The sequence below is a fragment of the Electrophorus electricus genome, chromosome 1 (genome assembly GCF_013358815.1).
Source record: "Electrophorus electricus isolate fEleEle1 chromosome 1, fEleEle1.pri, whole genome shotgun sequence".
Taxonomy (NCBI): Eukaryota; Metazoa; Chordata; class Actinopteri; order Gymnotiformes; family Gymnotidae; genus Electrophorus; species Electrophorus electricus.
The window spans coordinates 29,136,003-29,244,794 of NC_049535.1; the positions used below are offsets into that span (position 1 = coordinate 29,136,003).

A 108,792-nucleotide genomic window follows, 5' to 3' on the forward strand; every position below is an offset into this window, starting at 1 on the left:
TCACCTCGTGCAATCACACTGGATGGTACTCTACCGCCACGTGGTGCTATCATTCACACACAAAACGATTTCTCTCACCCAGCAGTACTCTTGCGTCTTTTTCTCGGTACGTTTTCTTTGCCGCCGTTTTTATGTTTGATGCTTTTCAGAACAATTGCTGCTGCCGCTGAACCACGCGCGTCACAGTTTGTTTGTCTCGCTAGCTTGCTAGGTCGGTACCATGCTTTAGGGTTTAGCAACGGCTGTTTGCCTGCCAAAATAACCCAAACTCCTCTGTGAGTCAGTTCCGCACGATGAAGCAGATACTGAACATCTCCATGGACGTTGTTACCTCAGAGCCCTGGGGCTATACTTGGGTGAGACTTCTCAGGATGAGACGGCTGATCTGGGATGCCTTTTTGTTCTTTGAAAGCTAATGTGGGGCATACTGCCGTGAGTAGGAGCAGATCTCAGATCAGCAGCTTTATTAAAGAGAGGTGTATTAGCCCTGATCTCTCAGCTGGTGCTCCCTGCTAGAGGGTGCACCAAATTGATAAGTAGGATCAGTATTTCTAAACAAAATCATTGTACATCACATCTGTAGACTTTTGTTACTCGTTCCGGTCATTCATTTCCTGCTTGGGGGCAGGGGTATCTATTGTTATGTGGGTTGATGGACATGGTACAGAAAATCTCTGTACATCAGCATTAGATAAGTGATTCTCAACCTTTAAAGTTTGTCACACATGTTTAGGCATTAATTAATGTTGTAGACTTTGAAATGGACCCAAAAGCTAGATAATACAGAAACTTCTGTAAATGACTAAAATTAACATAAATTGTATTCAGAATTCACAAGTATTAAGTATTGTCATGGCATGCATCCAGAGTGTGGATGGTGGCTCTGATACACACTTGTACTGTAGGACTGTACAAGGGTATGTTGTGTGCACTGTGAGATTCTTAGCAATGAGAGCAAACTGCACTCAACCTGCAGTATGCAACAGATGTGAAAAGCAATTTGGTTCAGAAATACTGAACCTGTCTTATGTAAGGACCCCCTCTTTTCTCTCTCTCTCCCCTGTATCCTTCCTTCTCTTAGTCTATATTCAGTACCTGCACTGCATTCATCTTGACTGACCATATGCATCTTTTTGTAACATTTCTCTCAATCTCTCTCCATCTTCTTACTTTCTCAACTGTTTCTTATACACAGCAACACCCACTGTTGTTTTTTGTTTGTTTGTTTGTTTTTTGTCCCCCCCCCCCCCCCCCCAAGTTTGATACAGTGGTTGTAGTCCAGAGGAGGGAGAGAGAATGACCTTCACTTCCAAGAGAAATTGTTTCTTATTGATTATGATGATGAGGATAAAATAACCGTGGTAATAATTGATAGTAATAATTCTTTAAATAATAGTATTAATTTTATTTTTCATTTGTTCTAAAATGCCTGTGTTGTATGTTGTTTACTCTATGTACACATATTTGTTCTCGAGCTTCTGTTTTGAGTTTCAGATTTTTGTGCCTTTTTATATTGCTTGTGATCTCCTTCAGCCTGTCCTACACCAATTTCTCCTTTCTCTTGTTACAGTTTCCTCACATTTTAAGAAAATGTTTAAAAAGAAAAAAAAAAAAAGAAAGATGAAAAAATGTCCTTATCTCCCTGTGCCTTTCTGTGTTATTCTCTCTTTCTCCTTCATTTCGTGCCAGTCGCTCTTGGTTTCGGGCCTCTGACACCCGGTTTAGTGCCTGCCCTTACTGCCTGCTACTCTCAAGGCATTTCTTCTGTCCTCTTGTCCAGGTTTTAGGTCTTTGTATTGCCCTGCCACTCACTGTTTTCTTTCCTTGTTCCCTACTTCTCATCCTCTATTTTTAAATTCTATTTGTGCCTTCTCTCTCTCTCTCTCTCTCTCTCTCTCTCTCTCTCTCTCTCTCTCTCTCTCTCATTCATTCTCTCTCTGTCATTCATTCTCTCTCTGTGCTGGGACCGTGTGTTGATGTGGACAGTGTTGTCCACCCTGTGTAATTAGTTTCAGGTACTACATTAAATTGAATATTGATGATGATGATGATGGTGATGATGATAATATTAATAATAATGCTGATGATGATGATGGTGATATGGTATAAATATACTGAAACAACATTTTGGACTTGTGTGTGTGACTGTTTATTTTAGGTTGTTAAAATGTGACTTCTATAGTTTAATCAACAAGCTATTGTATAAAAAATATTCACAATCTAATATATATCAACATAACACTAATTAAACAGCTCTTGATAATCGTTTGATAATACCAATTAAACAGCTATTGATCAGCTCTTAATAGGGGTGTTATAGAGAAGAAAACAGTGAAATGCTGTGCGGTACAGGGATTATAGCTCATTGCAGCACAGTGCAGAGGCTCTTCAAGAACAGGTTATATATATTATAAAGTCATTTTGTGCTTAAATTAACTTGCATAATTCAACCCTATCCTTTAAAGTGTCAGTTCATCAAGTGAAATGTGTAAGATGCTTTATTACTATTCTGTCCATTTGTCAAATGCAGGCTGAATAATTTTATTTTAGTAATCCAGATCATTGACGAGCTTGATTTTACTACCTTCTTTATGTCTTGTTCTAATGACCCATCAGATGAGCTCCTAGTTTTGAATATTGTGCATTCACCAAAAAAAAAAAAAGAAACTTGGATGACTGGGATAAGCGAAGAAGAGACTTCTGCAGATTTTGCTAACCTATCCCACTGCCCACAGTTATTGTTATCTTTCCAAAGAATTCTGATCTGCATGACAGTATTTCACAACCTATTCTTCCAGGGGAAAAAAATAAACATTAAAAAATGCATTTCAAGATTAATTATGGCTGGGAGCTTGTTTTCTGCTACTATTCTCTACTCATTATTTTTTGATGAATTCATAAAAAAGGTGCAAACATGATAACTGTTACATTGATACAATAATGCTAGGAATTAGCAAGCTAGCCAGTCAAATAGTTGGCTAGTTAATGTGATCACATGTAGCTAGGAGCCAGAACTGGGGAAGCTATTCACAAAGAGTATCTTTTCATGGTTTAGCTACACATAATTAAAAGTAGTTGAGCCATCACCAAGCTACAAAAAAGAAAAAGTTACAATAAAGCTACGTTAAGGGGAGATAATACTTTTGCTGTTTACTTCTAAATAATAAAAATGTGGAACACAAGGTAACAAGCTTGAAGTAATTTACTTAGATGCATTGTTAAACGCAGCTCATGCAGAACAAGGTGACTTGGAGAATATTTAATTAAAGCATATCATATCTTGCTAATAAGGAGGGTAGCAAAGAGGGGACAGTGACCATAGTGTTAAACAATACATGTGCAACTAACAGCGTTCGAACATTTGATGTAAAGCATAGCAGTTAAAAGCCATGACTTTGCCACTAGTGTGCCATTTGAGAAGTTGAGAGAAAGGGTTTTCCCAATCATGACTAGCTTGCAAATTCTATACATAGTCTCTGAAGGGCCTTTGTTTTAGGTTTGAACTATATGCACTGAGAGGTCCCTAGTGGTCACCTCATTCTATATGTACCAATGCTCCAGGAGCCCGTCTGTCATCCCATGCTGTATTTGCAGAAATAATTGGCAGACTTAGTGTCAGTTTCACTGTACTAGTCTAGGGGTCTGGGTGCCCTAGTGATATACTTTCAACATATGAATTACGGGGACTGGTCTTCAGCTCTTTGGTCATTTGAGGCTACTCAGCTTTGGAGGCCCCTGGCAGTCAAAGGCCCTTGGGCACTGGACCCAGCTTTACAGCATCTGTCACACACCAGTTTCCACTAGCAATGACACAGACAAAAAAGAACTCCTCAGTTGGCTCTTTACTGCAATCAACCACACAGTTAGAAATAAGATGGAAAAAAATGTGCTCTTGTCCACACTCTGCAAGCAGTACATCCAGGATCTAGGAGTCTCTCTTCTCCACTGCACATAGAGCTCCCTGCTAGTGATCAAAGTTAACAGGATGGAAGCATCGAAGCCATGCTGCTCTCTTGGATCTTGACTATTTCCTAATAACAGGAGATGTTTATATTCACTGTATCATGCCCAAATTATTAACTAAACATTTAATTAATCTGCTGAACAGTGAATTTATGCTGCACATATCAGCCTTCACATGTAATTACCATACACTAGACATGCGCATCTCACGAAACAGATGTCATGGCCTCACTGATCTGATCTATAATTTCTGATAACTACTGTCGCTTCTTTGAAATTCCAATAGGTACTCAAACAAAGAATGATAAAAGACCTGTTTTGAGGCACTCAGTTGCTACTGACTCTTGATACTGTGAAGGCCCTTGCATTCCTTCCAGTACGTGCACTCATTGTTAGAGCCAAGTCCAACCAGAGTAGTGTTATCTGCAAACTTAATCAGTTTAACAAAGTCACTGATAGAAGTACAGTCATTGGTGTAAAGAGAGTAGAGAAAAGGAGAGAGCACAGTCCTATAAAGCACCGGTGCTAAGGCACAGTGTGCTCAAAACATAATTATCCACTCTGACATATTCCTGTTGGACAGGAAATGGATCCAGGAGCAGACATGAGGAGGAACACTGAGCTGCCTAAGTTTATCATAATATGACTGATGACTGTATTAAAGGCATAGCAAAAATCTACAATGAATACACTGGCATAGGTGTCGGGGCCATCCAGTTGTTTCAGGATGTAGTGTAGACACATTGATAGCATCAGCTACAGCCCTATTAGATCTGCATGTGAACTGCAGAGGGTCCTGCAAGCTGTCAGTCATGGTTTTGAGGTGCTGTAGTCTCTCAAAGCACTTCATGTCTACAGAGGTTAAGGCATCTGGTCTGTAGTCATTCAGGTAGAAGATGTTCTGATTTATGGGAAATGGTATGATGACGGAGGTCTTGAAACAAGCAGGCACAAGTCACTGTGCCAGGAACTGCCTGAAGAGATCAGTAAGCATGTGAAAAGGGAATTCAGTGTAGTGCTTGAATATAGAAGGTACTATCTGTGCCTGCTGCTTTCTGAGAACCTGGACAACCTGATGTTTGGTGATGGTAATGAGGATGGAGAAAAGTATGTTGATGCTAAGGAGGTGAGAATGAGCACAAGTCAAGCTTGACCAGTTTACAGGCAGTGTTGCGGGATGACTGTAGTTAGACTGGGAGGAAGGGGGGCGGTAGACCGCCTTTGTGTTTCAAATATTGGGTAGACGTTATTTAACTGCTTTAGAGGCAGGGAGGTTGCAGTGCCCTTTGTTTTTTGGCTTGTAATTGGTAATTTCTTTGTGCAAGCCTCATCAAATGGAGGAGTGGTCATTTGAATGGAACAGCTGTTCCAGTTTTTCTGTATATTTGTGTTTGGCTGTCCTAACAGTCTTGTTGAGTACATACTTGGCCCTATTGTATGCATTGTGGTCACCATTCCCATAGGCCTCTTCTTTTGCTGTAGGTTTGTTGTGGCTATACATGTAGATTTTTGCATAGAGATGCACGGGTCCTCACATAAGCTCATGTAAGAGGTCACTGCATTTCACCTTTGGCTTGATGGCTTTAAGATACTATCTGTATAAAGCAACAAGTTTTATTAGGGAGTGAGCTGAGATAAAACACTGAAAGTAATCTCCATCATGCTTTCATTACTCTATTATTATTTTATCATGACAGAAGGTAAAAATCACTATATTCACTTTTTAGCTCATTACTAGCTGATGTCCTGAATGTTGTCAATCTATCTTTCTAACATTGCATTTAACCACATTCTCTTAATACAGCTTTTGTCAGACCTGAAGAAAATTAATCTTCCCTCATTAGTGATTAATAACTATACACCAATCTCTGGCATTCCCTTTCTTGGTAAAGATATACAGAATGTATTTTTCCATTCTGTTGAGGTCAGATAATGTTAATGAAATTTAAACTTGTTTCCAGATTTTCAGGTCATGCATTGCACACAGGGAGCACTTGATAATTTGAGAGTTAACAGTGCAGTATTAGACTTATTCAAATCCTACTTAAGGGGTTGTGATTGCACTGGGTACTCACACAACTAAGTGCAAGTGTTGATTCTGGGCCCTAAATTATTTAATCTATATATGCTTCCCCTAGTTGATATAATCAATAAATATAACATTTGCTTCCATTGCTATGCAGATGACACCCATATATTTCATTAGAACCTCATAACTACATATAGAACCCTTGCAAGACTGCACAGATGACATCAACGAATGGTCTCAGATAAGATTCTGGTAATTGAAAATGAAGATCAGAGAAGGTTGTTTACTTCATTGTTTACTGTTTGTTTATGTCACTCATTGTCAGTGAAGACAAGAAAATATCTGAAATCTAGTTTTCACAGTGACACTTTCAATAACCACATTAGTGAGGTCTGTAAAAGAGCATATTATCACCTCCATAATATTTCTAAAATCCATGACAATTTCTCTTTTGCTTTCAGTGAGAAACTCAAAAATGCCGTTGTTACATTTAGAGTAGATGCTCTCTAATCTGGCCTACCCAAGAGTTCCATTAATCTGCATCTAGTTCAGAAGGCAGCAGCTAGGATGCTCACTCATACTAATGAAGGAATGAGGGATAACTTTACACCCACTGACAAATATCGCCACTGGCTACCCATATCTTTCAGGGCTGATTTTAATATTGTGGTATTAGTCATTATTTGCCCTCAGGGTCTTGTGCCCCTTCTACTTTAGTGCATTATATGATGCTTCAAAAAGCTCCTGCTCAGCCTCTGAGATTTTATTAGTCTAATACTAGTCATACCAGAAACCCTGCTGAAGAGGGTGTGGGGGTGTTTCTACTTTTAAGCATTATGGCTTTAGGATCTGGAATTGTCCTCCTGAAAGTTTGTGATTTACAGCACTGGTGCCTTCATAAATGTAGAAATGGACTTATTCAGTATTGCATTCAGTTAGGAATTCATATTTTAGTATAAATCACTTTTTAATGTGTTTTATGTGTTTTCTTATGGATATTTTATTCATTTTCTCTCTTTTTCATTTATTTTATATTTTGTATTTATCCTTATAATATAAAGTATGCTGTAATCCTGTTTTTAAAAAGTTATTATTATTATTATTATTATTTATTATTATTATTATTAGTAGTAGTAGTAGTAGTAGTAGTAGTAGTAGTAGTAGTTGTTGTTGTTGTTGTTGTAGTAGTATTTATTTCATCTGCCTTTTATAAACAAAGTCAACAAAAAAGACGAATGCTGTTTGTGGTAACATTATACTGAATGTGTGAAATATTCGGTTGGAATAGAGGTTTTTTACCTCGCCGAAGGTCTTTTGTTTTACAACTAAGGAATGTGCCTGGTAACGTGGTGGTGCGTAGGGTTGCCAGATTCAGATCATTTTTCCTTATCTATCGCAATGTTTCAGCAAAGAGGATGTAAACTTAATAACGAATTATACTAAAACACCCTCAGGAAATATTGGGTAGTTATGTTATACTTTGTATCGTTGTAATGTAAAACCATTACGATGTTCGGAGGATTACCTTCCTAACCTCACTTTGGTGACAAACCTAGCTAGACGCGCTGAATGAATACGTCGATGCGTCATTAATGTAGTTTCACTAGGGGACGGACCAATCAAAAGAGAGATTGTTGACAACGGGTTGCCATTACGTTTAAGGCAAATCCTAAGACGTGGTACCGGCTTTTTTAAAATAAGAAATATTGTTTGACACTTCCCCAAGAGTGCTTATGACATGTTTTCGAAGTAAAGAAGAAGATTCGGGGTTACTGGGAAGAAAATCATCAAGGATTACAAAACATTTCTGACATATTCGAAGATTAAGATAGTTAGGTTACTGGCTAGCTAAGATAGCTATCCTACACCGAAGAACACAGAGAAGCCCCTCGCTGCTCAGAAGTAACGTTAGGGGACTTCAGATAGGTGACCAGCTTAGTTAACGCTAGCAATCAGGCTAGGTTAGCTATGTCTTTCCGCCGCCAGAATGTGAGTATATATTTTATATTTTGTACACATGATAAATAGCTTAAGCAATATGTTTTGCTTAGCTATTATATATAACAATATATAGACTATTCAGACAAATATTGGTTAAATTGTATTAGCTATATGCTTGTTAACAAACATTAGCTATGTTAACTAGCTACTTAGCTAGCTAGCTAGCCAGTTGTACTTCTAAGTAACAGTTAGCCCGGTTATTTTACGCGGACTCAAACGTGTAATATTAGTTACGTTTATACCATCATTATGTGGAAATATAACGAACGAATGTGTTTTTCAGCAACAGTCTGGACCAGGTGGCCGCAAAACCTCTAATGGAACTTCTGGATCGGCCAGCATGTCATCCACAGTTCCTGGGAGTAACACTACCAGATCTACCCCTGGAAGGTAATCTGAACCCGGCTACTCTTCACAGAAAATCCAGGGATTGGCATTCATCAAGAGGCCTACCGGTTAAAAGGGGCGTGTGTTTTATGTAAATAAAGCATTAAGTATTGGCAGAAAAGACCAATTGGACAATATCTTATTGAGTTAACGGTTACGGAGGCCAATTAGAACTGAGCAGTAGTGATTGGCATTCATTTTGACCAATGAATCGATGGGGTTCGTAGTCCAAAAATCCCGCCTCCGTAAGTAGTCTGAACATATACATGGCAAAAAGATAATTGATTGACGCTACAATCGACCAATCATTCTCTTTGGGAGGGCAGAGGCGATAGAGCAGCAGTGTTTGTTGTTGTTTTTCTAAACCATATGATACAGAATAGTGTTTGCGTCTCAAATCGAGCATTTCAGGCCGACTTCATCGTTTAAAGCCCGGAATGAACGTGACAAAAAAGTATTAAATCTACCATTTTGTAACATTTTTTGTCGTACAGTAGGCGTTTTTAAATAGCTAGGAAGCTAACTACTTACGTCAATCTGTTTGTCTTGTATTGTTACGGTATCATTTGCGCATCTTCGCTAAAGCTACCTAGCTAGCATAACCGACGCCTTGGCTTTAACGCTACTCAGTAGGTTAAATCTCACTTAGCACTGTATCTAATTTTCTTTAATAGTGACACCTTGTTGTTAGTAACTAGATTAATTGCGCCCAAAATATCCAGAATATAGTTCCTTAGTTTGTTCGCTGGCTATCGTTAATGGTTTGCTAGTCAGAACACACAATACCAATGTAGGAATAGCGTGACTGTTAGATGTTTACTCGGCTGTGTTTTGTGGCTGAAGGTGCGAGTTAGCCTCCAGTAACCATTGTGTCGATGCTTCAGGAGTCAGTCCACAAACGGGTTGCTGTGAAAAGGCTGAAAAGGGTCTGTGAGGAAAGTGTTCTGTCAAATTCTTAGTGCTCTGATCGAAGAATCACATTTGGGCGAATTAAGTTTCTTGATTGTAATTCCCCTTAATAAACCGCAGAACACACACACACACACACACACACACACACACACACAAACATACACACAAAATTACTTGAGCATAATACGTTAAATATTTTAACATTCGTCTTATTTGTTCTGTGTACAAATGTTGAAATTTGTACATATTTAAATTAGTTGTTGTTATTTTCAGGAACAGAAACTCCGTGAAGCCTCCCTCTCAGTCTTCCCCTGTATGTAATATAACTAGTCCATTAATAATTTATTATTAATAATCCATTATTATTAATCCATATTATACCTGTGTCTGTTTGCTCAGTGCTTTGTTATTGATAGTTACTCTCTTATGCACTTACATATTAGCATATCTTATCCATTTAGTTATACCATAATTTGCACAAATATTATAAGCAAATGTAATAATTAATGGATATTTTTAATGTTCATGAGTTATCTATGTTTAATTCATTCTTAGGTGTTTGAGGGCATCTACAATAACTCACGGATGCTCCATTTTCTCACAGCGGTGGTGGTGAGTTTCTTCGCCCTTCACCAGGCACTCCTCAGGGGAGTTGTAGAACAAGGTTGATCAGTACTGGGCTGTTGGACCTCAACAGAGGGAAACAAGACTGTTGTTTCTGTCTCCCATTTTCAAATTACTCCCTGTTTACAAGCTACCTGTCATCATGGACTTTTTTTTCCCTAAACATTAAACAGCTCTTTTAAATTTCTGCCTTCTGTTCATACCTTTGTCTATCCATCCCTTTGTATCTCTGATTCCTATCTCCCAGGGCTGCAGGTGTGACGTGAGGGTGAAGAATGGCACTGTTTATGAGGGCATATTTAAGACTTTAAGCTCAAGGGTAAGTAGTGAATGACACACATGGTTTAAACATGTTTTTTTGCTTACCTCCATGTCACATATTCCTGAGCTAAGAATTAGTAATTGACAGCCAAAGTCTTTTATTTTTACATGTAGACAGTGTGTCAGAGACATCATACATTGAAATGCCTAGTAGTGAAACTCAGGATAAATTAAGGGCCGAATGTGAATGCAAAAATGCAATAGAAAATGTAAGAGTATATGTGTAGTGTATATAGTAGTGCAGTTTACATTGAGAGATACATGTATATCATATAAAAATATAAATCTTGTGTATTTACATTGAGTTTTACAGCAAGCGTTTCCAGTATACATATATGCAATTGAGCAGTTGAAAAAGGTATGCAGTGAAATTGCAGTGTCTTAGTGACTGAAGCTTTGCAGTTGACCAGAAAATGGGTGTCTATTAATCTATATGTATTATGTATCTATAAATCTCCTATGGAGTAGGTGACAATAACTATGCTGATGAGACAGGCATGTCAGTGGAGAAATTTACCTTCAAAGTGTTGTGTGTGTGTATGGGTAGTGTGAGCTGGCAGTAGATGCTGTGCATAAGATTAGGGTTGAGGATGGCGAAGGTTGTGGAGGTGGAACGTCCACACACCCCAGGAGAGAGGAGATCACAGACACCATGATCTTTAGCCCCAGTGACCTAATCACCATGACCTGCAGAGATGTGGACCTCAACTATGCTACCCGAGGTGTGTGTGTGTGTACGTTTGTGTGTGTATGAGAGAGCCCTGTAGCTATGTCCATAGAAATCGTGATGATCCTGGATGCTAAGGGGTTGGTTGTGATTTTATGTTTGTGTGTGTCTGTGTAGACACCTTCACAGATGCAACAATCAGCTCATCCAGAGTAAACGGTGACCACAGAGAGAAGGTGTTGCAGAGGTGGGATGGAGGAGACAGCAATGGAGAGAACTATGACCTAGATACAGACACAGTGAGCTTAACCTCCCGTGCATGCACATGCTCAAACATGAACACACGGACATATTTACTTCAAGCAAATTGTTTTATTAAAGGCTAAAACGCTAGTATTGGACAGAATCTAGGTGAAATAATGTTGATGAGGCTCAGATGATGTCCTTTAATCTTTATCCCAGTCATGTGAATGTTTGTTCTCTCACTCTCTTCCATCTGTCTCTCTGCCTGTCAGTCTAATGGTTGGGATGCCACTGAGATGTTCCGCTTCAATGAAGAAACGTATGGGGTGAAGTCCACCTATGACGCCAGCCTCTCAATGTACACGTGAGTTTGTCTCACATACACAGATGAAACATGAATAATTATTGTCTTTGTATGAATCAGATTAGGCATGATGGTTTGATTTGTAGATTTTGTACATGGGCATCCCATTAGCATGGCAGTTTAAGGCATGCCTGGACTGAATGGGTGGGTGGGAAATCAGCCCTGTACAGGTTGCATCAGATGGTACAATTAACAAAAGATGATTATATGTAATTGTGAAATCTTGAGAAATGGTTGAAACACCCTCAGGGTTCCTCTGGAGCGGGGTACTTCAGAAGGCTACCGGCAGCGAGAGGCACGAGCAGCCCGGCTGGCCAGTGAAATTGAGTCCAGCTCACAGTACCGCCACCGAGTGGCGCTGGAGAACGATGAAGGCAGGAGTGAAGAGGAAAAATACAGCGCTGTAGTGCGGGACGGAGGGGAGCGGGAGAGAGGGAGAGACAGCCCTGGGTTCCCCAGCTCTGGGAGCAGGTCAGTCTGCCATGCTACTGCCCTTAATTGTGGGCTTTCACTCGGAGCCTTTTGCACTGTATGAAATTTAGATTTCCTTCTTTCTTTCCACTTTTTCTCTTAGGGAGGGCAAGTATATTCCCTTACCCCAGAGGGCGAGAGAGAGAGAAATGGGTGTGTCCAGGGGTGATAGAGAAAGAGGAGGCTCCTCCTCTCTTCCTAATCGAACAAACAGACCAACCCCCTCGAGTTCCTCTCCCAGGCCTTCTCTTCCTTCTGGCAGCAGTCAGCCTGCCCCACCCTCTGACAGAAACGGTCCACTGTCTATCAGAGGGGGATACTCTCCTCACCAGTCACAGTGTAGCCCACCTGCCCATCCCCGGACAATGGAGCCTGGCCACACCAGCCCACCTGCCCCACACATGATCCCTCACTCCCTCTCACACCCACAGTCTCTCTCTGACTCCACACGACCTGTTAATGGAGGTAAGTCGTATGTATATTTGGAGGCATTCATGTGCGGGTTACACAGTCCATGTTTGATATTGTCAAATTGATCTTTTGTAATATAGTATCGTCCAGAACATCCCCAAAATCTCAGAGGCCTGCACAAACCAGAAGTTTGCGCTCATCCAACTCCCACTCTTCACCTACAGGTGAATAAATGTGTATACACACACACACACACACACACACACACACCCGTGAACACAAGCACTTGCATTAATTTACAAAATTAACCCTCTTTTTTATCAAATACTGTTTCATTTTTCCCATTCTCTCTCCATCTCTCCAGTCTCTCATTCCCCAAAACCTGACGCACACACCCAAGACTCCCTTCCTCAGTCAACTCATACCTACCTGGACACCTCTGCAGTTACCATGGTGACCCCAAAGCCCTCTGGCCCTACCCCTCTCTTCCCTGTAGATGGTAAGCAGCAGTAGTTAGGCTGATGAGGATGATGATTCTTCCATTAATATAATCCGTGGTAAACCTTGATTTTTCTTGCCTTTAATCTTCCTATACAATTTGTCACAGTAAATGAGATTTTGTCTAAGGAGAGGACAGACAGCCCTGCCAGTCCTCAGGAGGGCAAAAGCAATAAAGGTAGATCTTTCTTCACAGTTGCACACCTCCACTTGCATCTCCCCCTTAAAATATTTTTACTTTGAATGTAATGAATCACTTTTTTGGTTGCCAGCTCCCTCAGTTCAGCAGAGATCACAGATAGAAGAGCTTCGTAAATTTGGGAAGGAGTTCAGGGTGAGTACGTTGAAATTCAAATTACATGTCTCAAAAAACAGAAAGAAAGGGCTTGATGTTTTTTGGTTTTTCTCTGCTTTTACATGATATTAAATAAGTTCTATGCTAAGCTTTGTTGATTCAGGATGCCATTAAAATTGTTAAAATTCAAACTAAATGACACTCTTGTTGTTTCACAGCTTCAGTCTGCCTCCTCCCCCTCCAGCCCCAGCGCAGCAGCCACCCCCAGTGACCCTCCCCAGCCAAGCCCTGCCCACAGCACACAAGCAGACCCCAGCTCTTCCACAGAACTCAAAACTGCCTCGCCCACAACCCCCACTCAGGAGCCTCTGTCAAATGAAGCAAGCAGAGAGGCGAGCACCGAGGGTCCTGCTCCACCCACCCCGACACCAGTCACCCCCACTGCTACACCTGCACCTACACCTGGTGGTGCCCCACAACCCTCTGTTTCAGACGGCCAAGTGGCAGCGGTTCCCCCCCAGCCTGCCCGGACCCCGGGCAGGGAAGACAGCAGAGCCGAGGCTGGGGATCGAGATGAGGGTGTGGCCGAGTGAGTAGGGGAAATTCTAACAATTTAGCCAGGACTGTGCTCTATGGTTGAAAAGTTTGTGTGATTTTAAAATGGGGCTCTGATGCAGCCTAACCCGTCTATCAGTCTGTACATGTGATGTGAAGGACTTACTCTGCTTGAAATGAGCACTCGCCGTCCACCAGGTGTGGGTGGATTGTGGGTGTGATTCCTTTGACTAGTACATTTTAGTACTTTCTCTTCCATTACTTCAGTTCAGGGTTACTGCTTGTGTATTGAACCGTTTCCCCTTTTTTTTCTGCAGTCAAGTGAAGAAGTCCACACTAAATCCCAACGCCAAAGAATTTAATCCCATCAAGGCCCCACTAACCATGGTGAGTGTATTGCACTACAGATCTTCTCCAGTCATTCATGTAGACACAGTTTTTTATATATATATATAAAACCGAGCTGTTGAGGGATACGTGCATGCCTCTTGACATTTTGTTTGGGGTTCAGGTGAAGCCTTCGGCGACCCCCACACCTCGACCCACACCTCCAAGCCCCTCTGTGGTACTCCAGCCTCCTGCTGGCCAGGGAGCCATATATGGCCACCAGTACCTGAGCTACGTAGCCGTACAGGTACAGTAATGCGCATACTGTAGAGTTTTAGAATTACAATGTTTTTCTTGATTATAGTGTATCACCGGGTTTGTATGTGCAAATCATGGCGCTCTGTACACGTGGGATTTCCGTCTGCCTCCTTCAGGCCCCTCAGATGTACCAGTACACAGTGTCAACTGTCAGCCAGGGCAAATACCCCAGAGCTAAAGGTAAACACCTCCACACCCATTTCACTGCAGTACTGCAATATCTATACAAGCCACATAGTCCACCACCTAGTGCTAAGCAACCAGAACTAGGCAGCACATAGTGTCCAACTCTGACAGTGTTCTAATGATTGCCTTGGCACCAGTCGCATTTCTCTCTAAGGTGTTAAATTGCCATGTAGAAATATTGTTTGGGGTATTTTTCTCCCTTCTAAAAACCCAAATATCTTCTCCAGCAAATACCTGCTGGGGATGATGAACGTGAACATCTTAGTACAACAGTCTTACATTCAGTCAGTGAGATTGGGCAGTTCGTCTTGCAATTATTGACTAAAATATTGGCACAGTGTGAGTCTGTTAACTCCTTAACTCCTCTGAGCTGCATCAAAAAAAGATTATTCCTGTGTAATCACCCAGTATGTTTTCATTATCCAGCTAGCTAATATAGTTACCAGTTCTCATTTGTTAGTATATTTATTAATAAGTGTTTCTGACAGAATGTGGAAAAGCTTTTTTTTATAATCCTGGGCTGTGTTGCAGTACTGATGTAAGTGGTACAAGCCACAATATATTTTGATCCTATTATAAACCCAGTTTCACTACGTTAATACAGTTGACAATCACTACATTTATTTATATTGGAAGGCTTACTCAGATCATTTTGTTATGAATCCTGTTATAGATCTCAGGTTTGCTGCTTGTTCATAAGTTTTAAAGAGAATGTTTGTCACTCGGTAGACAAGGAATTTGTTGCAGATGCATGAAAGAATGAAATCTGAACTCCACATGCACAGGGGGACATCGCACCCCATTTACCGGCTCCTTCTCTCTCTCAGGCTCAGTGGTGGGCCCTCGTCCAGACCACAGCTCAACAGCACCCCCTATGATTCAAACAGCGGCATCTGCAGCAGGTCCTCCTCTTGTGGCTTCCCCTTACACACAGTCCTACCTGCAGTACAGCCAGGTCATTCCTGCCATGCCTCACTACCCCGGACAGGTACCCTCATGTCTTTGTCGCGTGCACACACACACACACACACACACACACACACACACACACACACACACACACACACACATACACACACACATATAGTGTGTGTGTGTAATATATGTGTATAATAATGTGTGTAATATAATATATACACATAAACATACACATACACACATACACTGCATGGTGTAATGCGTAACTGTGTCCAAATCCAGTTGTGTCATAAATTCATGAACACATTCCTGTCTCCCTGTTCTTTACCTCCCTCCCTTCTAGCCAGTGTACTCCATGCTGCAGGGTGGAGCGCGGATGCTGAGTTCAGGAGGACACCCTCAGACACTGGGGCCCCCTGGCCCTCAGTACCCAGGCCAGAGCGATGGACCTCCAGGAGCCCAGCAGGGCATGTACAGTATGTCTCAATGTCCCACACAGATTGCCATCTATTGACGTGAACTTCAGTTACTCTTGAATGACTGCTAATATCACCAACAAACACTTTTTGTTCTGGCCATTGATTTATGTTTTTGTTTGTTGGTGATATTAGCAGCCATTTTGCAAAGAGCTGTCCCATAAAAAGCACAAAAACTACATCTAGGCTTGTGGTTTTATTTATATATATATATATATATTTTTAGAGAGAGAGAGAGAGAGAGAGAAACTTGAGTAACTACCTACAGAATGTGCATACATAATGCACAAAACTACATCTAGGCTTGTGCTTTTTATTGGACAGCTCTTTGCAAAGTGGCTGACACTAATACGTGGATCTTGTTTTTCTAGCCCCACAGACATTCTCTCATCCCTCGGGCTCCATGCATCCACCACAACCCTCCAGCACCCCCACTGGGAGCCAACCACCTCCACAGCACCCTGCCCCCAGCCCGGGACAGGTACAGCCACATGTCATCACTCAGATCACAGCATCTTGTATAAGTGGTTGTTTAGTCTGAAAGATTCTCCCTCTCCCTCTCTCCCTCCCCCTCCTCCGCCTTCCCTCCCTAGTCTGCTCAGTCAGGTCCACAGCCTCAGGCGCTGTACCATTCAGGTCCACTGTCAGCCCCAACGCCCCCTAACCTGCCGCCAGGCCACAGCTCGCCCCAGGCCTCCTACTCTCTCCAGAGCTACAGCCTGCCAGGCCACCAGCCGTTGCCTCACCCCTATTCCTCCATTGGGCAGCTCACACAGGTACGCCACCGTGGCAGCACCCTCTGTGGAGGCCATTCAGGTAGGCAAAATGCACATTTCACTACCAAGAGTGTGTAATGGACATTTTGTAAACCTTTTGCCTATATGCACAAACCATTCCACTGCAGAGGAAGCAGAGGACAATGTGTGCATTAGCGTGCAGCAGCGTATTACACCCACAGAATCAGAGAGTGGGGGTGGTTGGGTACTTTTAACTTCTCTGTTTCATTCTTCACATCTCACTCAGCTTCATTCAGTGCAGAGTAATTCAGCACACCAACAACAGTTATCACTGAGACATGTAGTCATTTACCTTTATGGCATTTAGCTGACGGTTTTATCCAAAGCAACTTACAATTATGAGTGAATACAACTTGGAAAAATTAAGGGCCTTGCTCAGTGACGCAACAGTGGCAACTTGGCAGAGTGGCTTGACCTGGCAATCTTCTGTTTACTAGTCAAGTACCTTTAACCATTGAGCTACAACTGCCCATGTCACTTAATGTGGCTCTGGTGTAGTACATCTAGCGACTTTTCTTTGCCAACACTCTTGCACCTGCTCATGCTCTGTAACACTCTTTCATTGTCTTTCTTCGCTCTCAACCCCCATTCTGCCCAGGCTCATGTTTCAGGAGCTCTCTCGGGTCCTCACCCCTCTGGAGGTCATGGCCCTCCACCGATGATGCTGCTTCATGCCCCGCCTCCACCTCCCCCACAGCAGGGCCCTGGTTCTGGGCCTGGACCCCAGCACCCCTCTCATGGACCACCACCCCAGCCAGGAGCGCATCAACATTACACCTTCATCGGGCACCACCAGGGTGAGCTGTCTGCATGATGTCCTGCCTTATTCCCCATTCTAGCAGCTGCTATCTGGCTTTTTGGTTTAAAGTATCTTTACATACAATATAATAATATAGTAATTACAAAGATAACTCAGACATACATGCATATCTATTACAGGCAAAGTGCGTGCTAAGGCCTCGACTACCTAGTATATGCATGTAGTACTACAGTAAAAACTTCAAACGGAAGTAAAACATGTAATGTGGAGTCATGTGTTAGATGGATAGAATTACAGATTTGAAAAATAATGAAAGATTATTTTGGCAAACTTCCCAGCTATGCAGGTGCAGCCCCACCCTTCTCAGCAGATACCCTTCCATCCTCCTGGAAACTGAGGGAAGTGAGACGGTCACAGTTCTGGCTTCAGCTGCCCAGGGAGGGAGAGTTCCTCTCAACCTATATATATATATATATATATATATATATATGCGTATATGCATGCCCAGGGAGGGAGAGTTCCTCTCAACCTAGCGCACGCATATATGCGCATATATATATATATATATATATATATATATATATATATATATATATATATATATATATATATATATATATATATGCATATGCGTATATGCATGCCCAGGGAGGGAGAGTTCCTCTCAACCTAGCGTGCAAGCGCGCATATATATATATATATATATATATATATATATATATAAAAATTACACACCACACACACACAGCGCCACTTACACTTCAAAGACCCATCGTCTCCTTTTACTCCAGAAACAGATTTTCTGTTTTGGTTTTATTCTTATCTGTTGGAAAGACCTTTTTTTTTTGTTGAAGTGGATGGGTCACAGTGTGTGTCTAAAACAGAGGGAATGAGTGAGAGAGAGTGAATGTGACAAAGTGAAACAAAGCACGAGCCGAAAGATTGAGACCTTTTATAAAGATAGATAGTATGATTTCTCCCTTCTTCCTCAAACCCTTAATTATTAAATAATAAAAAATGGACAAAAAAATAAATAAAATTTCAAACTCTCCAAGCTGGTGTTTTGTGTGTCTTCATCTTGACTGTATCTAGTCTTAAAATGTTATTTAGATTAAAGAAGTGTTTATATACCAGTTATAAATCATATAGCATCTAGCAAATCTCTATCAACATTTTGCCCACAGGACCCTTTAGCTATGCTAATTGCCTTTGAACAGCAAGATGGACAAAACTAAATCTGATACAATTTTAACAATGTAATACATAAAAAACAAACAAGCATAACAGGTGCTACCTGATTATATATGTCTGTATGTATATCACTCTTCCTAGTCTTGAATATACAGTAGTAATGACCTCACATGCACCCAATTCTTGAGAGCACACTGCAGAAGAAGGTCGCTGCATATTCAATATTCAAAACAAACGGGTGCAGTGTAAGAAAGGATTATATTGTTTCATATACAACAACCAATGAAAAATAGCTGGTTTCATTGTAATTATGGAATAAAAAGTCAAATATTTTATATGATATAATATAGCCAAAGTCAGAAACAATAAGTGATTTAAAAGGAATATTCTCAGGAATTGTCAGCATATCCTATCAACAGGACTTTGAAGTACAGTAAACTAACAAAACAATTCTTTATAGGACTTATCACAAATGTCCATACTGCATGAGAGCATTTTTTTAAAAAGTATACTAAATACAAAATATCAACTCTGTCAAGTTGATTGTATAGTATGCTTTAAAAAACAATCCTCAATACGATCTTCACGGATGTGATTCAAGCTTCATCTTGACTCCTGTTCGTTTGAATCAGCCTAGATGGATGGTAACTGGAAGAGGATGGGTGGTGATGGATCGGATATATAGAGAGAATGGGGAAACAGAAAGAGCAATACTAATAATACGCAGCATTTCTAATCCATTATGGCTATTACTATATGAATATGTGAGCTTCCCTTTAACAAAGTCCAGTGGCTCTGCACGTTTTATATGATATGCAAATCCATAGGTCTAATAGAGAAAATACAGACTGCTTTTTTTGACTAAAGAAATACTAAGCAACAGCAATTAATCAATTGGTTCTACCTTGTTGTGGGGCGTTCACATAGTCAGAGCTGTCCTGACCATCACTGCTGCAACTCCCAAACGATCCAACTGGAAACACACACTGGTATTACAATTTTTATTTCGTATTTCCATCGTTTTGGCTCTTCTTTCAAATAAAGGATGCATTTTAGGCTTAAAGCAAAACATAAACATAGCATAAGTGAATTAAAACATAACTATACATACATAATACATAAACATCACCAAATCATAAAGCATGTTTTCCATCCAGAGCTGATCATAGTACAGTTAAGCTTGCAAACATTCCCAGCAGTTCATCACTATCTTATGTTTCCATTGTGGACTCTTAATTATAACTTCAAACAATATCCCTGTTGGAGGTAGAAGAAGCATATTGATCTTCTATGTATTCTTTTGTATCATCAGTAAAGTTCATTTTATTCCACAGGTTATTTAAACCATATATTAAGTTAACTGTACACTGCAGGCCATGTGATAGCTTCAGAATTAGATATCAGCAGAAGAAAGGTTTATATGCAGAAGAAGACATTTTTGAGGTATTGGGCAAACATTTCAGATGGATCTGAACCTGCTGGAACCCTTGCATCTACTATTCAGAATGTTAAAAAAAATCCCTCTAAACTAACTAACAGATTGGATGAATGCACAACCTTCAGTATATCTGTCTACAGCCTTAAAGATTATAATTGAACTATGATGGTGGTGAGGAGAAGCCATTCTTTGACTTACTTGGGGTTTGGCTGATGATTTCTTTGTTATCTTTGACATTCATATATTGTTGGCTGTCTGTAAACACATGCATGAGATCACCAGATTAGACTTGACAAGATGTGTCACTGAACTGTTTTACTGTCAGTCTATATCCTACCTGAATCATCATCATCACTAATTGATTTTTCTTCAGGCCGGACATTCTCATAATTTTGCCCTAGAAAATGAGTACAGAAAACACATAATGAACAGCAGAAAGCACTGGAGAGCTCTACTCCTTTTTGAAAACCTTACTTTTTCTCAGAAATGATTTGCTACAGAACTATACTTTTTTTTTCTTGAATCAGCACAAACTAGTAAAACATATGGAGGTACAGCTATGCTCAGCAATACAGTCCTTGGGACTCCTCTCTTGCCCACCTGAATTGGTAGAAGATGCCAGACTAGGCTGGGACACGCGTGTTTCATCGGGTAGCACATCTCTAAAACACAGTAACAGAAAGAAGTGTGCCTAATCAACGACAAGATCATCTAACAGATCAGTTATAATAACAGTAGCATTCAGGAATTAAAATAACACAAATAACTCAGAAGACTATTCATATGAGGGACATATTATGAATAGAAACCTATGACTGCATACTATTTTAATACTTTATTTAAGGTACAGGAGAATGATCAAATTGAGAATCAGTTTTTCAGTTTGAGAGTCCTGGATCAGAGAGAGAGAGAGAGAGAGAGAGGGGAGAGAGAGATGTGTTCTTACAGGTAGTCGTTATTCTTATCACTATCTGGGGGCAGCTCATAGCCATTTCCATCTTCTAAAGACACAACAAAACAAATGATCAGTCTCTACAACCAGTACCACACTCACATCCACACAAACATACAGATCATTATATGACTGCATACTTTTAAAGTAAACCAGATACAAGACATTCATATTTTACACAGTGTTGCTTAAACCATGCTACTCTTGTCTTAAAGCAAAGCAGCAATGAGCAAATTTATATATGTATATATTTCTATTATTTATTTATTTTTGCTCACCTTCATTGACATAATCACTCTGACTTCCTGGTTTGAAAAAAACAACAACAACAAAAGGCATCAGATTATCTAAATATTAAAATCCAAAATAAAAGTTATATAATAAAGTTTTGTAGTAGTATACTAAAAGATTTGCTCAGAAGAAATCATTTCAATGGGCACACAGGTGCTTTATTTGTCTTAGTTTACTCTTTCACCCTATGAGCCCTTTAATTCAGAATTTGTGCCTTTATCTCAAGGGTTTTGTGCTAGGTTTGAGCTCTGCCCAAATTATGACTACGTCACCACTCTGTAGTCCATGGCTAAGCTTCCTGTTTAACTGAGAACTGCGGAAATAAAACCACCCTTTATTTCCACCATGGGGGAATAAAGGTGTTGAATAAATGTGTGAAATGTCCAGAAGCCGTGCATTGTGAAGCAGTAATGACAGCAGGTACCTCACCATCAGGGGAAGGACAGGGAGAGCGACGATTTGAGCCATGCACTGATGGGGAACTGAAAGGACAGGGGGCATAAGAGGATTAGGTCCCATTACATAAAAGCGTGTTTGTGTTTGTGTGCACTAATCAATACTCACGTGATAAAGTGAGGTTGATCCACTGGAGATAAGGTATTGGAACATGCATTATCTGTAACTATGGAAGAGATGGAGAAAGTTAAATAATAGCTACTACAAGAATGATTACCATCATGGGGGGGGGGGGGGGGGGGGGGGGGAATGGCATTTTAGGGCCACTGTTAGAAAATTCAAAATATTAGATTTCGAGAATAAATTCGTAATAAACCAGGAAGGTATAAGAACATGAAACTTCCATCAGATTAGACCAAAGCCAAGTCAAGACTGTCCTGTCCTATCCACTGTCCTGTAGGGTTAACCATTTCCTATCCCAACACACATTCCAGCTCATGGAGAGATTCACATTTAGCTAATGAGCTGAAGCAGGAGTGCCTGGAAATACAGGCCAGTTGGTGCTCAGAGCTGAGGTCACTTCCAAAATTAAAGTAAAATAAGCAACATGCCTGTAATTAAATGCATTCGAGACCTGACAAAATAAACAAGGGAAGGCAAGGGAAGGGCTAGACACAAGCATTACGTACACAAAATAAATTTTATGCTAAATTTCAAGGCAAAAATAAAGGTAGGCTAATTGAGAATAAGACCGTGGCAGTTCATGGGTGGGAACTAAGATGCTCCTTTTCAGCCTTCACTACAAATATTGACTTTGGTCTTGTAATTTTACGATTAAAATCTCGAAATATTATGACTTTATTTTCGAAACATTATGACTTTAATAGTGGCCCTAAAATGCCGTTGTACCAGCTTGTCCTAGTTATTAAAAAAACTGAAATATTTATGCAGACAAGCATGAAAAAAATGGGTGAGCCTTTTTTTTTTTATTGAATAAATGTTGTGTTTACATGGGCGAATTACTGTGAACGTTGTTCCATGGTTCCTGTAAGATCAGAGATAGAGATTCTGAGAATCTGAACCAACAATGACATTTCAGCACATATGCACACAGACGAGTACACGCCAAGCGGTGTTATGAAGTACAGTAAACTGAGGGGAAAATCAACTTCATAGTCAATAATCCAAAGAGGTTTATGTAGATAAATATATAAATTATCCAAAGTCATTTGGAATTATTTGTGTAAGCAGTGATAGAAGCTGAATATTATATTAACCTTAGCATAAGAGAGCAAACACGTGCAGTTTATGAGAAACGTGTTGACAATGGTCCTCCATCAAGAGTGCCAGAAACTGACCACTGAAGACCGCATCCAAAGTACTCATGGCAATGGATAGATTATGTATAACTGTACAACTATAAAGCTAAGCGATCAGGTGCAAGGTGTGTGTTTCTAATAAAGTTATACGCAGCTAGATATATAAGTAGGCTCAGCAAAAGCAGAAGCATTACAGGAAAGGTAAATTTGTATAAATCATGACTTACATTTGATTAGGGTGTGGATTGTAGGGCTGTGTTATTTTCTCTAAAGGAAAATTTCAAAAGAAGGAGGGGGGGGGGGGTCCATCATTACACAGTGGATTACAGTAATGAAAGAGCCAAGCATACTGTGTCCATAAGTGACGGGTCAGTTTAGACCACATTCTTCATCTTACTTTGTTGGCTGTTTCCTTTGCAGTATAGACACAGACTTGTGAGGATGATCACTGACAGAACCAGTAGACCACCCACCACCGTGCATACTGTAGTAGAATCCATACCTGAGAAGTTTGGGACATCAAGTTTGGAATAAGTTAGGTTTCAAATGGAATAAAAAGTTATTTTTACTATATCATTTTGACTCCTGACATGGCTGAGAAAAAAATCCTGTGTAAATGCTTATCAGCATTGCAGACTTTAACTGACTGAACACAGTATGTGTTCAGTTGTTTATGGAAATGTATCACTCCACACTCTCGCTGCACCATTGTTAACTAACAAAGGGGACACCTTTGCAGTAGTTCTACAGGTAATAACCATTACTTTCAGAATGTACTGAATATATATAAGAAAAGTATATATATTGCACAAATAGGCAATATTTGCTTTTGTTTTTAGTTAAAGTTTAGGGATAGTTTTACTTTTAATACAATTTCCTAGCCTATTGTGTGTGTGCGTGTATATTTTATTTCTATCATGTTTGTTTTAGTATGTTAGATCAGCTGGGCTATTTGTGCCTAATGCATTTATAATGCATTTTGAAGTTGAATGTAAAATCTTTTTATTACACCCCAAGTCACAAATACTAAGACAATTACTGTCAGTCAGTGTAAGAATGGAAATGAAATGAAATGCTAAAATGTAACTAATTTCAAATTGTATTCTATATTATTTAAGGTGTCTTTGAAAGGCAGATGGTTTAAATGACACTTTAATGCACACTCAATTTGATTTATTTAATTTGGCTTCGGCAGTGTTTCATAAAACCTCAACCTGTACTCATACTGTCTCGTGCTGTGTTTGTGTGTGGTTGCATTTAGTGCCAGGAAACGGATTTCCTGTATTTTGCAGTTAGATTAGAAGGGGAGAAAAGAGGCACATTATGAGAGTATGAGCTAAGCCTCCCCTCACACCTACAGGTGCAGAGCCTTTCAACACTTCCAGGCTCCAAATGCAGGACCCCTAGTACAACCATTTTGTGCCAATGCAGTGTGAGTCTGCCTGTGTGTTTGAAATGCCAGAGGGGCCATCAATATGGAAAACCCAGGCTGATTTAACATAGACAATTTACGTTTCAGTAGTGAAACCATAGAATAGAATAAAAATACATGATAAAACGTGACCTGCATTAGACACTGGAGAGTAACACAATTCTAATTAGGGGCAAAGGAAGATAAGAAAGCAGTCAAGTAAAAATATGACGTTTCCTTAACAGACTAGTAGTTTCCTTCATAGACCAATGTGGTTTACAGTTCTGAGCACTTGACCACTTAATTTTCAAGAGACCTGGACCTGAAAAAAAACAAAACAAAACAAAACCTGGACCTGCCACAACAGCTGAAATAAGGATGATTATGGTAAGTTGGAGACTGAGGAAGGTCGATGAAATAAGCATGGGGGAGGCTGAGATGGGGAATGAGGTAGATGGTGGTGCACTAGAGTATAGAAAGCCTGAGATCAGGAGACAACTAATAAGCTGATCTAGCCACAACTTTAATGCCACACAGTAATGCAATGTTAATGTTTTATCCATGACACTGAACAACTAAGCAAAATATACTTCTAGTAGGTGGATCTCAGTGAAACGCTACACAGTGGCACTTGAATACAATGTAAATCAATAAGGCTTACCTGCACAGTAGCACCTATTGCAGGGATCCTGAACCAAACTGGAGACCAGTCCACACACATACACGTTACTGGACAAAATTCACCGCTGGTTCACACCCCAGATTTCGTCATATTGGCTTACTGACACAACTTGTCCCTCGTCTTCGCTGTAGACTAGGTAGCCTTCTATGCTGGCTCACTCAGACCTTCAATCACAATAGGCCACTCAAACTGTTAAATTCTATGAGAGCAAAAGCTAAGCGCTTAGCTCAGTGCTTCAGCACGAGTGTACTAAAGCCTAGAGTATTTTTTATCTTTCCTGTGTCTGCACCCTCTTTCGCTCTCTCCCCTCATAGGTTCATTCTAAATGTCATTTTATCCTTCCCCTTCAGTCTCTGAGCACATCTCAGTTAGTTTCTGCCTTTTCCATCTGATCTGCCCCGTTCCTGTGGAGTTCTTTTTCTTACTCTCTTTTCTCCCTTGTATCTTGCATCTCTCCTTCACAGAGGCAATCATTACTTATACAAGCCCTTTAAATTTTCTAATTTGTCAATCTTTGGACAATGGGACAATCCAACATTAAGTATTTACAACATACAGCAATACACACACTTTCTGATGCATCTGAAGCTAAGAAAGAATTAAGATCAAACTTTTATCTAGGTGAAGGTGGGACAACATAAAAGCTCTTAATACCAATAGTTATGTATATTTGCGTCTGAAGAATCACACGATCTCATTATTTGTTCTCTCTTTAATCATCAGTACTTTGATTTTGATTCAATTTGGATTCCCTGGGACAAGTAACCAAGTCCTGTGGAATAGAAAATCACAGAATGGTTCACTCTGCCAGAAACCAGTCAGTTCTACTGGAAGATGGGGAGGAATAGGGAAAAAAAATATGAATTACATCCTCAACAAACTAAAAATAACTAATAAGCATTTCTAAACAGGCAGGCCCTGCGACGTTCACAATACTGCTGTTAATGTTTAGTCATAAACTTTGATCTCTCCACCCACTCATGCCATTTACTTGCATACATGCACTTCTCACACTTGCAAAGAAGCAGTTGCCCAAATCACCTGCCCTACACCACTAGTTTGGAACGGTTGAGTTTTCTGGCATTTGCAAGATTAATTTGCAATGCAGTGAGAAACATACTAAACCTAAGGCTCCCACCTACAAACAGGAAACCACAGCAACTGAAGACATCACATCACATCACTCTCCCTATTAGATTGAGAGATTAAAGGGGGGGGGGGGTACATGGGGAAAAAAAAACTAGGGTGAGGTGATGGCAGTCAAGGACAGAGGAAAAATTGGGATGATAAATCAATCAGTATAAGACTGTAAAGCCAAGAATTTTAATAATCATACAGTATTTGTTCATTAAAGGAAAATACATCAGTAGCTGAGTTGCAGTCTTAACCAAGACAACTGCTCTGAGAATCCAGTTGAACCAGAAAAGACCAAGTACACGCATGATCCAAAACTTGTTTAATGTATAGAAAAAGGTTAATGACCAGTCTTTTTTCAAATTTTAATTGATCCCAAAATCTCTTCATAAAAAAACAAACAGGAATGAATTTTTTCAGAGGCACAATATAAAGATCAAAAAGTAGTGTGTTAATTGTTAACCGATTCTACTAAATATTTCCTATTACGACTGCAGCACTAGCTTTAATAAGCAGTATATTAAAATGTAGCAGCTAGTGTTTGCTTTCTGTGCACTTTACTATCTTAAATGTCTTTAGTCAAATTACCCAAGTGACTTGAACTGAAGTAGCATATGAGTGTAATACCACAGTGTACATGAAGGTACTTTGTGAAGAGGGCTGAGCACGTAATTATTCAGAGCTAAAAGCATAACTGCTTCACATAGCTTTTCACAAAAATGTCGGGTACGGTTCTCTATTGATGTTTCAGTGAGCATAGTCAAATGTGACTAGCCGAGTTTAAATTTAACCCACATCCCAAAGCTTTATATTCAACATATTGATAAATTAAAATCATTTTCTCGTGGCTTAGCATTTAAAGCACTAAATGTGCTAGTCAAATCAGAAAAAAATCTCTTTAAAAAAAATGTTTGGTTACACAGCTTTTCAGATGCTCACATCTGCATACATTTCTCCACAAGCCTATAGCCTTCAGCTAACCCTAGGCAGGAACCTGGATTCCTCTCAGCAGGCTGCTGAACAATCTAAAGTATGCCTGGAACAGCAAGTCAAAGTGCCACTTCAATCTTCCTGTTAGTAAAACGTAAAGATTACAAGCATAATAAATAATAGAAATCCCTGAAGGGGAGTCAGTCCAGTCAGTACACTACTCCACAGCTGGCTTTAAGATAAACAATGTCCATCTGCTTCAGCCAATGAGGTTGGTATTCCCTAAACTGAGAACCTCTCATTCTCCTCAAATTAAAACACTCGACACTGGCACCTTGGTGGACCTTCCTCTCTTGGGGACAATGATCGGTGCATCATCTAGGAGAGACAGACATTACTTTTGAGACTAAACATAGGGAAAGTGCAGTTCATTTTCTAGTAAAAGAGCGATGTTGGATAACTTTACTTGCTTAAAGAGTTTCTCAGTAGTGATGGTGATGATGGATAAGTACAATCAGTGATTCCGAGTAGGGGCACATTCCAACAGAAGCATAAACAATTTGTTGCGTTCTAAGCCATATTATGCTCACCTGAGGGAACATAGTTCTCTGCAAGGTGTCGATCTTTTTCAATGAAGAGGGCTGTAGTCAGGAAAAATGCGCCACCCCCCACAGCCACAAAGGAGCAGAGCAGGAGTGAGAGCTGCAGAGAGCGGAACTGCCACATGTAGGAATCTACCTGCTTTAGGAAGTCTGACACCTGACACACACACACACTTACTTAGTAATAGGCTGTTCTCTCTGGTGATTGCTTGTACATACGTTTACATGCGTCCGTCACATACCACTCCTATGAGATAGGGACTTCCCGCATCTCCCAGCAGGTGTGAGAGTACAATCTGGAATGCCTCAGCAGTGGAGCGCCTTGTGGGGACCACAACATACTGAGAGAGAGAGAGAGAGAGAGAGAGAGAGAGAGCGAGCAAGCGAGCGAGCATGAGGAGAGAGGGTGGGAGAGAGAGGATTAAGGAAAGGGAGAAGACGATAGAAGGCCAGCCAGACAGACTGGTAAATGTTTGCCTGCCATCCTGTCAATGTTTAGTGAGAAGGAGGAAACTCACCAGCAGGATGTCAGCCACAATGGCCCAGTTCATTGAGAGGAATGTCTCACCAAAAAAGATGAAGAACTGATGCAAACAAGCAGCACACATAAAAGGTCATGAGCTCACCCTGAACCACCATACTGAACAAGGCAAGAGTGCAGCTGATAGTGCTGTGCTCAGCATTTAAACTGGGACAAAACACGTGCGTGCACGCATGCACACACCGCTTGTCTTAACAGTCTCTGTACTTAAATACAGTACCTTCATCTGAAGGAAAATAAGGAATGACATCAGTGCAAAAAAAAGAATGATGATAAGGATTAATTAAAGGAAGAGAATGAAGTGTGTGCAAGATAGTGTGAAAGATGAGCATGTGAGAAAAAAGGAAAATGAAAAACTGGATGACATTGTGGGTGTGTGGTAATGGCTTGTACACTCATGTCGCTATAGTGCTGACTGTGTGTGATAGTTTAAGGTAGACTCACTGGTTGCTACAGTGCTGGTCTCTGCGAAACCTGTAGGCGAGTGTGTGTGTGTGTGTGTGTGTGTGTGTGTATGGGGTAGTGTAAGACAGACTCACATAGGTTGCTATGGTGCTGGCCTGGGCAAATACAATGGAGAGGTAGAGGAAAGGGGCAGCCAGCAGGAGGCCAGCAGCACACACCAGCGGGTCAGCGCGGGGCGTCCTTGTCCTCAGCCACCGGCTCACAGCCACACCCGTCGCCACACCCAACACTCCCGTCACACACGTGATGACGCCGAAGTACAGGCTGGAGGGGTGATGGTGCACAGCAGCTGTAGCCATAGTGCATGAGCTGCATAGTAGTGAGCTGCTAATGCTATGAGGCAAAGCGTGAGTGTGTGCGTGCGTTTTACCTGTCCGAGGTGTCGCAGGGCTCCTGGACACAGGGCTGCTTCTCCCCAGTGAAGACTGCAGCTCTGAAAAGGAATGCAGGAGCCCATAGAGCCAGAGAGCCTGTGACGAAGGCTACGGCTGTGAAGCCGAACGTGGACAGAACAAAACTTTTACTGAAACAAAGAGAGAAGGGGAGAGTGAGCAGGAGACGGGGGAAGGCGTAGAAAGAGAGGGTATCAAATAAGTACGATACAAAATTAACTTCTCTGAAGTCTACCAGCTTATCAATGCAAACTATATTATAACCAGCTAATATCTACGTCAAACTTGGCAGCGGACAAAGTCACAGAGTATCAAGGAAAGAAATGTGCAATCCGTCAACTGCCAGATACCACTCACTTCCTACAGAGGGCCTTCATGTCAGTAAACCAGCTGGTCCTTTGCAGTGCGTGCTCAGGTCGGGCCTCCACAGCCCCCCGCTTGGGCTCCTTCACCACAAACACCAGCAGGAGCACAGCCAAGAGCCCCAGCACAGGGGTCACCTGGGAGACCGAGGGAAGGGCAGAGAGAGAGAGAGAGAATAAAAAGGAGAGACATGTGTGAAACTGAAACTGGCTAGTTTAGGCATCATAAAGTGTAAGAAGATGCCAGTGCTGCAAGCTGCAACAAGAGCAGATGCAGACCTACCCGCAGAGACCAGTGCCAGTCCTTAGCCCTGTAGTCCACTGTGGATCCCACTATATAGCCTAGACCACTGACATGTGCACATAAACAGACAGAAAAACGGATTAATGTAAACTACCATATGGTAAAGTAATTTTGAAGATCTGCTAAGACATGAGAAGATAAGAAAAATAGTTTGAGAATTATTTTAAGGAGTTTAAATTTTATGTAAACAGCCATTAATGTGATATGCCCACTGATTACACTGCATGAAAATGTACAGCTTTTAACTAGGGCCCCGTCAATATCAGCCGGTTGTTTAATTCAGAACTCAGTAAGAAAGGTGCAAGCGACTTTGTGTACTTGGCTGGTCTGATATTCTGCAGCTTTACAGTTTCAAGCAGACATGCCTGAAAGCCTTAGTAATGCAGGTCTGCCCGCACCTGTATGCTCTCTCACCTGCCAACAGGGATGGCAAAATAGAAGACAGAGAGCATGGTGGTCCTCTTCTCCTTGATGAAGAGATCAGCAATAATGGTGGGAGCAATGGTAGAATAGCTGGCCTCGCCCACACCCACCAGCCCCCGTGTTAACAGTAATGCCCAGAAATACTGAAGAGGGAAGCAGGAGGGTGGGAGGGAGCAGAGGAGGAAAACAGAGAGAGAGGGAATCAAGGAAAGAGGGAGAAAGGGGGAAGAGCGAGAGGGGTATAAACACTGCGGTGACACTTTATGCATCCAAACGTATTAGAATTAAACCAATAACACAAAATATTTTTGCTCAGGATAAAATTTTTATTTGTAAAAAAAAAAAAAAAAAAAAAAAAAAAAAAAGATCTAAAAATACTTTACTTCAGTATGTCAAAAGGAAGAAAAGGACTGTTCATTGGATAGGTTTCAATGTGCTACTCACATCTTTAGCAATGAAGGAACTTGCTAGTGTCACCACTGACCAGAAGCCAATGCCCACACACATGATCATCTTCCTATTGTACCTGTCTCCCAGGTAACCAAAGACAGGAGCCAGGAACATATAGCTACAAATAAAGACTGGAAGACAAGGGTGTGTTCGTTTTGAAAAGGTGTGAAGGACAGTTACACATAGTCTTGCTTTTCATTTCAAACTATTGAACTAACATTTTCCAGAATTTAAAAAACAATGGAACATGTATGGTTCATAAATAATCAGAGGCATGTGTCTCACCTGTCTGAAGAAGCCCAGATTTTCCATCACTGATGAGGAAAAAATGCTCAATGTCAGGAAGCACGCCTGCAGAAGAACACAGCCAGAGGCTAGTTTACATTCATATGTGCACTGTCATCTTGTAGAGAACTTATGAGACCTACCTGAACGAAGGGGTGTTTGGAATCCAACTTAGGCCAAAGGGGCTTTACAGTGCCACTTCAGTATGCGATATGGGTAATGTAGGGCTTCAGGTATCTGGATGACTATAGTCACTGTTCATTTAAAAATGACGTGTGGATCACAGCCATGCCAGCTGAATGACTGGGATCCATGCACTTGAAGAATCAATATGACTGGTCGTGGGTTATGCATAAGAGACAGGTCCATGTCTGATTACCCACAGTAACACCGAATGCCCATAGGTTTCCTGGCAAAGGTCTAGATATGAAGGACATGTCGCTTTTACTCCCACCACTTACACCTCTTTTTTCCATTCTGTAGCTTATGCAAATCCAATTCTTAAATCACACAAGTCTGCAGCAGAACTAGCACCATATTCACACATTTCTGCAGAAACCAAGAGGCATGAAACCTTGACATGCTGCATCACAGGACTGGAATTAATGCTGTCATTTGTGGTGAATGTAACCAATGGATTCATGTCATCTCAAATTGAAATTATACATGGTCTAGATGTTCTTGCTGTCTAATTATTGAACTTCTCTTAATTGCTAAACAAAGAACACAGAAGCTTAAATTGCTAATATGTTGTATGGTGCAGCAAGGTAAATTAAGCACAAGATATGTACATGTGTTTGGGGGGGGGGGGGGAAGATATTCTCATGTATAAAAGGGGTTGCTGCAGAAAATGTTTGGGAATCACTGAATTAAACAATTGTAACAACAAAATGTAATTTGTGCATCCAAATAAATCCATAGTGCTTTGTACTTGTTTTCATTTATCTCAACATTATAAAATCACACAAAGTTTGCTCTTATTTTACTCAAATGAATATCCATATATTCTAAATTTAATATGCATAATACTGACTTCAAAATGGACTACTTCCATGTACAATGCTTGTTACCTGCTACGGTGAATCTGTCCATGTAGTTAAGTAAGTTGATGTAGCAGAGGACTACCACAGTGAGCAGTGCTCTCTTATTGGACACTCCGCTGGCTGAATCCTCCTCCTGATGATGTAAAGGTCCATCTCTTTTTTTTGCTGACCCTTCCCCCTCATTGTCATCAGAGAAGAAGGGTGTGGTGTCAGAGGTGGGATCTACAAGTGACATCACTGCTGCTGCTTTGGGAAAAAAAATAGCAGAGATTGAAATACAGCAGAACATCAATATATAAGAAGATATGAACAACTTCAGTACCTAAAGGGGTGCAAGCAAAATGTATAAAAGGAAAATTTGGCACACTTCATAAGAACAAACCAGTCAAAATGACATTTACAAGCTAATAACAGTTAGAAGTGTCTTGCTGTCAGTTTCTATTTGGTATGTGTGATTCAATACAAGTTTCCTTTACAGCGTTGGGTTTGAATATGAAGTGTGTGTGTGTGTGTGTGTGTTTCAGATATCAGGACATGCAGGTAAAAGCACCAAGGCTAAAATGGGTTGTAGTCTATTGCTAGAGAAGTGTCTAAGAAGACTTCAATAGAAGTATGTAATTAATTCATTCAGTGGTGACATTCATATATACACTTGTACAAAAGCAAATAAGGACACAAAAATTATAATGTTACATATTATATTATGTTACATGTGTCAATATTTTTGAGAACTGAATGAAAATGTTTGTAGTGCCCACAGAGTTTATGTAACTAATATAAATAATGGTATGATCATGTACTAGTAAATATTTCACAAGTAAAGCTATTTGATTTGATGGTACATGCATGTTTGTGCACAGATCTTGACCGACAAATAATGAACTGTTAATAATAAAAAAAGAGAGCACAGGATAAACGTTTGAGCTTCATAGGCAGTGTATATCACAGAGTAATTATAGGGTTCCGTTGTTAGAGGTTAGATACCCTCGTAAGATCAAATGCTGAAGAGTTGTGTTTATTTCTGCTGACGGGGCCTGGTTCATATCCTCAGCTTTGACCAACAGCCGTGAAAGGGGGGTAAAGTATTGCACCAACACCGCAAACATTTGACATTCAAATGATTAAGACAACAAAAACTTAAGACTTTGAAAAAAAAAATATTTGAACAGCTTTTCCAGTGTGTAAGGTGCACGCTGCTAACGAATAAAATCAATACTTTGTTAAAACATGTTTGAATTATGTTGAACCACACATGGACAACACTACGTCTCGCTCCAATCTAGACCCTAAATACTATAACCTACCTAGCTTAGTTAAGCTATTTTAGCTAGCGCCGAACAGCGGTATTAGATTGAGCTCCTTGCCAGCAAAACAAGCCATTAATATCAAACAGGAACGGATTCTTAAGGCGGTTACTCAGCAGAAACCGTCTTAACAGTTGACTCCGGGTTAGCTGAAAAAGCATCTAATTAAATGAGCATTAAGCTGTGATGAAGGATTGACGGCAGCTGAATACTTTTGTTTACCTGTAGTTGCGGGGTGAAGGCAACAGCGAAGATTGTTGATGCGTTCTCACAGTTCACTAAACCGAGCCGACTATTGCTATTTATGTTAACGCTTCAAATGTTAGCCTAACCGACGTGTGAACATTTTGAAATAAGACAGTAGCTGCTTTCAAAATTTCCAGTCTCTCGTCAATTGGTCTTAAACCTCATTAAGTAGCGCCATGTTGATTTTCCGTTCCTGTTTCACGTGACCACAGCCCCTGAGGCCTAACCTTTAATAGCTAAGGCAGCATGACCACCACGTGAAGGCCGTCATGACGTCGGTAACACCAACAAGCTGCACAAACATGATGCAGTAGACCATGATGTAAGGGAAGGTACAACGACGCAACAGCCGATATGAAAACGTCGCTAGCTGTCGGTCCTCAAACTTCCTCGAATATGCATTTAAGACTAGTCGTGGACTAAACTGCAGTGCCAGTGATGAATCCTTTTTGTCTAGGGTTAGGCTTAATCTAGGTATGGGAAACTGGAATATAATAAAGCTAAAATGAAGGTGAATCTCAGTTTAAGATTATATTGTAATAAGTATATGACAAAAGGATAGAAATCGCAACATCCCTGATAGCAGCGAGCTAAGGACAAAACACCATCATGCGCTGGTCAGCTGCGAGTTGATCAGTTTGGTTACAACCACTAATGTCTTTAGCAAGGTAGCGCTACAGTCTATGCTAATGTATGTCCAGTTGTACTAAATAATAAAATTCATACAAAAAGTAATCTACCGCAAATATCCCTATGCACACACATATACATGAACATAAATAACCAAATTAAAAAAGTATTTTTATTTATTTATTTATTTATTTATTCTTATTCAAACAAATAAAAAAAAAAACTACACTGGAGAAATATATCAATGTTTTTTAAAACATGTAAAACCCCCAATTTCTATTTTTGGGTATCAAATTATACAAAAATAACCATTTTTACAGATGTCAGACCCAGACCTCAATGACATCACCATCTTCCATATCCAGTTCTGAAGGGGTCTGATTATGTGTGACCTTTGAGCCATCAAAGTGGAATATAACGTTTTGCTTAGCAGTGACAGGGAGAGTAGCCATATATTGTGACAGGACTGAACCCAGAGGAGCATGCTGTGAAAAAAAAAGAGTGTATTTGACCAAGTATCAATAAATACAAAGATTGTTGTACAAATGCAGTTACATCACAGTAACATTACACTAAAATTACATCTGGAAGTGCCCTAGAATCTTGTACTATAAAAACCTGTAGAGATGCAAACCTTATGTAAGGCATATTCTTGTGCAGATCCTTTCTCTTTGCCCTGGAGTCGCACAGTGATGACATCACGGCTGTTGCTTTCCTCTTCCTTGTCCTCCATTATTACAACACAGTCTAGTTACAGAATATACAATACAAACAATAAGGAGAGAAACGGGAAAACATTCCAAAAGATAATGGACTACAGGACTCCACTGTATTCAAGAACCAGCCATAATATTAAATGACAAATGCCAATCTCAAAAACAATTACGCAAAACAAATCAACTAGGAATTCTCCTTCACTCACCTATGATGTCCGCAATGCCAAGATTTAACTCAGTTGCTGTGGAGTGTATGGGAAGCTCAGTGTCTTTCCTGAGTAACAGTATTTGAGAGGGTTGGACTTTAAGTTTGACAGATAACTGATCCACAGCCTTACTCAAAGGATCTGTCTGCCAATATAAAACACACACACACACACACACACACACACACACACACACACACACACACACACATTTTATTAAAACAAAGCCATTAATAGACATTTTAAAGTGTTACAACTTAATTACATTTGTCCTTCTGAATTTAACACAGACATCTTTTAAACACCGATTTCTATTTCTATCTATTCATCAACTCTAGTTGATGTACACTATAAAATTTACCTAAAAACACAATCTAGAATAATACTGATTTTATATGATGACAATACTGAGATATGAAAATTGAGCCCATCCACATCTCCCGTGAGATTACGCCAGGTATTACCCAGAGTTACTGGATTTACAGTCTGAACATACCAAGAATGTCTACCTTACCGAAAGCACTGGGATTTTGTACACATCTGTTCGCCAGCGAAATTTCAATGAAATCTTTCGGACATTTTCTCTGTACTCAGGTTTGCGCAGAAGCCTTTTCTGTTTATCTTCAGAGGAAATGATTATGATGTCGTCAGATTCATCACAGTTGCTTATGGGGGAGGGACAATCACTATATTGAGGAATATCCTCTGGTCTTTCAGGTGATGGACACATGAGAGAACCAATTGCATCCAGCTTCTTATTGATCTCTCTGGTAGAAGAGAAAGAAAAATATAGAATTCAATTACCTTTCCTTCAAAGGCCAAACAATCTAGATCCAAATGAATTCTAAAGGGACTGTTTCTGTTTGGCAGAGTTCTGTGGAGGCCAGTTTCTGTACTGGTAAACTAATTTAGACTGTATTAGACTGCAAGCAGTTATTTGTTTTGCTTATGTAGTACACAAGATTCTGTAAGTTGTTTTTGGCTGACAAGTTAAAAAAGTATCTTAAATTTTAGAAGCCATTTTTTATTTTTCCTCCTCTGCTATATTCAGGATTTCAGCATTAAATTACAGCTATATAATTAATGTTGTTCTACCTTTTAAGTTAAATTACTACATTCAGATTAATCAGTGTTTCACTTACCTTATTTTTTTCTTTGTCCGGCGAGTTTGGGTGAACAATGGATTACAGGGGGGTGGGGGTGGAGAGGGGGATTTGATGTGCCCTCTAAGGTAAAGTGGGGGAAAAATGTGAGAAAAAGATCTGTGCGTTTAGCCTCATTTGGCATTAATTTTCTCATCTAAATATTATTACACTCATATTTTAACTTTTCTTGTAGAACAGATAACTCTTGATATCCTAATGCATTTTCATATCATTAACACAGGAGCATATTCAAGGTAGTGCTAAGTAGGAACCTTTCCTTCAGTTATATACCTCTTTATTACTTTCCTACTTTTATTAGTAGATTGGTTACATCACTTATTTTTACTGAAACTCACTGAGGTTCATTTTGCTCTGGCTCCTCTTCTGAGTCACTCACAGTAATACTCATTGGCTTGGTCTTACTTCTGGGTGGAGATGGTGACCACAGAGGGGCTTCTTCGTCATCCCCTTATGTATATATATAAAAAAAAAAACATACACAAAAGGACAGGGTTATTCATGCATGCACAATTATTTCGAAAAAGAAAAAAATATATAACCTAAGTTACATGTAAAGTGTAATGTAGTATGAAATGTCCAAACTTCTATGGAATATTCTTTTCTGTTAAAGTGTATTACATGAAGTGTGAAATGTTCAAATGAAGTAAGTATTGTTTAGCCTGCTGTAGTCTACCTGTGAAGTCGACTTGTGTGAAGACATGTGGCTTCAGTTTTAGACAGCTGTTTACCTAAAATAAAATGGCAATGGCCATTAAAAGTTCTAAACATAAATAATGCGATTGCTTAATACTTTTCGTCAGGCTAGAGACCAAAGCTACTTTCTCACATAAAAACCTCTCCAGGCAATATTAACTTATTCAGCGTACCACTAAAAAGCCACTTAATATAGACCAAGCAAGCAATCCCACAATACCCCAGCAGAAAGGTCTCCCAATCGCAAGAATCGCAGTAAGGGAAATCCAGTGAGCTGTGCTAATATATCAAAGTGTTGGAGGATGGACGTTATTTGGTGCCAGCGTATAGCCACAGTAAAATACCTTATTGGAGTAAACGGGAACGGCTGAGATGGATGAAGGGTCAGTAATACGTCGTCGTTTCGGAGGTGGGTTTGACCGTTTCGTCCTTGTCTCCCCATCACTGTCGCTGTCAGATATCTGGTTGGACAAGGCAAAATAAAAACGTTCACTCTGTAACTAACACGAATCCTCATAACATCTAACTAGCTAAACTAATTCATAACAGTAAGTCTCAATATGTAGCTTAGCTGCTTCTGAAAAATTCATAGGTGCAGCATCAACCAGCATAATTATTACTAACCTATCTAGCTAAGTTAGCTAGCTAGCTAGCTACCTCGAACAGAAAGCGACCATACAATTGACGCATATACCGCTGGTGAGCTAACCTAACTTGCTCTGTTAGCTAGACATCTAAGCATTTAAGAGGCTTAAGACAAGCTCGCAAACTAATTTAATGTGTAGATAAAAATAACGTTCTCTCTGCGCCGTTTGGAATAACTTCCATTTTGTGAGCGATACGTTAGCTACCGCTAACTAGGTTACCAAAGAGTGCTAGTCCAGAGTGTACTAGCCAGCGTTAGCTATGTTATTATGCTGCTATCTAACCTAGCAAACTGGTTGTCATTTTAAGATTAAGCAAAAAAAGATCAACGTGACACTTGGCTAATAAAATATAGTTAGTAATGTGCTATGAAGTAAGATCAAGACGTTTAACTAGCAAACTTACTTCAATCATGGTTCGTGTCCGCTGCTTACCATGTAAAGTCTATGAACCTAACTTCATTCTCCACCAATCGGTGCCTTAACGTGGGATATGACGTACACGGAAACAAGGCTGCTTAAAAGTTGAGACCTTAACTACTCATCTTAACAGTATGTGCTCACATTTATACACGCGTTCGCCTGCAACTGTCGCCTATGAAACGACTACGTCGTCCGTTTTTACATTTTCTTCCCTAAATTTTCCAGACGCGAATAGCTGCTTCGTTTCCATTGCATTATGGGACAACAGTGTCCATTCAAATCATACTAAAAAAACCCCGACCAATTCTAAGTATACATCCTGGATTTTTGAGTATACTTATGTTTTACAATTTCAGTAGTACTTCATGCTCAAAAACTAGTTAATATTAACAAATAGCATGCAATAGAGACTCTCCCCAAATCATTAAAAAAACTACAATAAAACCCTCCTAATATTAATTATTGAAGTACGGTTACAAATTCGGTCATCCTCAAATGTGTGTGTATTGCCTCAAAGAACAATATCTTAAGATGCTGATTAGTTTTCCTAAATACTATAATAATATTGTCATGACTTTTATAAAAGCATTCTCCTTCAGATTAAGTGCCTTCTCCCTAGAGAGAGAAAACATACCTAAGTCCTGGAATGTGTTTATTTTCACATTTTAAACAATTCACCCACACGGGAACATCATGCAAAAAAGATGTGCATGACCTGACACTGCAGAGTAAACCTGCTATCAAGGCGATGTATAATGATGAATGAAGTCCTGATTTAACACAAAAAGGGGGTAATTTACTATTGACATTAAAATCCTCATACAAAAGTCTTTTGTAAATATAAATGAAGAGTACACTGTGAACAAGCCCATGACAGGTAAGTCCATTAACGGTCTGATGCTAGATCAACATTCATACTCAGAGAACAGTTAGGGATACAAGGCCTTTGTTCACTTGTTCCACCTGCTTATTTCTTCTTGTTCTCTTTGCAGGCCACGACGTATCTCTGGGCTACGTTGAGAGGCGGCGAGTAACCATCTGCATAAGAGGTGTCTTCAAACAGCACTGAATAGTCGTCCTGGGGCTGCAATTAAAAATGTGCTGCTTAAAAACACTGTATGGCATATTAATCCTGGAAATCTTGAATCTGTCTATATCTCTAATGTAAGATTGCGTTAATGCTGTCAACAGGTACTTGCACCTTTACTATTTAACAGAAGAATTAACAGTTTTCATGCTGTAACATACATACATACATACACACACACACATAAACAAGGGACAAGAGTCTGACTACCTCTTAGTAACAATACTACCCCCCCCTCCAATCCTTCTGTATTTCTCTCCCTCTCCCTTCCTCTCTCACCCGTGGTGGGGGGGTATGAATCAGGGCTCTGTAGAAGCAGGTGGTCTGTGGGTAGAGGGCCAACACCAGCTGGTCTTTGCTGAACAGGGCCTCCGGGTCCGTCTCAGGGTTGGCCTTCCACTGCGGCAGTGGGATGATCCTTCTGCGACTCAGCGTGTGCCTCCTGAAGCAAGTGAAGAGGTCAAAACCAAAGACAAAGGACAGGAGGAGAGCCAGTCAGGAGGAGATGAGAGGATGAGAGAAACCATGAATATGACAGAAATGAAAGTGCCAGATAGAACAAAAACAACAACAAAAAAAAAAACAGGAAAAAAATCCTGTTTAAAAATGTAAAATTGCTAAACTGTAAATGCTAAATGAACACAAAAATGAAGAGTCCAGATGAGATCTGCACTTACTCTTTTCCTTCCTCGTCAATGTCATCTACTTCATACCTGAGAAAAGGCAAACAGAAATGAATTCAGATCCAGAGCTTACTCTTGCTGCAGCTAGTTCGTAAACAGTCACATTCCCAAGCCTTAACCATTTCTCTCAGTCGTACAGCTACCTCCTAGTTGCTTAATGCATTCTTATGGTTCACGTTGCTATAAATGGTGGACAGTAACACACTATTTAACTGGGAGGCAGTTACTTGTTGGTGGAGTGGCTGTAGCTGACCACCTCGGCCAGGATCCACTGCTCATCTCCATCTACAGCCTTCACCCGAGCTGCCACTTTATCCCCCTGCTTGGCCACATAGTCACTGCTTGCGGGTATTGCTCCACACAGAGGAGGTGGACTGTGGCACAGCAACAAGAGCCCATATTAGAAACACAGATCCAGCTCAGTGGGGGTCGAGGATCGACAATGGAAATGAGGAGATGCTGATGGAAAAGTGAGAGAGCAAGACCTACCTTTCACCTGGCTTGCCAATCCAAAGGGGAAGCGTCATGGCAGACTGCTGAAGCAGGGTCATCAGTACACCTCTCCGCATGGTCTTTCTGGGTGGATCACTGTCATTATACACCCCTGCCATCCTCGCAGCTGAGACAGATAAAGGCCATGTGGGAGTCAGCCTCTCTCTCTCACATTCCCGTGCAGACACTCACACACACTCACACTCACCAATACGTCTCTCCTCTAGTAAAGATTTAATTTCTGCAATCTTGTCAAGTGCATGTCGTAGTATGCTGTGGAAGAAACATACATAAAGTATCACTCATTTGCTATATAATCTAAGGAAGCAACATCTGCATATACAGAGATTAATCAAAAGAACCAACTTTTCAACTTAATACCATGAGATGGAACTCTATCATTGCAGATCTATGAAATACTTTTCAAAACAAGACAATGTGTACACTGGAGATAGATATAGATATATATATATATATATATATATATGATGCATGACAATATTGGTTTTGACATTAGTATCAGTATGTTTGTGAATATATATGTCTGTACTCTTATAAATACTCTATCCTTCTTAGAAATACTTTCAATATATCTTGTTTATGTATTATACTTTAGTGAAGTCATAATTTGCATGATGCATCACTGAGGAAAGGCAATGCACAACACTCAGCTGGTTACCTGCACTCAGCTTCCGCATCTGCCTTCGCTGTCGTGTACAGTCCCCGGAGCTTTGTCCGATAGTATGGAGAGGCTAGAAAGAGAAGCAGCTCAGACCTTACTGTGCTTTGTGGGTTAGCACTGACTGTGGTTGGCTGTAGTCTAAATTAAAAATCTACTTTATAGATACTAATACAAGTCATTGACTGACTCTTGTTTTCTGTCTGCATCCTTTCATGTGTCTTCTGTATGTTGAGCAGGTTGTGTTCACTGCGTGAGCGTTCCTCCTTTATATCAACACGGGACAGAAAGAGAATAGAACAAGAGAACCACTGGAGAACCAGTTCCATGTAAGACATGACAACAACTCCCCATCTTAGCTGGGACAGAATAAAGAGCTCATACCTGAGTTTGCTTTATCAGCTGATGAAGCTCAGTCAAGAGCTCAGCAATTCTGGTATCTGCAGAAACCAAAGCCATTACACCTGAAAAGGAACACAGATTACAAATATATACCTTCATTTAGATTTATAACCCACAGCTCAGTCTGCTTTATCACACAAACAACACAGCTGTGGTTAAGTTAAACCAACTAATCTCAAGACTAACATATCCCCAAAATATTTTATATTTTCAGTGGGCAAATTACAAACAGTGGGCATTGTTTTATATTGTTTTATCTGAACTGAGTAACTGCACAAAGCGGACATAAGTGTATAAACCTACACCAGCCAATACATTCTAGCAACTGCAGGCAGAACAGACAATAAACATTTCGAATTTGAGATCTTCCGGCATCCACCACGCCGATCAGCAGGATTTATATTTAGATTTTGTGTAGATTTTGTAGCTACATGCGCGGTAGCTATAATGATACACATTACAGTGCCGACACGCCTGCGTTATTTTTAATACAACTAGCTACAAGCATTTTCATAGAGGCTAGATGAGAATTAGCTAGCAAGCACCCTCCAGCACATCAATGGGTGGGCTAACGTTAGCTTTAGCAGCACCCGTACGCGTGCTGTTTACGAGTAAAGCACAGTTAAACTTACTCTGCCAAAATTTTTATGCTCAAATGCTTATTCAGTAAGTTTCTTTTGCACAAAGTAACATCATCCATTTAACATATTTAAACAGACTTACCTCTATTTTAGGTTTGTTTTCGTCTGGAGTAGGTTGACTGACTAGCTAGCTTGGCCTTGTACAGGGGCCTTGTTGGGACATTAAATCCGACAACATGTTTTGAAAACGCGTCCCATAGATTTCTTAATTATAATTTATAATTTGATTATATATAGTTGCTTGATGATGGAGTGTGAATTCGATAGCTACTATAATATAAAAATATTTGTAGGTAAATAAAATGGACTAGGTAAATAAAATGGAGTTAAATTTATATTTAATTATAAAATAGATGCAATGTACAATGAGAAAAATCGAAATATATTACCTTATAAGTAAACAAATAAAAAGATTTTTTTTTCTTGATCTACAGATTTCTTTATTTTATACTCATCTGAAGGTACATTTTAGACTAAGTGTAGACACCTTGGTTTCCTCAGTATGATTCATGCTTATTTATGCTTCCACACAAGGTCTTATTTACAGCTTAGAGTAAGATATGTTTAATTTCACTTCTCCTTGAGTAATAATGCTGTTACAGGCCCACTTGTAACAAATGGGCATTGCACTGCCCTGCACTGGGCCAGGATTTTCTATATCAAATCCTTAATATGGCAATGCATTCTATTTCAGAAATGCTCTAGAAGAATCTTTGAAAGAGGTTGTGTTATTCACTGTTTTGTAAAGCATACATTCAAAATGTCCAAAAAGAATCTAAGGAAAAATTAACATGAGTTTTATTTTTGCTTAACAAAGAAGACAAGGGTACACACACTTACATTTGCACGGATTGTGTAGATTGTTATTTTCTCTAATATCTGACACTGTGAGAGTCCAATGTCTGCAAATCGTTTGATAATGCAAGTAACGTAAAGTTAATTTTCAACTGGGTCACCTCAACACAAGGTTGTTCTAACCTCAGTCTGAGTAAATGCTTGAGCAAGTAATGCGAGAGAAGAAAGAGCAAGAAATGAAGACAGAAAGCGAGAGAGAGAGAGAATAAGAGAGAGAGAGAGAGAGAGAGAGAGAGAGAAAGAGAGAGATTTTAATAACTAAAATGTAATGAAGGATCGTTTGGCTCATCTGATAATCCAAATATTTACTGTACCAAATGCTCTACTTACCATCACACCAGTTAGAAAAAAAAAGCAGTTCATGAGGAAACAATGAAGAAAAAGATAAAACGAAAAATGAACCCAGAGTGCATTAGAGAAAGTAATATACAGAATAAATGTATACAAAGATGTGTTGGTTTTGAACAGAAATTAATTATGTCTGATTGAAATTCTTGCTAGATGTTTTAAGACTAATTATGAAAAAGGAGAGGAGAGAGAAAAAAATAGATTCCAAAGCATATAAAGATGTACGAGCTGGTGGTGTGTGTACGTGCGCTAGAGCGCAAGAGAGCGGGAGGGGTGTTGACACGCAGCACAGTTTGTTCTTCTCATGGACGTCTCCAATGTTGATTATGAATGAAATATGGGAAATGTGCCAAGGAGTTTCTGTGTATGCCTCAAATGTACCGAACACATTTACTGTACCCATAAATACTGAGGTAATGTACTTAAGTTGTATGCTGTGGAATATTCCAAACCACAGCCATAAAACTCAGTCATCCACACCACTGCCGTAGCCAGACGAAAAACTTACGGGAAGCCACGTCAGCACCCTAAGTATATCCAGACACAACAAAGAACTACGAACTAGATTTTGCTTATTGCCTACCATGTAAAAAAAACAAACAAACTAAAACGTTTTTTTCTTGAAAATTAAATTTTTCTCAGTGTGTCACATTTTCCCTTCTGTGCACATACTCCATGTAGCCTTAGGACAAAATGACTAACATATGCTATAGCAACAACTTTGAATCATTGGGGGGGGGGGGGGGGGGGGGGGGTTGGCCAAGATTACATAGTAAAGAAAAGAACATGTTTTAGTTTAGTTACAATGAAAAGAAGTATTTTAAATATATATATCCACATGTAGAAATCTACATGAAAATGTAATTAATTCCAATATGTTGTAAATATACTCGGCAATATAAACATATATTGAAATATAAGTTCAAAATATTACATTTTATGCATGGGACAATTATAAAATGATATCCGGTGAATAAATGTGAGACGTTTTACACGCTGAGTAAAAGGGATAGATTAATGAGACACATACTGCTGCAGGACGTGGGAAGTATGAGTGTGCAGACAGGTGTGGTCACCAAAAACATTTAACAACTGTAATCTGTTATGGCTATGCTCAGAGCGGCAACAATTTGGTTCCAAGAACTGAATAGAATAGAATAGAATAGAAACACTGTTTTCAGAATTTGACAGAGCTGTAGCTTTGCCTCGCAGTATAAACAGTCGCTCTCAAATAAAGATGAACAGAGTTAAACGAGTCCCTTTGACACGATATGTGATTGTTGTTGGCAAGGCCGTCAAACATTAACTCAAATCTGACGCAATATTATGAGGCAGCAAGGGCAGGAAAGAAAGGGACTGGAGGCGGAGCAACTCTTCTTTAAAAAGAGCTGAGAAAAACGAATGTAAACAACGTAGAGTGGAAGAAACAGCAAACTAAGACCAAGGTCTTCACTAGCATCGTCTTTGTTTTTACTAGTCGGAGCAAAAATCTTCTGGGCATTGTTTTGTTTGACCTGTCACGTAGTATTTAGCATTCTATATTACAATTTGTCACTTGTTTGAATTTTGTGCAATTCTTTAAAACCACAAAAATGAGTCACGTCGATGTGAAAAACCTTAAACCTACTACATTTGAGGATTGCTACTATGACCAATATGAATATTACAACCTGACAGACCGTTATGCTGGTAAGTTACCAAACCGGCCTGTTGTCCTTACGTAAATTTACAAGTACCCTGTTTGATCTGCGCAATTTTCGCGCGTTGTTTTGTGTGAACGATAGAGTGCGCTAGCCGCAAGGGCAGGACAAAGAAGGAGGCTCGCTGCAACACCAACAAACACAACCCTGCAGGGCATGAGCGCAAAATCGTCGAGAAACTTCAGAATTCTGAAAAGAAGAACAAAGAGTAAAAATGACAGAGGTAAATCCGTTTCGTGTGTATGGTCTATACAAGCTGTATGAATCGCGTGAATTTTACCTAAAGGCTGTATTTCACTTCCAGAACATTTGCCTCTACTTTTAGAATAATTCGGACGGCTTAAACTGGCAACCGACCTAGGGCGCCTTGACGACAGGTTTCAAAGGGCAGAAGACAGGAGGGGTTTTCCGATGTTCCCTCCAGTTATGAAGAAGACTGCTGGCCTATGGGGTCATGGGGACAACTCTCCGTAGCCAGTGTTTTGTATGCGCTTGAGGGGATTTTCACAGGCACGTGCGGTCTGCTGTGCCATGCAGAGTTGCGCACCTGTTCAGGTGAACCCTGGAGAAACTGAGGTGCACGTGCTGTCAACGGTACTTTTATGCTTTGTCTAACTGTCTTTGTGTTTTTAAATAACAGGATATATTTTAATTATTTGTAACTCCAAAGAGCATCAAGAAAAAGACAAGTATGTTTTGTAATATGCAAGTCTTAGCGCCCCCCCCCCCCAAACAAGGTCATGTTCAGATTAAATGAACAAGGATGCACACTGTCTGTAGTCACTGGTTGTATTTAATATTTTTACACTTGCTTTACTTTACTAATTTGTTACATGCATGTACTTGGTGGAATTCAAATGGAATAGGATGCTTAAATGTTGTTAAGTCAGTAACTACATGGAGCCCAAGTCATATTGCGGGTCTCTCTTATTCATAAACGGTGGCTACATGCACGCTGATCAGTGTCCTTCTCTCTTTGAAACATTAACACTGATTATAAACTGATGTTAAAATATTACACCAGTTTGAATCTCATTTATACCGCAGCTCTTGTTTGTTTTTTTTTTGTCTGAGAGGTCACTGAAAAAATGGTGTTAAAATGTTAACGGTATGATTCAGTTTGCTTCATTATTAGCAAGATCAGGCTCCTTCCCAGGCTGATAATGTTATGACACTTATCATTGAAAAACGACTGTGTGTCTCCCATGAATCCTATCAGAGCTGGTGTTTCTACAGTGACGAAGAGATGGCAGTACTTTAGATTTGGAATGTTGAATCATGAACTCAAGGAGTGAACCACAATGTGCAAATGCCTTCGAGTATTATCCCAAACTTGTGCATTTCATTTAAAGCATGTAGAACATCTTTTCATCCAAAAGAAATACAAAAATGTGACACAAGTACAAAACAGTTAGGATGGACTGTATACCGTTCATGAGTCATCTAATCTTCTCAGCATGACACCAGGTACTTTTGTTTCAAAGGTGAAAACTGTAGAACCATGAATATGAATTGAACAGAGAGAATTACTGCACACAAAAGCAATACTTGAAAAGACTCACCAAGACTCACAAGTAGACACACAGGTCCACTTTTTGCAAGGACGTTAGCAGCATAATGTTTTAGTGTGAAATGGCCATTGAGACAGGCTTGGTAAACAGCAGAGACATCGTTAATAAAGCAGACACAATACTCCAAGTACAACCACAAGGGCTCCTGTAATGTCAGTATCAGACCAGAGCAGGTGTTGGAGCACAAGGGCTTACTTGAGGAAGTAAGTGTCCTTAGATTATTGCAATAAAATCAGACTTTTGTTAGAGACCCACGGTGGTCAAATATTAAATGAAACTGCAAGACATTGATATGCCCTTTCTCTCTTCCTTTCTGTGTTCAGTTCTTCATCTCTTTGTGTGTTGTCATTTAAAAGCAACCTGAGAAATTTGCTCTTGCCTGTCATATAAAAAGCCCAGGGGCAAAGTATTCAGATTTGAAAAACCCATGAATTCAGACCAATTAAGGTCTTGTTTGTTTATGAAGCACCGATCAGTGAAACACAACTGTGAAAACAACCAGCAGCATTTCATTAGCATGTAAATAGCACCTCATAATTAATAAAATATGGTGATATGCAAAAAATGGGAAGAAAATATTCACATTTAAAAAATACTGTAAATGTGTAAAAGGTGCAAAAATACACAAGAGAGTAAGAGAATACCACTTGTTAAGGGCTCCCAAAAGTAGTGAATAATTTAAAGAATGAAGAAATAGTATTTGGATTGAATATAAATAGTAATATGGTTCTTTACATTGCAGTGAAACCATTTATTTACATTATTTATAAATAATATTAGCATATATGACAATTCTTCTGCAATGTGCAAATATTTGATCGCAGCAAAAGTAAAAACAATTATATCCCATCACTAATTGTCTATAATCAATTTCCAAAAGGAAAAAGAGCAACTTCACAAGTTGATCCCACTCTATACGACGATAGCCAAGTCCCTCCACCACCACACACAGATACTAGAAGAGTCACATCACACATTTTTCCTCCTAGTTTAACATTCCACTTGTATCGTAACACTGCATAATCCATTTATGTAATTTTACACACCCCCTCATCTTCTAATGTTTTAGTGCTTTCTTTCCCTTAGTTTCATGTGTTCACCCAAGAACTCACATACACAAATTCCCCCTTCTACACACACACACAAACACACATATACATTTGTGCTCGTAAAATATCTGATTTCGCAGACAGTCTCATGTGGTTGCTGTGGAAAATATGAACTTGTGTTTCAAGTGCCACTTGAAGTGTCCTTCTAGTCTGATTCATCTGATTCCTTTTGAATTATATTTTCTGGAATTATGCTTGCCTGACCTATTAAATTTTGCTTAGTAATTATCCAAATTCCCTCTTTTCTTAATTACCCAGTAGGTCATAATAGAATATTTCACTGTGTGTGAGACTGTCCAAAGTAGTCTACTATATTAAATTTAACTGTTGAAGTGATAGGTCTATCTGACAGATCACTTGCATGCAATTAAGTGCAGTCATCAGGTGTATAGACATAATTTATGATAAAAACGAGCTAAACAAAATCATGTATGTGCCCCTGTGCTGTTCAGTTCCACAGGTTTGACCAAGTCTCGCCCCACACCCCTCCTTTGGCTTTCATTGCTCTCTAAGTCCCTTTCTCTCTACTGGTGGTTTGAGAAACTCCTCCTGTTGCCTAGCAACTAGCCTTTGGAAATTCCTAAAGAGCCCATGGATAGCACAGGCAATTCTTTGAGTGTGTGCATGTGTGTGAACCCAAGGTGTGTGTGTGTAAGATGTCGGTGAGATGGTACACTATGACAGGGTCATGCAGGTGTGCAGGTGTGCATCCATGGGAAATAGAGCCAAAAAGAGCACTTACATGGGAGAAAAGATACCCCAAAAACGTGCTGGCATGCATGGTGCTGCAGTGAGACTGTGCTGGAGCTGTGTCAATCAATGCAGCAGTTAACAGTCAGTATATGTGTGTGTACAAACTGAAGTACAAGCCAAACCCTCATACTGATGTAAATCTTCAGGATTAACGGGATCAAATGGATCATCTGAAGAAGTCTTACTAACTGGGCATGATTCCATTGTCATCCATAACAATTAGGTCTCAAATACATGTCTGCTTAACATGCCCAAAGATCTAATATTAACAATTCATACCTCAAGGAAATGTCTATGAAATTTGGAAACAGATTCATCTGAATTATAACAGGGCAGTATCTGAAGCCATTAGAATGTTGGATCTCCATTAAAATCCTGATATTCACACTGTGGAAACCAACCCACAGTCAGTGTTTGCATACCAGGGTTAATCAGCTTGGCTTTCTAAATCCATGGTGTCAACACACGTGCCAACTCTTTGCACCAGCACTTGAATTCACCATCAAGCACACCACCTTGCCAAAGAGGGGAAATTAATTAGTGAAGTCAGCTAATGCTGTACAGAGTTGGAACAAAAAACCTGAAGATGCTTTTGGGCCCTTGATGATCTGTACTATACAACACTGACGTGTCAGTGCTTTCAATGCTTTTCAATGTGTCACTCCTCCTTTATCATCCACTCCTCTTCCCTGTTTACAAGTCCCCTTTTCTCTGGCTCATTGGCCCACTCTCTCCATACCAGGCCATCTCATTTCAAAGCCTCTTTCTCACCCGCTGTCTCTACTTGCTTCTGTCCATCTGCCTGTTTCCTTCTTCCCGCCGCCTGCTTATCTCATCTCTGTTTTCATTCAAAAAATCTTGTTCTCCCCGCTGACAATTAGCAAACTGCCTGGGACTGCTGGAGTTGTAATAATAAGCCTCAGCCTTATTATGCCATATGTGCCTTAATTAATTGAAATGATAACAATCCAGGTCTAGTTTTGTTCAGATTAAATGTTCATTTTGCCCTGACCTTTGCACTACTCATCTTCTCGCACTTTTTCTTCTTCAATCCTCTTTCTCTCAGGCCTCCGTTTTCCTCTTATTATTTTCCCCTCTCTGACAGGCACAGAGAGACAATGTAGCTTTTGAAAAGTTGCTTTTCTTAAAAGAAAACACACACAGAAAACTCCAAAACAGTGAAGAATGCCACCATCTTTCATGACCTCTGTCATTTTCATGGTGACAGTCTGGTCAGAGTTTAGGGGACAGTACATCATGTCTTTGATGTGTGTGTTTTTTTCAATGTCACGGTCATACCCCTCTTTCTGTTATTTTCTATATGACATTATTATCTTATATTCTCTATCCTTGACTCATCTATTCATTTTATATCCAGATTATGTTCTGTTCAGATGTGGCATGGATGAACAAGTAGAAACCCCCCCAAATATATGTTATTTTATGAGACTACTCCCTTCCTTATAATGGGATGGTGAGTTAGGGTATTTGAGAAATTTTGGTATTTGAATTGAATTGTAATGTCTTTCATTGCTGCCACAGTGAACCAAAATCAAGGGGGATGTATTCCATATGAATTGCTCCTGAAATCCAGTAAAATTACTTGAATTTGAATGGATGACACAACAATCTTTCTTTCTTTCAAATTTGTTATAATGTATCTCTGAACTGCTAGCTTAGTTTTGCCACTTAAAGCTGAAATGAAAACAGGTGCTACCCACTTGATGAGGTTTCTGGCAGCACCGAGGAAGTCTGGCAGATTGAAATTGTTTGCACAAAGTTGGCCTTAATAACAGAATAAACTCCACTTGCACGCACCCAGATAAAATTAGCAGAAAAGCTCCAGGAGGAACTAACACATTTAAGACCAACTGTGAAACGCTTTATATTCCAACAGTCTTATATGGTGTTTATCGGAGTATAATTTGAATAGAATAATTTGTGTTAATGCAACAATTTGTTTTGTTTTTAATTCTGTTCATGTAATCTACCAAATTAGATATTTCATTCTGATCTCTGTAATACCCGCAGGTTATCTAATGTAAAAAACGCAAAAAGGGCAACCCTTCTAAAAGTTGCCAATTCTAGAGAATACGCACAGCCCGTGTCTCTTCAATCAAGCGCCTCAGTATCTCAAGTGTCTGAGGATGAGCATGACCTTTTTGACACACGCCCGTGGCGTGCTAAATGAACAAATGCTAATTAAGTCGACACGCTTAACTCGCGAGCTGATTGATAACGCGCTCTCTGTGGGAGGCGGGTGGAGAGGGAACCTGATCCATATCACGTGGCTGTCCATCAGGATGCTGTGGGTTTCTTCAGCCTTCGACCAGTGAGGTTATATCTAACATGATTGGCCACGCACCTGCTATTCCACTTTTATTACGTCTGTGCAACGAGCCCCTTTGATTGGCATGATAGCAGTGTGAAAGAAGGTTCATGGAAGGTTGAAACAACACAGCCATGTTTTAATAAATAGCCAATATGTTATGGACCTGGGAGAACAGGAGAGGCATGAAGATGAAAGAGAGAGAATATGCTACACATTGACACTGACAAGTCAACAGACAGGCACACACACACACACACACACACACACACACACACACACACACACACACACACACACACACACACAAATATTCACATTCACATACATGCCAAGTCTGTTAAACAAGGGGGCAGAGATAAAAAATCTCTCAGCCAAGGATAGACAGAGGGAAGAAAACTGAGGAAGAGGGAGGAAAACTGAAGAAGAGGGAGTTGGCTGCATGTGTGTGTGTGTGTGTGTGTGTGTGTGTGTGTGTGTGTATTTGTGTGTGTTGAATGTTGCTGAAAAAATATAAAGAGAAAGGAGACTCTTGAATCAGAGGTGACAAGATTTCTTTACAAGGGGAAATATAAAACTTCCCACACCCTATCACCAGCTCACTGATTGTGGAGATAGATAGATAGATAGATAGATAGATAGATAGATAGATAGATAGATAGATAGATAGATAGATAGATAGATAGATAGATAGATAGATAGATAGATAGATAGATAGATAGATAGATAGATAGATAGATAGGCCAGGGGTCAGTATAGGGTGAAGCTGTGGTTACAGCCTTCTTGACAACACAGGACTGTTGTTTTGTGTGTGTGAACTATATATGTGTGTCTGTGTGTATCTAGTTGTGTGTCTTCACACATGTATCATTAGGCGTCATTAGAGCAAATTATATAGAGAGAAAGACAGATGCTGCTACTGGCACATGTAACAGTGGCACAGTAGACCCCAGTGCTTACACACCACCCTGCTGAGGTACACTGCCTGGAGCGGAGATAAAACACACACACATGAATACACACATGTAAGAACCTTATAACACATCTATGAGCACAGACAGGAGAAGCTGCAAAACATGTTAAGAAAAAGAAATTCCACATAACACCAATGAAGCAATCATGTTCATTAGTGTTGACACGGAAGATTAATGTACATTAAAGATTAGGACGTTGCAAGCAAATTCAATTGCTCAGAAAGGAGAGAAGGAGAGCATGGAGGGAGGAGAAGAAAAGCAGAAGACAAGAAGAGAAGGTATCAGTGAAGTCAAATCCCCCCCCCCCCACCTCTGTGGAGCAGCGCTCAGTCACCACTTCCTCTGCTATTGCGCATTTGAAGTTCTCAGTGTCTCCTGGCGCTTCCTGTGCTTTTCTGCATCAGTCTTCCCTCCCAGCCTCTCCTTACCTCCCGTCCCCTCTGCTCACTACCTATCTAATAATCGTGCCTCTCCTTCACACTATCTACCGCTTTGTTTTTTCCCCTCCTCCTCTGCTGTCTCCTTCTCTCCTTCTCTCCCTCGTTCTCTCACACCACCTGTTAGTGCAGACGAAGAGCTGTGGACTCTGCTGTTTTATGAGGGACTCTCACACACACACAATCAGAGGTAAGTGAAGGAATTTTTCTAATTAGTTGCTCTCTTGAGAACTTCCTGTGCTTGCCTCTTAAGGAAGTATATGCGCTGTCATTATCCCTCTGCTCTTTTCTCTAATTTTGTGCTCTTCTTTCATTTATTTTATCACACTGTGCTATCTCTCTTTCTCTCCCCCCACGCTCTCTTAAACATGGAGCTTTTGTTAATTAGAGGCATTTAATGTCTGGAATGTTAACCGTTCATTAACTGGATTTGTCTGTAAGAGGTCAAATAGCCAGCAGAGTTACAGCTCTCTCTTTCTCTTTCTCTCTCTCTAGCTGAGTAGCTCACTGACTGTGAGATGTGGATCAGCTTTTCATCAGACTCAGTTGTTTATGCTAGATACAGAAAAACCAAGTGAAAGAGACAGTAAGAAAGATGAGAGGGATGGTGTGTGGAGTTCAGCTGGGAGGCTGGGGGGACTGGTGTGTGTGTGTGTGTGTGTGTGTGTGTGTGTGTGTGTGTGTGTGTGTGTGTGTGTGTGTGTGTGAGAGAGAGAGAGAGAGAGCAACTAAGCCACATGTTTTCGAAGCGCCAAGCCAATAAAACGTATTTAAGCAAAGCTGAACGGATTCAGGCACATCAGAGAGGGAGAGTATGTAGAGTGTGACTGAGACACAGGCAAGAGGGGTTAAAGAAGCACGATGACAAAGAGCGAGAGGTACAGAGAGAAGAGGAGGCTAAGTGAAGCGCAAGAACGAGAACTGTGCTGACAGGATGACCCAACCCCACCGGGCCAAAGCCGGATTTTAACATAATTACTTCAGAAGTGGCTGGCAGAATGTTTTTTGATGTTTATTAGCCACTTCTGATATGTCCTTTCACTTTTTTCTCCTTAAAAAAAAACAAAACAAAAAAGAAAAACAAACTTTGATTAATTTTAGTAATACTGATCCTGTAGTCATTGAAAAACAAGATGGATTAAAGACAGATATAATCTGGGGCCCATGCAATGATTTTCTATAATTTTACATCTTTTTTTATAGTTAAAGAGAGGCAAAGTGTGATTGGATAAGATGTACCCAAGTGAAAGACAGCATTAAAGCACACAGAATAAGTAATTCCTATTTAAATAAGAATGATTGATTGGTTGACCAAACTCTGTGCTGCTATTGTCAGTCTAGATAAGGCGGCTACCTGAAAATGATTTGCACTTTCATTCCCACTGCTGTTGTGGCTGGAGGTTCTGCTGCCTGCTGCCTGAGCTACACAGGCATTCTGGCTGCAGACTCCAATGTAGTGCCAAGAACCCTAATGAACACTGCTGACCGCCTACTGTCATCACCAATCTCTTTCTCTCTCTCTCTCTCTCTCGCTCTCTCTCTCTCTCTCTCTCTCTCTCTCTCTCTCTCTCTCTCTCTCTCTCTCTCTCTCTCTCTTTCTCTCTCTCTCTCTCTCTCTCTCTCTCTCCTCTCTCTTTCCCCCACAGCTATGCCCCTTCAAAATCCACTTCAGCTTTCACTGTGATCCACTCTCAGCTGTACTGACACTCATTCAATTAGCTGCCGCGCAGATGCACGCTTGGAGCTGGTTACTGCAGCCAGAGAGCAAGGTCGACACCTCCAAGCCCAGTCAGCAGACATGTTGGAGCAGGCAGGCTAAGCACGCTGGTACCGCTGCCTGCAGTAGATGCGGCTTAACTTCGACTGTTGCAGCTGTGAAGGACATAAGCGCTGCACTACGGCAGCTAGACTGTGTGTAAGGCTTTGGAGGACAGGCGTTTATGAATAAAAATACAATGACTGTTCGACCAGTTTCCTAAGATTTTAGCTGTTTTCTTTTAGTGGACATTGATTTATACTAGAGTAATTGTTGAACATGGAGGCAAAGAACAACATATCGTAGATTTAAAAAAAAAGTGATTTAAAGGTGCGTTGCCTATTTTTCGGAGATCTCAGTCGTCTGGATCCGTTTTAGTTCTTCGTGGAACAATTCTATAATTTTTTAATGTTGGAGGTAGTCGGAGTAAGAAACTGTAATAATGGTGTATGTAATTGCCGGTTACAAGTTACTGCTGTCAAAACCACTCAAAAGATTACATTTGGTCCATATAACAATAAAAAAGGATTATGAGAGTTTATGCTAATTATGATTGATTAGAATAATCAAACTAATAGTTTTTGTTCAAATCCATCTTTTTTCCTGAGTAGTTTCCGCATTAAAACACTCGTGTATATTGGTTCGGCATTATGTTCCTTGAATACTGTGCAAGTTTTATACAAAGTTTATATTTGAGACTGTGATTTGTTTTGTTGTTTATCCCCCCCCCCCCCCCCCCCCCCCCTGCGTGTACTGTGACCATTATTGCCTATGCAGAGAGCTGCAGGACAAGATTTGAAACCCGACCTTAAAAAACATAATATAGGACTACCTGCGCGGTGCGCTAATCGCTAATTTCGTTAGCATCCCCGTGTCATGATCTCATTAACTGTGCCGCTCCTGTTATAATAACGAGCTGCCAGTCACTGCCATGGCGGCATATCTGAAGCCTGTCAAACTGACGATACGGGATTGACAGACCGTGCGCGCGCGTGTATACGTGTGTGCTGCTCAAGGCTCCTTAGTACTAATTGGGCTTACAGTGCGGCTGTGAGTGCCCATCCTGTGTCACCTCCTGTCCTGCTGTCGCTTTTCATTTTCTCTACCCCCTCACCATCTTCTCCATTTTTCGCATGTCCTCGCTCATTCGCTTTACCTTTCAAACTTTGCAGCAAATCCTATGAGCTGTGACAGTTAAAACATGCAGACAGATTTATTTATTTATTGGTTGAATTATGTCTTAAATGTCCAGATAAGCCCTTCGGGGAACCAGAAAGAGAGTGGGTTTCTCTTGGAAGATTTATCTGGCAGTGAAACTTGTTGATCCAAGGATGAAGTCAAAATCTTTCTCTCTCAGTCTGTCTTGGCATACCTTTCTCCCCTTATCCAGCCCTCATTTATTATAACTCCAAAAAGCAATAACCCTCTATAAATTAATTGTTGATCCATTTTCTCTGGTTTTAGAAACAGTGCAAAACAAAAAGATTAACTGAAGCTGGTGAGTCTTAATTGCAGCGGTGGAGGTCTCCTGCTTCAGTATGCAGCTCATGTCATATTTTGTGGAACAGGTTTTCAACTCAAATGGGTGTTATGGGATTTTGGATCAGGCAGATCCTTGCATATGGAACACAATCTAAACATGTGCCCCAACTCAATAAAAATAATGAGGCAATTCTTAAAGAAAATGGGTATATGGGACCAAACTCTGGACATCAATAACACCACCACTAACAAGCACATTTACAACACAAATGCAATTATATATTCCCACCAATTTCTATCAAGAAAGGCTTAAAAATCTTATAGTCTTAGAGTGGATTAGACTGAAATTCAGATTAAAGCCAAAGCCTATATGCGCTATAGATTCCAAACAAATGCTAATGTACTCCTAAAAAGAACTAGATTCTGGCTTAGGCCCACCTACCTTCCTATTTCAGTGTATCATAGCAACATTTACATTTATAACATTTAGCAGAGGCTTGTATCCAAAGCATCTTACAAAAGTGCTTTGCTAACTCCTCATATAATGTGTCCTAGCCAGTAGAAGATACCACTGAACTAAGATAATGCTAGATACAGGAGTCAATGCAGAGGCCTAGAAAGAATTTCAAAATGAGCATATTATAAGTGCAATACCAAATAACTAAGCACAAAAAGGATTCAATAAATCAGTCAGTTGATCAATAGAACTGCAAATCAGGATGTTGCAAGACAATTAGGCACCCTCATACGTCTTTCTCGGCTCGATAAGGTATCACCCTGTTTGACGACATTTTCAGCAGAGTGCACTGTTTTAGCCAAAGACAAGGTGTGTCTAGAAAACTGACACCATGTCTTTTGATGTCTTTACTGTTGATAATACAAAAATATTTACCAGAAAGAATAAGATGAATAAAACTTTTGAACCTGGAAATGTTTAGCCCACCTATCACAAAAATTCACACAATTAAAAGTTGTGGTTTAACCTCTCAGAGGTTTTTCATATTTACATTTGACATACACATAAGCTAATAGAAGCTACAAGATAGGAGACCTCTGTCTAGCTTCTTCTTCTGTCATTCTTTCTCTCTTTCTCCTGTTCAGCTCTATGACGGTGCGTAAAGGAAAGAAGCTCACCATTTCCATTCAGGAACACATGGCCATAGACGTCTGCCCAGGCCCTATTCGACCAATCAGACAGATCTCTGCCTATTTTCCCCGCCTCTCCCCAACTGGTGAACCCATCTCGCCAAACCCTGCTGCCTCTCTATCAGCCCACAGCCCTGGGGGTGGGGCTTCTGGAGTGGGGAGTAGTGGACTACTCTCCCCGCTGCAGTCAGGGGCAAGGGGAGGGGGTGGGACTTTGTCATTATCAAGTAGTGTGGATACGTCAGTGGACATCCAGAGTTCGGACAGTGACGACTGTAGTAAGTCCAGCTCTCGTACCGTGACCAACTATTAAAAACAAAGGTTCTATGCTATACATATAAGGTTTTTACTTACTCAGAATCAATAAACTGGAGAGTAATACAAATCACTGACATAGCAAAGCTTAAAGATGCAGTGTGTAGCTTTTCTGAAACCTGGCCTTATTTTGACAGTCTTAATTAGTATACTAGAAAGCATGAAATGTACACTTATTAGCCACTCTTTACCTACATGCTGTGCATTTATTAGGTAAACATAATGTTAATTTTATAGGTACTTACAAGTACATTTTGAGTGCACAGTTACAGATTGTAAACCATCTATTGACACCCTCTACTTTATTCTACTGGTCAGTTTCTGACCACAGGCCTAATGCTGACCAGATATTTTAATATAATAATGCAATGTCATGCTTGTGAAATCTCAACATCAAGGTTGTGGGCATTGAGAAGGTTAAAAACCTCAGCCACAGCAGTGTTGCTGTGGGGCTTTTATACATATCAATATTTCTGCTTGGTTGAGAGTGGTCTACCACCCACAAATATTCAGTGGATTGACCAATGGTAAAGGATGGCTGGAACAAATTGGGCATGATGACAGAGGGGCCCTCAGATGTAACTCTCTATAGGTGTTTCTAATAAAGTGGATGGATACTGTATGGTGAAATGAACTGAAATCTTACCATAGTCATTTCCAGAGAGGGATGATATGTTGGGCTGGAATGACATATTGATTCAGGTGTCCACATAGTGCTGAACTCAGTTGATAATGTTCTCCTCCGACTGCGTTGACACACTTTGCTATACTGCATGGCCAAATGGTCAGAGAATTGCAGGGGCAGACCTTCCACACCTCAGAAGAACCTTGAAAAACATTAATCTTTTAGATTGTAATTGTAAATAAAAATGTGCTGGATAATAAAAAGTGAAACCAAAGTGGCTAACATTCATGTAGAAGGGAAAATCAGGCATGGCTCATTTGACCATGTGACATTTCAAAAATAGTTTAATGCCTGAAGCCTAGGTCATGACGAAGTGTGTTATTACAAACCATTGTGTTCTGTGGGTGGTTATGTATGATGAATCATTTGAGACAGCAAACCAAGATGTATGTGTGTGTGTGTGAGTGTGTGTGTGTGTGTGTGTGTGTGTGTGTATATATATATATATATATATATATATATATATATATATATATATATATATATATATATATATATATATATATATATATATATATATATAAATATAATTCAAGGTTTATTATGACACAGGTGTTATTTTTGTTTATGGGATTAGTAGACAAGTATTATTATTATCATTATTATTATTATTATTATTTTTCAAAACCTGTAACATGTTTTGGATTGGCTTTAATGTGATTGCATTAAAGCTCAGCACATTCATATTTACAATTGTACACATTAATTCTGCATGTGTAATATGTAATATAAATGTATGCACATTTTTCCACATTCATTCATTTCACTGCATATGGTGCCTTGCAAAAGTATTCAACCCCTTAAAAGTCATTAAGTTCATCTGGATTACAAATGACACATTGATATTTTGTGTTGTGTCATATTTTACTTTAAAAGATTGACCTTCAAAATGAATTAAAGTGATGTTGGTTTTATGATACAAAATACTTTGTGACCCAAATGACTAACTGAAAAATTCAGTTTGCATAGTATTCAAACCCACTGCTGTGGAAGCTTCAAAATTTACACAGAAGAAAGATGAGGACTCTTCCTGTAATGTAAATAAATAATAAGGTTCAACTTTTCAGAATAAAAGTGAATTAATTAATTAATTCTAAGGAAATTAGAAATAAACTTGTAGTCACGCACAAGAAAAAAGCAACAAAATAATCTGCAAGTGTTTGGATATCCCAGTGAGCACTGTTGGATCAGTTGTGAAGAACTGGAAGCTGCGTCATACCACCCAGACACTGCCTAGAGAAAGACATCTATCAAAATTCAACATCAGAGCAAGATGTGAACCTGTGAAGGAAGCCAGAGAGGCCAACGATCAGTTGCTAGAGTTCAGTGACTGACCCTGGAGTGAAGATGTGCCAGTCAACGATATCAAAAGCTCTGCATACAGGCTTGTATGGGTGGGGGTCTAGAAAGAAGCTATTACTGAAGAAAAACCACATCAAAGCACATCTGGAGTTTGCCAAAATACATCAGAGTGGCACACCTAAAATGTAATTTAAGGTTTTGTGCTCCAAAGAGACAATAATAGAAGCTTTTGTCAAAATTCAAAAGACTGTGTGACATAAATATACCATTGCCCATTCCATAACAAACACCATCCTGTGAAGTCCAGAGGTGGAAGCACCATGTTGTGTGGATGTGGGGTTTCCTCAGCAGGGACTGGGCATCCTATTAAAACTGAAGGACAAATGGTACAAAACACACAAAGATACTGCAAGACAACTTGCTCCAGTCTGCTTAAAAACCCTAAAGCTTGGGACACACTTCACTATTCAGGAAATTCAAATGTATTTGCATAGTGTTGTTTACAGCAGCTTTACAGAAAACCAGCAATAGAACAATGATCCCAAGCACAAGCAACACAAGAGAGATTGATCATCAAAAAGGTGAAGGTTATACAATGATCATGTCAAAATGCATATTCCAGTTCAATCTACAATATTTCCCACAGGATAAGCATTTTTCAGTTTTTAATATATATATTTTCAAGTTCTGTTCTGACAAATTATGAATTTTAACTTTGAAAATGTACTTTAAGAGAATATGGATTTGCAATATAAATGCTGACTAGATTAATCTGTAATTGTGCTGTTGGCAATCACAGTGTTACTTTTAAGGAGGTGGAATACTTTTGCAAGGGATTGTGGAGTAGGGGTCAAATGTTTTCTGGTTGCTTTGCCTCTATATCTCTGAATAGTAACAGACATTCTAACACTGGAAGGTCTTGCTCAGAGTTCAGTCCATTTGTGAAGTGCCAATGTCTTTGATGATATCATTTTTCCATCACGACGCAGCGGCTCTGGGGACGTTGGAGTTTGAGCTGCATTATGAAAGAGCCACTAGCTCACTTCACTGCACCATCCTCAGAGCTAAGGTACAGAGTTCTCCACAGCCATGCAATGGCTCTATGTTTGTTTCCAGCATCACATATAATGCCTGCTGCTGTACTCTGCATGATATTCTAAATGGAGAATACTCATCAGACTGTGTCATTTTATAGATTCAAACAGAGATTGGTCTTAATCTAAATGTCTGGCCATTGTCATCTTGTCATGTTGTAATACAAATATTTAAATATGTACAATGAGTGTGTAACATTTTCCCTGACAACAAAATTTCTTATCAATGCACCCAACATCATACAGAACAAACGACGTTGTCTATTAAAATACATCCCATAACTATTTTATAAATCCATAGCTATTAGAATGTGTAATAGCCTCTCTCTTGTTTTAGGGTCTGAAGCCAATGGATTTCAATGGCTTGGCAGATCCATATGTCAAGCTTCATCTTCTCCCTGGTGCATGTAAGGTGGGTGAATTTAAACCACACCATTGATCCATGGCATTCATTACTTGCTAATTTAAATTCTTTATATATTTTTCCTTCCCTACCATGTTGTTCCAGATTGTATTGCTGACATAATAAATGAGCTTCTTGTCTGCCTCTCATCAGGCTAATAAGTTAAAAACCAAAACTGTGCGGAATTCTCTAAATCCAGTTTGGAATGAAACACTAACATACATCGGAATCACAGAAGAAGACATGCACAGAAAGACTCTGAGGTACTGTGTGTGTGTGAATGTGGGTGTGAATGTGTGTCTGTGTGTGTGTGTGTGTGTGTGTGTGTGTGTGTGTGTATGTGTGTTTGTATTCATGCATGTGAGTGACTTCAGAAACTTTCAAAAGTATATGCTAAAAATGTCTCAGGCACTGTCTTTCCTTCTATGAATATCCACATACAAGCAGCCCTCACAACTTTCCATGGGTATGTTTGTGGCAATGTTTCTGCCTTTTTGTGTGTGCGTGTGTGTGTTTGTGTGTGAAATAGGTGAGTGCTGTGTGTTGTTTTGTGTGGGTGTGTGTTTGTGTACACATGTATATGTGTGCATGTGTTTATTTGTGTGTCTGAAATGTAAAGCTCAGCAGGAAGTGATGTCCTTGATAACTCACCATGTTTTTAGCATCATCATCATCATCATCTTTCTCTTTTTGGTTTTCTTGGTGAGGTTAGAGTGGTTCATGTACATGTGTAAATGTGTACTTGTGTGTGTTTTTGTGTGTGTCATGTACAGCTCAGCAGGAAGTGGTGTCCTTGATAACACGCCACATAGCATTAAACCATCATCATCATCATCATCATCATCATCATCATCATCAATAAAAACATCATCTTCTTCTTCTTCTGCTTCATTATCATTTTCATCTTCATCCTCATCATCATCATTATGATCATCACCTTTCGTTCTCTGCTTTTCCTGTTGGTTGCAGGCGGAGGAGATTGGTCCAAACCTTTCTATTCCCTGTGACAGATTCCAGCTCTTCCTGTGATATCCAGATGCTCCCTGGCCAGCTGTGAGATATAATTCCTCCAGCATGTCCTGGGTCTGCCTCTTGGCCTCCCTCAAGTGGAACAGCTGTAGTTTGAGCCAACCAGGTGGCATCTTTATGAGATGTCCAATCCACCTCAAACCAGCACGTTGGCTCCTCTCAATCATCCAGAGCAGCGGCTCTACTCTGAGGCCTTCCCAGATTACAGGACTCTGCACATATCAGAGACTGACAGTCCAGTAACCCTGTGGAAAACCCTGTGATCATAAGTGAGATTGAGCAGTAAACAAAGGGCTTCATCCTAAAACTAAACACCTGCTTCACCACCAGAGACAGCTACAGATACAGAGACAGCAACACAGCTGTCACTGATCCAATCCACTTGTCAATCTCACTCTCCCTTTTTTATTCACTTGCGAACAATATGCTGAGATATTTAACTTCTCCACAAAGAGCTTTCCTTTTTCCTCTGAAGGGGACATTGAACTAATTTCTGGGAGACAAATGACCTTAGACTGACGGTACTGGTTTTCACCCCAGGTGCTTAACGTTTGGCTGTGAAGCACTCAAATGAGTGTCAGAGGTCCATCTTGATATTCTGTCCATGAAAACAAAAAAACAGGAGTGAAGGCAAACTCACCCTCTGTAGAGTTCAACACCCACAGTGAAGGACTCTGACTTAATATCAAAAATGCAGACTCTGCCAAAACTCCATAATCCTGCATCACTTCCCTCAATTTACACCAAGGTACACAATATTATGCCTTGTCCAGACTGAGTTGGCATACTCCCATTATCCCTCACAAAGCTGTGCCAGAGAAAATAGCTGGTCCACTTGCCATGATCTTGGCAGAAACTGCATTTTTCCTACAGTATCCTGGTTCATTGACCAAGCAGATTCTCCTCTCCAGTTCCCCCTGGTGAAAACTTTTGCTGGGAGGCTGAGAAGTGTGTTTCCACTATAATTGGAGCACACTCCCTGGTCCCCTTTTTTAAAATATAGCGACCACCACTACAGTTTTCCAGTCGGAGGGTACTGTGCCCATTTTTTATGCACCATTGAAGAGGTGTGTTAACTAGACAACTCAACCATGTCTGGTGCCTTATCATCTCCATTGTATTCACTCCTGCTACCTTGCCACTACACAGCTTTTCCACTACCATATGGTAACTTTCTCTACTAATGCAATTTAAAGGCACTCCTTCTTGATATAAGGGCATGTCTACTGGGTTGAGGAGTTCCTCACAGTGTTCCTTTCATTGCTTGATAATATCCACAGAAGAGATCAACACTTTCCCACCCTTACTAAGACCAGCTTGGGTGATGTCGAGGCTTCCCCCGAGGCATCAACCAGTTTGGGGCCACCCAAACGTCTTTCTCCATTTTCCAAACTACTCCCAAGACAGCTTTCACCTCAGCAACTACCTTCACTGCAGTTCTCCTGGCTTCTCATTTGAACCTGGAGATCTCTGCAAGAGCATTATGTAGAAAGTGCCTCCCTTTTCAACTTAACAGCTTCCCTCACCAATGGTGCCCAAAAACAAGTTCTAAAATTGCTGCCATGACAGGCAGCAACAGCCTTCTGGCCACAGCCTCTTTCCACTGCCTCTACAGTTGTGGATTTAAACTTGGTTCATTCCAACCTACAGTAATGTCGCCTTCATCCCTCAGCACATGGTATAAATCCTGTCGAAGGTGGAAGTTGAAATCATTTCTCACTGAGAGATCCTCCAGAGGATCCTCCAGATCCTCCTGGTGGAGTATTCAGTCAAAACGCCTTTTAACGAATCCACCTCACCAACAAACAGTGATGAGCTGGATTCTGCCCTTCTCGTAAGGCCTTAAGTCATCTGATACAATTACATATTCGATCATTGATCATTGACGATTTTTGTCCTTTCATGATTTGCACAGAAGACTAATAAGATTTCCCTGTTGAGGTTCAGGGCTGATGTACACAAACCCTTTCACGATGACAAGATTGTGAGCCTGCAATGGGTTAGCAAGAATTCTGTTTATGTTTTTGCTTATTTTTTTTCAAGGTGGGAGATTGGAGGGTAGGAAAAGGAAGGAGAGAAAGCCATTTAGCCATTAATCTCTGAGGGGGAAGAACTGCGTGTGAGTGCAAGCTCCACAAATACACACGGCCGTTTGAACATGAGGCATGGGTGAAGGCTAAAAAAAATAGCTGTCAGTGCTGCAAATATTCTAATCCCATTCATAAATATACATTGCTGTCAGGACCAGTTTCATCACGTCCACAAAGAGGACCATATTTTTAGCTATTTGGTTCTCCTAATCTCTCGCCTTTTCTGTCTGTTTCAAACTTCTTATTCTAATCATATGCCTCCCCTCTTTCCTTTCTGTTAGGCTTTTAAGCCCTCATTCTCTCTCTCTTCTCTTTCTTTCTGTCTCTCTCAGGTTATCAGTGTGTGATGAGGACAAGCTGACTCATAATGAGTTTATTGGCGAGTCTCGGGTAGCTCTGAAGCGTGTAAAACCAGACCAGACAAAACGTTTCTACACCTGCTTGGAGCATCCACCCCCAGTAAGACCCCCACACACGCACACACGCACACACACGCACACACACACACACACACACACACACACACGCACACGCACACACACACACACGCACACACACACAAATACATACACAGTTACTTTGAGTCTGCGCCTGTAAAAAATGTGATAAACATTTCAAGGAGCTGTGCAGGCTTTATATCTCTTATGCTCTATCTTCCACTCTCTCTTGGATTCTCAGTTGCCTTCTCCAACAGCCATGGGAGCAGCATTGCGAGGGATCTCATGTTACCTTAGAGAGGTACTCTACACAAATCTTTTTTCTCTCTTTCTCTCTCACTCACTCACTTTTCTCCTTCACTGCATATGTCATTAAATCCATCTGTTCCCAGACAAGGACACAATTAAGACAGCACTGACATTTCAAAGTTTGCATACATATGGAGCTTAAATATTTCAACCCAATAATTGCATGCTGTCTAATGCATTTAACATACCTGTTAAGAGTGTTCACATTAGGATCTATATGAATTAGCATTTCAATAAGAGCAGATTTTGTATTGTAATAATTGAGATGAAGAATAAAATTCCTTTGCCATTGCCCTTCTCTAAAGTGGTCCGATAATCAGATATGCCGCAAAGAGAAATATCACAATAATGAAGCAGGGGTGCTGTATGGGACAGAAAAGCTGTGATTATTGCTATGATTGATAGGGGCCCTAAAAATGATTAGATTATTAGGTGCTGGGCCCTGATGTGAATTTTTTTTCAAGGGGCCAAAAATCCCTGGTGGTGCCCTTGTAAAGAGATGCCAAATAATAGCACTGGATTGATCCTGTGGCAGAGTGGGCTGAGGGAAAAACAAAGCAAAAGAAAAGGGGGGGGTGTCGGGTTTGTAGCTGATGAAGAACCGGCCATGACAGAGAGAGGAAGTCCTAACGTGGCTTTCTCTTCTTTCTTCTCCACTGTAATCAACTGACTAAAGGCTTCTGAAGCACCTTGCAACCTTGCTCTAAGGTCTTAATTTTCAGAGTAGGGGAATAGAATGAAAAGCAACATCAAAGACTAAAAATAATTAATTGGTCAAAATAAGTAGGAAAAGGGGGGAGCAGGAGAGAGAGAGAGAGAGAGAGAGAGAGAGATGCAGTGGGAGGAGAGGGAGAGAGAGTGTGCATAGGCTTAGGAATGGATAAAGGGTGGTGGTTGTGTGAAGGCAGAAGTGAAAACAGGATGTGAATGTGGGAAGATGAATGTGAAAAGATGATGTGATGGGCAACTCTCGCAAAAGGAAGAGAAATCGAAGTGACAGAAAGTTGCTTTGTTACTTCGCTATGAGGGATAAAAGTGAGAGGGAGAGCAAGAGAGAGAAACGGTTGCGTGAGTGAGCAAGTGAGATGTAAAATAGTGGAAGGTTCAAAAACAAAAATAACAGACTACCATAAAAGTAAGAGAGAGAGAGAGAGAAAGAGGAAGAGAAAGACAGTCACATTAATGCAGAGAAGGTGTAAGATGGAGCCAGAGAAGGACAAATTTAAGTGATTAGAGGTATCGAGTTAGAGAGGTTGTGGGTGGAAAAGAAGAGATATACACTTGGGAGACTGTAAGGATCTCAAAGGATCAATAGAGAATATTCCACCCATTCACAGGAGAGGGTTAAGGCAAAGCTACAGTGCTGTTTATTTAAAAATCTTGATTTGGACTCTGGCACACACACAATTTAATAGAGACTGATGACTGATTCTGTGCCATCTGTCTGCTAATCACATAAATCTGAATATGAAACGTTCCTCTCGGTGTCTGTTTCGCTCTTTTTTCTCTGTGTGTATTCACCTGCTTGTTACACCTCCTCATTATCATTAGTGATTTGAAGGTCGTTAATCTATCGCTGTTGAATGCAGCAGCAAAAAGTCAAAATTGTTTTGAGACATTTAATAAGCAGAAAGATGTTTAACAAGATATTTAATAATGTAGGTAAAGTGTGCAATCACCCCTAGAACAACCTAAGTGCAACAATATTTAAATAGCATATGTAGTTATGTCTACAAAAATGTATGAATGACAATATTCCAGTGAGATTATGAAATATAATTATAATAGGCATGTAAGATAACTGACACTTTTAATTACTCATTATAAACTGAACTGTTGCAACTGTATCAGATGTTGTTTAAGTGGAATAATTGGACTCATATGTATTTAAGATATGTACACTGATGATCTATTATATGAAATAAACTAAAGTAATTTTCTTTACAGAGTGCAACAGAGTGATTTGCACTGCTGTCCTGGCACTGGGCTGTGTGTGTGAGTGTGTGTGTTCTTTGTTTACATGACAGGTGCTGGCTGTCTCTGTCTCTCCTTAGTCTGCTGCCTATTCTTGTCTGCCTCTACTCTGTACCATTAATGAAGCTTCACACTGCTCACCAAACAGCTCTGGCATTAGACCATTGCCTAGTCATTCTCTCTCACACACAAATACACATGTGCATACACGAATACAACCCCCTCAACACACACACACACTCACTCACCCACCTATGCAATTTCTCTGTACCCATTATACAGTACACAGTAAACAGAGGGATTTTAAAGCATAGGACAACGAGAACTGGACTGAATGACAGATGGGTGAAGTCAGTATCAACTAGATCGCTGCTAAGACCTGCCACCTACACAGGAGCAATGAGGTCTGTTTGGCAAAATCACTCAAAGGGTGAAACAAACAGGTCAGAGAGAGATAGGGGAGGGTTTTAGGATTATCCACTGATCCTCTCTCCTTCTGTGTGCCAGGGGGAATGCCAGATGTGGACAGAGAGAGGCAGGGATCACAAGACAGGAAGAGGGTGAGAAAGGTAGATGTGGGATAAAGTCATCCCGGTAGCTTTGGCTGCACAACAAGAGTATCGGTTGGCCAGCAGCATTTATTTCATCAGAAACCTCTAGAGCTAAAGTCACTTCAGAGAGAAAGAACAGTGGTGAATGTGTGTGAGAGAAAAAAATCCTGCTATCAGGGGTCACAGACGCTTCCTGCCCCAGCTCCCTGACTCCACTTGTCCCGCTCAGACATGGGACTAATTACGAATAACATGCATGTTTTAAACTCTGTTTGTGCAGATTGGCATCATGAGTACAGTTTAGTTGAGATTTAATGAGGCATCTTTGTGAGTGCTTGCATATTAGGGACCCAAACATACATACACACCATGTACGTGCGAGTATGTGTGTGTAGGTGTGTGTGTGTGTGTGAAGAAACACTTGAATTTCCTCCAACTCAATTCAGTTTATAAATATTACAGCCTGTATATGAACCACTAATGTGTGCAGAGCAGACCATCTGAAGAAAACTATCTATCTTATTTATCCAGTCCATTTGTACTGCCCCTCACCTGTTACTTGTTCTGTTAACACCCCCCCCACCTCATTTGAGCTCATTTAGCTGTTATTGTTTCACAGTTGTCTCTAGCCAGCATTGTATCAACACTCTGTAGTGTTCTTAGTTATGTTTTGTCTTGTTCTGCTCTGTTCTGCTTTTCCGGTACTTTTTATATGTCAGGGTTTAATTCTTTTTTTTTTTCTTTCCTAGTGTATTTTCCATCGTTTGCAACCTATTGTTTGTTTATAGCCTTATACTCTTAGTTTTGCATTCCTTTTGTACTTATTTTTGCTGCTCTACTTTCCCCAGAAATGCATTTTAATAAAAGACTGTTGCAAATGCATCCTGCTTGCTCGCATAAGTCGCCAACCTTGATGTTACAGAATGCTGGCTCATTGCAGTAATACAGAACTCTCTTGTCAAAAAGCAAGTCTTCTTTTCTTGAAGACCCACTCTCTGCCGTTTGAATTGGTAAACCTTTTTTTCTGCCCTCCATGTTAAACACCCTGAGTGACTATACTGGGTAAGGCTCAATCGAGGGTTTCATTTTGCAAAGTACCATTTACTTCTATTATTTGACCTGTCCCATTCGGCACTATTGCATGACTAACCGGCTTTCTCATTTCCCACTCCTCATTCCTTTTCTTGCTCTGCTCATCTCCTCAGTTCATTCCCAGTCTGTTCCTCGGTTCCCTACCTGCTTGCCCTTTCAATTCCCTGTCATATCAACCTTGACTTCCCAGTTTTAACCCCTGCTTAACCACCAGATTTTTCATCCTCCTGTGTCTGATCTGTCCTAAGTTTGTTTTCTATCCCGATCATCACATATATTCCTGTACCCGTTAGTGTCAGTCTCACCCTCTCAGTATCGGCCTCGGTGTTATTGTTCAGTCTTCTGTCTAGTCCCCTGCTCAGCCTGTCATGTGATTGTACCCATTCCTCTACATCCTGTCTAGTTTTGTTTGTTGTTTGTTTGTCGCCTGTTCTCAAGTGATCGCTCCCAAAACCCTAATTATGTTTGTGTTCCTGGCCCCTCTTTTGCCCAGGCTCCTGACGCAGCCTTGACAAGGCCTACCTTTGTACCTCAGGAGCTACACATTGGAGGGGAAGGGGTGGTGGTGGTTTCTTTCATGATTTTCCCAGACTGTCTCTCCTCTCCTGTCTAGTCTGTCATCTTAACCATGTGCTCTTGTTTTGGTTTTGGTTTCCATACGCCCCCCACCCACCCATTTGTACTATGCCTCACCTGTGACATTTTTCTTTCCTCGCCTGAGTTCCACCCCCCAAGATCATTTAGCTATTCCTTGTTTCCCTGACTTCTATATATACTCCCATGTTTCCCATTTGGACGATTGTACCAACCGTCTGTAGTATTCTTAGCTATGTTTTGTCTTGTTCTGCTCTGATCTGGTTTTCTAGTACTTTCCATATGTTAGGGTTTAGGTCTTGTTGTGTCCTTTCCTACTGCATGGTCTCTCGTATGCTTACCTTTACATTTACAGTATTTGGCAGATGCTCTTATCCAGAGTGACTTAAAAGTGCTTTGTAGTCTCTATCAAATACATATCCTCATGTGACAAAAGATAGATGGGTAAGTGTTAAGAATAGACAGGTTGAGAACAGATTCAAGATAAGGTCAATGGTAAGAATACTATCAGACTAAAGCCTCGGCTAGGGCAGAAAGGAACACAGCAGAAGGCTTTTTTGGGGTGTTTTTTTTGGGTTGTTTTTTCTAGCCTTCTTCTGGTAGTCTGGTATTCCTTTTGGTATTTCTTTCTTTTTGCTGTTTTCCCCTTCCCCAGATATGGATTTGAATAAAAGACGGTTCAAATGCATCCGGCTTCCTTGCCTAAGTCACCAGCCTCAGTAGTACAAACTTCAGGATCTCCTCTCCTCCTCTCCATCCAGTAAATCTAAACCCCAAGGTTGTTAGTTAGTACACAAAGGTTTAGCCTATGATCTTCCTAACAGATTGGAGCCACACATATCTTAAAAGTCTGATTATCTTGTATCTTGGAAACAAGAACTGCAGGCCTCTGCTTGTACTGAATACAAATCTAGCACACAGACTTATTCAGTTTCTTACAGGCCCACTAGCACCTAGTGTTAAGTTAAATTGCTGGCACATCTTTAATATGCTATTGACTCTGAACAGTTTAGGCATGTCGCTTTCTCCATCAGTTCTGATCTAGAGGTGTGACCTCTGATACTATGACTGATTGTCTCATAGCTTCCTCATTACTTTCCTACTGCACAGTCCATATTTCACTGAAAGTGGTGAAGGAGACAATACTGCATTCATGATATAGTATTACTTCACTACTACATGCTATAAACTATGCACTGTATACATTATGAAACATTTGCAATAAGTGTATACTCAGTCTATTAGCATATAGATTGTTTCTTTTTGTGAGATGATATTCTAGGTAAAGAAAAAAAATCAATAAAAATCAATCATTAAAGATTTGAAGTCACATATGTGAGAGGCCTTGTTGTGACACAGCAAGTAAAACAAGAAGTCACTACAGTCTAATAAAATAAAATAAACTATATTAATTTGTTCAATGGGAACCTTTTCTGTGTCAGGATTTTTTAATAGTTGATGAATCTTGGCCACCTGGTCAGTCACTATTGATGTTGGTGATTGATTGAGTTGGAGCCCCCTTGGCTGTCTCTCCACTCTGAATAATTCCGCTCTCCGCTCCTACTATTTCTTCCTTCATGTGTTACCTCCCATCATTTTCCTTCCTCTTCCCATCCCTGCAGTGGGAGAACGAGCAGCTGCAATGTCTGGAGGAGCGCGGCCGTCTTCTGCTCTCGCTCCTGTTCCTGCCTCCGCCCACAGAGGGAGACAAAGAGGGCCGGCACGGGGGTCTGTACGTTGGGGTGCAGCGCTGTGCACACCTGGCTGCGATGGACGTCAATGGCTTCTCCGACCCCTACGTCAAAACGTGAGTGCACCATGTCTCTGTAGTGGGGCAATGCACAGTTATTTGGCGTGGGTATTTAAGCCTTATTGCTGTATTTTGTTTTAGTCATTGAGAAAAAGCAAGAATATGTTTTATGATTGGGTACTTATTAAAGCTGTCAAAAGCATATGAGATGGGGACTGGAACATCGGGGAAACATAATCAATGATATCTAGGGAAGAGAGAGAAAGATAATGAGAGAAAAAGAGCTAGTAATCTAGTGAAACGGAGTCTACACCACACTGCCATCCTCTTGTTTTTTTTCTTTGGGCAACATATTTCTAATGGCTTCACTTCTCACCCACCTCATGCGTTGAAATAAATATTCCTTCCTCAGGCAAAATGGCAAGAGAATCCACAGATCCCCCACCCACACACATTCATACCATTCTCCCTCTGTCTACCTTACACACACACAGACAGGCTACACAGTTAGTATCTTGTCTTTGATCATGAGAGTGTGTGTATGTGTCTGTGTGTCTGGGGAAGGGGAGTGAGAGCTAACAGCAATACATAATGCAAATCAAAACTGTATGGAAGCCAGGGGGACACAGACCGAAAAGCCAATAGCTTTGTGTGTTTCAATCGATGCGGGTTTGTGTGGTAGTGGGGTGGCATAATGCCTCTATTTATCTCTTTAGTTGTCTGTGTGTTTGTTTCTCACTCTCCTATATTCTGTTTTCCATCCTACTCACTCTCTACCACTCTCCCCCCTGTAGATATCTGAAGCCAGATGTTCAGAAGAAATCAAAACATAAAACAGCTGTGATTAAAAAGACCCTCAACCCAGAATTCAACGAGGTATGGACCTTATGATGAATCTAGCCATACTTAGAGAAACCCACTGCTAAATCTTTGTGTGTACGCATGTGTGATATGCCTCTTATAGCCATAACCTCTTACAAAAATGAAAGCCTTAGTAAGTGGACTTGAGATGTCTAGTTCTGTCTATCCACACACCCCAACTCTTTCTCATGCATGTTCTCGCGCTCTCTCCTCCTCCCTGTCTGTCTCTCTGACAATTGTGTGGGTGCTATGCTTCGTCAGTCAGCCTGAACGTCTCTTTTCCATTCTTGCTAATGCTCCTCACCATCATGGGCTACTTGTGCTGCTCTGGTTTATTCCTGTGGAGTACCTCCTCTGAGTCGCTAAGGAACGCAGAGGCCTCAGGCCTAGCTAAGCGCACTCAGTGATGCATGTGTCACATCTGATCAATTCCTCGGGGAGATAGTGATTCCACAGCATGTTGCTGCAGGTTCCAGCTGTGTCATTTACCTGTGGATTTACAATTTTCAGTTTCATTACTTCCTCTCTGTACTTCCTTCACCCCCACTCCCAACCCCCAGGAGTTCTTTTATGAGATCTCTCTCTCAGAACTGGTCAGGAAGACGCTGGAGGTCACAGTATGGGACTATGACCTGGGCCGGTCCAATGATTTTATAGGTGAGGACAAAGCCTCTCAGGTGCATGCAATATTGATCTGTTAGACACACTGCTGTGCTGAGTATTTGAGAACAATTGCCAACTTTGAAGTGATTGATGCTATATTTTAACAGATTAGAAGAGCATTTGCCTCTGTTATTGCAAATAACACTGACACAATGAGAACAGCAGTTAAAACCCTGAATTCAGACTAAAACGTACCTATTAATCTGCTTGGCAGGAGGTGTGTGCCTGAGCTGTCAGTCACAAGGAGATGCTCTACGCCATTGGATGGACTGCCTGAGAAACAAGGGGCAGAAGGTGGAGCGTTGGCATGTTCTGACCAATGAACTCCCTCAGAGCACTGGCCAGGAATGAACAATGGTTTGCTGAAGTGACACAGACTGATGACTTAAAAGATAGGCATATACATACCCAATATGCTTGTTGGAGGGTATCTTAATGCCATATAGGGCAAAGGGCAATGATGCTGGAGATTACACTGCGAGCACATTCAGACTTTGTGCAGATTCAGACTTTGTGCACCACATGCTGTATTCACATCCAGTGATTTTTTTTTGGGGGGGGGGGGATGATTTGAAGATCAGCAAACCTGCATAAGGTCTGCATCACGTGAATGCATCCTGCTCATGCTATTAGAGGATGAGTGGAGGGCTCGGTAACCAATTGCCTTTTATTTTAGGTGACTTGATGGAACATTCCTCCCACCTCCTCTCTCTCATTGCTGCATGCTTTACACACATTTTGGTAACATCTCATTGACCTCTAATCTTCCTAGATGCCATGTAGCTCAACCTTTTGACCTACTGCAGTAGAAAATGCATTTATGCCTTTCAAAGCTTCAATAACATACAGTACATTAACAGCCCAGAGGAAAACATGCCCAGTGCCTGCAGCAAAGTCACCCATGCAGTGTACTATACAGTATTGCCATGACAACATAGGAGGCTCCTTTATGGCCTTTAAGAGACTCTTCATAAATACTGGCTCTCCTGTTGAAGAAGACCGATCATTTGTTTTGTAGCATGATGCAATGTTTACAGCATTTTTAGCCCTAACAGTGTTTTCTGGGGCTTCTAATCTTACTGTTTTGAATTTCCATTTGCTACCATTATTTTTATGGGTTTTATGGATATGCTGTGATATTAACATGTTGATTTATAAAGGATTGATTTGGAATGATTTGTTTAAATGTGCATGCCCAATGGTGCGAGTGTGTTTATATCACTGTGTTCTCTTGGTATTTATTGAGTGTTGTATTATTGGGGATTTGTGATTACTACATTTATATGAAGTGTTTATGTACAATTTGGAAATACATCTGGAATGCACTGGTCCAGGCCTTTGTGTCTTTTCTCCAAATCTGTTCTTCAGATCACAACAGGAATATTGACCTCAGGTGTACAGCTTTCCTTAAAGAAAATTTAAGGAAATCAATATTATTACCCTTTTTCTATTTCCATTGACATGGCAGAATGATCTGTGCTAGCCAAACTACCCCATCTATTAGCCTTCATCTTTAAGATCAGAGAGGAGAAAGTATAGGTGCCTACAAGTCTTTGTGTAGGCAAAAAGCCAAATGTATTTTTTACCCTTAGATGCAGGTGAGCTTCTTAATTGCAGTCACATAGTGTTAGCACAATTGTTTTAATAAGAACATTTATACTGTTATTCAGCACTGTTATTTCAGCAAGTCACATGCTGTTTCTGTGATTCCAGCTTTAGTCTAAACAAGTGGAAAATGGAGAGTAGAACAAAAACTGAACCCTACAGTAATACAAAATTTTGATTTAACTCGAGCCTTTGTGCCTGCTGCCTACCATCTCAGAGAGAAGCAGGCAACTATTGCATGATTTACAGTAACACACCCAGGCATTTTTGGGAGTCCCCCCGCTTGGGCTTCTGCAAACATTGTACAACACTGCCCCCTAGTGTGTGTAAATGCCCGCATATAAAAGTAAAAAATTAATTGGCATACTTTTGATTTATAATTTTACAGCACCACCCGTTTTTCAAAAAAACAAAAAAACAAAAAAACAACAAAACAAAAAAAACAAACGACAAACATTTATATTAATCATATTTACTACATCACACAATATATTTTTCTTACCATACATGATGAGTCCATGGATTTTACTGAGCTACCAGCATTCATGCAACAAATCATTTTGACCTATCTAAAAACAAAAACAAACAAACAAAACGAACACCAAAAAAAGAACAAGAACAACAAAGACACCCCCCCAAGTTCTACAGAAATTAATAATGCTTTGCCAGAGTTTCTCTTGAACCTCCACTGTTAAGATCCTGCTGGACGGCAGCGTGCGCTACTTTGGCGTGCACACGCATGTGCTTGCGGCAGGTGTACGTGTCCTTGAAGCGGCGGTGACACACAGGGCAGCTATACATGCGCACCTGCCGGTGCACGCTGCTGTGATTGCTGAGCGTGCCGCCGTTGTTAAAGCGCTTGCCGCACTGCTTGCACACGTACGGCTTCTCGCCCGTGTGGATGTACATGTGCACCTTTAGCTGCGAGCGGTGCAGGAACGGCCGGCCGCACTCTGGGCACGTAAGGGTGGCACGGCCTTGCAAGGCTCCGACTCCGACTCCTGCCCCCTGGTTAAGGGCTTGGCTATGTAGAACAGAGATTGAAGCTTTACCCGAGGCACTTGGCGGGTCCCTGGCACCTGTGGCAGCGTGGCTCATGGTCTTCATTGACTGTGGCCCAGTGTGCAGAGCCGACATATTGCAGCTAGTATTAGCTCTGATCATTTTGTGATCTGCAGTTGGAAATACATTACAGCTGGTGGTTGTCGTCTTCACAGATTCTTGCAATGTGCTAGAATCGCCCTTTGGAGAGTTACTTAATTCCAGATCACTTTCTTCATGTGGTATACTGTACACAATTTCATCATTTAGCATAGGTGGGTTAGATATGCTACAGGCAGCAGTGCTGACCGACTCCAAATCTACGATCTGAAGCACTGGGCTGTGGACCGTTCCATCGGAGGAGATCTGCGGTACAGTACTTTCGGTGGGCTCCCTTTTCATATTACTCGTTTCGTCCACAATGGCTAAATCAAGTTCATCATCGTGGTCTGTTTGGGCGAGGCACTGACTGGTATCCAAAGGCTCAGGTGCGCTTTCCAAGAAAGACTGTACATGAGAAGGGTGTGAAGATGCTTCTGTCTTTATGCTAACATGCTGCCCTCTAAGTAACTGGTTCTGGTTCAATTCGAGCTCTCTGGACTCGGGTTGCTCCTGGAGGGATCTCCTTTCCTGCTGTGCTGGAGGTGAACCTGGTTCCGGAAAATTTGGAGAAAACAAAACTCCCGAACCTAGACAGATGAGAAATCTTAATTACCAGACCTACTGAAACTTATTGTAGACATAAAAATAAGGCAAACACGTTTGCAATTGAAAAAAAAGTAACGAAGAAAATAGCAAGCATATGTTTTAATGTATACTAGGGCAGCATTTATCAGTACTGCCTGAAATTATTATTGGGTTTCATTTGTTTGGATATTTAATGACTGGCCCTATTAAGCGCCGTTAGCTATTTGTAACAATTCTGTGTTCAGTAGGTTAAAATACAAACATAGCCAGCTAGCTAGCTAGCTAGCAAGCACAGGTATATACCCGCTGAAGCAAGGACCATCTCAAGCTCCTGTAAGCGCCCTTTTAGAAATTCGTTCTCTCTTTGTGTCCGCTCCATCTCTTCTTCGTATTCCAGAAAAGTTACTCCAACCTTCTCCATGATTTCATTCAGCGCCGCCATGAAACGCTCGGTCAAGAAAAGGTTTAAAGTTTGTAGCCTTGTCATTTCGTTAGATTTCTTAAACAGAATAGCACTTGGCGTGTCTGTTTTGTTCTTGGTAATCTCTAGCTACGTTAACGCTATCTAATAAAAATAAAAGCGGCTGGAACACACAGCTTCAGTCAGATTTTACGGTGCACACAGTAAGATAGCTACCACCATAGCTAAGCTAATAAACTAAACATTTCCGCTTTTTACTGAAACGCACGCGAGTCTTTTTTTCTGATCATGTGACACAACTCTTCCGCGTGGACAAACATGGCTGCGTGCTCATAGTGCACAATAGTGCAGTCAAGCGGTTCTTCAATAGTAGGCGTCCAAAGTCTGGCAGTGTAAAATTGACGCAACACCTGCATCCAAAACCGCATAACACATTGACTAGTATCTATAAAAATAACACTAAATTCAGATTTTGGGCCAACTTACGCAATTTAACCGAACTACACCCCTCACCGGGATGTATGAATGCAAAAACTCATAAAATTAAACGTAATGTGTAGAATATAGTATGTGGTTTGGAAGAATCCCGCAGGTGAAAGCAGTTGCACCGTTCTTCTAGGGCTAAGGGAGCCTCATATGGAAAACTAAATATTTTTCCCTGTTTCCTGATTTAATCAGAAATAGTAAGAACAAATTTATTTTTCTGCGCAATGACCAAGATTCATTGCTTACACTGTAGTAGCATTCTTCTTTACAGGCCTACTGTCTCCATAGATAAATTGGAACAGAGTAGCTTTATTGTTATTATACAGGTAAAGTAAAATTTGTTTTGTCACTCAGTGTTGCATGTCAGTAGAAAAAAACCAAACTATAACTACTGTTAAGAACAGCTAAAATCTTACAATCTACATACAAGGGAAAACAATGTATCACAGAATATTAAGGAGTGAAATAAGTAACATCTATTACAGCAGTACAGTAGCAAGTAATAGATTAGTCAAAGGTGCAGTGGATGACAAAGGCAGCTTAAATGAAGCAGTAGCAACGTGCAACAAGATACAAGCTTATTCTTACTGTTATAAAAGAAAGTAAATTAAGATGAAAAATCAAGATTAAAATGCATGTTATTTATAGTAGTACTATCATATTTGCACAGTATAGTGTGATGAAGTGATGTGCACCTGGTCAAAGTACTGTATAGTATTACAGAAATGAATCATACAGCTGAAATACAGGTTCAAGTTGAGTTGGCCTATACATTATCCATGGTCAAAGTTCCCTGAATAAATAACTATTACAATATTTAGAGGAGAGCACAGCACTGTCCATCTGCATTTGCTGTCACGTTATGCCACAACTGCATATAGGGCATCTGAATTGTTGTATTGTAGAACGGTCATCTGCAAGCTAGTTATAAAGAGGAAGTACCAGTTTCAATATTTATCAAAAGAAAAGCATGCAGGTCTACAGATCTACATTGGTGACAGCGGAGAGACCCTACCTTCAAAGATGTTGAAAACAAAATTGGGACAAATATGAGGAAGATTTTATCTTAAAATATATTGAATCATACCTGAATTCACTGTGCAATTTCAGTAAACAAGGAAAAAAGTTAGCAGTGCCAAGGTTCATTTGTTCATTGACATTCACATAAGAAGTTATCCTTGAATTCCAATGTGTCCAAACGTCACTCATAGTTGTAGCCAAGTAATGAATGGTTAGTCTGTGTAATCCTAAAGTCACTAGCAGATGTTTGTGTATTCTGGTGAGTGAGGTGAAAGTGAATCAGTATTGGTAACAAAGAGGACAGCAAGGCCATTCTGAAATTGGGAGAACAATTAATTTTACAGTCCCAGGAGCAGTATGTGGTAACCTTTAGGCATAACTAGACCTAGCTGTAAATTTATATGATCTAGCAAATCCTGCCATGTTCTACCCTTACCAAAGTACAGTAAAACTGAAAGGTAAAAGAACAGAGGAACATCCTGAACTTTATTAAACTTTTGTGCATACTTAAGACATATCTGAAATTTGTTTAATTACACCAGTCAATATATGGCAAAGAAAATCTTATCAGACTCATACCATGAAAACAAAACACACCTTAAAATCACATTTAACTGATTGATGTTCAAGTCTAATCATTTAGTTTAAAAACCTTTGCTAAATAGTATTTGGCAGAAAATAAACAAATTGCTTACATTTTTTCATAGAATACAGTGCATCTTTAATCCATAACATTTAATAATCTCATTCTGGCACCATATGCATTAAGTGTTTTAGGAGCTGTAATTGTCTAGCTCTGATCCATACCATATTTCACCACAATACTTAAAGTATAAACTTATCTGAGATCTGTTTTCTTAGTTGTATTGTCTATTGCTGATTTTTTTTTGTTTCTAATTTCTGAGTAAGTGACCCATTTACAGTAATCAGCACTTCACAATTCCTACACTTTTTTATGAACATTTGTTTAGCCATCCGAGGACTGCAGGTTTGGTGCCATTGTCCCAGAACGAACTGAATGTGGTAAAGAGGGTTCCACGCACATCATTTGATTTATTGTAGTTTTTAATCAATTTAAACTACACTGCTCAAAAAATTAAGGGAACACTCAAATCACCCATTGGATCTCAATGAACAAAAGATTCAAGTTGAAAACCTTTACTAATAAATAAATTGTGTACTTTGTTGAGAACAAAATGACAATCAATGGAATCCAAAATCATCAACCCATTGAGGGCTGGATTCAAACTCGCACTGAAAAGTGAAATATTGAAATCACAGACTGATCCAAACAGCAGGAATTTCCTCATGGCAACTCGAGTGACTCAGTAGTGTGTATGGCCCCCACGTGCCTGTCGGCACTCCTGACAATGCCAGGGCATGCTCCTGAAGAGACTGCGGACGGTGTCCTTGGGGATCTCCTCCCAGACCTGGATCAGGGCATCAGTGAGCTTCTGGACAGTCTGTAGTGCTACTTGGCAGTGTCAGATACATGATGTTCCAGACAATTACATTCAGGTCTGGGGAACATGAGGGCCAGCCAATGGCTACAATGCCTTCAACATCCAGGAACTGCCTACATACTCTGGCCACATGAGGCTGTGCATTGTCCTGTACCAGCGTACTGTCTGACAATGGCTCTGAGGATGTCATCCCAGTACCTAACAGCAGTCAGGGTACCGGTGGCAATCAGGTGGATGCTTGCAAGGATATGCCTCCCCAGACCCACCACCAAACAGGTCATGTTGTATGATGTTGCAGGCAGACTAACCATGGCTTCACCAGACTCGGTCACATGCTCAGCATGAACCTGTTCTAATCTGTGAAGAGAATGGGGCACCAATGGTGGACCTGCCAATTCTGATGTTCTCTGGCGAATGCTAATCGGACTGTGTGGCAATGGGCTGCGAGGTCCTACTAGAAGACGTTGGGCCCTCATGCCATCCTCATGCAAAACTACAGTACTGCAGATAAGAATCAGTCAGGAACGATAAGTTGGGAGTAATTGTTGGCGAACACCTGCAAAACCATTCCTTTTGGGGGATGTCTTGTTGCTGCCACTGCAGTGAACTTGTCACTTTCATTTGAACCAAATTAATTCACAATCTCTTATTCTTCCTAATTGGACAGATTGATATTCTTGAAGTTTAAATAATCACACGTGTTATACTGTGATGGTGTTCCCTTCATTTTTTTGAGCAGTCTAGATTGAGCATGTTGTCTATATTTAGATCTCCAGATATTGCCTTTGTAATACTGGTGTCAAATTAAAGACTGATTCACAAGTACAAAAAAAAAAAGAACAGTCTGAACATCAACATTTGCCATGTTTCATACGGAGGTGTTTTAACAGAGCCGATGTGGTGTACTCTTTAACACCCCGAGAGATTACTGCCTTGCACATGAGACAAACTGCCTTACTACAGTCACCCTCCTTCAGTGAGAAATACTTCCATACAGGGCTTGATTTGGCTATGGTTCTTTTCTGCATTTCACAGTGTCTGCTGGTACAGTGTAACCTGTTGGTGCATATGATTCGGTTTGAATAGCTGAATGCAGCGCGAAATTCCACTGGCCTGTTCAGAGAGGCTGTTGGTACAGAATGTGCAACCTCAATGCCGCATGGCCTCTGACTGACTTGTTGGGCCCTACTCTGGTCAGTGTTTTCGGCAATCCGATCCCAGGTTTGTGGGGACCAGCTTTGGATGCTGGCATCTACACTGTCCGTGACGTCAAGTGAATGTGAGTCTGTGTTTATTGACTCTACTTTGATCTTTGCAGGGAAATTATAGTCTATAACCTCGCCGTCAACTGCAGGCGTGTTTAACAAGGTGGTACAGTGGACAGACTGGGGAGGTTCCATAGTGCTGTCTGTCTGTGATGCGCCTGTCTGCCTAGTTTCTGACTCCGAGTCAGAATCTGTAGGGTGACAGAGCTGCTCTGTTTTAATACAAGACTTCTCTACTTTTAGGTGCGTATTGTGGGCCTGCTGGAGCTCCGACTCCTGCTCCAAGCTTGAGCTGCAATCTTGTCCGCTGGACAGGGAGGAGACCACACCTGTAAGGCATAGAATAGCCTACATGTTTAAGAAAGCAACTTGCCTCACGTTTAGGTTACCAAAGGAGACTTTAATATAATCGAATTACAGTAATTATGACCTTAAAAAACAAAAGCAGGTCAAGTATTATTCAGACATTTGTCTCCGTGAAATTACCAGATAGGTTAGCTAGCTAGCTAGCTAGCCAACTATGACGGATCTCAAAGGGGGTTAGCCAGCTAGCCATGTCCCTAAAAAGGAGATGCATACTTGTAACGTTTAATTAACCGTTGAGATCATACATCTTACCAGGATTCATTTCTGCAATACTGCATCCTGTAACCTTTAACATTTCCTTCAGATAATCGTTTTCTTTACGTATCCGTGCCGTTTCTTCCTCGTATTCCTGTATCGTCATGCTTACCGTGTATATTATCTCATTTACTGCTGCCGATAGTCGTTCAGACAGGAATGAATTTAAACGATCTAGTTTGGTCATTTTACTGTTCTTCAAAAAAGACACTTGACTCTAGAAATATTCTAGATTGCAGGTAGCCAGGTTTTCGGACAGAGCATATACTTTCTGCCACGCCGAAGATGTTTGGTTACGTGCATGTGAAACATAGGTCAACCAATAGATACAAAACAAAAAGAGCTCTACCGCCTCCCTCTGGATAGGAGAAATTACATCTACGGTCGGCAAATGGATCCATCAATTCGCAGTCTGTGGAATCAGAATATGTCTAAAACATTATTCTTAAATATACACCCACTGACCACTAGAAATCTTGAGTGTTTGTCTTTAATTGATGAACTGATATATCATATGGGGTTTACGGTAGTTATATTAGCATGAGTTCAAACAATACTTACTCAAAATTAAATATGAAAGAGGTGTAGAGCCTTTACAAAGAACATGCAAATGTATTTAAAATAAAGTCCTTAAACTGACTTCATGGTGCCCAGTACGGTTAAGGAGGAACATTGTCAGTAGAGTTTTCATTCATTTTGTCCTTTGTTTCAGAGGAATTTGTATCAGTTGGATAAAGATCCAAAAATAACATGCACACATCTAATCTGAAATTAGAAAAATTGGCCTATCCTCTCTTTCATCTCTTGCCTTTGCTGCCTAGTGTTTGTGCTTTGGGGTGGGTTTTGCGCAGGTGGGCCTGCAGGCTCTTGGCAGAAGAGAAGCACTGCCGACAGATGTTGCAGCAAAATGGCTTGTCCCTGCCACAGTCATGCTGGCCCAGGGCATCCGGGTCATTGAAGCCCATGTTGCAGTGGGGGCATTTGTGCTGCTGTTTGCTCTCATGGGTCTGCTGATGCTTCCTGAGGTTGCCCAGCTGGGCGAAGCTGCGGGGGCAGCGGTCGCACTGGTGCGGCCTCTCGCCCGAGTGCGTGAGAAGGTGCCGCTGCAGATCCACAGTCTGGGCAAAGGCCTTGCCACAGATATTGCAGCCCATTACCTTGCTGTGGGCCAGTCGATGATGGGACTTGAGGTACTTCAGTTCGGTAAAGGACTTGTCACATTTGGAGCACTTATGGGGACCCCCAGCACGAGTGCTGGCCTTTAGGGGACCCCCAGCACACGTACTGGCCTTCTCTGCTGGCTTCCTCTTTTGTCCTTTTCCTCCTGCTCCCGTGTCTGTGGGTGTGCATGTGTCACCACTCTCAGCTGAGTCCTCCTGCTCAGAGAGGTCGCTGGCAGCACCGCTGTGAGAAGAGCCTGAAGAATTGCTCTGTGCTGGCCTCCAAATCACAGACCGTCTTCTCTTTCCCAACTCCTTCCCGGGCTGTGTTGAGCTGTGGCTCAAGGGATCATCAGGCTCTCTGCTGGGCTTGGCTCTATGGTCCGAGGCAGGCACTCTGCTCTCGGGCAGCTTTTGACACAGGTTCTGCAGGGTAATATTGATCAGAGGCTCCTGCTGTCCCAAACTGCCCTCCTTCTGCTGAGTTGTAGTACCCTCCTCTAAAACAGAGAGTAAGAGCACAAGAGAGACAGTGTACACACACATATGGGAATGTGAAAGTTCAAGAGAGAGAGTGTGTGTGCGCGCGTATATTATATATATATATATATACACACGCGCGCGCGCGCGCGCGCGCACACACACACACACACACAACCTTTGGATAGTAGGTTAGTACGGTATATCAAGGCAGGTTACGCTACATATTTTTACATTTTTTGTATATTTTGTGCGACCTTTCCATACACCTCAGTCGTTATTCATTAGTATAATGATTTACCGAAGGCGTCTGTATCGTCATCTATTAGAAAGAAGTCCCGCAGCTGACGTTTTAGGATTTCGTTCTCTTTCTTCGTGCGCGTAGTTTCCTCTCGGTACTCAGACACAATATCTTCGACCATTCCAATAATCTCTCTCACGACGACCGACAGACGCTCTGACAATAGTGAGCTAAATCGATCGATTTTATTCATTTTTTTCTCGCCTTTAAACAAAATGTGAAATTACTTCACCACCTGAAAAGATTTGCACCTGCGTACTAATATAAATAAAAGAGCGGAACAGAACTGTACATAATCGCTTTCTACTGCCCCCTACTGGTCTGGTGTAGATTACCTTTGTGCCTAAAACTAGCCTTGAATGGACACAATGCAGCATCGCAGTGATTTCCACAGTACATTGACACCAAATTCACAGATTTCTTAGACATCGTGCAATTGTCAAATTTAAGACTGCAGTCCAGCATCTAGTGCTGTTGTGCCTTTCAATTATACATTAAAATAAATTGTTTTCTTAAAACATCTCCAACTATTCATCTCACACAAGCTGAGGAAATGACTGACACTACAAAAACACATTTGAAATAAGACTTTTGTTTTTATTTTCAGCCTGCACTTATGCAAGAAAGTCAGATAATCTAGATAATACAGTAAAATTAAAGTACCTTTTCTCAGTGTTCAGTAACATGTTCCTCTGATCAAAATATCAGATTAAGCAATATATAAAATTGGATGTAAAAAAAAATATTTACAAAGAAATAAAACAAGCAAAGAATTTGTCTATATTTATAAAAAATAGTCAATATTCCTTTGATACCATTCTATGTTGCAAATGCTCACTGAGGCAACAGTTCAGAGAAAATTAAACTGATAAAGGGCTTTAACTCTAGTTCTTCACTTCAAGTGTAACTTTGTGAAGGTTCCTCTGGGTCTGAAATAGAACACAAACATAAATCACTGTAAACACTGCAAATGCGTTGGCTGACTGGGTCAATAACAGTGATTTGAATTCTAGCAAAGACCAACCCCTTAAGACAAATATAGGTCAAAGGTGTCACCTTCTTTGTTAAACCACAGCTTTATATTTTGAGTCTATATTATTGAATGGATATTTTTCTGTCCATATCATTTCTAATCTACTTGCCAGAAACCTACTCAATCGGGAATCTCTCACTGGGAGAAGACAGAGGTGTAGATGTCCTGCTCTCACACTTGTGATGTTTAGAGTCAGGCTTTGATTCTTACATTTCATGGTCTTTTTAAAATAAATCTTTGTCATAACACATGGTGTACATAATCCTTATGCTGCACCCTTTTGGATATACAGTTTGACTTGATGGTCCCTGTCTTAGTTCTCATGAGTTTGAGGCTGTGGATCAAGCTGCCTCTGTTTGAGAAGTGATACATAATAATTTCTTCCTCTCAGTGGAGCTCCTAGCTCTAAAAGACTACATCCAGTCGGGCTCACCATCATAAACATCATTGAGTGCTGCTTTTTGCCCCTCAAATAAACCCCTAATCTTTGGATAGCACGCAGAGCTGCTTTTTCAGGCTGCACCCAACACTGCTTTTACCTCCGTCTGTGGAGGCAGCTCTTTCCATGTCTGGATTGTGCAGCTCTGGTGACATCGCAGCATGCTCATCCAAAGGCTGCATCCGGAATGGGTTCACACAGGAGAAACAATTGCATATTTTTTGCTTTTGAGCTCTATCTCCACAGTTGAAAAAGAGATTTCATATTACATTTCAATAGAAAACTAAAGTAGCACTTAATACAACACCTGTTGGTGGAGCTCGTTGTTTGCTGGCTTTTCTCCACTGAGAGATCGTTTCTTGCGACTTCTTGCTAGTTCCTGGTCCAGGCTTAACTGCGTCTCTCCTGGAAATTAATTTAAGAATCAGAAATTAGATGAACTACCACTGTGGGACAGAGCACAGAAAAACCACCACAAACACCAAACAAAGAAAAATGACATTTCTTCAGTTATGGCTTACACTCACTCACCATGGTGCATCATTCTATGGTTTCGAAAACGATATTTCTGAATGAAGCCCATATTGCACTGGCTGCACCAGTAAGGTCTTTCACCTACAAGTGATACCAAGCACTGTGTATCAAGGATTTCTTGTGTGTTTCAGTGTGGAGATATTACAACTCTGCAAATGTATGTACAGACCTGTGTGTGTGTATACATGTCTGCGCAGGTGATAAGGGCTGCAGAAGGTAGCGTTGCAGTGTTCACACACATGCACTTTCGTGCTGTGTGACACGCTCTCCTCATCAGAGTCATCATCCAGTCTCATCGGCTTCATGTGGAAACAGAAACAGATCAAAATGACAAAACAACAACAACAAAAAATAACCCTCAAGGCAAATGCAGCTCCCCCCTTGTTTGCACTCATCTACATCTGCCTGTCTATATAATCACAGCAAACAATATTTAGTTTTATTCATATCCCTAAGCAATCATCGATTCTAGCAACACCTGATATCTTCTCCCGTCTATACAATCATAGTCAAGAACTCCAACATTTGATGAACTTGTCTTAAGGTGATGTCTGAAGATGGATGCGTCTATTAAGTCAAATACTTTACGTCTCATTAGAGAATAGCTGAGAATACCTGGTTCACCTGAATATGAGGACGGGAGCTTCTCCTCCTCCTTTCTAATACTCTCTGGCTGCTCTGCTCTACTTCGGTCTTCTGTTCTTCACTCATATTAGTGTCAGTGTGATTGCACAGTGACCACTTGTGTACATAGTCACTTCCTGTTTGACTGGCATCTGGAGTGTCATCGCTTCCTGTTTGGCCAGTGACGAGGCTGGTGTCTGAAGTGATGTCACATCCTCTTTCTAGATCAACTTGCTCAGCACTTGTGCCCAAATATTTAGGGGAAGAATGTGTACATTCTATATTAGCATCAAGCTGTGCTCCACAGTGACCGGTCTCTGAAAGGGACCCGACTGACTGGTCTCCCTCCAGGGACCCGATTGACTGGTCTCCCTCCAGGGACCCATCATACTCTTCATGAGGATTCTCCTCATCTCCTGCTATACATGAACTGCCAGCATTAGGAGCATTTGCTGACTGTGGATTAGCCTTTAGTAGTTCTTCACTTAAGGAGGTATCTGGCAGTGGGGAATTTATAGATTCTGGAGCACTTTTCAGGTTCTCTGAAGTACAGCCTGTGTTGGATGTTGGAATTGGTGATCTGGAAACAGTGATAGGAAGCAGCTCACTGCAGCTGGTTGCAGCTCTGTCTGGATATTTCTGCTTGCATCTTTGTACATGATTAGCAACAGACCTCCTACTGAATAACTCAAGACAGTATATGCAAAGCACATAATCCTCATTTGAGGTAGCTGTGGCAAGCTGTCTAGATGGCACCAAACTGCCCTCTCCACTCCTAACCACATCTGTATTGTGTAAGAAATCGCCTTTGCTTCGGAGAAGATCCAGCAATTGTTTTCTTTCTTTGGAGTTCTTTTCGTAACTAAGGGCTTTTGCTACATCTGGCTCTTTAGGATGCATTGACTGGAGATGTTGAGTCATTCGGACACAAGGTTTTCTGCAATAGAAGCAGTAATGTGTTTTATATAACTTTGCATTTCCTTCACTGTCTTCCAAACTTGTCAAATTTGAGGTGTATGTTTGTGGTCCAGTCTGCTCTGAAGTTTCAGTGCTTGTCGATGCTACACACTCTTCTGATGTCTTCTATGGAGAAAGGTTACATTATTTAGCAAATATAAGCATTGTGAAAGTTTAGAAAACAAAAAACGAGATGAAACCCATTTTATGTTTCTATTTTAGGATCCACTCTATGATCAGCACTGTACAACAACTGCAGCACTTGACTCAGCTGTGACACAGAGGTCTAAAGAACAGCAATCCCAATAATATAGTGAAAGATATTTAGGTAACTGATGTGTAAAACAGTCTTAGTAAAGCTGTCTGGTCACTTTAAAGAAGCAGGGTACTGCTATTGAACCAGGTTTAAAAACTTTAAAATATTTACCACCTGTAAAGTACAAATATGTTGAAATGTTAACAGGGCTCTATATTTCATCAGATTGTGTTCAGTGATCTATTAGCCATCACAATTTTCTTCAGCAGTTAAGCACCACGCAATAACACCACATCTTATCTACAGTCATTACTAATACAGATCCAATGATGATGTTATGGTGTGTACCTGTAAGGGGTTACTTAGACGACTTCTCTTTGGGTCTTCCTTGACCGCATTGCTTTGATTGTCCCATTTCCTCTTTACTGTTGTAGTGGTATCTGAATCAAGAGATATTTTAAAATCACAGTCCTGGATTGCAACTTCACCAAACTCATCCACGCTGGCTCTGACGTGACCTTGAGAATCAAACATTTGCTTTGTAGGATTGTATGTTCTGTCCGTTTCTGGACCAGGTGTTTCGTGCGTTTCTTTGGGAATGTGATCCAAAACTGGAGGACTGTCAGTTTCTGTGGCAGAAGCCATGTTCTCTCTGGATTCAAAGACTTGAATGGAGTCTCCAGTTTCATAGCCAACACAGTCTGGAACTAGAGTATTTGTTGATTCTAAATCAAGGTGACCTTTGTCTGTGTCAGGTCTGGCAATCATCTCCAATTCCTGATCTGGGGTTAGATGAGAATCAGTGCAGCCAAGTTTTGGCATGGCAGTCCTCTCTGCATCTGCTTCAGAGTCAAAGGTTTGCTGCAAATCACCACTGTCAGTAGTTGGTACAGCATCCCTGTCTATTTTTTTATTAGCAGCCGAAATGCTGCTGGTAATGTCTGGATGGTCCATTGATTCTGGAGAAGAAATACATTTTCTAACACAGTCTAAATTTTGTGAGGCGGGATTCTGACAATGTTGTCCAACATTATGATGTATGTCACAGTTGCTAGGGTCTAGAAGGGAAGGACTTTTAAAATCTGAAGTAAGCGGTTGCTCAGCAGTATCGAACCTAGCATCAAATTGAGGCAGACTTGTCAATTCTGCAGTGCATTGTTTTATATCTAGTATCCCACCTGTGTCAATGAGGGGACATGTGCATTCACCATCAAGGACTTCCTGTGGTGTACTGTGGCAAGACTCCAAAATGGGAGGACACTGAGAATCAGGGCTTTTCTGTTCTTGTCCATCACCCATGTTTAGAGGTAGTGGATTCTCTAATTCTAATTGAGTGATTTCTGGTGCAGCATGGCAAGAGTCTAAAACAGGAGGACCCAATAGCTCCACGTTAATATTCTTTGCTATACTGATTCCAGTGTCTGGAATAGAAACCTTCATATGTGCACTGGGGAATGAATCTAGAATGGGTGGGTCTGAAGTCTCTGAATCAATACTCATCTTTACTGTGCTGTCACCAATATATGAAATGGGTGGGTCCTCCATTACTGGACCAGGGGTTGGGTTTATGACAGTACTGGCAGTTTCTGCAACAGGAGAATTTGATGTAAGGGAATTTTGTGTAGTGCTGGGATAAGTTTCAGGCAAGAGAACATTCAATGACTCTGGAAGGGTCTGCTGTACGGTGTTGCAGATGTTGTCTTGAATGAGTTTCTCAGATTCTGGTTCAAAGGTTTTCTGTGTCAATCTGGGCTTAGGTTGAAACACACTGCTGTTATTTTCATTTAAAATTAACTCCTTTGTTTTTTTCTCTTCACATATCAGTGCATGTTTCCAAAACTGATTCCTCATGTAAGACCCTTTACAGAAGATACAATGAACAAGGTCTTCAGCCTTACCACTTCTGACAACATCAGTGTTATCACATTCAGTTTTTTCCTTACTGCAAAGATGGCTTAACAGCTTCTTCCTCTCTTCTGGAGTTCTGCTAAAACGCAAAGCTTCCATCACCTCGGGCTCCCTTGAGTGATCATACTTGAGGTGCAATTCTATTTTTCGACAAGCTTTCCCACAGAACCGACAGTACAAGGGTTTCTTTTCCTTCTTCGGCTCTTTGCCAACAGCCAGAGCTTTTGAGGCTACCCTGGGGCTTTGGCTGGTGTCGGTGTCTGGGCAGCCCTCAGACGGCTTGTCTGCACTCACTTTTACCAACATTGCAGAGTCTCTCTCTCCTGAGATTTCAGGGTTGTCTGTTGAATCATCTCTACCTACTTCTGATGTCTTCAAATGGGGAAGATTTAAAAGAATACAAAAAAGTTATGCATCAATATTATTTTTAATTAAGCCTTGTATTAAGATCATGAAATATTCCTTATAAGTAGCTAAAGTAGCTTGACATTCTATTTCTCCCTGGCCAGATATTGTACAATTTTAAAACTATGTCCACCTTTATAGCACTCTCTCCTTTGACAAAGTTGCATACCTGCATATGACCAACTGGCTGCTTAATCTTTGTTTCATTGTTCTTGAAGTTCTTCTTTAGCTTTTTGAAGACTGACGACTTATCTGTGTGTCCAGGGAGAGAGTGAATCTTCTTGTGCAGAGCCAGGGATCCTTCACTGTCAAGTTTTAAACCACATGGCACACAAGTAAACCACCCCTTCGGGTCTGTACAGCTTTCTTCTGTTTGCTGAATGGAGGTGGGCACCAACTTATCCTTGTTAGCGAGTAAGCCACAATGGTCACTCTGTTCATCTGTCTCATTTGGTATAAACACTACAGATTCAGTTGCTTTTTCTGAGGAGCTGACAGGGGTCTTGTCAACTGCACCTGCACCTGCACCAGCCAACACAAATGCAGTCTTATCCAGGGCTGGGTTTAGGGGGTCTTTACATAAAGGGCCATTTACTTGTTCTATGCTAGAAGGGTTCTGGAAAGACTGACTGATGGTGGTACCTTTAAGACCTGACTGTTCAATCTGCATTTGGCTCCCTGTTGACATTTTCCTTTTTTTCTTTTCATGCAGGACATTGGACACATTTAACCAGTCATCATCACGATCATCATTATTATCCTCATCAACATCTGAGACGACCATATAAACTGGCTCTGTGTCAGCTTCTTGGTGCATAGCACTGGAACTGGACTCTGCCAAGAGAAATTCAGGAACTGTTGTTAGTATTATATCAGTAGAATTACTATCAGAAATCAGTGCTCGATCATTGCTACCTTTCTCAGGTTCAGAGAATGGGGGGCCATTTTTGGCAACAGAGTAAACTGTCCCAGTAAAACCTGATTTCACACTTGGGCTGTTAATTTGGGTTCCTGAAAGTTCTGGCTCTACTTCTATTTCTGCCGATTCTACCTCACCTTTCACCAGGGTAGGAGGGAAGGATGCATTTTCAAGAGACTTACAAAACGAACCTAATTTAACACAAACAATATCCGGATCATCTGTCTCTGACAGAACAGTATAGCTTATGCTAGACAATGGATTTTGGCTGTCAAGGTAGTCATAAGTGTTAAGGTTTTCAAGTGGAATTTGAGGAGGATTGACTTGGTAGTCTATAGCATTTGTTTTAGCAGCATCAGCTACATCAACATTTTGGTGCTGTTCAACATCACTAGTTCCAGCACTAACTACACTAAAATCATCCTCTCCAGATGCAGTCCAATGCTTGGGCTCAGCAGTAATTGGTTCTAGAACAATTCTAGGCTGCAAACTGAAGTGGCTTATAGCATTGCTGACTGATTTAGAATCAGTTCGTGAATGAGTTGTGCTGTGGCTGGTAGTAGCAGCACCAGCTGACTGTGGAGGTAGTAGGCTCAATTTTCTGCCAGTGCAAACTGATTGAGGTTGAATGGTTTCCATAGGCTCTGTAGTGCTTGTGTGGTCTTGAGACACTGCAGAGGTCTGATTCCTAGTGACTGTGATTCCTTCATCCTCCTCCCTTTCATCAGTGTTTTCTATTGCAGGCTGCAGGAAGGAAAATTGGAAGTTAGTAATTCTTTACAAGAGAAGACTACTGGCCACAAACAATGTAGGAAAAACAAACAAACAGTAAGCCATGCAACTGACTTAAGTAAACAAACAAACAAAATGTAAAAAAGGAACAAATAGAGATGTCAAGGCACTCAATTTGCATGTAAAAACAACCCTTTATTGAGGAAGCAAAAATGGCAAAATGATCTGTGTTATGGCTCACTGACCTTCAGTGTTAATGTGTGTTGATAATCATATTAGGGTAAATGCATGAACACTCTTTAAAATTAATTCTAACAGAATGTGTGCTTCAAATTGTGGGAAGATTTTTAAATTATGTAATAAAACTGCAGTAAAATGTAATTAAAATCAAAACGTGTGTCCCCTCTGTACAAAGACACTAGCGCTTTTCCTAACATTTAAAAGCAATAACTGAGTAAGAACCAGAGGCTATTACATAACCAGTGTTCTTACATAACCAGTCTTATGTTGAACAAATCCACAATTATTTATTCAAATTTTGAAAAAAAAAAACCCCAAAACAACCAAAAAACATTTTTCACACATGACTGTTTGACATGCAGTCTTTTGTAGGCATCATGGGTTTCATCATAAATTCTCCTACCTCCTGGCTGTCGGAACTCGGGCCTCTGGGCCTTGTCAGGTCACCGTAAAATTGTTCTTTACGTTGCCGGTAGGGGTACGGTTTCTCGCCTGAGTGGATCTGCATGTGCACCATCAGTCGCATCGCTCGTGGGAAGGCTTTTTCACAAAAGGGACAGGGAAATGACGCTTTACCTCCATCTTTTCCTTTCTGAACCGCAGAATCCTCAGTGGACGAACTTCCCTGTGATGTCTGAAACGGATTCCCCCCAAAAATATAAAAAATTTTAACTCCGGTAAATTGAAGGAAACTTCCAACGTAACTGCAGTGATGAATACCTGCTCGTCGTCGTTTTTCTGCATCTCATCACTGTCTTGCTGCAGGGCCAGCATTTGCTTCCTGTGCCCCAGGATGTGCAGATTCAGCCAGTTTCTCCTAGCATAGACTTTCCCACAGTGCTTGCAAACGCAACGGCCAGGGGCTTTGGTAGCAGCCTCTATGCTCTTGGCTTCTGCTGGCTGGTCATCAGAAGGCTTGTCCTCATTCTTCTGTGGCTTAGAGTGTGGAAGAGGAAAAAATCCCATGAATCAGTACCTCTAATCTAATAATGCAGAAACCAGGGGTCACTTCAATGGGACTAAACCAAGTATGACTCAGCACTTGCTAGAAACGTTTTTCATTAAAGATGATGCAAGTTTTTTTTAAATTATTATTATATTACTAGTCTAAGCTGTTTTCACATCCCGATTGCCATCACTCACATAGATGCTCTGAGCGAAGAAAAATGTGTTTTTTCTTAGGCTCTGTAATGAGTAATTCAAAAAAAATCCAACATAATCCAGCTGTACTGACAAATTAGAAATCTTCTCTACAAGTTGCCCTTGCCTATCAATACTGTGGAATGCAACCACCACACTTTGAAGTGTAGGCTAAGTATTGATACTCTGGATAGAGGGGTTTTGGAATAAGGCTTGAATGGGCAATGAAGAGTAATGAAGGGATTGAAGGGTAATAGGGGCTTTGGTGGGCAAGTCTGGCAGAAGGCAACAAGAACTTCAAATATGATTACTGCTGCTTTAAGTGCAGACAACAGACTAACATGTCAACATTCTGTCTTAGGTTAGACCCAGTAAAGGGGTTCAGGGTTTGTGCATCATTTGATTTAGTCCCAGGTCTGTCAGCATCCCCCTTACATATCTTCCAATCAAAACCTTTTTACCATTTACATCACTCATACTAAAATTTGACATAGCTCAACACCTACTTTAATAGAAGCACCTATACCTGTTGACTAAACTCAATGTACTAAGTACAGTTGTGTTCTAAAGATTTATAAATAGACTGTCCAGAGAAGACCATTCTCAACACGACAGTGAGAATGACATGATAGCGGCATGGAGGTGGGTATTGCTATGGTATGAGAGTATCCGGCAAAGCAGAGTAACACATTTTACACGTCACTGTCACTGCTTGCCTGAGAATGGCCTTCCACCTAAACATTTCTAGATAAGAGTGGTCGTGTGGTCATAAACTGATCACCTATGAAGAGTGGGGAACAGACAACAAAACTGTACATGACTCACAACAAATACACAATCAAGTGAAACTACATGCTCATAAGGTATTTTTTTTAACTGTTTCTAAAAAAATAAAAAATAAATTAGGTGGTGAGTGTACATTAATAATCATTTATGAAGTAACAAGATGACATTCTCTACAGTGAGATCTCCAAGTTACATCTTACAACTGACCGGTGTAAAATGTATGGAAGCCTATTAACTACAGCTCTAGCGCTATAGTACTCAGCATTTATGAAAAGAAAAATAAAGCATTCAACTGTTAATGTATTCAGATCTGAACAAAAAAACAAAAAAACAAAACATACTGATTTGTCTAAATGCTGTTTCTTCGTAGACCTCCTTTTACCCAGCTTTTGCTGAATCTCCAGAACCCTCTTACTCCTCTTCGGTTTCCTTTCCCCAATATTCTCCTCCTCCTCCTCCTCCTCCTCCTCGAGACTCTGCCCCTCCGCACTCCTCTCTATTTGCCTTTGCTCCTCCATCAACCTCAGAATCCTCTCCCTTCTGTGCATCTTCTTGTGGGTTTTTAGGCAACCAGCAAGCAAATAAACTTTGCCACACTGTCGGCAAGGATAACTTTTCTTTGATCTGATGCCGCCCATTCCTCCAGATGGCTCTTTGGAGATTGTTTTTGATTCATCTGGGATTTTATTTGTTTTGTCAATGGTTCTTTCAGATTCATTACCAATTCTTTTGGTTTCCGAGTTTCTTTCTGATTCGGTGTAATTTTTGTTGAGCTCAACATTTTTTGCTTTTGGTTGCTCTTTGATTTTTTCTGAATTTTCATTTTTTCTTTTTGAATCTTCCGTGACACTCTTTACCTCAGTGGTGTCTTCTTCCAACTGTTGAAAGGACTGAATAAAATATCAGAGACAATTACAATGGAATCATAATGACTTGCCCCTGGAACGTCTGACTTAACTGTTCTAATAATATTCAAAACAGCAAGCTATAGTATAAATCTTAATTACCCATTAATACAACATGAAATACATAATTGAACCCAATCTAAAAACCTAACTTGTACCACTTGTAAAAAGTCATTTTTAGAGTGTAAGGGGAACAAATCACATGTATACAATATCTAAGTACCGGCTACTATATTTTGTTGTCTGTGTGGTGCAGACTACCTATGCATGGAGGGTGTATATTGCCTGGAATAAAGCACATGAAACCAACCTGGGAAACGATGGTACGGCGGGTCCTTCTCTGAGTAGAACCAGGTATGATGTTATCAGGAAAAATCCCACTCTTTTGTGGTGTCTTAGAAGTATGACTCCGAATATGTGGGCCCAGCCACCCTTCACGAGCAAAAACCTTATCGCAATATGGGCAGGCAAAGATTTTCTTTAGTACGTGAACTTTGCTGTTTTCAGCAGTTGCCTCCTTTGTAATCTCTTTCGTCGGCTACAGGGAACAAAAAATCAATATTACAAAATTAATCTTACAATGAAAATTCAGTTTCTGAAGACTTATATTTGATATACCGACACAAATGAAATGAAAAATGGTATTTATGTTTATTCAGAGAACACAGTGTAACAATACCTAAAGGCATAAATCATGCTTTAGTCGTCCAACTGTGAAAATGCCATTTAATTAATCTGAAAATGAACAGTTGGGACAGTAAGCTCTGGCCTGGCCAACAGGCGTTAGAGCAGGGTCCATACCTCAGGCGAGCCCTGTGGGACACTTCTCTGCATCCTGCTACCTGGAACCTGCCTTTGCTTTCTCTCTTTGCGGGCTAAGACGCGCTCACGCTCGTGTGACTTCAGGTGAAAGGTCAGCCAACAGGAGCGAGCAAACACCTTCTTGCATTCTGAACACTGAAACAGCGTATGGCCTCCTGCTCGCGCTCTTTCCACCTCTGCCTCGTTGTTCCTCATTACTGCTTTCTGGGAGGAGTTTGAAAAGGTAACAGCAATTGAATACATCAACCTGAGACCAACACAGATAATCACAGGAGCAAATGGTTAGATTGTGTCATTTAATTCATCACCATGTGACTCACAGGCTCAAAAGTTTGATAGTAATACTGCACAAATTATTATGCTTTAAGGTTACACAAGTCATCATACCAAGTCCTATTAAAAAGGTTTAGTAAACAGATACAACAAATACACATTATTCTAAGTATTTTTCCATTTTACTTTTGTAAATATATTAACGGGGAAACAAGGCTGTTTCACACATCACCATATAGCACTTGGCATTTACCCCACCACTACCCAAACAAACAATCAGAAGACATTATTTTATATTACACACAAATAATGTGCAAAAAATGTGTACTATTCTTTTTCCAAAAACTACAATGCAAGAACCAACATAAGACAGTACAGTGCTTAGTTTTTAAAAAGCCATTTATTCGTCAAAATGAAGACTATATTTTTTCTTTTTTAAAGTGTAGAATATTATAAAATATTTTCAAAAGATAGACACAGATAAGGGCATTTAAAGACATCTTCCATCCTAGTCATCCAATGATGGTTAAATGGTCTGAAATAGTCTTCTGCTCTAAAGTTGAATGAATAAAAGCAGCAATCACACCTTTAATAAAAATCATTGCTAAAAGAACAAAATCACAAATACTACAAGGCATTAAGGTCCGTTGTGGTCTTATGTAGAGTGATGAATCTGTATAAATATTTTAAGTCACAATTATGGTGAACCCAAACTATGATCCACTTTGATAATTCTAACACCTTTGAAGCATGTTGGTTAGCTAAGCAATTCTATTTTAAGTAGTGTTGACGCTGTTTGTGTGTGCTACTTGCACGAGTACATTCTAACACCCTACATGCCACTGGTCTGCAGGGGGAATCTGGAAGGGGAAAACAAAATTGGTAATTTGGTCTTTTAATAGTTAAACAATATGTCATTTCCACACACTAATATTAACCAACCATTAACAAACCAAATGATACTGATATTCTTAAAAATGTAAATTTTACATATAATCAAATTAGAGACTCAGCATACATAACTGACAGGAGACTGTGTGGTATGCACAGTATGAAACATAAATAAAAACCCAAACTTTACAATCTAAATGTGAATTCCGATTCAGTTCTATATATATAAAATGCCAAAATCGAACAAAATGGAGATTCTTACCGTTGCACAGATCTGTGGATGATGCTTGCATTAAGTGCCTCTTCAGACGGACAAAATTCAGTGTCGCTGTATTCTTTATCCCACAATATAACCGTGTAAAACAGTTTTACACAATGCTCTGTCAAAGTCAAAGAAATGGTCACCCAGCCGCTGACCCCTTCTTTTAAGCACTCGGGTCCTGGAGAGCCATATCAATGCTTTTTGCTGTCCTTTTGCTGTTTATTTCTAATAAACATTACCTGCTGACAAGTATCTGTCATTATCTGCTATAGTATTGTTAGTCTATATACCAGACATCTTGTCAATGCCCTTCTCTGCCCCACAACTACCAACAGGTGTTGAGATCCCACATGTTTTGATCACACATCTTACATTTATTGCTAGCTAGTTATCACTGCATGCATATACATATGCTATGCTTATGTATGTGTACATATGAGTAATGCAGAACCAATTAAAGACTCTCCATCAATTGCGAGGTATCCCACGGTATCGTGGTACCTTGGAGTAGTGCACTACCTTGGGATGCTGACGTGATCTTCTGTCTGTCTTGTCAGTGCCTTCTTGTTCTTCATGTTCCTGGTGAGTGGGAAGAGGCTTCCTGTGGGTCTTCATGTGAACTGCCAGCCGAGACACATGAGTGAAGACCCGTTTACACTGCACACAACGAGGCATCTTGGTTCTGGCTCCTCCCTGTCTGGCTCGGAGGCCCACAGGCCTGGCAGCACTGGCCTCTGGGTTCTGGTTGGCTTCACCCGCTGCCTCATCAGGCTCCACCTCTGGGGCACTGGGTGCAGGAGTTGTTGAAGTGCTGATGTCATCCAATCCAGTGCTGCGCTCCGTCTGTTCTGAGCCATCTGATAGCTCGTCTACAATCTCTCTAGATGTCTAGATGTGAAAGAAAGCTATTAAGTACACTTAATTTTTAAAATGTCCTTTCAGGCTGCTTGTGGTTTGATCATAATGCATAAGCAAAAACCAATCTGCACTATTTAGACAATCACCTACCACTAGAAATCACTGTCCTCCTGACTTAACATCAGGGCAGGTATTTGCCATGTGTTACTTAAATAAGCATTAATGCAGAAAATGATGGAATGCAAGTCCAAGTCTTAGGACTCCCATATACCTTAGAAATTCTGTGCAGTTTCTTTTTGCGCGTCTTGTCCCCGTAGAAGCATGCTTTGCGTCTGCGGTATGTGTAGGGCCTCTCAGACGAGTGGATGCGCATGTGGATTATCAGTCTGTGTTCTCTCCCAAATACCTTACCACAGTCTGGGCAAGCAAAGGACATCCTTTGGCTCCGGCCTCTTCCTCTCCAGTGCCTCACCATGGTGGGGTCAAAGTCCAGGGGAGCCATGTAGCTGTGAGCAGAGTCCCACAACGCGCCATCAGGAAGGCCGGCATCAGTGGGCGCATTCATCCCGGGATCGACCAGTTCCAGGTTGGTGGTGTTAGCAGGTGCCACAAGGCTGCTGTCAGGTGTAAATGACTGAGAGTCACAGGTGTCGATGGGCTCTGTTTTGATGGCCAAGGGCTCCAGTGCTGGATCAACTGCTAGGGTCACAGGTTGCTGCTCAAGCCCAGAGACCTCTGCCTCACCTGGGACAGAAACAGCAGTGGACCGTGTTGGGCACAGAAACCATAAGATATGCAAAAAGCATCTATGTGCCAGTTCTGTGATTAACCTCTGGGTTTTTTCATAGGGCAGGAGCAATCTCAGGATCTATGTCAAAGCTACTGAGTAGAAATGTTCCCTACTACTTCTGTTGGATAGTCTTGAAATATCTCAATCCTCTTTCTTCCCAAGCAAAACAAACAAGATCTTTGGTGTTAATGAGTGTCATTGTTAATCTTATTTAACTTATGAAACGTGATGGCCAAAGAAAAACCATTAATCTCGTAGCTATATCCATATCTATCTTTATATATATATATATATATATATATATATATATATATATATATATATATATATATATACATACATACATACATACATACACACACACACACACATACATACATACATACATACACACACACACATATATATATATATATATATATACATACATACATATATACATATATATATATATATATATATATATATATATATATATATATCTCTCACTGGCTAAATAACGGGAAAAGTTACTTCCTGTGGAACATAGAGGTGGTAGGACTATGGAAACATAAAACAAGTGTTTTGGAGCAAAAATCAACTCTATAATATGCAATGACAACAGAGATGAATTAGTTTCGCAGCTAACAGTTTAGGAATTAGCCGTTTATCCGCAACATAGCTGGCCTTTAATATCGTGGGATGTCGGCATACAGATTATGCAAGATGAGGCTGACTCAACCAGAAGCACACTAAAGTTTGATCAAATATACACGCACAGAGACATCTGAATCGGGTTAATAATAACGCCAAGCAAGCTAGTTATCTTAGCTAGCTAGCTAGCGTTAGCTAGATATAGAACACCTGCAAAAATAATTCTTTATTTATGCCGCAACTCTATAAATTACTGATTTGGCAAGGCGTCTTATTAAAACACGGGTTTGATCAGTATTTGCATCACAGTTTGAACCCGTATCCTACCATTTAACAAAACATGTAGCTAGGCAGGTTAGCCATATAGCCAGTCTAGGTACCTGGCCAATCAGTCGGATTTTCACCCTCCATCCATCGTAACCTCCGTCTCAGAATTTCGTTTTCTTTCCGTGCCCTAACTGTCTCCTCTTCGTACTCCAACACCGTGCCGCCGACCATTTCCATAATCTGTTCCACCGCTGCCATTAAGCGCTCGTTAAGAGCGCGGTGCAAAAGCTGTAATTTGGTCATTTTCAAAAAATATTTTCTTTCTACACGTTTGTTTTTTGTTTTTTTTTTAATATGTGAACTAAAGCACGAGAAATTGCTAGCGAGCTACCTTCTTGTTAGCGTAGTTCTTCTTCTGTTTGCTAACCATGCAATTTCTTCTATCTTACTGCCATCTGGCGACTGGAGCTCAGCAAGCTTAAAAGTAAGGTGACTAGAGCTGAGTAGGTTTTATATCTGCATTTATTGACTTTCTCACTAAAACAAGTAGATACTTAAACTTTTAAACAAAAACACCAATTTACTAACTTAAATTATTACTTACTGTAAGGTATTGTTTATTACACTGATGTTGTTTAACAAACCCTAGTACTTATGACACTTATCATCGTTTAAGAGAGGACCTTATGTATTTTGTACTTCTAGGCATCAGCAGTGATCCCTGTATTACTACAGTATTCTAGATCATTTGTATATTGGACTCTAACCTGCTGTATTGGCTAGGATGTATTCTATGAGTAAATGACAAAGCACTTTTGTAAGTTGCTCTAGATAAGAGCTTCTGATAAATATAAACTTATGTATTTTTTTTACTAGCAGTAGGTTTATAAGTGTCATCAGTGATTTTTGTGTTTTACACAGTTTGAGCCTAGGACTACAAAATAACATTAAATTCAAGACTATACTTAAATGAAAATAAAAGTGGCAACTGTTCCTTCTTTGTATATTTGTATACGAAGTCAGTGTACTTGGCTCCTGTACCTTGGGCCTTTCACATGCACATGTGATTTAAATATTATAGGCCTAGTTTGACGTACGCATTGTGGTCTTCCTTGCTCTTACATAGCTTGACCTACGTTACCTAAACCATCACAAGACAATGGTCATATTCCAAAATGTATATAAAAGTACAAAAGGTGCACACTGTGAGAAAGTAAATATTTTGTCAGACGAATGGTTTGATTTTATTAGATGTATATGGATACACATATGCCTGATCTTCTTGCACAGCTTTAATTGGATTAAAATGACAAAAAATGACAACATAAGTGAAAATCTACACTTTAGAATTATTTATTCAAACAAACAAAAACACACACGCAATAAAAATTCACAAGACAGATAAAGATCACTTCAAAATTGCCCTTATTAGCAAATATATGTCACCATTATATTGTGCACCTCTAATAAAATGCTATTTTATTCTAGGCATTTAGACTGATTTGCTCTGTTTAGAGTCAAAAACCAGACAGAATACCCGATAATGTTACTGAGGTCAGAGACCTGAACTCCAAAGTGCCAACCCCACCGTTTTTTTGTTTTGTTTTAAAAAACATAATACTTCTATTAACAATAACTTATCAGCTGTAGGTTGATTGTAATGTCACCAGCCTTTTGGTCCAAATACCAAAGATAAATTCTAGTTTTGGCACATAAATGTAAAGTTACAATTCTGGTAACTTTCTGATTTGTAAATCAGATTTTTCCAACATGGGGGGGGGGGGGGGGGGGAGTTTACTTGTGTTGATCACTATGCCCTTGGCCATGTTCATGTTACAAACAACAAATTGGTATGGTAAATTACATGTCCAACAGAAATCAGACAATTTTGGCATCACTCTGAAAACATTTGTTCCTCATCAACAGTTTCAGTCTTGGAAAAGCCACCCCATTGTTTATCCTTGTTTTCTGCTGTTGCCTGTACAGATTTTATTTTGCCTCATGTCTGTGCTTGTTTGGCAACATGGATTCATCATACCTTGCTTTTTTTTGTGCTAAATCATAAATATGATCCTCTACTGCTCAAAATTTGGGATCTCAAACTTAACACAAAATGGTTAGCTAGCACCAGCAGAAACCACAAATTCTTCTTCTGCTTTCTTTCTTTCTTTTTCTTTCTTTCAACTAGTGCTATAGATCCACCAAATTCAAACTGCGTATACAATGTCAAAATGCAATCTCTAGAGCCAGTGTTTTATTTGTTCATTTTGGACTACTGTAGAAACATGGTGTTGCAATATGGCACCCTCTGTTGGTAGAGGACCTACTCCTATAAGGGCTCATTCTAAGGTAGCAATGATTTATGGTTACAGGTGTTCATACACCAATGAAAACAAGAATGTATTCTATATTCAATTTTTACTAATAGATTCCTGAATGTGTGTCAGTTGTAAAACTGCAAAGTAACTTTTAAAATATAGGGAAGGGAAATAAGTCACATGTATACAACATCTTTTGTTGTCTGTGTTGTGCAGATTACCTACGCATGAAGGGTGTACAGGGTGTACAGTGCCTGGAATAAACAGGAAACCAACCTAGGAAACTATGGTACTGCTTCTCCGAGCAGAACCAGGTAAGATGTTATCTGGACAAATCACACTCTTTGGTGGGGTCTTAGATTTATGTCTCCGAATATGTTGGCCCAACCACCCTTTATGAACAAAAACCTTATCACAATATGGGCAGGATAAGATTTTCTTTAGTACGTGAACTTCACCATTTTCAGCGGTCTCCTCCATTGTACTCATCTGCTACATGAAACAAACAAAAAAATATTAAAAATTAATAGGACAATGGAAATTCAGTTTCTGAAGACAAATTGGCTTTACCAAGAAAAACGCTAAAAAACAAAAAACAAAACAAAAAACAGTATTTACATCATAATTGTAGTGCTACTACAGGGTGCATCACCTACCTCATGGGGGACTATATGACATGAGATGAAAAACTAATTTGCACTGCTGTCTATGGCTTTATGAAATTGTGAGATTTGTTGCTTTTCCCCCTCCCCATTGTACCAAACTTGTACACTGGAAATTGTACATATGTATATTATACGTTCCCTCTTCAATCATTACATATTTATTTATTCATCAAACCATATCCATTTCCCTGCATCTCTCCTCAGCTTGGACAGAGCAGTTCCAAAAAGCATTTCACTGCCAGTTATACCATGTATGACTATGTAGATGACAAATAAACTTTGAACTTTGTTGTGAACCGAACCATGACTTCTGTGTACCATTATAACGCTACTTAGAACTTCCACATACCTTGGAGTTTCCTCCTGTGCTTCTTGTTGTTGAGGATACACACTTTGTGACTGCTGACTGAAGGGCCTCTCAGCAGCATGGAGGTGCATGTGTGTTATCAGTCTGTTTTCTCTCCTGAACACTACCACAGTCTGGGCAAGCAAATGGCATCTTCTAGCTCCGGCCCCTTACCATGATGGAGTCAAAGTCCACGTAGCTGTGAGCAGAGTCCCACAACGCTTTGTCAGTGAGGCCGGCATCAGTGGGTGCGTTCATCCCGGGATCAACCACTTCCAGGTCGGTGGTATGAGCAGGTGCCACAAGGCTGCTGTCAGGTGTAAATGACCGTGAGTCACAGGTGTTGATGGCCTCTGTTTTGATGGCCAAGGGCTCCAGTGCTGGATCAACTGCTAGGGTCACAGGTTGCTGCACAAGCCCAGAGACCTCTGCCTCACCTGGGACAGAAACAGCAGTGGACTGTTTTGGGCATAGAAACCACAAGAGATGCAAAAAGCATCTATGTGCCATTTCTGTGATTAACCTCTGGGTTTTTTCATAGGGCAGGAGCAATATCAGGATCTATGTCAAAGCTACTGAGTAGAAATGTTCCCTACTACTTCCGTTGAATAGTCTTGAAATATCCCAATGCTCTTTCTTCCCAAGCAAAACGAGCTCTTTGGTGCAAATGCGTGTCAATGATAATCTTATATATCCTATGGAAGGTGATGGCCACGGAAAGAAAGAATGTTATTTAATTGACCGTCTATCTATCGTCACTGGACAAACAACGGGAAAAAAGTTATTTCCTGTGGACCATAGAGGGGGTAGGACTATGGAAACAGAAAAACGTGTTTCGGAGCGAAAAGAAACTCCATAATAGGCAATGACAACAGAAATGGATTACTTTTGTAGCTAGCAGTTTTAGGAATGAGCCATTATGTTATCCGCAACATAGCTGTCTTTTAATATCGTGGGATGTCGGCATACAGATTACGCAAGATGAGGCTCACTTGAACAGAAGCATGCTAGGGTTAAAGGTTGATCAAAGATACACGTACAGACAGTTGAATCGGGTTAATAACGCCAAGCGTTAGCTCTCTTAGAACAAAGCAGTTTGAACACGAATCTTACCATTTACCAAAACATGTAGTCTAGGTACCTGGCCAATCAGTCGGATTTTCACCCTCCATCCATCGTAACCTCCGTCTCAGAATTTCGTTTTCTTTCCGTGCCCTAACCGTCTCCTCTTCGTACTCCAACACCGTGCCGCCGACCATTTCCATAATCTGTTCCACCGCTGCCATCAAGCGCTCGTTAAGAGCGCGGTGCAAAAGCCAAAAATCTGGTCATTTTTATGTCTTCTTTCCACTAACCTTTTAAAGTACCTGAAGTAAACCATGGGAGCGTCTTGGTAGCGTAGTTCTTCTAAGCTTTTCTATCTTACTGCCATCTGGCGACTGGAGCTCAGCAAGCTTAAAAGTAAGGTGACTAGAGCTGAGTAGGTTTTATATCTGCATTTATTGGCGTTCTTACAACAACCTGTAAACCTAAACTTTTAAACAAAAACACTAACTTGTGTTTTTCACTAGCAGTAGGTTTATAAGTTTCATCAGTGATTTTTTTTCAAGTGTTTTACACAGTTTGAGCCTAGGACTACAGAACAATATTAAATTCAAGACATTACTTAAATAAAATTTAAAAAGAGGCAACCATTCCTTCTTTGTATATGAACTCAGTGTACATGGCTCCTGCACCATGGGTCTTACATGTGCACATATAAATTAAATATTATAGGTCTAGTTTGACGTACGCATTGTGGTCTTCCTATTTCCTACATAGCTTGACCTGAGGTTACATAGACAATGGTCATATTCCAAAATGTACATAAAAGTATGAATAAGGTGCACACTGTGAGAAAGTAAATACTCTGTCAGAAGAATGGTTTGATTTTATTAGATGTATATTGATGCACAGATGTCTGATGTCTTTCAGAGCTCTCAATGGATTAAAATGACATCATCCAACATAAGTGAAAATGTACACTTTAGTATGATTTATTCAAACAAACAAACAAACCACACACAATAAAATTTCACAAGACAGAAAAGTGTGTATTGTCATCAAAGAGAAGTTTGCTTTACATGAAGAGACGAATCTTCGTCTAGTGTGGGTTTAACCATGAATGTGAGGGACAAAGCTAACCAAGATCAATAAAGCTCTCAGATGGCTACAGAGAGAAAAAAAAACAACTAGTTGAGACTTCTGTGTCTAGGAGCGCTAATAACTCAATTCAGTCACTGCAGCATGCCTGACTTTCCAAACACTGAGAACAGGGAATAGCACCAGCCAGAGGTACAGTTGTTTTTCTAACTGTAACCACACTTTCATTTATTTTTGCAAATAGATAAATAACAATTACTTTTCTTTTATCTGTTAAATTAAATCACATTAATCCATTGATAGACTTGACATGAGGATCAGATATCCAAATGTCAATACATACATAAAAAAGGAAGCTTTACCAGAAGTGTACTGCTACTGTGTCTTTCTCACACCATCACACAGTCAAACTGGGAGCTTTTATTTTGTAGCATATAAGCCATTTAGTTGAAAAAACCTCTTAAAAAAACAACAAAAAGATATCGTCTTCATTTTTAGAATTCAGTATTTCAGCGAGTTAACTCAGTAACGAATATGCATAGTTCATGTTCGGCTATCTTGCCGTCCATGTTTGTTTGGTTACCATACTGTTCAAAGCATCCTTGTGTTTCTCAGATTACTCCTTTGTTCTAGCACACATAAACCAGGCATAATCAGATGCTTTAATGTTGCTCTTCCTGATGCGCAACTCCAGTGTAACAGGCCCTCTGAGACAAACATGGGTGGATGAGGCCTGACATCTTCGTCACGCGTACGCGTTCGCCTTCTCGACCAGGTGCTGCTTTATGAGGTGCAGCTGCAGGGAGCGGGCCAGCGTGAAGCTCTGCTCGCACAGGGAGCAGCAGTGACGCTCTTCCTCGTGCTTGCGCTGGTGCTTCTTCAGTGTGTGCCCGTCGCTGAAGCTGCACTCGCAGCGGGGGCACTTGTACGGCCGCTCGCCCGTGTGGATACGAACGTGCCGTCGCAGGTTGCTGCGTTGGCTGAAGCTCTTGGAGCACCACGTGCAGCAGTAAGGCCGCTCGCCTGTGTGCGTGCGCATGTGCCGCCTCAGGTCAGCCGACTGGCAGAAGGCTTTGCTGCACCAGTTGCAGCCAAACGTCCGCTCGTGGGCCTGCTGGTGCGTGTGCAGCTTACGCAGGTCCTGGAAGGACTTCCTGCAGTGCGGGCACTCGTATGACACTTCATTGCGGACCTCCTTGGGTGCCTTCTCCAGACGCAGCGGTGGGGGAGGGGGAGCCGTGGCGCGGGCCGCACCTCTGTCTGTCGTGTCCGTAAGTGGGGGTCCTCCACTGGGATTGAGCGTACTCTGGGTGCTTCTGGGGCTGTAGGACAGGACGGCATCTGTGGGAAGGTCAGGATCCAGCAACGAAACTGTGATTTCAGTCTCCTCTGGTTCAACCTTGACCCTATGCAGTCTCACAACCGGTAAGGACATGACCATGCCTCGCTGTGAGATGTGGTCTTGAGTGTCTACAGAAGGGTGGGACTCTGTGCGGGAGCCCACTTTTGCAGTTACCACCTCCGAATCTGACTCTTCCTTGCAAACCGATGCCATGTCTAGTACATCAGGCCTCCCCTCACTTAGTAAGCCTTCGTTCTGTCCCGGGCCCTGCTCTGGTGCTTGAGGTTCTGCCTGCAGGATACAGCTCCACTCCTGTTCGCCACAGGGAGACATTTCTTCTGAGTCAGACTTAGAGACATTGTGGACTGGCTCTGGGTGGGCAGAAGACAAAGGACAGGAAAGGGAGTCTTGTGTAAGCCTAGTTAATGAATTTAGTGAATTAAATTACTTTAGTTACATTACAATTTATCACATTATTGAAGTGTATGATTCCACAAAAAGTACCTTATTAGAATATCCCTAATATCACAAACAAAATAAAAGACAATGTATACTGTAAATGTAGTAGAGTATGTTTTAAATCTGAATTTAAATTTGGATTCTCTGGAATACTATCTAAACATGAGGTAGTATACAAGAAAAGGGTTGTCCATCAGTGAGTTGCAAAGGATTAGCAGTAAGCCTGTCTCAGATGAGCAAAGTGGTCTAGATGGACGATAACGCTTTAAGAGATCAGCATGATATGCCGAAGCAAGGCCATTAAAGGCTGAAACATCACAAGTAAGACTTTATAGTCAATGGGAAACTTAATAGGAAGACAGTGTAAATTGAATAAGCCTGGAGTAGTAGGCTTTGACTACATGTTTCTGGTAAGGACCAGAACTGAAGTTTACTAGCTGAAGTTTGCTTAAAGAGACAGCAGCACAACTAGGAGGTAACATGTTGAAGCAATCCACTCTAGAAATTACAAATGAATACTAGTTTTCACAAAATCATATGGAGAGGACATATGTTTCATTTGGTGGATTTCTTAAATGCTAATATGGAGTTTTAGAGATTGTATCAAAATAAAGTCCACATCTATAGGTTACTTCTTTTTCATAAATCAACTTTAAAAGAAGTAAATTTCTGGTTATGCAGAAAATTGCCTACATATAGAATCTGTCTTAACCACTAGATATAAGTATTATAAATGTAAAAAAGAAAGCCAGGATCATCTTTGAAAATCATATGCCCAAGGGGTTGTACATAAACAATAAGCTACACAGGGAACAATAAGGGGCCTATGAGCCTTTAAAGTTGTGTGACACATTTGGCAGTTGGCAGTCTGTCAACTAAAACCTAATCAAGGCAAAAACGTTTTTCAAAACCAACCGTTTTCAAGTCTGTCTATTAAAAATATGACAATGGCCAATGTACTTGTACTTAGATCCAAGAGCACTCAAATAACTCGGAGAGAAGGAGAAAGCAGTAGTTAGATCGCTGAGCACTGTAGCTAATGCTGATTATATGTTATGATGTGTCTGAAAACCAAATTAGCCCTTTTCATCAATGTTATTCCTAAAAGAAATATCGGGCAAAAGCTTTTTCCGAAATGTTAGGTATAAAAAGAGTAGATTCTCAATTGGAAAGAACATTCGATATGCGGATTCTTAAGGCGTTTCTTTACAACTGTTAATTTAAATAGGCGACGTTTCAGCTTTTTGAAGGGGGACTTTTATTTTACCACCGTTATTTATCTTTACCGTAACTGCAGAGTCATATGACATAACTGCGAGACTTAATTGGTTCTACTAGTGGATGTCCCGAGCCTGGAGCCCAGAGTTCTGTAACTGGGAGCCTATTAAGGTCCCAGCCAGACGCTTCTCTACTGTCTGGGCTCCAGGTCTGCGATGCTACCGCTTTAACGTTAGATACTGTTTTCAGTTACCTTACAGCTGCTGTCCAGCATCAGACACAGTACTCGGTAGATATGTTAGCTAGCTACAGGGAATTTACCTCGCACGGCAGTCTCAGCTACACGTAAAACATCCCGTAGCTGCTGTTTGAGGGTTTCGTTTTCAATCCGTGTCTGGGCGGTCTCTTGTTGGTATTGCGTTACCGTGGCTTCCACAGCTTCTAAAATTTCCCGGACGGCTACAGCCAAGCGTTCCGACAAATATGAATTTAACATATCTAGCTTCGACATTTTATATTTATAAAAACAAAAAAAAACACACGACTGTGAAAACGGCAGCGAAATCAATGTACCCCTGTGTGACCAGAAGGAGGTAAAGGGAAAGCTTTACTGACCAACTTCCGGTTGTCAGCAAAATCTCTGGCGTAGACCAGTATCCTACCGCCCGCGGTTAGTACTACAGAGACACCACAAGGAGGCAGCATTGAACCCGTAGGTTAAGACGCCAGGAAAAACCCGAGATCGGAGTTACTCCTGGTTAAACTGAACTAATTAACTCGGTTAATCATTCTTCACATTTAAAGCGGAGAGTCGGCCGAGTGTTTCATGGGCTTAACAGTTTAATTAGCCCGAAGGGAAAAAGTGTGTATACACCAGCCTCAATTAAACATCTTAGTAAACATAGTTTGTACTTATTTACGTTTTCTAGAGCGACTTATATATTTGAGTATGACTGTGTGTATTCTTATAACTTCGTAGATAAGGAACCCAAAGGCCTTCTAAAATTAGGCTTATGTGCTCCTTATTTAAATATGAAGTGTTGTTTGTTATAGGGTTTGTTTTGTACTAGCCTAGTCATAATCTGGAAACTTCAAATCAAAAGTAGAGTCACAATATGGTGAACTTGGCTGGTATTACACCTGCCAAGAAGACTATCTTGAAGCAGTGGTTGAAACCCTGGTTTACTCCCACTCATCTGGCTTGCTTTCAGGGTATTGCTACACACACACACACACACACACACACACACACACACACACACACACACACACACACACACACACACACACACACACACACACACACACACACCCCCAACACCAACCAACACACCATGAGCTGTGCAAGCAAAGTGCGCTGCTGATGAAGGACCTCTATCTGAAATGTTCTGTTTTACTGGAAACTGTCTACATTACTACAAGTGTGTGTGTGTGTGTGTGTCAAATTTAGCTGTCGACATATGGACCTAAAAATTAGGGTTAGGAGGCTGCCTTACCCTGAATTACATTGAAAGTTACTTAATAACTTTCATAACTGGCTATCTTTGTGATCTTATTTAATCTGACTTTCAAGAACTATTAATTGCTGGATATTAATACAAGCAGATCAGGATGACCTTAACCTAAAGGTCATCAAATCAGAGGGGATTTATTTTATGAAGGCTGGGCAGGATTGGACAGGGAGTCCAGCAGAGAGATATGGAGAGTTTGGTCCATGAGTTTGGTCCATAATTGTCCTGTAGCTACCCATAGTCTTCAGCTCCCATTCCCATCACAGCTAGCGCAGAGACTTGAAGCTTGCCAAGCACCAGGGCACAGACACAACCTCTCCTACTTAGATCAGATTCATCAGTTGGGTAAATTGATTAGAATGTGTAATTAAATCCCACAAGGTTAACCTCAGTGTTCTCTCCTGCAGCTCATTTCTCTTCTCCACCTTTCCATGACATTTTCTAATCGATGACTCTCTTTCCCCTCAGCATGATGAAGCACACAATAATTTGTCTGTATTAGGGGGAAAAAAAAGCATTATGTAGTTTTTTTGTGTCTCGCTACTTCGTGATCAGTTCAAACTCAAGACAGAGTACTAGTAATTGCTTAATTTCAGATAGATTGGATGTAAAATATATGAACTCATGCAGCTCTGCAGTTTTGTGTACAAGACTGCCACTCCTTAACACCACATATGGTTTCATAATTATGAAATCTGATACTGTTTTAACTGCACTGCCCACCCTTGGACAGAATGGCGTCTACCCTTGGAATTTTGAAATGCTAATTAATTCACCCTAATATTAAGCTACAACTATACAAAGAAGTAGAC

At 40.5% G+C, this 108,792-nt stretch overlaps 12 protein-coding genes and 1 long non-coding RNA gene across 31 annotated transcripts; 4 read left to right on the plus strand and 9 right to left on the minus strand.

The window, feature by feature from the left end:
- The first annotated feature begins 7,647 nt into the window (after positions 1-7,647).
- Positions 7,648-18,011, plus strand: atxn2l (ataxin 2-like). Of its 4 annotated transcripts, none has more exons than XM_026997885.2 (24): positions 7,648-7,981; positions 8,277-8,383; positions 9,566-9,605; positions 9,848-9,904; positions 10,164-10,235; positions 10,785-10,959; positions 11,082-11,203; positions 11,420-11,511; positions 11,761-11,982; positions 12,086-12,447; positions 12,534-12,617; positions 12,758-12,892; positions 13,001-13,069; positions 13,164-13,225; positions 13,405-13,775; positions 14,059-14,128; positions 14,253-14,375; positions 14,503-14,566; positions 15,400-15,560; positions 15,834-15,966; positions 16,338-16,447; positions 16,560-16,742; positions 17,362-17,560; positions 17,862-18,011. In XM_026997885.2, the coding sequence occupies exons 1-24, from the start codon at positions 7,961-7,963 to the stop codon at positions 17,918-17,920; spliced, it is 3,093 nt and encodes a 1,030-aa protein (XP_026853686.2). In that variant the 5' UTR covers positions 7,648-7,960; the 3' UTR covers positions 17,921-18,011. The 4 variants fall into 4 exon arrangements, with proteins under 4 accessions (XP_026853686.2, XP_026853689.2, XP_026853690.2 ...); XM_026997888.2 differs by lacking the exons at positions 7,648-7,981; positions 8,277-8,383 and adding exons at positions 8,691-8,834; positions 9,224-9,306; XM_026997889.2 differs by lacking the exons at positions 7,648-7,981; positions 8,277-8,383 and adding exons at positions 8,691-8,834; positions 9,265-9,306.
- Positions 18,012-18,460: 449 nt separating this feature from the next.
- On the minus strand, positions 18,461-25,566 carry lat (linker for activation of T cells). The gene is made up of 13 exons (XM_035528161.1): positions 25,183-25,566; positions 23,508-23,612; positions 23,338-23,377; positions 22,802-22,836; positions 21,960-22,017; positions 21,825-21,877; positions 21,383-21,409; positions 21,099-21,153; positions 20,753-20,814; positions 20,490-20,549; positions 20,351-20,407; positions 19,619-19,687; positions 18,461-19,362 (listed from the first exon to the last, which is right to left on the minus strand). The coding sequence occupies exons 2-13, from the start codon at positions 23,608-23,610 to the stop codon at positions 19,343-19,345; spliced, it is 639 nt and encodes a 212-aa protein (XP_035384054.1). The 5' UTR covers positions 23,611-23,612; positions 25,183-25,566; the 3' UTR covers positions 18,461-19,342.
- A 938-nt stretch (positions 25,567-26,504) lies between these two features.
- On the minus strand, positions 26,505-33,923 carry spns1 (spinster homolog 1 (Drosophila)). Of its 2 annotated transcripts, none has more exons than XM_026997892.2 (13): positions 33,661-33,923; positions 32,162-32,377; positions 31,092-31,157; positions 30,801-30,937; positions 30,348-30,499; positions 29,913-29,979; positions 29,625-29,767; positions 29,246-29,398; positions 28,950-29,139; positions 28,388-28,453; positions 28,112-28,210; positions 27,858-28,026; positions 26,505-27,645 (listed from the first exon to the last, which is right to left on the minus strand). In XM_026997892.2, the coding sequence occupies exons 2-13, from the start codon at positions 32,367-32,369 to the stop codon at positions 27,575-27,577; spliced, it is 1,521 nt and encodes a 506-aa protein (XP_026853693.1). In that variant the 5' UTR covers positions 32,370-32,377; positions 33,661-33,923; the 3' UTR covers positions 26,505-27,574. The 2 variants fall into 2 exon arrangements, with proteins under 2 accessions (XP_026853693.1, XP_026853692.1); XM_026997891.2 differs by having other exon boundaries at positions 32,162-32,380; positions 33,661-33,922.
- Positions 33,924-34,520: 597 nt separating this feature from the next.
- nfatc2ip (nuclear factor of activated T cells 2 interacting protein) lies at positions 34,521-38,348 on the minus strand. Its single transcript, XM_026997898.2, has 9 exons — positions 38,146-38,348; positions 37,440-37,556; positions 37,076-37,130; positions 36,738-36,849; positions 36,379-36,462; positions 35,751-36,003; positions 35,237-35,381; positions 34,949-35,061; positions 34,521-34,799 (listed from the first exon to the last, which is right to left on the minus strand). The coding sequence occupies exons 1-9, from the start codon at positions 38,152-38,154 to the stop codon at positions 34,638-34,640; spliced, it is 1,050 nt and encodes a 349-aa protein (XP_026853699.2). The 5' UTR covers positions 38,155-38,348; the 3' UTR covers positions 34,521-34,637.
- LOC113569843 lies at positions 37,175-39,276 on the plus strand. Its single transcript, XR_003409841.2, has 2 exons — positions 37,175-37,504; positions 39,155-39,276. It is a non-coding gene; the product is annotated as an uncharacterized LOC113569843 (long non-coding RNA).
- On the minus strand, positions 38,802-43,598 carry sgf29 (SAGA complex associated factor 29). Of its 5 annotated transcripts, none has more exons than XM_026997904.2 (10): positions 43,332-43,598; positions 41,488-41,567; positions 41,294-41,369; positions 41,104-41,176; positions 40,633-40,697; positions 40,422-40,551; positions 40,160-40,306; positions 39,927-39,962; positions 39,529-39,691; positions 38,802-39,246 (listed from the first exon to the last, which is right to left on the minus strand). In XM_026997904.2, the coding sequence occupies exons 2-10, from the start codon at positions 41,560-41,562 to the stop codon at positions 39,130-39,132; spliced, it is 882 nt and encodes a 293-aa protein (XP_026853705.1). In that variant the 5' UTR covers positions 41,563-41,567; positions 43,332-43,598; the 3' UTR covers positions 38,802-39,129. The 5 variants fall into 5 exon arrangements, with proteins under 5 accessions (XP_026853705.1, XP_026853707.1, XP_026853703.1 ...); XM_026997906.2 differs by lacking the exon at positions 43,332-43,598 and adding an exon at positions 42,987-43,198; XM_026997902.1 differs by lacking the exon at positions 43,332-43,598 and adding an exon at positions 42,229-42,332.
- Positions 43,599-44,661: 1,063 nt separating this feature from the next.
- nupr1b (nuclear protein 1b) lies at positions 44,662-46,067 on the plus strand. Of its 2 annotated transcripts, none has more exons than XM_026997914.2 (3): positions 44,662-45,038; positions 45,134-45,272; positions 45,354-46,067. In XM_026997914.2, the coding sequence occupies exons 1-2, from the start codon at positions 44,942-44,944 to the stop codon at positions 45,259-45,261; spliced, it is 225 nt and encodes a 74-aa protein (XP_026853715.1). In that variant the 5' UTR covers positions 44,662-44,941; the 3' UTR covers positions 45,262-45,272; positions 45,354-46,067. The 2 variants fall into 2 exon arrangements, with proteins under 2 accessions (XP_026853715.1, XP_026853714.1); XM_026997913.2 differs by having other exon boundaries at positions 44,678-45,038; positions 45,375-46,067.
- Positions 46,068-52,166: 6,099 nt separating this feature from the next.
- On the plus strand, positions 52,167-72,290 carry doc2a (double C2-like domains, alpha). The gene is made up of 11 exons (XM_026997893.2): positions 52,167-52,412; positions 56,562-56,884; positions 59,898-59,977; positions 60,340-60,414; positions 60,559-60,668; positions 63,857-63,983; positions 64,203-64,262; positions 70,104-70,288; positions 71,026-71,107; positions 71,653-71,749; positions 71,970-72,290. The coding sequence occupies exons 2-11, from the start codon at positions 56,566-56,568 to the stop codon at positions 72,104-72,106; spliced, it is 1,272 nt and encodes a 423-aa protein (XP_026853694.1). The 5' UTR covers positions 52,167-52,412; positions 56,562-56,565; the 3' UTR covers positions 72,107-72,290.
- Positions 72,291-73,816: 1,526 nt separating this feature from the next.
- LOC118241698 (zinc finger protein 236) lies at positions 73,817-75,771 on the minus strand. Its single transcript, XM_035528151.1, has 2 exons — positions 75,392-75,771; positions 73,817-75,090 (listed from the first exon to the last, which is right to left on the minus strand). Exons 1-2 carry the CDS (start codon positions 75,573-75,575, stop codon positions 74,012-74,014), a joined length of 1,263 nt encoding a protein of 420 aa, XP_035384044.1. The 5' UTR covers positions 75,576-75,771; the 3' UTR covers positions 73,817-74,011.
- A 1,661-nt stretch (positions 75,772-77,432) lies between these two features.
- LOC113569834 (zinc finger protein 705A-like) lies at positions 77,433-82,563 on the minus strand. Of its 2 annotated transcripts, none has more exons than XM_035531323.1 (3): positions 82,306-82,563; positions 80,477-82,024; positions 77,433-80,072 (listed from the first exon to the last, which is right to left on the minus strand). In XM_035531323.1, exons 1-2 carry the CDS (start codon positions 82,496-82,498, stop codon positions 81,162-81,164), a joined length of 1,056 nt encoding a protein of 351 aa, XP_035387216.1. In that variant the 5' UTR covers positions 82,499-82,563; the 3' UTR covers positions 77,433-80,072; positions 80,477-81,161. The 2 variants fall into 2 exon arrangements, with proteins under 2 accessions (XP_035387216.1, XP_026853701.2); XM_026997900.2 differs by having other exon boundaries at positions 80,362-82,024.
- A 318-nt stretch (positions 82,564-82,881) lies between these two features.
- LOC113569824 lies at positions 82,882-98,385 on the minus strand. 6 transcript variants are annotated; one of them, XM_026997882.2, is made up of 17 exons: positions 98,093-98,385; positions 96,561-97,033; positions 95,951-96,319; positions 93,985-94,209; positions 93,494-93,721; positions 92,620-93,168; positions 91,073-91,288; positions 90,756-90,986; positions 89,104-90,124; positions 88,631-88,983; positions 86,497-88,428; positions 84,927-86,018; positions 84,481-84,610; positions 84,309-84,392; positions 84,085-84,182; positions 83,878-83,953; positions 82,882-83,234 (listed from the first exon to the last, which is right to left on the minus strand). In XM_026997882.2, the coding sequence occupies exons 1-17, from the start codon at positions 98,280-98,282 to the stop codon at positions 83,203-83,205; spliced, it is 7,299 nt and encodes a 2,432-aa protein (XP_026853683.2). In that variant the 5' UTR covers positions 98,283-98,385; the 3' UTR covers positions 82,882-83,202. The 6 variants fall into 6 exon arrangements, with proteins under 6 accessions (XP_026853683.2, XP_026853684.2, XP_026853680.2 ...); XM_026997883.2 differs by having other exon boundaries at positions 86,497-87,107; positions 88,092-88,428; positions 88,631-90,124; XM_026997879.2 differs by having other exon boundaries at positions 84,927-86,015; positions 88,631-90,124.
- Positions 98,386-99,773: 1,388 nt separating this feature from the next.
- On the minus strand, positions 99,774-102,707 carry LOC113569839. Of its 4 annotated transcripts, none has more exons than XR_003409839.2 (3): positions 102,450-102,707; positions 101,312-101,745; positions 99,774-100,789 (listed from the first exon to the last, which is right to left on the minus strand). XR_003409839.2 is itself a non-coding variant. In XM_026997911.2 (3 exons), exons 1-3 carry the CDS (start codon positions 102,592-102,594, stop codon positions 100,574-100,576), a joined length of 621 nt encoding a protein of 206 aa, XP_026853712.2. In that variant the 5' UTR covers positions 102,595-102,707; the 3' UTR covers positions 99,774-100,573. The 4 variants fall into 4 exon arrangements, 2 of the variants coding, with proteins under 2 accessions (XP_026853712.2, XP_026853711.2); XR_003409840.2 differs by having other exon boundaries at positions 102,422-102,707; XM_026997911.2 differs by having other exon boundaries at positions 99,774-100,786; positions 101,483-101,745.
- Positions 102,708-103,213: 506 nt separating this feature from the next.
- Positions 103,214-107,189, minus strand: zgc:66443 (uncharacterized protein LOC406856 homolog). Its single transcript, XM_026997894.2, has 2 exons — positions 106,791-107,189; positions 103,214-105,163 (listed from the first exon to the last, which is right to left on the minus strand). Exons 1-2 carry the CDS (start codon positions 106,978-106,980, stop codon positions 104,196-104,198), a joined length of 1,158 nt encoding a protein of 385 aa, XP_026853695.2. The 5' UTR covers positions 106,981-107,189; the 3' UTR covers positions 103,214-104,195.
- Between the last annotated feature and the right edge of the window lie 1,603 nt (positions 107,190-108,792).

Excerpts from the sequence above, each read along its gene's own strand:
- atxn2l (XM_026997885.2), top strand. The coding sequence starts at position 7,961 with ATGTCTTTCCGCCGCCAGAAT. Across the intron at positions 7,982-8,276 it reads TGTCTTTCCGCCGCCAGAAT|CAACAGTCTGGACCAGGTGG; the intron begins GTGAGTATATAT and ends TGTGTTTTTCAG. Across the intron at positions 16,448-16,559 it reads CTGCCCCCAGCCCGGGACAG|TCTGCTCAGTCAGGTCCACA; the intron begins GTACAGCCACAT and ends TTCCCTCCCTAG.
- lat (XM_035528161.1), bottom strand. The coding sequence starts at position 23,610 with ATGGATTCTACTACAGTATGCACGGTGGTGGGTGGTCTACTGGTTCTG. Across the intron at positions 21,154-21,382 it reads GAGTGATTATGTCAATGAAG|AAGATGGAAATGGCTATGAG; the intron begins GTGAGCAAAAAT and ends TTGTGTCTTTAG. Across the intron at positions 19,688-20,350 it reads AATCATCAGCCAAACCCCAA|TTGGATCGTTTGGGAGTTGC; the intron begins GTAAGTCAAAGA and ends GTGTGTTTCCAG.
- spns1 (XM_026997892.2), bottom strand. The coding sequence starts at position 32,369 with ATGTCACTTGTAGATCCCACCTCTGACACCACACCCTTCTTCTCTGAT. Across the intron at positions 31,158-32,161 it reads GGACAGATTCACCGTAGCAG|GCGTGCTTCCTGACATTGAG; the intron begins GTAACAAGCATT and ends GTTCTTCTGCAG. Across the intron at positions 28,211-28,387 it reads TTGTGGCTGACATCCTGCTG|TATGTTGTGGTCCCCACAAG; the intron begins GTGAGTTTCCTC and ends TCTCTCTCTCAG.
- nfatc2ip (XM_026997898.2), bottom strand. Across the intron at positions 35,382-35,750 it reads ACAAAATCCCAGTGCTTTCG|ACAGATCCTTTGAGTAAGGC; the intron begins GTAAGGTAGACA and ends TTATATTGGCAG. Across the intron at positions 34,800-34,948 it reads AAGAATATGCCTTACATAAG|CATGCTCCTCTGGGTTCAGT; the intron begins GTTTGCATCTCT and ends TTTTTTTCACAG.
- sgf29 (XM_026997904.2), bottom strand. The coding sequence starts at position 41,562 with ATGGCTTTGGTTTCTGCAGATACCAGAATTGCTGAGCTCTTGACTGAG. Across the intron at positions 41,370-41,487 it reads AGCTGATAAAGCAAACTCAG|GAGGAACGCTCACGCAGTGA; the intron begins GTATGAGCTCTT and ends GTTGATATAAAG. Across the intron at positions 40,698-41,103 it reads GATGCGGAAGCTGAGTGCAG|CATACTACGACATGCACTTG; the intron begins GTAACCAGCTGA and ends TTTCTTCCACAG.
- nupr1b (XM_026997914.2), top strand. The coding sequence starts at position 44,942 with ATGAGTCACGTCGATGTGAAAAACCTTAAACCTACTACATTTGAGGAT. Across the intron at positions 45,039-45,133 it reads CCTGACAGACCGTTATGCTG|AGTGCGCTAGCCGCAAGGGC; the intron begins GTAAGTTACCAA and ends TGTGAACGATAG.
- doc2a (XM_026997893.2), top strand. The coding sequence starts at position 56,566 with ATGACGGTGCGTAAAGGAAAGAAGCTCACCATTTCCATTCAGGAACAC. Across the intron at positions 71,108-71,652 it reads TCAACCCAGAATTCAACGAG|GAGTTCTTTTATGAGATCTC; the intron begins GTATGGACCTTA and ends CCCAACCCCCAG. Across the intron at positions 71,750-71,969 it reads CCGGTCCAATGATTTTATAG|GAGGTGTGTGCCTGAGCTGT; the intron begins GTGAGGACAAAG and ends TCTGCTTGGCAG.
- LOC118241698 (XM_035528151.1), bottom strand. The coding sequence starts at position 75,575 with ATGACAAGGCTACAAACTTTAAACCTTTTCTTGACCGAGCGTTTCATG. Across the intron at positions 75,091-75,391 it reads GATGGTCCTTGCTTCAGCGG|GTTCGGGAGTTTTGTTTTCT; the intron begins GTATATACCTGT and ends TCATCTGTCTAG.
- LOC113569834 (XM_035531323.1), bottom strand. The coding sequence starts at position 82,498 with ATGAATAAAATCGATCGATTTAGCTCACTATTGTCAGAGCGTCTGTCG. Across the intron at positions 82,025-82,305 it reads TGACGATACAGACGCCTTCG|AGGAGGGTACTACAACTCAG; the intron begins GTAAATCATTAT and ends TCTCTGTTTTAG.
- LOC113569824 (XM_026997878.2), bottom strand. The coding sequence starts at position 98,282 with ATGACCAAATTACAGCTTTTGCACCGCGCTCTTAACGAGCGCTTAATG. Across the intron at positions 84,393-84,480 it reads ACATGTATACACACACACAG|GTGAAAGACCTTACTGGTGC; the intron begins GTCTGTACATAC and ends TATCACTTGTAG. Across the intron at positions 83,235-83,877 it reads AGCTGCCTCCACAGACGGAG|ACCCAGAGGAACCTTCACAA; the intron begins GTAAAAGCAGTG and ends GTTCTATTTCAG.
- LOC113569839 (XM_026997910.2), bottom strand. The coding sequence starts at position 102,594 with ATGGCAGCGGTGGAACAGATTATGGAAATGGTCGGCGGCACGGTGTTG. Across the intron at positions 101,746-102,449 it reads AAATCCGACTGATTGGCCAG|GTGAGGCAGAGGTCTCTGGG; the intron begins GTACCTAGACTA and ends TTTCTGTCCCAG. Across the intron at positions 100,790-101,482 it reads TGGACTTTGACTCCATCATG|CAGATGAGTACAATGGAGGA; the intron begins GTAAGGGGCCGG and ends TGTTTCATGTAG.
- zgc:66443 (XM_026997894.2), bottom strand. The coding sequence starts at position 106,980 with ATGTCGAAGCTAGATATGTTAAATTCATATTTGTCGGAACGCTTGGCT. Across the intron at positions 105,164-106,790 it reads AGCTGAGACTGCCGTGCGAG|AGCCAGTCCACAATGTCTCT; the intron begins GTAAATTCCCTG and ends CTGCCCACCCAG.